Source organism: Capra hircus (assembly GCF_001704415.2).
Source record: "Capra hircus breed San Clemente chromosome X unlocalized genomic scaffold, ASM170441v1, whole genome shotgun sequence".
Lineage (NCBI taxonomy): Eukaryota > Metazoa > Chordata > Mammalia > Artiodactyla > Bovidae > Capra > Capra hircus.
The window spans coordinates 14637801-14781979 of NW_017189516.1; the positions used below are offsets into that span (position 1 = coordinate 14637801).

At 38.9% G+C, this 144179-nt stretch overlaps 1 protein-coding gene and 1 non-coding gene across 3 annotated transcripts; both read right to left on the bottom strand.

Annotated features, from left to right (window-relative positions):
- Positions 1 to 8962: 8962 nt before the first annotated feature.
- On the bottom strand, positions 8963 to 92809 carry MAGED1 (MAGE family member D1; the record flags this gene model as incomplete). Of its 2 annotated transcripts, none has more annotated exon segments than XM_018043889.1 (9): positions 8963 to 8996; positions 9088 to 9167; positions 9395 to 9486; positions 9683 to 9762; positions 9979 to 10042; positions 10173 to 10841; positions 11493 to 12221; positions 12946 to 13019; positions 92726 to 92809. In XM_018043889.1, coding segments are annotated over 8 exon segments (1793 nt in total), but the record flags the coding sequence as incomplete, so codon positions are not given.
- TRNAW-CCA lies at positions 25310 to 25381 on the bottom strand. The gene has a single exon. It is a non-coding gene; the product is annotated as a tRNA-Trp (tRNA).
- Positions 92810 to 144179: the final 51370 nt, after the last annotated feature.

Below are 144179 nucleotides of genomic sequence, written 5' to 3' on the forward strand. Positions count from 1 at the left end.
TATGCTAAAGCCCTTCACTGTGTGGATCACTACAAACTATGGAAAATTCTTAAAGATGAGTATATCAGAACACCTCACCTGCCTCCTGAGACACCTTTATGCAGGTCAACAAGCAACAGTTAGAACTGGACATGGAACAAAGGACTGGTTCAAAATTGGGAAAGGAGTACATCAAGGCCATATACTGTCACTCTGCTTATTTAATTTATATGCAGATTACAACATGAAGAATGCCACACTGAATGAATCATTAACTGGAATTAAGATTGCCAGGAGAAATACCAATAACTTCAGATATGCAAATAATGCCATTCAGATGGCAGAACACAAAAAGAAACTAAAAAGTCTCTCAATGAAGGTGAAAGAGGAGAGTAAAAAGGTTGGCTCAAAGCTCAACTTCCAAAAAACTAACATCATGGCACACAGTCCCATCACTTCATGGCAAATAGTTGGGTAAAACATGGAACCAGTGACAGACTATTTTTGTGGGCTCCAAAATCACTGTGGACAGTGACTGCAACCATGAATTAAAAGATGCTACCTCCTTGGAAAAAAAGCTATGACCAACCTAGACAGCATATTAAAAAGCAGAGGCATCGCTTTGCCAACAAAGGTCTGTACAGTCAAAGCTATGGTTTTTCCATTAGTCATATATAGATCTGAAAGTTGGACCATAAAGAAGGCTGAGGTCTGAAGAATTGATGCTTTCAAATTGTGCTGGAGAAAACTTTTGAGAGTCTGATGGACAGCAAGGAGATTCAACCAGTCAACCATAAAGGAAATCAGTCCTGACTATTCATTGGAAGGACTGATGCTGAAGCTGAAGCTCCAGTACTCTGGCCACCTGATGTGAAGTACTGACTCACTGAAAAAGACCCTTATGCTGGGAAAGATGGTGGATAAGGGGTTGACAGAGGATGAGATTGTTGGATGGCATCACCAACTCAATGAACATGAGTTTGAACAAACTCTGAGAGATAGTGAAGGACAGAGTCCTGGCATGCTGCAGTCCATGACATCTCAAAGAATAGAACACAACTTAGCTACTGAACAACAAAATACATACATCAAATTATCACAATAAACTCTTCTTTAAATACCTTATAATTTTGTTTGCCAATTATACCTCAAAAAAGGTGAAAATATTTACATATCTGAATAGTTTTTAAGTGATCCTAATTGTATCAGTGTGGAGGACACTGTTTTGAGTAGCTCTGTCAAAATATTCTGCTTATGACGGCAGTAGGAATACTGCCCATTGTCCCACCTGTCCAGTGTCTTGTAGAAATATTCTGACTTATTCTTATGTCATGAATTTACCTATAGTTTTGTTAGCATAAACTCTCTTGGCCCTTTTTCATCTTATTGTTCATGTAGTTGTTCTCAGTAGTTTACACAGACATGTTAAAAAGTCAAAAAACCTATAAAACTTAAGCCACATTTCTTGCTTGCAAAGACAATCACTTCCAACTTTGTTAGCTTTTCCTTTTGGTATTTGCCTCTGCAAATCTCTAACAAGATCCTTATTTGACCACTTCTTCATTTGATAGTTTTAGGCATACTGACTTCCATTAACATAGTGAATATGTTGATCTTTGTCACTTCCCTGCTCCACACTACATATGGATACACCAACAGTTTCATCATATTCTAAATATAGATATACAATAAATTTGCTAGATCAATAATTATGCTTTACATTTTTATTACTATGTAAATGTTATTCAAATGAATTATATTGTTTGCAAAGACTAATTTTTCTTTCTTGCCATAATTTTCCCTGCTTGACCGCAACATTTTCAAAATTTTTTTGTTTGCTTACTTTTGCAACTAATTATACCAAGATTATTCAAAATCTGTGTAAAATATATCTCAATACTTCAGATATTCTTATAACTTTCCTTCCTTAGTATATGGTTGCCTGGAATATCATCATCATCTTTAACCCAGAACACTTTCTTTCTCTGCTGATGCATGATACAAACTTAGGTTTCCATCACCGTCTTCCTGGAAATTGTCTTTATTTGTCTGTAGTGTTAGTCTTCCCATTTCCTAGATATGTCCTAAGAAAGCATGAATGTTATGGGAATTTCTTAAGGACTTTTGATTGTCTGAAAATATCTAAGACAACCTGCACACTTGTTATAGTTTGGTTCAATTGTAAAAATGTTTAATTAATAATTCTGAAACCATTTATCCATTGCTTTTCAGAACTTAGTGTTGTTATCAAACCAATTCTGATTTCCAACTTGCACATGTAACCAATGTTTTTCTATAAAATACACTATTGTATTGAGTAATAAATGGACACTTTAAATAAGGAATACCATACTATTCAAGTCATTAAGTTATTTTGAAATATTTATTTGGCACTCACCCCGCCATGGTTTGTCTCATCTCTATTCCTAGAACTGCTATGAACTGAATGTTGGACATCCTGATATATTTCTCTAATTTTAAATTTTCACTACTATTTTTCATTTCTGACTTTGCCCCTATGTCCTTGAAGACTTTCTCAAATATGTTTTACAACTTTCATTTGAATAAATAATTTATGGATAATTTAAATATATAATTACCACCGAATTTCTAGTTTCCAAGATCTCTTCTCACATTTTTAAGTTTTTTCCTCCCTGTAAATTAGTTTTTTAAATCTGATTTTACCTATTTTTATTTAACTGAAGGATAACTGCTTTAGGGGATTTTGTTGTTTTCTGCCAAATATCAACACAAATCAGATATAGGTAAACATATATTCCCTCCCTCTTGAACCTCCTTCCTATGTCCCTCCTCATCCCACCACTCTAGGGGGTACAGAACTCTTTATGAGTTACCTGAGTCATATAGCAAATTCTCATTGGCTATCAATTTTACATTCTATACAGTCAGAAAAATCAAGACTGGGAGCTGACTGTGGCTCAGATCATGAACTCCATATTACCAAATTCATTTTTAAATTGAAGAAAGTAGGGAAAACCAATAGACCATTCAGGCATGGCCTAAGTTAAATCCCTTATGATTATAGATTGGAAGTGAAACATAGATTCAAGGGATTAGATCTGATAGAGAGAGTGCCTATAGAACTATGGACAGAGGTTCATAACATTGTAAGGAAGCAGTGACCAAAACAATCCTAAAGAAAATAAATGCACCTCTTTTTTTTTGGTATTCTTTTTTTTTTTTTACTTTATTTTACTTTGCAATACTGTATTGATTTTGCCATACATCAACATAAATCTGCCACGGGTGTACATGAGTTAAGTAATCTTGTATATATAAACACTTACTCACCTTCCCAGGATGAGAAATGATTTCTGCTTGGTGAACTGTGATGTAATTTTTCAAAGTCTGACCTACAAGTGATGGCATATTGGTTAAAATTATCTGAGGTTTGGAGCCTTCTTGGAGTTGTTTGTAAGGCTGAGTTGTAACAATAAATTCATTAAATGTGGAAAAAAAAACATAATAGGATTGTATTGCATACATACCAGAATGGTTGACACGTAAAAATTTTAACAATATCAAGAACTAGCTAGAATGTGGAACAATTAGAGGGGGATGTATAAAAAAAGAAAGAAAATAAATGCAAAAAAAAATGGTTGTCTAAGAGGACTAACAAAGAGCTGAGAAAAGAAAAGAAAAAGGGAAAGGAGAAAAGGAAAGATATATTCATATGAATGTAGAGTTCCAAAGAATAGCAAATAGAGGTAAGAAAGCCTTCTTAAATGATCAATGCAAAAAAAAAAAAAAGAGGAAAACAATAGAATGGGAATGACTAGAGATCTCTTCAAGAAAATTAGAGATATTAAGGGTATGGTAAGGAAAGAAACAGTATGGACATACCAGAAGTAGAAGATATTAAGAAGAGGCAAGAATACACAGAGGAACTATACCAAAAAGATCTTCACAACCTAGCTAACCATTATGATGAGATCACTCACCTAGAGCCAGACATCCTGAAGTGTGAAGTCAAGTGGGTCTTTGGAAGCATCACTATGAACAAAGCTTGTGGAGGTGATGGAATTCCAGTTGAACTATTTCAAATCCTAAAAGAAGATGTGCTAAAATGTGACATTAAATGTGCTAACAAATTTGGAGATCTCAACAGTGGCCACAGGACTGGGAAAGGTCAGTTTCCATTCCCATCTCAAGAGGGGCAAATGCCAAAGAATGTTCAGGCTATGGCATAATTGAAATCACTCCACATGTCAGCAAAGTAATGATCAAAATTCTCCAAGGTAGGCTTCAGCAGTACGTGAACCATGAACTTCCAGATGTTCAAGCTAAATTTAGAAAAGACAGAGGAATCAGAGATCAGACTGCCAACATCACTTGGATCATAGAAAAAGCAAGAGAATTCCAGAAAAAAAATCTAATTCTGCTTCATTGACTATGCTAAAGCCTTTGACTATGTGGATCACAACAAACTGTTGAAAGTCCTTAAAGAGATGGGAATACCAGACCGCCTGACCTGCCTCCTCACAAAACTGTATGTAGGTCAAGAAGCAACAGTTAGAACTGGACATGGAACAAGGGACTGGTTCTAAATTGAGTAGGAGTATGTCAAGCTGTATATTGTCACTCTGCTTATTTAACTTAAATGCAGATTCAGTTCAGCTCAGTTCAGAACATTTCCTGACTCTTTGCAACCCCATGGACTGCAGCATGCCAGGCTTCCCTGTCCATCACCAGCTCCCAGAGCTTACTCAAATTCATGTCCATCAAGTTGGTGATGCCATCCAAACATCTCATCCTCTGTCATCTCCTTCTCCTCATGCCTTCTATCTTTCCTAGCATCAGGATTTTTTTTTAAATGAGTCAGTTCTTCGCATTATGTGGCCAACTTATTGGAGTTTCAGCTTCAGCATCAGTCCTTGGAAGAATATTCAGAACTGATTTCCTTTAAGATGGACTGGTTGGAACTCTGTGAAGTTGAAGCGACTCTCAAGAGTCTTCACCAACACCACAGTTTAAAAGCATCAATTCTTTGGTGCTCAGCTTTCTTTATAGTCCAACTCTCACATCCATACATGACTACTGGAAAAACCATAGCTTTGATTAGACATAACTTTGTTGGCAAAGTAATGTCTATGCTTTTTATTTATTTTTTTATTTTTTAATTATTTTTTAAATTTTAAAATCTTTAATTCTTACATGCATTCCCAAACATAAATCCCCCTCCCACCTCCCTCCCCACAACATCTCTCTGGGTCATCCCCATGCACCAGCCCCAAGCATGCTGCACCCTACGTTAGACATGGACTGGCGATTCAATTCTTACATGATAGTATACATGTTAGAATTACCATTCTCCCAAATCATCCCACCCTCTCCCTCTCCCTCTGAGTCCAAAAGTCCGTTATACACATCTGTGTCTTTTTTCCTGTCTTGCATACAGGGTCGTCATTGCCATCTTCCTAAATTCCATATATATGTGTTAGTATACTGTATTGGTGTTTTTCTTTCTGGCTTACTTCACTCTGTATAATTGGCTCCAGTTTCATCCATCTCATCAGAACTAATTCAAATGAATTCTTTTTAACGGCTGAGTAATACTCCATTGTGTATATGTACCACGGCTTTCTTATCCATTCATCTGCTGATGGACATCTAGGTTGTTTCCATGTCCTAGCTATTATAAACAGTGCTGCAATGAACATTGGGGTACATGTGTCTCTTTCAATTCTGGTTTCCTCGGTGTGTATGCCCAGAAGTGGGATTGCTGGGTCATAAGGTAGTTCTATTTGCAATTTTTTAAGGAATCTCCACACTGTTCTCCATAGTGGCTGTACTAGTTTGCATTCCCACCAACAGTGTAGGAGGGTTTCCTTTTCTCCACACCCTCTCCAGCATTTATTGCTTGCAGATTTTTGGATCGCAGCCATTCTGACTGGTGTGAAGTGGTACCTCATTGTGGTATTGATTTGCATTTCTCTAATAATGAGTGATGTTGAGCATCTTTTCATGTGTTTGTTAGCCATCTGTATGTCTTCTTTGGAGAAATGTCTATTTAATTCTTTGGCCCATTTTTTGATTGGGTCATTTATTTTTCTGGAATTGAGCTGCATAAGTTGCTTGTATATTTTTGAGATTAGTTGTTTGTCAGTTGCTTCATTTGCTATGATTTTCTCCCATTCCAAAGGCTGTCTTTTCACCTTGCTTATATTTTCCTTTGTTGTGCAGAAGCTTTTAATTTTAATTAGATCCCATTTGTTTATTTTTGCTTTTATTTCCAGAATTCTGGGAGGTGGATCATAGAGGATCCTGCTGTGATTTATGTCAGAGAGTGTTTTGCCTATGTTCTCCTCTAGGAATTTTATAGTTTCTGATCTTACATTTAGATCTTTAATCCATTTTGAGTTTATTTTTGTGTGGGGTGTTAGAAAGTGATCTAGTTTCATTCTTTTACAAGTGGTTGACCAGTTTTCCCAGCACCACTTGTTAAAGAGATTGTCTTTACTCCATTGTATATGCTTGCCTCCTTTGTCAAAGATAAGGTGTCCATATGTGTGTGGATTTATCTCTGGGCTTTCTATTTTGTTCCATTGATCTATATGTCTGTCTTTGTGCCAGTACCATACTGTCTTGATGACTGTGGCTTTGTAGTAGAGCCTGAAGTCAGGCAAGTTGATTCCTCCAGTTCCATTCTTCTTTCTCAAGATTGCTTTGGCTATTCGAGGTTTTTTGTATTTCCATACAAATCTTGAAATTATTTGTTCTAGTTCTGTGAAAAATGTGGCTGGTAGCTTGACAGGGATTGCATTGAATTTGTAAATTGCTTTGGGTAGGATACTCATTTTCACTATATTGATTCTTCCAATCCATGAACATGGTATATTTCTCCATCTATTTGCAACGAAAAGAATAAAATACTTAGGAATATATTTACCTAAAGAAACTAAAGACCTATATATAGAAAACTATAAAACACTGATGAAAGAAATCAAAGAGGACACTAATAGATGTCTATGCTTTTTAATATGCTGTCTAGGTTGGTTAAAGCTTTTCTTCCAAGGAGAAAGTGTCTTTTAATTTCCAGGGCTGCAGTCACCCATATGAAGTGATTTTGGAGCCCACCTCCCACCCCCACCCTCCAAAAAAAGAGTAAAGTCTCACTCTGTTTCCACTATTTTACCATTCTCTTGCCATGAAGTGACGGGACTGGATTCCATGATCTTAGTTTTTTGAATGTTGACTTTTAAGCCAACTTTTTCACTCTCTTCTTTCACTTTCATCAAGAGGCTCTTTAGTTCTTGTTCACTTTCTACCCTAAGGGTGATGTCATCTGCATATCTAAGGTTAATGATATTTCTCCCAGGAATCTTGAGTCCAGCTTGTGCTTCATTCAATCCAGCATTTTGCATGATGTACTCTGCATATAAGTTAAATAAGCAGAGTGACCATACACAACCTTGTTGTACTCCTTTCCTGATGTGGAACCAGTCTGCTCTTCCATGTCCAGTTCTAACTGCTGCTTCGTGACCTGCATACAGATTTCTCAGGAGGCAAATCATGAGGTTTGATATTCCTATCTCTTTAAGAATTTTCCAGTTTCTTGTTATCCACACAGTCAAAGGCAATGGCAGAGTTGATAAAGCAGAAATAGATGTTTTTCTGGAATTCTCTTGCTTCTTCTATGATCCAACAGATGATGGCAATTTGATCTCTTGTTCCTCTGCTTTTTCTAAAACCAGCTTGAACATCTGGAAGTTCATGGTTCAAGTACTGTTGAAGCACAGCTCAGAGGATTTTGAGCATTACTTTACTAGCGTGTGAGATGAGTGCAATTGTGCAGTAGTTTGAACATTTCTGGCATCGCCTTTCCTTGGGATTGAAATGAAAACTGACCTTTTCTAGTCCTGTGGACACTGCTTAGTTTTCCAAATTTGCTGTCATATTAATTGCATCACTTTCACAGCATCATCTCTTTTTTTAATTTTTATTTTTACTTTATTTTACTTTACAATACTGTATTGGTTTTGCCATACCATTGACATGAATCCACCATGGGTGTACATGCGATCCCAAACATGAACCCCCTTCTGAATGGGAGAAAATAATAGCAAATGAAACAACTGACAAACAACTAATCTCAAAAATATACAAGCAACTTATGCAACTCAATTCCAGAAAAATAAACGACCAATCAAAAAAATGGGCCAAAAAAACTAAATAGACATTTCTCCAAAGAAGACATACGGATGGTAACAAACACATGAAAAGATGCTCAACATCACTCCATTATTAGAGAAATGCAAATCAAAACCACAATGAGGTACCACTTCAAACCAGTCAGAATGTCTGCGATCCATCATCTTTTAGTAGTTGAAAAAGTTCAACTGAAATTCCATCACCTCAACTAGCTTTGTTTGTCGTGTTGCTTCCTAAGGCCCACTTGACCTCATGCTCCAAGAAGTCTGGCTCTAGGTGAGTGATCACAGCATTATGATTATCTGAGTCATTACGANAAATATTCCTGAGTATATATGTATGCATATGCATAGGTATAGTTAATATAAGAAATGAGCAGCATGGGAAGGGCTTTCTGAGGCTGACTAGCACACAGAATTCATGAGGACAAGACAAGCCACTTCGGCATCACTTACTTTTGTTTTACAAATTCATAAGTGAGAAGCTTCCTCAGATCTCCAAGGAGGGGATGTCTTACTCTGAGAGCAAAAAAACAAAAAAACAAAAAAAAAGGGAGGGGGGGAGATTCATAATTAGAGACTATGACATTGCCCAAAGGAAAGAAAACAGTTTTCCAGCACAGAAGTCAGAGATAAGAGAAGCAGAGACCAGGACTATTTCCCCATCCACCCAGGTCACATTCTTGGGCTCTGTACCTCCCCAAACCAATTCCCTTAGACTACCAGGTTGATGCAATCCTGGAACCATCCTCTGTTGCCAAAGAATCATATAACAGGCAAGAGATGAGAGAGCCCAATCATACCCAGGACGTAGTCCCATCTTGCGTAGTGCCTCCCAGAGGACAGCTGCAATGGGAGGCAAGGGGAGACAAGGGATGGAAAATGAACATGGAAATCAGGCGGCAGCCAACCCCCAGCTGCTGGCCCGGCCACTCACCTTCACTGGCACGGTTGCCATTCATGAAGATGACACCCAAAATCACTAAAAGGAGACCCAGTTTTGGTGTGTCTTTGGTCCTAAAGAAGTTTTTTTTTAAAAAAAGAATGTATTTTCAGCAGGCATTTACACAGGCACCCCAGACAGTTTACCCATCCAGCTTTCCTAGTATTCCTCAGCTAGGAGACAACTCTACCCCAACTCTGCCCATGACCTGCTATGTGACCCTGCATCCTGATCTACTTGAAACTCCTAGGAAAAAACCGCCACTGAGAATGGCAATGTTTCCCCTCCTTTCCCATCTTACGTTCCTAGTATGCCAGCCAGGGACTCAGGGGTGCTGATGAGAATATACAGGTGTTCTTCCTTGTCAATTTCTTTCAGTTGAATTCCAAATTTCTACAGGGGCAAGAAAACAGACTATGAAATTACAAAATCTAGCATAAGCATACCCACATTCACTCCCTGTGATTTGCATCAAACTCCCAGTAGGAATCCCATGAATCTTTAAACCAAGACTTTCTCATAATATCTATCAAAGCCCCTCCTCGCAAACCTTTCCCCATCATTCTGTCCTTCAGGGTTGCCTTCTCACCTTCTCCAGGACAAAGCACGCACGTTCAATGATTTCTGGATACACATCAGTGTATTCACGGATGATATCCCTTAGCATTTCTGCAGGTGAGAGGAGGGAGCATCTGAGCTGAGCAGGGGCCACAGAGCTGTGGCATTTTTGCCAGCCCTGCCCAGGGGAGCACAGTAGGCGAAAAAGGAAGACTCACCCATGGAAAGAGGGGATTGAAGGGGAGGGGACATATAAGCACAGAGATATCCATAGAGAATGGGGTGAGGGGAAGGGCAGATCTCTGGGAGAGGGTACTGAATGCCTACCTGAGCGCTTGATGGGCACCTTTGTGTAATCTTTAAGCATCAGGTACTTGACCAACTTATTAGCCTGAGAGGGAAAAAGGAACTCATTAGTTATAAGATATTGACAGAACACTTGGTTGAATTATAGATGGAAGTACAACAAAGAAAAGAGGTGAGGGTGGGTGGGGAGAAGCAACTGAAGTTACAGTTCTTACTCTTTCCTGAAGAAGGGCCACATCTCGGGGCTGTGAGGCACCCAGGTTCTGTGAGGCACGCGAATTAGGAGAGGGGCGCAGGTTTGGTGAGGGGCGCAGGTTTTGCCAGTCTGGTGGAACTGGCCAATCAGTGGGGATCCAGTCAGGTGGGAGCGGCCAGTCAGTGGGGAGTGGCCAGTCGGGTGGCAGTGGCCAGTCAGGGGGTAGTGGCCAGTCGGGAGGGCCTTGCCAATCTGGAGGACCTTGCCAGCCTGGTGGAGTCTGCCATCCAGGTGGGGTCTGCCACCCAGGTGGATTCTGCCAGGCCAGTGGGTTTGGCCAGACAACCGGACCAGGCCAGACAATGGGGTTTGGCCAGATCACTGGGTTCTGCCAGATCACAGGGTTTGGCCAGATCACTGGGTTCTGCCAAGCAACTGGGTTTTGCCAGGCTGGTGGGGTCTGCCTTGCTGGGGGGCTCTGACGTGCTGGTGGGGTCTGCCTGGTTGGCTGATTTTGCCAGCCTGATGGATTCTGCCAGGCCAGTGGGGTCTGCCAGAGCACATTGGGGGGTGCGCCAGGTGGGCTCTGAGTGGTAACTGGAACTGGTGCAGACCTCCAGGTCCCTGGAGCCAGTGGGGCCCGCCTCTGATCCCCACTGCTACTCTCTTCCACATTCAAGTTATTAATCTGCATCATCAAAGAAAAGGAAGGTCAGGGTTACCAAGTGTTTCTATGTCCTCACCGTATCTATTTCAGGAAGGCCCCCTAAAACCCTCACCTGTAGTGACAGCCTGACCTACTAGCCAATGGTCACCCTGAGTCCTGGGCTTGTCTTTCACTGTCTTCCAGGCAGGAGTTTCATCTCTGAACCAGGCCAGGAGCAACCCAAGGGTGGGGCCTGAGGCTTCTCTTCTTCCTATGTCCATCACTGGCTCTGCTTGTACCACCCTGGACAAATCACTCAAGTCACTTCACCTCTCTGGGACTTATTTTCCTTCTCTGTAAAACTGAAACTATGATCCCTAGCTGGTATGAGGTACCGTGAAGATTTAATGAGTGAGATAACCTGTGTGAATGTGCCTAGGCCAAGATCTAACACATGGCTACTTTTAAAATGTAAAATGAATTACACACAGACTGTATATATTACGGGTCCATGTCTCATCTCCCCATTATTCTGTGGACTAGCAAGAATCATCATATTTACCTTATCATCCCCTACAATGTAGTTGAATACAGACAATTATATATATTTAGTTTTGTCTTGTTTAGAACAAATGAACCACCTCAGAGAAGAAAGGAGAGCCCAAAGCAAAGTAGAACTAGTAGGGATCTCACCTTACGGGTCCTCTTGCCCCGAATTATAGTCCTGGACTCCAGATTCTGAGGCTGGGAACCATCCGCTGATGTCTGTGCAGCTGCACCATCAGATTCACAGATACCTGGGCTTGGGTCAGCCTCTATGTCAGCGTAGGAAGTGGCCATCTTGGCTGGGTTAACATTCTGGGTCTGGGTATCAGGAGTTGGGACCGTAGTGGTGTCATTCCAAGCCTTGAAGGCTGTCTTGGGCTGAGTGTTGACCATCTCACTGGCATTGAGAGACTGAGAGAAATTGTAGGCCGCATTTGGGACCACTTTAGTAGTGGTATTCTGGGCCTTAAAGGCCATGTCCGACTTGTTGGCAGTTAACTCACCGGTAGGGGCTGCCTGGGAAAAATCATAGGCAGCATTTGGGCCCTTTGGGGGGGCATTTTGGGACTTAAAGTGTGCTGTAGGCAGCATGTTGGGAGTCTCCTTGGCATTAAACGCCTGGGAGAAATCATAGGCAGCATTTGGACCTTTTGCGGTGGCATTCTGGACCTTAAAGGCTGTCTTAGGCTTAGTGGCAGTTGCTAAAGCCTGCGTATCAGCCATCTCACTGACTGCTGGGGGCTGTGAACTCTGAGGACTAGCATTCGGTGCACTGGCAGCTGCTGTGGCCTGGCTGGTAGGTGGAGCCTCCGAGATCTGGATGGCCTCCATCAGGGTCTGCATAAGCAAGGTGCTGTCTTCTACGGAGGCCTCAGCCTGCAAATAAGGGGTAAAAAATAAATCTCTGGGCTTCTGAAGTGGGGTTGGCAGGGTGAGGTGGGGGACGGAATGTGTAGGGGAGGTGAGGTTGGTTGGTGCAAAAAGAGAAGGGTGAGTAAGACATCTAGAGGCCTGAGTGGCGTGAAGGGGTAGCAAAACATCTGATAGGGGCTGAGTGAGGCAGGGGCTAAACAAGGAGTGGGGCCAAATGAAGAGAGGGGACAAGTGTGGAGGGGGGCTGCTGATCTAGGAGGTTAGAGCAGAGCAATGCAGCCTGGGGTAGGAGCTCAGGAGGAGGTGGTGGATCAAGAGTGCCGCCTTGAGGAGTTGAGGAAAATAAGGGGGTCGCAGGGGATGGGGAATGTAGGAGAAAGGGAAGGTGGAGGCAGGAGGTTGGGGGAGGGGGCGGCAGAGAGCTCCATAAGCGTTAGGACTATGGGGGGCGGGGGGAAGGTTCCTTACTCAATTGGGATTATCTGGGCAGATTGCTCTTACTATTAACAGGGTCTCCCCTTTATCTGAAGGGGGACTGATGGCTGAAAAGGGATAACACCCCCCCCCGCCCCCACCACACACACACACCTTAAACCATGGGAATCTGAAAAATGACGGAATCTAGGCATCAAGAAGGCAACATCAGATCCAAGCGTCTGGACAGCCAAAGGAGCCCCGGGGGAACTGTCGGCTAGGGAAACAGTGGGGTGGGGAGTGGAGATCTCACCTGGAAGCCGAGGAGGCCCGCACCACAGTCCATTTTCTGAGACATGATTCTTGTCCCTCTGGCAAGAGCAGAGCCTGGGGGGTGTGGAGGAGGAGTTGGGCGTTATACTAGAGGGCAAAGGGGAAGGACCAAATTTGGAGAGATGGTGGTGTTTCAGGTTTGATTGTGGGGGCGGATGAGGTGCTGAATATGAGAGGAACGGGCCAGATTGGAGTGGGAAAAGTGAATGGGTGTCCGGATGGAGGTTCTGAATCCTGAGAAGCTACGAAGAGAAGCTTCAAATCAGGATTCAGATAAGAATTCTGAATCCAGGCAGACTGAGTTGGGATTCGCATTTGGGAAATTGAATGGAGTTTTCGAATAATGAGGATCGTATAACAGTACAGACCGAAGTCGAGAAATCTGTAGAGGTTTTGAACGATGGGAGGGGTTTAGAGAGCGAACAGGGATTCTGAATAAGGGAGAATCGGGTGAGGGCTGTGAATCGGGGCTTGGGGAGTGGGAGAGGGATAAGAATCCAGGATAAAGGGATCGGGATGAAAAATAGGGGGCCCGCACCAGGGGGCAAGATGCCCTATCTGGGGGCTAAGTCTCACCTTGCCTCAGGCCCCAACCCCAACCCCCTCGTAGCCTCCCTTCTTCACGACTCAGAGGATCGGGATTGCAGTTTTCGGCTCTCAGCAGCCGCACCCTCTCCTTGTCCAGGAGAAAATGCCAGCGCGGCAGCTAAGACGACCCCGCCTCTTCGCCTAATATACCACCCACCACCTCAGATGGTTGTACGCATGCGCAAGACCTGATCGACCAAATAAGAGTCCCGCCCGCTTCCCCAACAAAAGCTTCGCCCTGAAGGCTATGCTGAGCATGTGCAGTAGGAGGCAGTCCCGCCCCTTTGCCAACACACCACCCCATCACCAACCAGGTTGACAGTATGCATCGGCCCCTCCCCCAAACAGATGCGCTGTGCCTCTAGATCCCACCCCTTGCCCCACGCGTCGGCCCCCCTACCTTTTCCGCAATGCGTCTCTGTTCTTTCCCTCCCCTATCGTGGCCCCTCCTGTCAGTCAGCGTACATCAACCACCCGCTTGTCTAGCAGCATTTAGGTCACTATTAAAGAGGTCTCTGTGTAGGGTCTCTAATTGCAACAAGTGCTAGACTCCTGCTAAAAATAATCTCATCCATTTAGGGACCTAGGAAAATGGCCAGAGAGGGATACATTAATGGAGGTAGAAAAAGTCTGTGCCTGCCATGTGACCCTACAAGGTCTCCTCCCCACTCAACAGTTTCCAGACTCAAACATTAGCTACTTTCTTGCCCTTTGTGCAGCTCCAGCTATTTATTTTGTGTGAGGAGGTGGGGAGAGATAAGCACAGCTTGTACTTCACAGCAGGATCTATGCTAGGGCTTGTTTTTCTCTCACAGAAGCCCTGAAAAGTGGATATCAGCATCTCCATTTTACAGATCAAGATAATGAGGTACAGACATATTGCAAGAATTAGACAAGGGCAGTCAGTAAACAGAAAATGCAAAATGTGGGCCTGGTTTTCCAGACCCTAAAACCCATGTTGCACCATTGCTGGCTGAGGGACTGAGGCACCCTCACTTCAGTTTGAACAGCAGATTCACTCAACCTCCCCTGCTCTGTCAACGTCTGTCCCAAACTTGAGCTCATGCTCTGCATCCTGGAGAACACAGGTAGGGGCCCCAGCACCCCCTCCCCACCCCTGCCTGCTCTATGTGGGTCCACCCAGGTGTGCGAATTGCTCTTTGGGGTCCACTCCCTGATCTGTCAGGCCTCTTTTGCTCTGAGTGGCACAAATGTCCCTGAGGCCTTCTTGGTGCCCTTCAGAGCAGCCAGGACACTCAGGTACTTGTGTGTCTGAATCATGGCAAGCTTTGACTGAGAGTAAATGTTTGCCCTGGTTCCTTCCAGGGCTGGGCCTCAGTTCCTGGGATGGAGTGCTGGGCCAGTTTGTCACTAGCTGTGTGAACCCACTCAGGCCACTGGAATTCTCTAAGTCTGGCTTCTCAACATGCAAAATGGGAAAGACAAGTAGCACTTACTGGGGTCCTATGCAACGACACAAACTGCTTCCAGATTGGAGAGGCTCAAAAAGGCAGAAAATGTTATATAGATGTGAAATGACTCAAACTGAACTGATACTTTCCAAAAATCCAAGGTACATCTTTGTACGTTTCACATTTATTCTGGCATCAGCTCCGCCAGAAGCCAACATACAAAAGGAAGCTAGTGCTGGGAAGTACTGCAGCATTTGGTCCCCAAGGGCCAACATCAATTCTGCCTGGCTGGATAACTTTCCCCATCTGTTGCATAGCAACCTCCTCTGTCAGCTGCCTGTTTTTTCTCAGCACTTCCTCTGGAAAGTGTCTGCAGTGGGACGTGATCAGACTCAAGAAAGGAGGCCTAAAACACCATTTTATATGCTTTCTGATCCCATATCTATTATCTCCAGTCTTGACTTATGAATTCTAAACCTGTAATCTGACAACCTACCCCACTCTTGCAATTGTCTCTGTATTTTCACAATTAACAGGTCCCATATATCCTCCTCCTCACCAACACGGTGTTTGTCCTGTCATGCCCTTCTCTCTCCATTAGAATCCTTTTAGGGAGATGGACTTTTGTTTTATTCATTGCTGTATCCTTAGAACATAAAATGATGCCTAGTGTATTTTATATGCTCAAAAAATACTTGTTTAATGAATGAATGAATACCACCATTCATTCTGTTGCTTATAAAAGAAACCTCAAAGGCATTCTTGTTTCTTTCCTGTGATGAATTCACTTACTTTTCCTCATTACACAAATGCATACCTGTCATTAAAAATTCAAACATTACCTAAGTATTTCAGAAATTAAGTAGCCATCACTCCAAATTTCACCACTTTGAGGTAACTGTTAAGGTTTTGTTGCTAACTTCTCATACAACACTTTATGTACATATATTCTTTTTTTTTAATTTTTACTTTATTTTACTTTACATAATCAGGATTACCTTATATATGCCATACTTTGAATTGCATTCTTTTATTAATACTTACTGCCTCCCACTTTCTTTTACCTCTACCCTCATCTGAGATATGCATTTTAAAAACCATTTTTTGTATTCTATCATGTTCAAAAAGTCCTTTTTTAGTTTTACAAAGATGAAGATCATATTATATATATTTTAATCTGATTTATCTCAGTTAATGTTAATCTACCTCTGACTCATTCTTTTGCATTGCTGCATACTATTCCATGATAGAGATGGACCACAATATAGTAAATCATTTTCTCATTGATGGTAATTCATTTTGGTTTCAGGTGTTTTGGTGTGGGGAGGGAGCACATACTGACAACATTGCAATAAAATACCTGTACATATATCATTACTTTTAATGCTTAATATTTATTCCTGTGACATCAGATGCCCAGGAGTAAGATCAATACACTCTATAGTGTTTGGTATCATAAGCCTTTTCCAATTTTTTTCCCAACCTGGTGTGTGTTTTATTGGTATCTCCTTGTGGTTTTAATTTACATTTCTGATAAGTGGAATACATATTTATATGTCAATGGACCTACTGGATTTCTTTTGTAAAGTGCTTGTGCAAGTCTTTTGCCTGTTTTTCTTGTGTTGTCTTTGTCTTAATTATTTTGGAGATTTCTTTGAACAGTCTTACAGATGCTAATTGAAATCCCGTAGGGCTAGATGTATTGCAAATATTTTTTTCACATTTTAGTAAGGTAATACAGTGTGTATACTCTGTATTACATAACAGTTCCAACTGCAGGAGCCACCTTAGCAGCTAAAAGAATGTGACCTAGGATTTACCAGTAGTAGGGTCCTGAAGACCACCCTTGCATTCAATGATTCACTAGAAGCACTCACAGAACTCAGGATAGGTGTTACATTCAAGGCTATAGTTTATTACAATGCAAGGATACCAATTTAAATCCACAAAGCTAAAAGGTACATAACTCACATGTCCAGGAGAGAACAGGGGTGAGCTTCCATTTGTTCCCTTTCAGTGGAATTGTATGGCCAGTGCTTAATTCTCCCAGCAAGATGTGTAACAAACCTGATCCCTGGGATTTACTGGAGTTTTTGGTCATGTAGGCATGGAACACCTGGGTGGCTAACTTTAGCTACTCAGTCTCCAGCCTGTGTTGAGGTCAAACTAATGCCACAAGGCTCAAGGCCCCACTATAAATCATACTCTTAACATAAACCATCTGTTGGCCCAAAGCCCCGGCTGAACAAAAAGATTCTAATCAGGCATAATATGCCAAAGGTTTAGAGGTTATCTCCCAGGAGTTTGTCAAGAGCTGGACCTTTCTTTGGAATGTGCAGACATTTTTTTTTTTTTTGGAATGCTCAAGGTCTGAACACCTCAGACTTGCCGAGTCAAGTCTTCTATTGCACAAACAGTCATCAGTTCAGTTCAGTTCAGTCACTCAGGTTAATGAGGAAAATGTAAATTATAACCACAATGAGTTATTATTTCACATCTACCAGAATGCCTAAAAAAATACAACGGGTGCTGGCAAGGATTTGGAGAAAATAGATCCACTCACACATTGTTGCTGGGAATGTAAAATGATACAATCACTGGGAAAGTTTGGCAAGTTTCTTATAAAACCTAACATGCTCCTATTACACAATCCAACAATTGACCTCTTGGGCATTTATCCCAGAGAAATAAGAATTTATGGGCTTCCCTTGTAGCTCAGTCAGTAAAGAATCTACCTGCACTGCAGGAGACCCGGGTTCAATACCTGGGTTGGGAAGATCCCCTGGAGAAGGAAATGGCAACCCACTCCAGTATCCTTGCCTGGAAAATCTCATGGACACAGGAGCCTGGTGGGCTGCAGTCCATGGGGTCACAAAGAGTTGGCCATGACTGAGCAACTAACACTAACACTAATGGTTAATGATGTTGAACATTTTTAACATGCCATCAATATATCCTCTTTGGTGCAATGTTTCTTCATGTCTTTTGTCCAGTTTTCTAATTTGTTTTTTTTTTAAGTGTTGAGCCTTAAGAATTTACATATTTTATGTATAAGTCCCCTGTCAGATATATGGTTTGCAAACTGGTTTCTCCCAGTTTGTAACTTTTGTCTTCATCCTCTTTAAGAGAGTCACATGGCACATTTTTTAGAAAGCCCAATTTATTGATTTTTTCTCCTTCTAAAGATCTGTGTCATTTCTAAGAACTCTTCAACAAGCCCTAACGATCTGAAGATTTTATCCTGTATTATATTCCAGAAGTCTTGTGGTTTTAACTTTTGTATGGAAGTCTATCTTCCATTTGGATTTACATTTTGAATTAGATGTGAGGTCTAGGTTGAGTTTTATTTGGGGGGATGGGAGAGGCAGAGCTACAAAAATCCATCTTATCATTCTAGCACAATTGTTGAAAAGATAATCCTCCCATTGAGTTATTTTTGCACCCTTGTAAAAGCTCAGTTGGCCATACTTGTGTAAGGCTATTTCTCAAGTTCTCTATTCTGTTCCATTGGTCTATGTGTCTACTCCTCCATCAATACTGCAATGGTCTTGATTACTGTGGCTAAACAATAGTCCTGAAGTTGAATAGAATTTTGTTCTTTTTCAGAATTATTTTATCTGTTATTCTAGTTCTTCTGCTTTCCCATACATTTTGGAATAATTTATATCTACAAAGTATCTTGGGTTCAATCCCTGGGTTGGAAAGATCCCCAGGAGAAGGAAATGGCAACTCGCTCCAGTATTCTTGCTTGGGAAATCCCATGCACAGAGGAGCCTGGTGGGCTACAGTCCATGGGGGTCACAAAGAGTAGGACATGACTAGGTACACACACAAAGCATCTTACTGTAATTATGATAGCAACTGCATTCAATCTGTGGGCATTCTCTTATTTTGATTTTCTTTGACTTCTTAATCAGAGTTTTTGGTATTCTGTCATTGTTGGGGGGAGTGTTCTATAAATATCGATTAGACCCTGTTGGTTGATGATGTTGGGTCTATCCAAGTATGCTTTTTTCCAAACATGGGAAGTTTTCAGACATCTTTCAGCCCCTCCTCCTCTCTTTCTGTGACTAGATGATACCTATGTTAGATCTTTTGCAGTAGTCCAACAAATACTTGAAGCTCTGTTTATTTTTGGTTTTCAGTCTATTTTTCCCTGTCAGATATGATACTTTCTATCATTCCACCTTAAGTTCACTAACTGATTTTTCTATTTATTCTACTTCTGAGTTCATCTATTATTAGTTAAGTTCATTTATTGGATTTTGGATTTTTCAGTTCCTAAATTTCTTTTTGATTGCTCCTTATACCTTCTATTTCTTTTGGAGATTTTCTATTTTTTTTGCTGAGACTTTCTGTATTCTATGAACAGTTGCTCATTGAAACACCTTTATCATGGCTGTTTAAAAACCCCTGTAGATGATTCTAATACCTGTATCATCTCGATGTTGGTGTGTGCCGACTGTCTTCTCTCATTCAAGGTGTGATTATCGTATTTCTTGATATGACAAGTGATTTTCAATTGTATCCAAGATATTTTGCATCTGATAAGGATCTGAATCTTATTTAATCTTCTGGCTTATCACATGTGAGTCGAAGTCCATATTCCCACTCAGCCTCCACTGACACCTGGGAGAGTGGGGCTCCTTGTTACTGAGGGCTAAATGAGAGTTCCAGCTCCATATTAAGCTTGTAGGAATACTGCCCTGACTGGAAGAGACCTGGGTGCCTAATGACATAGCCAGAGAACTCACACCATGTCATTGTTTGGGATCTAAGCTCCCTAGAAAGCACACCATCTTATCTTCTACTTTCAGGCTGATTTCACATTTAGATTATATAGAATGCACCCAAGGACAAACATACAAGAGTACATCTATACCATTTATTCCTTCTTGCTGGAAGTCTATGTCCCCAGTTCAAGTATTTTTTTTAATTTTATTTTTTACTTTACAATACTGTATTGGTTTTGCCATACATTGACATGAATCCACCACAGGTGTACATGAGTTCCCAACCCTGAAGCCCCCTCCCACCACCCTCCCCATACCATCTCTCTGGGTCATCCTAGTGCACCAGCCCCAAGTATCCTGTATCCTGTATCGAACCTAGACTAGCGATTCGTTTCTTACATGATAGTATACATGTTTCAATGCCATTCTCCCAAATCATCCCACCCTCTCCCTCTCCCACAGAGTCCAAAAGTCTGTTCTTTACATGTGTCTCTTTTGCTGTCTCGCATATAGGGTTATCATTACCATCTTTCTAAATTCCATATATATGTGTTTCAAGTATTTTTTTAAAAATTGAGATTTCTAATGTAAAATCATACTATAAAAATAATTTGATCACTTAATTTACATTAAAAAGTACACTACATTTTCCTTAAAGGAAATCAGCTCTGAATATTCATTGGAAGGACTGATGCTGAAGCTGAAACTCCAATACTTTGGCCACCTGATGCAAAAAACTGACTCATTTGAAAAGACCCTGATACTAGGAAAGACTGAAGGCAGAAGGAGAAGGAGATGACAGAGGATGAGATGGTTGGATGGCATCACCAACTTAATGGACATGAGTTTGAGTAAACTCCAGCAGTTGGTGATGGACAGGGAGGCCTGGCATGCTGCAGTCCATGGGGTCACAAAGAGTCAGATAAGACTGAGCGACTGAACTGAACTGAATTTACATTATATATTACAGTTATTCTGATGACTTGGTGAAACATCAAAAGATATTAAGTAATAATCTCAATAAGTAATATCCCTTTCTTTTTCTTGAAATGACTTTACCATTTCACCATTTAGAATGTTTGTTGCTTTTTTATAAGTAGTTTTTAAACATCATATTTAGTAGTTTATTTCTCTTATTTTACTTACAGTTTTTCATGTTTCTTTCTGCCTTGTTCCCAAATCCTATTCCTGTTGATTGTACCATTTTAAGTATACCTTGGTTCCATTCTAATCTCTTATTTTTTATCACCATGTTGTTAGAAGCATGAAGAGAGGGAGAAATGAAGAGAGAAAAGTTGAAAAGAGAGGGTATAAGAGGAAGAAAAGGGAGGAAGGAAAAAAGAAAAAGGAAAACAGTAATAAAAGAAAAAAATAATGACAATTGCAGGTAAATGAATTTATTAAGATAATGACAAATAAGAGAATGGAGAAACAATGGATACTAAGTTGAAATGGAAAAAGCAGGAAGAGAATAAGGAAGTAGAATACAGAAGGGAGAAGGGATGTAGGATGGAAGAGAATGGTAGGAGATAAAACAGGTTAGGGGTAAATGAAAAAGAAAGGAAAATAAACAAGGGGAAAGAAGAAAAAGAAGAGGAATGTAGAGAAAATAACTACGGAGAAAAGAGAAGTGCCTGAAGTAAGATGGAAAACGTGGAGGAGGAGGAGTGATGTGGAATGGCAGCTTTCACTGCAGAAAGAATGCTTAATGTTAGAAGTTCTTTTTGCTCCTCAAATACCTAGTTCCCTTTATATTTGGTACTCACCAAAGTGCCAGGGGTCATTTCTCACATGATGTCACTCTTGCCTGGAGGTAAGACCACTGTGGTTTTCAATCAATAAGAGCCACGTGGCCCATGTTTTGAATAGACAAATTTGTCTGTGATACTCAGTACTTATAGGGCTTCTCAGCTGGCGCTAGCAGTAAAGTATCTGCCTGCCAATGCAGGAGACAGAGAGAAATATGGGTTTGATCCCTGGGTCGGGAAGATCCCCTGGAGGAGGGCATGGCAACCCAATCCAGTATTCTTGCCTGGAGAACGCTTTGGATAGAGGAGCCTGGCAGGCTATATAGTCCATAGGGTCACAAAGAATTGGACACAACTGAAGTGACTTAGCACACACACACTCAGCATTTATCACATACTTTCTGCTACTGGTTCTTCATCAGGTATGGATATTATCTGACAAATTTAGGTATACAAGAAATGCAAGTTTTCTTTTTCTCTGCAGCTTAGCTTGAATTCTGTCAAGTTCCCAATCTACTGAGTGGCTGAAACTCAACTCTAGCAGTGTGAAGTTCTCCTCACCCCATTTATTGGGGTTGTGTCTAAATTATGGTATCTCAGTGTCAAAACATCAGGAAGGGTGATATATGTTGGGTATCATATATACATGCCAGCATGATATGATGTTGTATTTGGTTTACCATTGTTTGTCCAAGCAGGTAGCTGTTGAGTTGAGCCTCAATTTCTACCACAAAGCCCTGATGGGGTCTCACTCTCTCCGAGGGTGTCATATTCCACTCATATACATGGGAAATACCCTGCTACTCCTATCATATGCTGAGGCTTTTTCATCTCTGTGAGGCTGTCTTTGATGAACATACTCTTCTTATACTTCCATGATATCCTGAGCTGAGAGAAACTATGTGAAGAGACCCAAAGCTCAGAATGCCTACAGACACCACACAACCATTTTTATTTTGTAGCCTTGTTCTCATCCTCTTCCTGACCTTTCCCAGGAAGTGAGACACAAGGCCACACTGTTAGAGAATCTTACAAACCTATCTGGGGTTTCTTCTCATCACTAGAATACAGGGTCTAGGTTTCTCCTTTTTTTTCAGGAACCCACAATATCAACTGATTCTTTCTTTTTTTGCGTTTCTTCACAAAACAATAAATGTGAGGCTAGAGACAGTCTTGAAAAGAAGTGCTAACAACAAAAAAGCTGAACAAACTAACAGTCAATGACTTTTCTTGTACTCAACAGAAAAATGAGGTTTCAGAGCAAATCACCATCCTGTAATATTGAAGGACAGGCAAATCAAGGGTCACAAATAAGATCTGCTTACCTAAGGCAGAAGACACTAGAGCCATAAACCTGTAGGAACTCTTAAATGAAAATGTGACAAACTCCTAGAGGCTGAAGTGGACTAAAATGAAAGTGAGAAACTCTTGGGAGTGGTAGTCCTGTTGGGGAAGCACACTTACATGGGCTTTATTTCAGGAATCTCACCAGGCTCTCACAGTCACGATCTGAGAAAGACCCCCCACTGTGGCCCCAGCAGAAGCGGGGGGGGGGGGGGGCGAACAGTCTTTGTGATTATACTTGTGAAATATGCCCAGAGCCTTCTCCATGACAAAGTCCTACTTTTCAAGAGGAAAGACTACCAGAGCCTTGTTCCAGCCCCTCTCTACCTTTCTTGTCTTACCTAAGGTGTGTGTGTGGCAGAGAAGGGGTGGGAGGGGTGGGGGCAAGGGAGGACTAAACAAATAGAAATACTTGTAAAGGCCATAGGCCGGAGTCACAGGCCCACTAAAACAATGAAATATAATTGGAATATTACAAAACACTGCCTTTCCCCCATACCATACCATAGCTTGGGCTTCACAGGTGGCTCAGTAGTAAAGAATCCACCTGCCAATGCAGGATATTTAAAAGATGTGGGTTTGATCCCTGGGTTGGGAAGATCCCCTGGAGTAGGAAATGGCACCCCACTCCAGTATTCTTGTCTGGAAAATTCCATGGGCAGAGGACCCTGGCAGGCTACAGTTCATGGGGCTGTAAAGAGTTGGACACGACTGAGCGAGAGAGCACCTACCACCATACCAACAGGGCTCAAGTATATTATAATGGATTATATCTGAATGAGCTGCAGGCAGAGACTTTTTAAGGAGCCCAAAGACAAAATGAAGGACACTAGGGGAACATGAAGCCCCTGCCACCTATTGCTAAAGTAAAATTTAAACAAAGCCCAACTCTTAGTAAGAGGAACATAAATCTTCACAATAGAGGCCCCCTCTCTCAGTTCCTATTACTTGTCCAGCTTTCAAAAAAAATTACAAAGCACACTAAAAGGCAAGAAGAAAAAGTCTGAAGAGACAAAGCAAAAGTATCAGACACAAATATGATAGAACTATTGGAATTATTAGGGAATTTAATACATTATAATTAATATGTCAAAGACTCTAATAAAAAAGCAGACAATATGCAAGAACAAATGGGTAATGTAAGCAAACAGATGGAAATCCTCAAAAAGAATCTGATGGAAATGCCAGAAGGACTTCCCTAGCAGCCCACTGGTAAGAATCCATGCTTCCACTGCAGGGGGCATGTGTTCGATTGCTGATCCAGAAACTAAGATCCTACATGCCAAGGGGTGCAGCCCCCCCCCCAAAAGAAATGCTAGAAATATAGAAATCTCATAAAAAAAATAAAGATTGCATTTGATGGGGTCATTAGTAGACTAGACATGGCTGAGAGAATTTGTGAACTTGGAAGATATGGCCAGAGATGCTTCCCAAACTAATATAAACAGAAGAAAGAAAAAGAAAAACAGAACATTCAATTATTGTGAGACAATTTAAAAGGATTCAACATATGCCACAACTGGAACAAAAGAAGAAGAAAAAAAGAGAGTGGAATAGAAGAATGGAATGGAACATTATATTGTAAATAATAATGGCTAAGACTTTTCCAAAATTAATGCAGACAACAAATCACAGATTCAAGAAACTCAGAGAACACCCAGCAGAAAAACACTAAGAAATTTACATTGAGGAACATGATATTCAAACTGCAGAAAACCAGAAGCAAAGAAAAAATACCGGAAGAAGCCAAGGGAGAAATAAATCTAAGTATACTTACAGCAGAATAAGGATGAGAATTACAGAAGAATTCTGCAATCAGAAACTATGCAGGCAAGAAGAAGGTGAAGTGAAATCTTTCATGTTGAAGTATGGCAGAACCAATACAATATTGTAAAGTAAATAAATAAATAAAAATAAATAAAATGTTAAAAGAATAAAACCCAATGGCCTAGATTTCTGTGTCTAGCTAAAGTATTCTTTAAAAGTGAAGGAGATAAAAAGACTTTCTCAGACAAACAAAAACTGAAGGAATTCATCACCAGAAGATCTACCCTACAAGAAGTGTTAAAAGATTTATCAGGCACAAGGAAAATGATACAGGGCAGAAATGTAGAATTATATAAAGACAGGAAGAGCATTAGAGAGGGAATAAGTGAAGCTTTCCTTGAAAGAGGAAATCCAAACTACAATTATAGATATCTTGGGGATGCTTTAATAAAAGGAAATTTATGCAATACCTTTTTCATTATTAAACAATTACATGAAATTCACAAAAGAAATATCTCAACCACAAACATACAGCAAGGATAAAATAAAAGGATGAAATAAGTTATGGCACATAATCAATAAACAAAAGAAGATATATTCATATTAGACATAGTATTTTAAGTAAGTAAAGTCACTCAGTCCTGTCCGACTCTTTGTGACCCCGTGGACTGCAGCCCACCAGGCTCCTCAGTCCATGGGATTCTCCAGGCAAGAATACTGGAGTGGGTTGCCATTTCCTTCTCCAGGGGATCTTCCCGACCCAGGGATCGAACCGGGGTCTCCTGCATTGGAGGCAGACGCTTTAACCTCTGAGCCACCAGGGAAGCCTAGCCAAACATTATTTTAGATTAAGTTTATTGCATAATGTAAACAGAATAATAGACAAAAAACAATTTGATAGATGTGCAAGGAATAATAAAACCCGAATCACAACATGTGATTATAACATCCCTTTCTAAGTAAATGATAAACTAATCATTCAAAATATGATTTCTGAGGGATTTCTCTGGTGGTCCAGTGGTTAAGACTGCTTCCACTGCAGGAGGCATGGGTTTGATTCTTGATCAGGGAACTAAGATCCTGCATGCTACAATAAGTGGCCAAACTAAGATTAAAAATAAACAAATATGATTCTTGAAACTCTTACAAAGATACTATACATCAAAGCTCAAACATAAAACACCATGGTGCCTCAAAATGAGCATGATGGAGTTCTTAAATCCCTCTTCCATGTTTTCTGAAATGGAGATAACTTGATTTCATCTCTTTTATTTACATATGCAAAAGAACATAGAAAGAAATTTTAAAGTACTGTATACTTATGAGATGCTATGTATTGTGATAAGTGTAGGGGATAGAATGATGAGCAAAAACACACCTATTAACTGCTTTCAAGGACTAATGGATCTCAGTCTAACATAAACTACTGAGCCCAATCACATGCAATTTTAAGAAACCTTACTGCGTTTTTCATGCCAATTTGCATCATGGGAGCCATCAAACTGACATCTTGTGATTACATCATATTATTTTGTTATAAACTTAAATAGGTTACACATCTTCTTTCATTACCCCCACTTCCCTTCCAGTTAATTCCTCCTTCCCATCACCTAACAACTAACATTCCATTAATAGGCAGAAGGTTACCAGAAGAGACAAGAGGAAGAAGACTACTAGTAGAACTTTCCATGCAGTTTGAGAATGTTTGTTTGATATTTTATCAGATGATCATGCCACACAGGCTCTCGGTATCTTGTGACATACAGACCCTCTATCATTTGCACTGGCAAATCCATACATATATCTGAATGTTCTCAGATACTTGTAATATGATTTAGCTCCATGTGTGCTTTAATGTTCAATATCAATATAATATGTAATTTGAGAATCATGAAACATTAACAACAACTGTAACAGATAAGGATCTGGGCTTAGACAAGTCATCACATACTCCAGCTTTATGGCAGTTCCTGATTTCATTTTATGAAACAAGGATCATCTGAAAAGCACTGGAATACCATACCAATGCCAACATTGTATACCACACTCACATGCACAATAGTAACTGATGTACTCCATCTGAGACAGTTTTCAGTACATGATGTTACATCACAATTATTTTCACAAAACATTTTCCATGACATTAAAAAGCCTTGTAAACTTCCTTTATAATAACTATGCACTATCCAAGGATATAAATTTACCTATGACTAATTAACAAAAGCATTATTTCTATTTATTTTTGTTCATTAGATTATCATTGTGGTGACTTTTCCCCCACAAACTTAAATGCATATCTCAAATTATTTCCTTATGGTATATTGTTAGAAATGGAATTACTAGGCAAAGATATATGAACTCTTTGACCAAAATGTTTTCCAGAAGAATTTTTAATCAATACTAGTAATGTACAAGAGGTTTCATGTACTCTGAGTGTTAGTATTGAATGTTTGCTTTAAAAATATTTCCAGTTTGATAGACAAATTGATACTTAATTGATTTAAGTTGTATTTCTTTCATGATTAATGAAGCGCAACACACTTTCAGTGTTTATTAGTCATGTGTACTTCTGCCTGAGAGTTCTTTAAATATTAAAGATATTAACCTTCTACCTGGCACATTTGTTGCATTTTTTTAGTCTGTAGCTTGCCTTTTAATTTTGTTTATGAATTCCTGATCTAAGAAAAAAGGTAAACCATTACTTTCTTTTCCATTGTTATTTACTCTATTTTTTATGGCAATCCAAAAGTCAAACAGACATTCATTTTTCTGGAAATTAATTTTGGAAATGTGGATTTCAGGCCTGAAAATGCTTTCTTAGTAATTTACCTTTCAAGACTATGTTCTAAGTGGAAATGATAAAACTCTGAGTTATTTTGATGATTTTCATGACAGAAGCATGCTTCTACAGAAGTATAAAGTAAGAAAACACAATACAAATTCAGCAGGACATTTAATGGGACTTCTACAGTTGCCTCAGAATTTTGGTTAAAGCTGCACTGCTAAAACAAGCAAACAAAAAAGGATGCCAAGTATCCCCATATTCTAAAAAGAGCCACCAAAGAGTCCTAAACACAATCTTACAGGGCTTAGGCAGGGGTGGCTGACTAGTCATGCTACTGATACTTATTCCATTCCTTTTCAGCCCAAATCAAATGTACGCAGAGACTAGAAAGAATCAGAGAACAATTTACAGTGCTGTGAGTCCTTGGCTTGGTAGTGTCTTTCCCTCTCTTGAAGAAGGGAAGGGCATGTGACTCCCTTGCCAAAGCCATGTGAGTCTTAGTTGCTCAGCTGTGCATAACTCTTTGTGACCCCATGGACCAATAGCCCACCAGGCTCCTTGGTCCATGGAATTCTCCAAGCAAGAATACTGGAGTGGGTTGCCATTTCCTTCTCCAGGGGATCTTCCCAACCCAGGGATAGAACCTGAGTCTCCCACATTGCAGGCAGGCTCCTTACCATCTGAGCCACCAGGGAAGCCCAAAGCCATGTGATGAGGGATCCAAAGAACCACTTACAGAGATTAGGGGGAATCTGCATGAGGTAAGAGAAGGGATGCATGTTATCTTTTGGAATCATGGTTTTGTCTGGGTATATATATATACGCCTTGGAGTGGGATTACTGGGTCATATGATAGCTCTATTTTTAGTTTTTAAGGAACATCCCCATTGTTTTCCATAGTGGCTGCACCTATCCACATTCCCATGGACAGTTCACTGTAGCCCTATTTACTATAGCCAGGACATGGAAGCAACCTAAATGTCCATCAACAGAGGAATGGATAAAGAAGATGTGGTACATACATACACTGGGAAACTATTTAACCATAAAAAAGAACAAAACTGCGCCACTCGCAGAGATGTGGATAGACTCAGAGACCATCATACAGAATGAAATAAGTCAAAAAGAGAAAAACAAATATATATCAACACATATATGTGGAATCTAGAAAAACTGTATGGATGAACTTATTTCCCAAGCAGAAATACAGACCCAGATGTAGAGAACAAATGTATGGACACCAAAAGGCAAAGTGGAAGTGATGAACTGGGAGATCCTGGGAATGACATATATATATACTACTATGTATGAAATAGATAAGAAATGAGAACCTACTGTATAGCACAGGAAACTCTACCCAATGCTCTTTGGTGACCTAAATGGGAAGGAAATCCAAAGAAGAGGGGATATATGTATACATATAGCTGATTCACTTTGCTGTACAGCAGCAAATAACAGAACATTGTAAAGTAACTATACTCCTAAAAATTGTTTTTTTAAATGAAGAGAGGGGAGTTTTGCATTACATTTTGGATAGTCAACAGTTACCCTCCAGGTTGAAATTTCTGATGATTACTAAGGTTTGACTTCTTCCTGAAGACTATGGCTTCTCATCACCATACGTTGAACTACAGTTAGTAACTTTTTTATATTGAAATTTAGTTAACTTACAATATTATATTCACTTAAAGTATACAACATTTACAGGATTCAATACTTTTATAGATTATTCAATACTATTCAATACATTTATAGATTATATTCTATTTAAAGGTATTATAAAATCATGCCTGCATTTCCCTGTGCTGCAGAATATATCTTTGTGGTTTATTTATTTTACACATGGTAGTTCATCCCCTACCCCTACATTGCCGCTCTCTCCTTCCCTCTGCCCACTGGTATCCACTAGCTTGTTCTCTGTATCTCAGAGTCTGTTTCTGTTTTGCTATATTCATTTATCTGTCTTATTTTTTTAGATTCCACATATAAGTGATAACATACAGTATTTGTCTAGGACCATTTATGTTGTTAAAAATTGCAGATTTTCATTTGTTTCTATGGTTAATATTTCTTTGTATTTGTATACTACATCTTTATGCATTCATCCTTGTCTAACTCATTTATCCATTCAGCCTTGTCTAACTCAATTAAACTATGAATCATGCCTTGCAGGGAAACCCAAGACAGACGGGTCATGGTGGAGATTTCTGACAAAATGTGGTCCACTGGAGAAGGGAATAGCAAACTACTTCAGTATTCTTGCCTTGAGAACCCCATGAACAGTACGAAAAGGCAAAAAGATGCGACACTGAAAGATGAACTCTCCAGGTCTGTAGATGCCCAATATGCTACTGGGAAAGAGTGGAGAAATAACTTTAGAAAGAATGAAGAGGTGGAGCCAAAGCAAATATCATATAAGAAATGAATCGCCAGTCTAGGTTCGATGCAGGGTGCAGGATGCTTGGGGCTGGTGCACTGGGATGACTTGGAGGGATGGTGTGGGGTGGGAGGTGGGAGGGGGTTCGGGATTGGGTACACGTGTACACCCGTAGCGGATTCATGCTGATGTGTGGCAAAACCAATACAATATTGTATAGTAAAAAATAATAATAATAATAAGTAAAAAAATTTTTTTAAAAATGCCCCGTTGTTGATGTCACTGGTAAGGAAGTAAAGTCCGATGCTGTAAACAGCAATATTGCATAGGAACCTGGAATGTTAGCTCCATGAATAAAGATATATCAGAAGGGGTCAAACAGGAGATGGCAAGAGTGAACACCAACATTTTAGGAATCAGTGAACTAAACTGGACTGGAATGGGCGAATTTAATTTAGAGGACCATTACATCTACTACTATGGGCAAAGAATCCCTTAGAAGAAATGGAGTAGCCCTCATAGTCAACAAAAGAGTCCAAAATGCAGTACTTGGGTGTAATCTCAAAAATGACAGAGTAATCTCTGTTCATTTCCAATGCAAACCATTCAATATCACAGTAATCCACTATGCCCCAGCCAGTAATGCTGAAGAAGCTGAAGTTGAATGATTCATACAAGACCTTCTAGAACTAACATGAAAAATGATGTCCTTTTCATCATAGGGGAAAGAATGCAAAAGTAGGAAGTCAAGAGATACCTGGAGTAACAGCTAAGTTTGACTTTGGAGTACAAAATGAAGCCGGGCAAAGTTCTGCCAAGAGAACCTACTGGTCATAGCAAACACCCTCTTCCAACAACACAAGAGAAGACTCTACACATGGACATCACCACAAAATCAGACTGATTGTATTCTTTGCAGCCAAAGATGGAGAAGTTCTATACAGTCAGCAAAAACAAGACTGGGACTGACTGTGGCTCAGATCATGAACTCCTTATTGCCAAATTTAGACTTAAATTGAAGAAAGTAGGGAAACCCACTAGACCATTCAGGTATGACCGAAATCAATATCATTATGATTATACAGTGGAAGTGACAAATAGATTCAAGGTATTAGATCCAATAGACAGAGTGCCTGAAGAACTATGGATGGGGGTTCATGACACTGTACAGCAGGCAGTGATTAAAACCATCCCCAAGAAAAATAAATGCAAAAAGGCAAAATGGTTGTCTGAGGAGGCCTTACAAATAGCTGAGAAGAGAAGAGAAGAGAAAGGCAAAGGAGAAAAGGAAAGATATACCTATTTCAATGCAGAGTTCCAAAGAATAGCAAGGAAAGATTTAAAAAAGCCTTCTTCAGTGATCAATGCAAATAGAGGAAAACAATAGAATAGCAAAGACTAGCGATCTCTTCAAGAAAATCAGAGATACCAAGGGAATATTTCATGCAAAGATGGGAACAATAAAGGACAGAAATGGTATGGACCTAACAGAAGCAGAAAATATGAAGAAGAGGTGGCAAGAATACACAGAAGAACTATACAAAAAAGATCTTCATGACCCAGATAACCATGATGGCGTGATCACTCACCTAGAGCCAGACATCCTGGAGTGCAAAATTAAGTGGGCCTTAGGAAGCATCACTATGAACAAAGCTAGTGGAGGTGATGGAATTCCAGTTGAGCTATTTCAAATTCTGAAAGATGATGCTGTGAAAGTGCTGCACTCAATATGCCAGCAAATTTGGAAAACTCAACAGTGACCACAGGCCTGGAAAAGGATAGTTTTCATTCCAATCCCAAAGAAAGGCAATGTCAAAGAATGTTCAAACTACCGCATACTTGCACTCATCTCACATGCTAGCAAAGTAATGTTCAAAATTCTCTAAGCCAGGCTTCAAAAGTACATGAACCATGAACTTCCAGATATTCAAGCTGTATTTAGAAAAGGCAGAGGAACCAGAGATCAAATTGCCAACATCCATGGGATCATCAAAAAAGCAAGAGTTCCAGAAAAACATCTATTTCTGCTCTACTGACTACACCAAAGCCTTTGACTGTGTGGATCACAACAAACTCTGAAAAATTCTTTAAGAGATGGTAATACCAGACCACCTGACCTGACTCCTGAGAAATCTGTATGCAGGTCAAGAAGCAACAGTTAGAACTGGACGTGGAACAACAGACTGGTTACAAATCGGGAAAGGAATATGTCAAGGCTGCATATTGTCACCCTGCTTATTCAACTTATATGACAGGACATCATATGAAATTCCAGGCTGGATGAAGCACAAGCTGGAATCAAGATTGCCAGGAGAAATATCAGTAACCTCAGATATGCAGATGACACCACCCTTACCACAGAAAGGGAAGAAGAACTAAAGAGCCTCCTTAATGAAAGTGAAAGAAGAGAGTGAAAATGTTGGCTTTAAAACTCAACATTCAGAAAGCTAAGATCACGGCATCCGGTCCAATCACTTCATGGCAAATGGATGGGGAAACAATGTACATGGTGAGAAACTTTTTTGGGGCTCCAAAAATCACTGCAGATAGTGACTGCAGCCATGAAATTAAAAGATGCTTGCTCCTTAGATGGAAAGCTATGATCAACCTAGACAGCATATTAAAAAGCAGAGACATTACTTGGCCAACAAAGGTCCATCTAGTCAAAGCTATTGTTTTTCCAGTAGTCATGTATGGGTTTGAGAGTTGGACCATAAAGAAAGCTGAGCTCAAGAGAACTGATGCTTTTGAACTGTGGTGTTGGAGAAGACTCTTGAGAGTCCCTTGGACTGCAAGGAGATCCAACCAGTCCATTCTAAAGGAAATCAGTTCTGAATATTTATTGGAAGGACTGATGCTGAAGCTGAAACTACTTCGGCCACCTGATACAAAGAACTGACTCACTAGAAAAGACCCTGCTGCTAGGAAAGACTGAAGGCAGAATAAAGGGACGATAGAGGATGAGGTGGTTGGATGGCATCACTGACTCGATGGACGTGAGTTTGAGTAATCTCTGGGAGTTGGTGATGGGCAGGGAAGCCTGGCATGCTGCAGTCCATGGGGTCGCAAAGAATCAGACACAACTGAGTAACTGAACTGAACTAATGGCTAGCGATGCTGAGTAACATCTGAACTCTGGCTGAAAGATCAGCCATGATCATTAGATTTGTAAGGCTTATTTCTGCTGATGAATTTTCTGGTGTTAGCAATATCTGAAGTCTGGTTAAAGGCTCTTCAATGCTCTTTGTACATGTTTTCTCACCATCATGACCTTCTTGGTGATTTATGATCTCCACAGTTGGACTGAGGCTATAATCATGTGACCTACATCATGGGCTGACTGTCCTATGTATGGATTTATCCTAATATAAGACAGTGTCTGAGATTAAAGCACAGTTACTCTAACACTTTCTTGGAAGCTCTCTGGTTGGGAGCCAATTCTGTGAGTTTCTATTCCAAGGCTTAAACATCTATCCTTTGATGGGATATTAATCTGCCTCTTTAACCTGTCTTTACACTCAGAAGCTCCTTAAATTCAGAGTCATGAAGAGTGACCCTTGAAATATGTGGTCGCATTCCCTATGATCCAAAATCTTCCTCCAATCCTTGATTTTGCATAAAGTTCTTTTTCTTGATCAGGCTCTTTCTTTTTATCTGATAACACTAATTTTAAAGTACAGCCATCACTTATATCTAATGCATGGCAGCAGTGAGGAAATCAACCAGCTTAAAGGAGAGGAGAGGAAGAATAAAGAAGAGCAAAAGGAAATGGCAACAAAAATGGAAAGAATTCTTTAACAAGTCTCCTCCACATAGCTTCCTGAGAGGTAAGCTGGAGACTCAATTTACACTTCAACCTGACAAAAACACTTAAAAAGACAGGATCAAATATGAGAAATAATTTTTACAGTGATCCCTAAGAGATAAAGGAAAATGAGGTGAACCTTTACAATTTGGGGGAGTTTCTAGTTCGTGGTACAATGAGGGAGAATGCAGTCAAGCCTCAGAGGATTCTACTAGGTGACAGGGATAAGACCAGAAAGACCAAGGTGGCTGGAGTTCAGAGAATACTAAAAAGGAGAAAGCTGCACTTAGGGAGCACTCCAAAGACCTTTGAAGGATTGCAATATTCAGGAGAGTACTGATTAGTGAATGCACTTAAGGAAATCATACAAGGCTAGGAAAAGAACCACCTGAAAGTATTAGAGGGAACGAGTGTCAGAAGCTCAAACACGTCTGTGGATCATACCTGTTCCCACCATTCAGAGCAGAAAAACTCATAATTCCTGAGGCATGAGTTATTCAGATGAGTTTTGCTTCAGTACACTGGGATGATTTAGCAACACTGCTGCAGTCCTGCCTAATCAATCTTAAAAGCATGGCTTGAAAAAGATTTAACTGCTTCAAAGTAACTGCTTCTTGTAATAAAGCTCAAGAAGATGTATAATAATACAAAAATAGCCCCAAAGGTAAACATTTATACCAAAATTTTACCAAAAAGTGAAGTTCATTATGTCTGGCATCCAATTAAAAAAAAAACAGGCATATGAGGAAACAAAATAACATGACCCATCATGAAGAGAAAAAAAGCAATCCAAACGGATGCAGAACTTATATAGATGCTATATTTAGCAGATAACATATATTTGTTCCATATAACCAAAAAGCTAGGAAAACAATGGTCATGTTAAGTAGAGAAATGATATATAATTAATAAGATGCAAATCACAGGTTTAGTGATTAAAACTGTAATAACTGAAATTTAAAAATACACTGGATGGAATTAACTAGAAAAAGATTAGTGAACTTGAAGATATAACAATAGCAAATATTCTAAATTAAAATTAAAAAAAAAAACAGTGCACAAATGCCCTTGTTTATCCTGTTTCCTCTTTTGGGAACACTTTTCCCCCATCCCAACCATCCATCATCCTTCATCCAGTTAACTCTGACACTGCCTTCAGATCTCGGCTCCATCATCACTTCCTCTGTCTTTGACCTTCCTGAGTAGATCAATCTCTCTTTAAACCTATTCACAGAACCCTGTACTTCCCCTCCACAGCAGTATCAACTTCACAAAAATTTGGTTTGTGATTAATGTCTGCCTTCTTCACAAGATAGTAAAATTCAATGATGACAGAGAAAACACATTTATTTTTGCCTACCACAACATCATCCCCAGCATCTCAAATTATGCCAATTATATAGTGTCCCTGTACCCTGAATCCTGTATCTCTCACATCTGATATTTTAATCTATTCATTATACCCTACTGGCTGTATCCTACCCAACATCTTCTTTTCTTATTTAGATAAACCTTTTTTTTTTATTATGGGTGATAATGTTCCCAATGATAAACTTATATTTCCCAGACAACCTTGCAGACACTGGTGGTCATGTGTCACAGATCTGTCCACTGGACACTGGATGTAGGTGGAAACCATTGGGTAGGATTTGGGGGAAAGCTTTGTATAAAGGAGAATAACTCTACTGACAAGATATTTTGCCTTCTCCTCTTCCTCGTCTTTCTACCTGGAACATAGATTTGCAGCAGCCACTGGGCAATTATCATGGGAACAACATGCTAAGTAAGGGTCATGGAACAACAAACAATAAAATATGTGGTAGCTAAGATATTGATGAAAATCATGGAAGTCTTGGGCTTTATACCACTGGATTTGTTTTGGGTAAGATAAAGCTATCCCCTATAAGCAACTTATTTTTCAGATCACTGTTGCTCATATCCAAATGCAATTTCACATACCTATCACAAAACATGAAATCTCTCTCTCTGACAAATATACACAGTCTTTAACATACTATCTCATTCATACATGATTTCTTCTATGACTTATATGATAATAACTGTAATTTATGATCTCCATATACCATCCCAATTCTCTAAACTCTCACACTAACACACAACTGTCATTATTACTCCTATTTCTGCACGTACATTGTTCTATCCTGTATTATTATACACACAAGAATCCATACAGTATCACAATACCCACTGTCAAATACAACTATCTCTAATCAACTTACATTATCACACACACCATCTGCATCACTCACAGTCACATCTACCATTACTCAATCCCTACACTATCACATAGTGCCTATCCACAGCCACTATCACACATACAGTCCACATCTCCACTATAAAACCTCCATCATCCTCCAAAACTCCTTTCCCACATGCTCATGTCATCTCCATATCATACACACTCACAATGAATATCCACATTACCTCCATCCTCACACACATATTTGTGCCATTCCTCACTGACAGTCAGAAACTGCATTTTCCCAACATACACTTTAATCAACAACCCCACTCATGATTTCCATGCTCCAAATGATCATGTTATCATTCTCCACTGTCAGGCATTCTCACTGTACCTATCCGCCCCCACAAATTGGTAACATTTCTCATTGCCCACAGCATCACATACAAGCACACAAATGTCCTAACCCTATCACTTCCACCCTGTACCTATCTTCTACCATCACACTACATTTTCCCCATTCCATCCACTGTCTACATCCTCTTATTATTGCTTGAAATGCCCCATCCACAATTTTCAAACACACAAAGATCCCAGTGTCTCATTAACTTAATATCCTTTTTCACTATTGTCTCTCCCACCCTACTCTTTTACACATCCATTCACATGCACAATTTTCATCTTCCACAGTATGACATACACTGTGTCCCTAACTATCATTATCACATACATTCTGATCTTGTCCTGTCACTATCATTCACATTGCCCAACTTCATTTCCAGTGATTTCATACCATCCTCCACTATTATTCACACTGTCCCCACTGCCACCACGATCACACAAACCCTTGCACTTCACCACCACACTATCCCACTGTCACTCAATACTCTTTCCCATTTCTGCATCAAATACATAGCTCAGATCATCCACAATTTTATACATGGTGCCAATCCACTGCAATTTTTCTCATTTCTTTTTTCCCCTTCCTTTCTCTTCTCTCCTGCCCCCATACCACAACTCTCCCAATATGAGGATATTACATGAATGCAAATATAATATGGAAATTTCTTACTTGAAGCCTCATTTCAGAGCTTTAGTAACTAGAAGAACATATCTTGCTCAAAAGTTATAATATTTAGAGTTCCCACTTGATAGTTGTGAATGGATTTCGTTCAGTACATTTGCCTTTAAGAAGCATTTCTTCATGTTTTGTTACTGCATTTAGAGGAAGTTTTGAAATGTTCCTTTGATATGACTTTAATATGATACTATGCAATTATTTGCACTATACTTTAGTCTTCCCAAAATATCCCAATAGATTTTTTGTGTGAACCTAAAAGCAAAATTGTGATATTTTTGGTACTGAAGATAAATGGCAATATTGAATATATCACTGAGCTATGTTAGATGGGACACTTAATCTTTACTTCTCATATTTCCATGTGGAAGAACTTCAACTACACTAACACTCCTGCTCTTCTGCCCATGGGAGAAGAAATGAGTTATATGCCTAGTATGTTTAGGAGAAATATCTGAGTAGATTTGGCTCCGGCCCTTGTTCTCTGCTTCCCTTTCAGTAACCTGTGTGTCTACAGTGAACATGCATTCTGACTGGCTCCTTGCCATGCAAGAAGGGGATTACTTTTGGCCTGGAGTCCTGTGGCTTTGCAGTTGTCTAAGTCTGCCTAACTCTGGGGTCCACACTAATTGGAAGTTCACACTAAAACCACCTTCTCCAAGCAGCTTTATGAGTAATTAAGATAATGTTTTGATCTCCATCTATCTGATTCTTACATTTATATTTCAATTGATTCTAAACCTGGGCAAGGAATACAAGTGTTATTTACTTCAGTTCAGTTCAGTCACTCAATCATGTCCAACTCTTTGTGACTCCATAGCTGCAGCACGCCAGGCCTCCCTGTCGATCACCAATTCACAGAGTTTACTCAAACTCATGTCCATCAAGTCGGTGATACCATCCAACCATCTCATCCTCTGTCATCCCCTTCTCCTCCTGCCTTCAGTCTTACCCAGCATCAGGGTCTTTTCAAATGAATCAGCTCTTCGCATCAGGTGGCCAAAGTATTGCAGTTTCAGCTTCAACATCAGTCCTTCCAGTGAATATCCGGGACTGATTTCCTTTAGGATGGACTGGCTGGATCTCCTTGCAGTCCAAGGGACTCTCAAGAGTCTTCTCTAACACCACAGTTCAAAAGCATCAATTCTTCAGCGCTCAGCTTTCTTTATAGTCCAAGTCTCACATCCATACATGACTACTGGAGAGATCATAGCTTTGACTAGATGGACCTTTGTTGGCAAAGTGATGTCTCTGCTTTTTAATATGCTGTCTAGGTTGGTCAAGACTTTCCTTCCAAGGAGTAAGCATCTTTTAATTTCATGGCTGCAGTCACCATCTGCAGTGATTTTGGAGCCCCCAAAAATAAAGTCTGACACTGTTATCACTGTTTCTCCATCTATCTGCCATGAAGTGATGGGACTGGATGCCATGTTCTGATCCCTTACAGTTCCTTCATGATGCAGACCACTGAGATCACGTAAATTCTCTTTACTGGCTTTATCCATCTTTTAACATAAACAAGTTTCTAGGTGCAATTTGTTTTTGATTAGCACTTAAGACAAATATTTGGCAGCAATTAAAGGTCCATCTAGTCAAGGCTATGGTTTATCCAGTGGTCATGTATGGATGTGAGAGTTGGACTATAAAGAAAGATCCAAGGAGATGCACCCAGTCCATCCTAAAGGAGATCAGTCCTGGGTGTTCATTGGAAGGACTGATGTTGAAGCTGAAACTCCAATACTTTGGCCACCTGATGAGAAGAGCTGACTTATTTGAAAAGACCCTGATGCTGGGAAGGATTGAGGGCAGCAGCAGAAGGGGACGACAGAGGATGAGACGGTTGGATGGCATCACCGACTCAATGGACATGGGTTTGGGTGGACTCTGGGAGTTGGTGATGGGCAGGGAGGCCTGTTGTGCTGTGGTCCATGGGGTCGCAAAGAGTTGTACATGACTGAGCAACTGAACTGAACTGAAGATTAAATCTAAACATGAAACTTTATGTCCACCACCACTAGACTCCCAACTGCCCTGGATTAAGGAGTTCAAACTCTTAAGGGATAGAGATACTATAGTATAGTAGGTGCTACTTAATTAATCAGGATGGTGGGGACTAAGCACCAGTTGGATTTATCTTCCTGGCCACACTGATAAGTCTTACTAGAGCATAATCAAAATAACTCTTTCCTGGGATAGGATGACAAAACTTTATGTGAAATATTAGAAAGGAAGTTACATATTCATCTAAATGCATGGAAGCCTTTTTAAAGAAAGACAGACTGTACATCAGTGAATCATTTCTTAAGGCATAAAAAAAACCTTTTAATAAACAACTAGAATTTACTCTGATAGGATGTTCTTGTTAACAAGTTCTCTGGAAATTCAGATCTAACAGTCATTTTGGCTATTTTTTTTTCCTTTTGCTAGCTAGCTTTGTGTTAGCTTTCAAGCCCTTGTATACAAACTTAAGTACTGTGCTTGTCTACTATTACTGAAATAACACCATTTCAGAGTACAATTTGTATCCAAGGTAAGTAGGGCCAAATAATGGAATTTTCACAGTTTTTGCCCTAGGACAATTTGTGTTGTAAAGAACTGTTCTTTGGAAATAAAGCAGACTGGACTTTACATGTGATCTCTTTTGCATAGGAACACTTTTCATACTTGTACATCGTTGGGTGCTCTAGTGGTACTGACCTAAATATACCCTCTACAGCCTACATTGGAGGCAACAGTGATCATAAAAACAAATACACATATAAAATATGTCTCAGCAAACAAAGAAAAAAAAAACAAAACTGCTGAACAAGATATGTGAAAACCTAACTGAAGAGTAAAAAGAATACCTAAGGAAAGTCAAGCACAGCACATATACCAAAACCTTTCTGAAGCTCAAAGCTTAAAAAAATTCCAATTATATAATAAAATGACAGTCATTGATGAGCCCTGAAATGAGTAAAATACCTAGGAATAAACCTAACTATGAAAGTGAAAGACCTATATTATAAACTATAAAACATTTCCATTTCCGACTCTTTGCAACCCCATGGACTGTAGCTTACCAGGCTCCTCCGTCCATGGGATATTCCAGGCAAGAGTACTGGAGTGGGTTGCCATTTCCTTCTCCAGCAGATCTTCCTGACCCAGGGATTGAACCTAGGTCTTCCGCATTGCAGGTAGACACTTTACCATCTGAGCCATCAGGGAAGCCAAGACCCATACTATAAACTATAAAACATTATGGGTTTGAGATGGTGGAGTAAAAGGATGTGTCCTTATCTTCTGTGAAAGCACCAAAATCTCAACTAGCTGTTGAACAACCATTGATGAGAAGACAATGAAACCTACCAAAAAGATACCCCACATCCAAAGACAAAGGAGAAGCCTCAACAAGATGGTAGGAGGGGCACAATCATGATTTAATCAAATTCTATACCCACCAGGTGGGCAACCCACAAACTAGAGAATAATAATACCAAAGTAGTTGTCCCACTGTTGTGAAAGCTCTGAGCCCCAAGTCAGGCTTCCCAGACTGGAGATCCAGAAAAGGGGCTGGGAATTCCCAGGGAATGTGACTTTGAAGGCCAGTGAGATTTGATTACAGGACTTCCACAGGATTGGGAGAACAAGAGACTCCACTCTTGGAGGGCACAAACAAATTCTTGTGTGCACCAAGACCCAAGGGAAAGGAGCAATGACCCCATAGGGGACTGAACCAGACTTACCTGCTAGTGTTGGAGGGTCTTCTGTGGAAGCATAGGTCGGTAGTGGCTCACTGTGGGGATGGGAAAACTAGCAGCAGCAGTCCTAGAAGGTATCCCTTGGTGTAATCCCTCTTGGAGGTCACCATTAACCCAACCATAGAGCCCTAGACCCAGGGCTAGGTCACCTCAAGCCAAACAACTAACAAAATCCATCATCAAACAATTGGATTAAAGTTTTACTGAGCATGCCATCAGAGCAAGACCCAGTTTTTCCCACTGCCAGTCCCTTCCATTAAGAGACTTACAAAAGAATCTTAGCATCATCCACCAGAAGGCAGACAGAAGAAGCAAGAACTATATTCCTGCAGCTGTTAGAATTAAAACCACATCAAAGAAAGCTAATCAGCATGAAAAAGCAGAGGGTTATCTCCCAGCTCAAGGGACAAAATAAAGCCCCAGAAAAACTAAATGAAGTGGAGAGAGGCAACCTTCCAGAAAAATGTTTCAGAATAATGATAGTGAAGATGATCCAGGATCTTGGAAAAAGAATGCAGAAAATGTCAAGAAATGTTTACCAAAGATCTAGAAATACTAAAGCACAAGCAAACAAAAATGAGCAACACACCAGAAGGAATCAATAGCAGAGTAACTGAGGCAGAAGAATGGATAAGTGACCTGGAAGACGGAATGGTGGAAATCACAGCCTGGAAGACATAATGGTAGAAATCACTGCTGAAGAACAGAATATAGAAAAAAGAATCAAAGAAAGTGAAGACAGCCTAAGAAACCTCTGGTACAACATTATTACACCAACAACACATTTTAAGGGTCCCAGAAGAAAAAGAAAGAGAGAAAGGACTCGAGAAAATATTTGAAGAGATAATAGCTGAAAATTTCCTTAACGTGGGAAAGGAAATGGTCAACCAAGTCCAGGAGGCACAGAGTGTCAGACAGGATAAATCCAAGGAGAACACACCAAGACATGTAGTAATCAAACTAATGAAAAGCAAAGACAAAAATTAAACACTAAAAGCAACAAGGGAAAAACAACAAATAACCTACAAGGAAACTTCTATAAGGTTATCAGCTGATTTCTCAACAGAAACTATACAGAAGGGAATGGCATGATATATTTAAAGTGATGAAAGGGAAGAACCTACAACCAAGAATACTATACCCAGCAAGACTCTCCTTCAGATTTGACAGAGAAATCAAAAGCTTTCCAGACAAGCAAAAGTTAAGAGAATTCAGCATCATCAAACCAGCTTTACAACAAATGCTAAAGGAACTTCTCTAGGCAGGAAACACAAGAGAAGGAAAAGACCAACACAAAAGAAACCCAAAATAAAGTGGTAATAGGATCATGCATATAGAAAATTACCTTAAATGTACATGGATTAAATGCATGAACCAAAAGACAAAGGCTAGTAGATGAAAACAGGTACATGTATGTACTTAATTTATAACATCATTTTACTTAACCCAACAAATTGTATAAAATTATTTTATATTCATGCATGCTAAGTTGCTTCAGTAGTGACTGACTTTGTGTGATCCTATGGACTGTAGCCTGCCAGGCTCCTCTGTCCATGGGACGTTAGTTTAATCATATTTCCATTATGGCTTGCAATTGTAATTATCTTTTACTTTTTGTCTGGCTATTGAATGTGAAAATTGGTAAATATCTTTTACTATTGTAATTATGTAACTATTATTTGCTAAATACCATTGTATTGTGATTGGTCAACAGAAAATAATGTAATTCTATATCACTTAAACCACCATTTAATAGAAAAGCCCATAACCACTTTTTAAATTCCAGATGTGTATCAAAATTATCTTGGAATTTTCTGAAAAATACAAATGCCCAGGTATTGCCTTTTTCTCCAAAGCTCCAAATGTGTTTTTAATGAGCAGCCATGTTTAAAAACAATTAAGTCTATATGATGATCTTTTACTTCTAATTTTTTAACTTTTTCCAATTTCATATTCAGTGCTCCCATTTCACTTAGTTTATGTTTACCCATTTATCCATCTCTTTGTTGTTCTCAAGCCCTTTTTAAAAAAAATTATTTATTTAAATTGGAGGATAATTACAATATTGTGGTGGTTTTTGCCATACAATTACATGAATCAGCCATGGGTGTACATGTGTTCCTCATCCTAAACCCCTCTCCCACCTCCCTCCCCATCCAATCCCTCAGGGTCATCCCAGTGCACCAGCCAGCCCTAAGCACCCTGTCTCATGCATCAAACCTGGACTGGCAATCTATTTCATACATGATAATACACATGTTTCAATGCTATTCTCCCAAATCATCCCACCCTCGCCTTCTCCCACAGAGTCCAAAAGTCTGTTCTTTACATCTGTGTCTCTTTTGCTGTCTTGCATATAGGTTCGTAATTACCATCTTTCTAAATTCCATATATATGTGTTAATATGCTGTATTGGTGTTTTTCTTTCTGACTTACTTCACTCTGTATGATAGGCTCCAGTTTCATCCACCTCATTAGAACTGATTCAAATGTATTCTTTTTAATGGCTGAGTAATACTCCATTGCATATATGTACCACCGCTTTCTCATCCATTCATCTGCCGATAAGACATCTAGGTTGCTTCCATGTCCTAGCTATTGTAAACAGTGCTATGATGAACATTGGGGTACATGTGTCTCTTTCAATTCTGGTTTCCTCAGAGTGTATGCTGAGCAGTGGGACTGCTAGGTCAAATGGCAGTTCTATTTCCAGTTTTTTAAGGAATCTCCACACTGTTCTCCAGAGTGGCTGTACTAGTTTGCATTCCTACCAACAGTGTAAGAGGGTTCCCTTTTCTCCACACCCTCTCCAGCATTTATTGTTTGTAGATTTTTTGATAATAGCCATTCTGACTGGCGTGAGATGGTACCTCATTGTGGTTTTGATTTGAATTTCTCTGATAATGAGTGATGTTGAGCATCTTTTCATGTGTTTGTGAGCCATCTGTATGTCTTCTTTGGAGAAATGTCTGTTTAGTTCTTTGGCCCATGTTTTGATTGGATCGTTTATTTTTCTGGAATTGAGCTACAGAAGTTGCTTCTCAAGCCCTTTTTAAGCATAGTAGAAAAGCTTTTGTATACATATATATATAAATAGCATGCATAATATATATTTTAGAAAACTCATTAATTTCTGCCTAGCTAAAAAGTTTGAATTAATATGAATAGAATGCTAAATCTGTATATATTCACTCAAACCTTTGATATAGTTCCATGTACTTTGGCATCTAGTATTACAGCTCAAAGTCTAGAAAGTTTATTACCTTAGTGATTAAAAAAAATTGTTTATGAGGCTTGAAATTTCTAATTCAATTCTGAGAATATAAAGAAATACTATATTGTTTAAAAAAAACAGAAAATTAACATGTGATACCACACTATTAACTATAGTGCAGATTTTGTTCAAACTTCACAAAATTTTATGCTAGTGTCCACAGTTTTCATTCATACCTCATTCCAGGATACCACATTGTATTTAGTTGCATTGAGCACCTTCAGCTGCCTGCAACAAATTCTGGTAAATTCTCTCTTCAGTTTTATTCTGTTAGAAGTATTTTCTAATTTTCCTTGTTATGGCTTCTTCACACCCATCATTTAAAAGTGGACCTTTAATTTCAAAATACATGAGGTTTTCAAAAAATCTCTGATATTAATTTCTCATTTAAATGATTTCCTCTCTGCAATCACCCTCTGTGTGTTTTCAGTCTTCTAATTTTATTGAGGCTTTCAGTGGCTAGGTCAAAGATCTCTGTTGGTAAATGTCACACTGCACTTGAAAATATGTGGGCTACTTTCAAATATCTTTTGATATTGGTTTCTAAAATAATTCCACAGTGATAAGGGCACAGACTCTGTAGGACTTCAATACATTTAGACCATGAAACTTTTGCACCTTGTTTTATGTCCCTGGATATGCTCCAGTGTCTCCTAACTTATAGTATATGGGAACTTGAAAAGAATTTGTATTCTACTGTTCTGTGAAAATTGTATAAATATTAATTATGTAAAAAAGTAAAAACTATGAAACACTGATGAAAGAAATTGGAGATAATACCGAAAAAGGGAAAGATATTCCATGCTTTTGGATCAGAAAAATTAATCTGTTGAAATGGCCATTCTATCCAAAGCAATTTATAGATTTAATGCAATTCCTATCAAAATACCCATGACATATTTCATACTACTGGAACAAACAATCCTAAATTTCACATGGAACCACAAAAGACCCCCAACTGTCAAATATTTAGGAAAAAAGAGTACTGGAGGGATCATCCTCCAAGACTTCAGAATATACTACAAATCTATAGTAATCAAAACAATATGGTACTGGCACAGATCAATGGAACAGACAGAAAGCCCAGAAACAAACCCAAGCATCTATGATCAATTAATCTATGACAAAAGAGACCAGAATAAACACCCACATGTAAAATAATGAGATAGAACATTTTTTTCACACCATAAGGAAAAAGGAAGTCGCTCAGTCGTGTCCGACTCTTTGCGACGCCATGGACTGTAGCCTACCATGCTCCTCTATCCATGGGATTTTCCAGGCAAGAGTACTGGAGTGGGTTGCCATTTAGACAAAAGTAAACTCAAAATGGATTAAAAACCTAAAGGTAAGACCTGAAACCAAAAAAATCCTGGAAGAGAACATAGAACATTCTTTGATATAAATCATAACAATGTTTTCTTGGATCTGTCTCCTAAAGAAAAAAGAAAAAGCAATAATAAACAAATAGGACCTAATTAACTTAAAAGCTTTGGCACAGCAAAGGAAACCATAAATGAAACCAAAAGAAAACCTACAGAACCAGAGAAAATATTTGCAAATGACTCGACCAACAAGAGGTCAATATCCAAAATATAAAACGCTCATACAATTCAGTATCAAAAACAAACAACTCAATAAAAAATCGGCCGAAGACCTGAATAGACATTCTTTCAACGAAGACATACAGGAGGCCAACAGGCACATGAAAATATGTTCAGCACTGCTAATAACCAGAGAAATGCAAATCAAAACCATAATGAGATACCACAATGAGGTCTATCACCTCACACCTGTCAGAACGGCTATCATCAAAAAGAACACAAGTAGAGAAAAGGGAAGCTTCTCACACTGTTGGTGGGAATGCATATTGGTACAGTCACTATGGAAAACACTATGGAAGCTCCTCAAAAACACTAAACCTAAGAACTATCACCTGATTCAGCAACTCTACTCCTGTGTACATATTCAAAGAAAATGGAAACAAACATTCATTCAAAAAGATACATAGACCTCAAAGTTCATCAGTTCACTCAAGTCAGTTCAGTCACTCAGTCGTGTCCGACTCTTTGCGACAGTATGAACTGCAGCATGCCAGACCTCCCTCTGCATCACCAACTCCTGTGGTTCACTCAAACTCATGTCCATCAAGTCGGTGATGCCATCCAACCATCTCATCCTCTGTCGTCCCCTTCTCCTCCTGCCCCCAATCCCTCCCAACATCAGAGTCTTTTCCAATGGGTCAACTCTTCACATGAGGTGGCCAAAGTACTGGAGCTTCAGCTTTAACATCATTCCTTCCAAAGAACACCCAGGACTGATCTCCTTTAGAATGGACTGGTTGGATCTCCTTGCAGTCCAAGGGACTCTCAAGAGTCTTTTCCAAAACCACAGTTCAAAAGCATCAATTCTTCAGCACTCAGCTTTCTTCACAGTCCAACTCTCACATCCATACATGACTACTGGAAAAACCATGGCCTTGACTAGACAGACCTTTGTTGGCAAAGTAATGTCTCTGATTTTGAATATGCTATCTAGGTTGGTCATAACTTTCCTTCCAAGGAGTAAGCGTCTTTTAATTTCATGGCTGCAATCACCATCTGCAGTGATTTTGGAGCCCCCAAAATAAAGTCTGACACTGTTTCCCCATCTATTTGCCATGAAGTGATGGGACCGGATGCCATGATCTTCGTTTTCTGAATGTTGAGCTTTAAGCCAACTTTTTCGCTCTCCTCTTTCACTTTCATCAAGAGGCTTTCTAGTTCCTCTTCACTTCCTGCTATAAGGCTGGTGACATCTGCATTTCTGAGGTTATTGATATTTCTCCCGGCAATCTTGATTCCAGCTTGTGTTTCTTCCAGCCCAGAGTTTCTCATGATGTACTCTGCATATAAGCTAAATAAGCAGGGTGACAATATACAGCCTTGACATACTCCTTTTCCTATTTGGAACCAGTCTGTTCCATGTCCAGTTCTAACTGTTGCTTCCTGACCTGCAGATAGGTTTCTCAAGAGGCAGGTTAGGTGGTCTGGTATTCTCATCTCTTTCAGAATTTTCCAGTTTATTGTGATCCACACAGTCAAAGGCTTTGGTATAGTCAATAAAGCAGAAATACATGTTTTTCTGGAACTCTCTTGCTTTTTCCATGATCCAGTGGATTTTGGCAATTTGATCTCTGTTCCTCTGCCTTTTCTAAAACCAGCTTGGACATCTGGAAGTTCACGGTTCATGTATTGCTGAAGCCTGGCTTGGAGAATTTTGAGCATTACTTTACTAGCATGTGAGATGAGCGCAATTGTGTGGTAGTTTAAGCATTCTTTGGCATTGCCTTTCTTTGGGATTGCAATGAAAACTGACCTTTGCCAGTCTTGTGGCCACTGTTGAGTTTTCCAAATTTGCTGGCATATTGAGTGCAGCACTTTCACAGCATCATCTTTCAGAATTTGAAACAGCTCAACTGGAATTCCATCACCTCCACTAGCTTTGTTCGTAGTGATGCTTTCTAAGGCCCATTTGACTTCACATTCCAGGATGCCTGGCTTTAGGTAAGTGATCACACCATCGTGATTATCTTGGTCATGAAGATCTTTTTTGTACAGTTCCTCTGTGTATTGTTGCCACCTCTTCTTAATATCTTCTGCTTCTGTTTGGTCCATACAATTTCTGTTGTTTCTCGAGCCCATCTTCGCATGAAATGTTCCCCTGGTACCTCTACTTTTCTTGAAGAGATCTCTAGTCTTTCCCATTCTGTTGTTTTCCTCTATTTCTTTGTATTGATCACTGAAGAAGGCTTTCATCTCTTTTTGCTATTCTTTGGAACTCTGCATTCAGATGCTTATATCTTTCCTTTTCTCCTTGGCTTTTGCTTCTCTTCTTTTCACAGCTATTTGTAAGGCTTCCCCAGACAGCCATTTTGCTTTTTTGCACTTCTTTGATCCCTGTCTCCTGTACAATGTCACGAACCTCATTCTATAGTTCATCAGTCACTCTATCAGATCTAGTCCCTTAAATCTATTTCTCACTTCCACTGTATAATCATCAGGGATTTGATTTAGGGTATACCTGAATGGTCTAGTGGTTTTCCCTACTTTCTTCAATTTAAGTCTGAATTTGACAATAAGGAGTTCATGATCTGAGCCACAGTCAGCTCCCGGTCTTGTTTTTGCTGATGTATAGAGCTTCTCCATCTTTGGCTGCAAAGAATATAATCAATCCGATTTCAGTCGTGACCATCTGGTGATGTCCACGTGTAGAATATTCTCTTGTGTTGTTGGAAGACAGTGTTTGCTATGACCAGTGCGTTCTCTTGGCAAAACTCTGTTAGCCTTTGCCCTGCTTCATTTTGTATTCAAAAGCCAAGTTTGCCTGTTACTCCATGCGTTTCTTGACTTCCTACTTTTGCATTCCAGTCCCCTATAATGAAAAGGACATCTTTCTTGGGTGTTAGTTCTCAATGTTCATAGCAGCATTATTTATTTTTATTATTTTTTTCATTTTATTTTTATTGAAGTATAGTTAATTTACAATCTTAATTTCTGCTGTAGAGAAAGTGATTTAGTTATACAAATATAAACATTCTTTTAAAAATATTTTCTTCCATTGTGGTTTATCACAAGATATTAACAGTTCCCTGTGCTATACAGTAGGACTTTGTTATTCATTCTATATATAATAGTTTTTATCCATAGCAGTATTATTTACAATTACCAAAATATGGAAGCAACCTAAGTGTCCATCAACAGACAAAAGAAGTTATATATATATATACACATACACATAAATATATATATATATTCAATGGAATACTACTCATTGAAAAATATATATATATATATATTTATATATATGTGTATGTGTGTATACACTCAGTCCAAGAAAAGCATGGAATCTTGCCATTTGCAGCAACATCAATGGACTGGAGTGTCCTGTGCTAAATGAAGTTAGAAAGACAAATATTCTATGATATCACTTATACATGGAATCTAAAATATAAAACAACTTGTGACTGTAGCAAAAAAGAAACAAATTCACAGATATAGAGAACAAACCTGTGATTACTGGTGGGGAGAGGGAAAGGGGAGGGGAAAGATAGAGGTAGGGATTTAAGAGGTTCAAACTAACCCTATGAATAAGCTACAAGGATATATTGTAAAACACAGGGAATATAGCAAAGGGTAACAGAGTTTTGTCAAGAGAATATGCTGGTCACAGCAAAGACTTTTCCAACAACACTTTTCCAAAAGATGACTCTATATATGGACATTGCCAGTTGGTCAATACTGAAATCAGATTGATTATGTTATTTTCAGTTGAAAATGGAGAAGCTCTATACAGTCAGCAAAAACAAGACCTGGAGCTGACTGTTGCTCAGTTCATGAGTTCCTTATTATTCAGGCTTAAATTGAAGAATTTAGGGAAATCCATTAGGCCATTCAAGTGTGACCTAAATCAAATGCAGAAGAGATTAAGAAGAGATGGCAAGAATACACAGAAGAACTATACAAGAAACGTCTTAATGACCTGGATAACCACGATGGTGTGGTCACTCACCTAGAGCTGGACAGTAGACATCTTGGAGTCTGAAGTGGGCCTTAGGAAGCATTACTACAACAAAGCCACAACAAAGCTAGTGGACAGCTGAGCTATTTCCTAAAAGATGATGCTGTTAAAGTGCTACTCTCAATATGTCAATAAATTTGGAAAACTCAGCAGTGGCCACAGGACTGGAAAAAGTCAGTTTTCATTCCAATCCCAGAAAAGGACAATGCCAAAAAATGTTTAAACTACTGTACAATTGTACTCATTTCACATGTTAGCAAGTTATGCTCAAAATACTCCCAAGATAGGCTTCAGCAGTACGTGAACCAAGAACTTCCAGATGTACAAGCTAGGTTTTGAAGAGGCAGAGGAATCAGAGATCAACGGCTAACACTTGTTGGATCATGGAGAAAGCAAAGGAGTTCCAGAAAAACATTTACTTCTGCTTCATTGGCTACTTGAAAGCCTTTGACGGTGTGGGTCACAACAAACTGTGGAAAATTCTGAAAGAGATAGGAGTACCAGACTACCTTTCCTATCTCTTGATAAACCTGTACATGGGCCAAGCAGCAAAAGTTAAAACTGGATATGGAACAATGGACTGGTTCCAAATTGGGAAAAGAATACATCAAGGCTGTATACTGTCACCTTGCTTATTTAACTTCTATGCAGAGTACATCATGTGAAATGCCAGGCTAGATGAATCACAAGGTGAAGCACCACACAACTTGGTAGCCCCAGTTACAGATAGAGTGGAGCTGGAAATTACTGGTCCAAAACAGGGACAGAGGAGACTGAAGACAGGAGAGGAGAAATTTATTCTGAGAGAGAAACTCAGATCGCCACAAGAGGGCACAACAAGAATGCAGCATTTCCCCTGGTTCCCCTCCATCTTTCCTGCTGCTTATTCTCATCTTTTTTGCCCACACCCTTCACCCTCACATGCGTGTATTTCTGAGATTCTGTCCTGCTCCCCCTTCTCACTCCACATATTCTCCTGGGGCAGTCTCATTCATACCTTAATTAAAACCACCACCTCTGAATTTGACCTCCAAAACTATCTAACCCTACTTTTTTCACAGCAGCAGAATAAAATTGCTGGTTGCTTATTGAGTAATTCCTCTTGGACATTCCAAAGGTGCTTCCGATTTCAACTGTTCAAAACTGAAGTCATCATTTTCCCCTCAAACCTGTTCCTCATTTTGAGTTCCCCAGCTCAGGGAATGGCATTTAAATCTCAACCACCCAAGGCAGTAAGAAAACTGAGGATCTTCCTAGATTCCTTCTTCTCATCAGCCTTCACATATCCTCCAGTCAGGCACCAAGTTCTTAACTCCTTATATACATGTATTCTAATTTCATTCCCACTGCCTTAACTCAGGCATCAACATCTCTCCTCTTCTGCAATAGCCTCTGAAATGTTCTCCCTGTACCCAGTTCTGTCTTCTTCAGTGTATCCATCACAATCTCATCCACTGGATATTTCTAAATTACAAATCTTATCCTGTTAATTCTTTGACTGAAATTCCCAAATGTCTTCCCACTGTTTTTAGTGTAGCATTCAAGGCTCTCCATGATCCAGCCACCATGTCCTTCTCATTAAATACCCTCTCACTATGTTCCAAGTACACTAATGATCTTATGGTATCATAAACATACCATAAACATTGAATTATTTCATATAATGTGTCTTTGCTCATACCACCACTGCTTGAAATGACTCTTTATTTCTCAGATCCAACAGTTAAAACTGACAACACACCTTTCAAGATGTATGCATTAATTTTTTTCTGGAACCCTCTCCCACCCAGTAGAATTAACTATTTCTTCCTTTGTGTCTCTAATGTATTCTATATAGACTTTTTATCAAGCATCTGTGATATGTTGCTGTGTAGATTTGTTTACATGTCTCTTTTTACTAATATCAGTTTCTCTATGACCAGGAACATATCTTTTTCTTATCTCTATCAAACTATATATCAGAGTACCTGGTATAGACAAGAAACTTAAAATATTTCTTTAAAAAATCATCATCAGGATGTAGTATATGAGGCCAGCATGATGCCAGTCTCCGATCTCTGGCAAATATCAGTAATCTACCAAACAGTTGCCCCCTTACACCTCAGAATCACTGTCAAGACAGCACAGTATGAAAACCCATTTCAATTGGTTGGAATAGGCACAAGACACTTATTTATCTTGGAATGTAGGCTGTCACAATGGAGTGCCTAAGTAATAAGAAGAGTTATCTAAGAGAACTAACATGGGAGAAGTAGCGTAACTAATGGCAGAGTATCTCCTAAACACTCTTTCAACAGTATGTTGTAGCAAAAATCGGCATCAGGAGGTAAATTCTGTCCATGTGCATCCAGCACTGCCCACTGAAGAAACATCTTGTCAGCAGAAGAAACAAAACCCCATATATTGGTATTCTGATTTATACTTCAATTTTGTCTCAACTGATTCAGAAAATATTCCTCTCTGACTAAGGATCAGAAATCTGGTAACAAGCAAAGTGCTGCACCTTAGCTAACAGGCGTATCACACCTGGAGAAACAATGGATCGACATATCTTCATTCCTTCTGCATCCAGGACCCCTGGGAAAAGTACAGAAAAGGGTAAAAGCTCTTTTCTTAAATGGAACAATTTATTAGAGCACTGTTTCCAAATCTTAAGACCATAACACATATATAAAATGATGGCATGTACAAACACGGGGCTATACTGGAAAAGACGCTTCATCGCCAGAAGTTAACTGGCCTGGAACCTCCAGGCAAACTGGGCTACCTGCACAGTGTATTAGTTTCCTACCATCAGTACAAATTACCACAAACTTAGTGGCTTAAAGCAACATTACGTTTATTCTTTTATAATTCTAGAAGTTCAAAGTCTAAAATGGGTTCACAAAGTTGCAATCCTTCCGGAAGTTCTAGGGGAGAATCCATTTTCTTGCCTTTTCCAGCTTCCAGAGAGTCTACATTTCTTAGTTCATGACTCTTTTATTCATTATCAAAGCCAGCAACTTAGCATCTTCTTTCCTCCCTGCAGCCCATGGGGTCGCAGAGTCAGACATGACTTAGTGGCTGAAAAACAACAACAAAACTGTCTTTGCCAATTTCAGAGTCTACACCATGAGAAGTGGTTATGGAGAACATTTGAGAAGAGAATCAGGCTATTAATGAAATCTTTCAAAATTGGAGGTGATCCCTATTCAAAGGGAGTTACAGGATAAACTCTTTATAACCTTTACTCCATTTTTTGGAGCCCGATGTGCAGTTTCTGGGAGTATTTACCAGATCCCAAAACTGACTGAATGCTACAAAAACTCACTGCACTGAAGAATGAATTGTGATTTCTGGAATGAATCTCTTAATGATAAATAAAGGCTAACACATCTCTGAAGATTTACACATTGCCATTATAAACTCAGAAGAATTAAACTCTCTGGGATTCAAATCCTAGCTCTTCCAGTGAAAGCTCTGTGACACTGGGGAAATTCTTTCATCTCTTTTTCTCAGTTTCTTCATGAATGAGAGTTCCTATATTATAACTGTTGCAAGAATTAAATGATTAAACAAACTATGTAAAGTTCTTATAGTGCTTAGCACGTGGCTGTTGTTGTTCAATTGCTAAGTCAAATCCAACTCTTTATGACCTCATGGATGGCAGCAAGCCAGGATTTCCTGTACCTCATCATCTCTCAGAGTTTCTCAAACTCATGTGCATTGAGTTGGTGATACCATCCAACCATCTCATCCTCTGTTGCCCCCTTCTCTTCTGCCCTCAATCTTTCCCAGCATCAGGGTCTTTTCCAAAGAGCTGGCTCTTTGCATAAGGTGGCCAAAGTACTGGAGCTTCAGGTGCAGCATCAGTCCTTCCAATGAATATTCAGGGTTAATTTCCTTTAGGATTGACTGGTTTGATCTCCCTGCAGTCCAAGGGATTCTCAAGAGTCTTCTCTAGCTCCATAATTCAAAAGTATCAATTCTTTGGCACTCAGTCTTCTTTACATGGTCCAACTCTCATACGTGGTAGGTGCATAATTATATGCTAAGTGGAAAGTATTTTAATTAACTTTTATTATAAACCTTCTTTTCATTTCTACCAAAATTTGATTTTTCTCACAAAGACTTTTCCATAGCATTACACTAATACGATTCCTGTATCGTTTAATGCTGAGTAAAATTACACTTCAAACTGGAGGCCTTTCTACATTTACTGCACTATGAACTCACTGATAACAAATAAGGCTAAATCCTGCTGAAAGCATACTTATAATTTTTACACAGAGTCTTGCCTTTATGAATCATTTAATGATAGACAGCCTATAATTTAAGGCTTCTTCATTCTAGTAGTTTCTTTTCACCATGAATTTGCCGATGATAAAGAAGGATCTCTTTCCATCTCCACTATGAATTTTCTGATGTTCTATAGGGCTGATATCAGCAAAATCTCTTTTCCACATTCATTACATGCATAAGGTTTCTTTGCACCATGAATTCTTCCATACTTAGTAAGGTCTGAACTGGATCTGAAAAGCTTTCCACACAGGCATTACAAGCATGGAGGATTTTTTTCCCCATCAGATTTTCTCTTCTCTCTCTCATGTTTCAAAAGAAAATCTCTGAGCTTGTCCTAAAGTCTTTTCCAGTTAATACGTTCACAGGGTTTCTCTTCACTATTCTTCTTCTATGCTGGAAAAAGCTTGATTATTCACTGCAATTTCTTTCACATTGGGAATGTTTCCCCATCCTATGAAATTTCTGGTGTTGAAAGAGAATTGAGCTCTGCCTGAAGGCCTTCCCACATTTTTACAGTCACATGAATGAATAAGTTCTCAGGAGTGAACCCTCAGATGTCAAATAAAACCAACCTCAATGACTAAAAATTACTTTATATTCATTACCTTCATAGGATTTCTCTCTACTAGAGCATTCTGAGGCATCAACCATGAACACTAACAACATCAAAAAGCTTTCAGACACTAATCATACACGTAGGATTTCTGTACATCAAAAATCTCCCAGTGTCTCACACATTCTAAAAATTTTTCAGAGCGATAGTCCTAGGAACTATAACTCTATGCTCTTTCTTCTAGAGGTTTCCTCATATAGCAGACATCTAGCTCAGCCTATTCTCAGCCATTGCACTCTCAGCCTTTCTCTTCAGTAGGATTATTTTTATAAGTGGCAGGCAGTGTTGTGCCTGCAACAGACCTCCCTGGAAAAGGGAACATGTTAGATTCTTTCCTGCCAAGCTTTCCTGAAGCCTATGTCATCACATGTTAGTCTTCTCCACAAAAGAGACTCTGACCAATTGGTCTTGGATTCTGGATTCATAATATTCTCTGAAATTTGGCTTTTTCTGAAATTTCCCTCTTTCAAGTAGATCGTACTTAGTTATAAATGATAGATCCTCAAACATAAATGGGTTAAAAAATATGTGTAAACCATTCACAAAAAGGAAATATAAACAGATAATAAACACATGAAATATTTCACCTTATTAGTCATCAATAACTGTAAATTGAAACAACCATGTGAGGTTAACTGTTCCTCTTTCATTCTCACCAAGCAGTTTATATGAGTGCATGTTTGACTGTTGTCTTTGCAGGTATGAATGTAAACTGGTACCAATTTCTAGAAAACAACTTCCCAATGTGTAATTATGAGTCAGAAAACAGTTGTACCTTTTGAGCCACTCTTTAGAAAATCTATCCAAAGAATGGTCAGATTGCAAATAAAAATTCATGTACAAAATGACTCAACGAAGCATTAACATTAGTGAAAAAAATGGAAACACAAAATATCCAAAAACACGGAAACTGCAGTATACTCAACAAACTGCAGTATACTCTTCTGATGGGATATTATGCAGACATCAAAAATGTTGCCAAAAATTGTTACTGTCAAGGGAGATTCTCATGAGATAATTTTTAAAGAAAGCAGGTTTTAGAGGAGAAAGTATGAGCTGATTGCATCCCTTCAAAATTCTTATGTTGAAGTCCTAACCTCCAATACCTCAGAATGTGACTATCTGGATATAGGACCTTTAAAGAGGTAATTTAGTTAAAATGAGGTCATTAGAGTAGGCCTTTATCCAGTATGACCGGTGTCCTTACAAGAAGAAGTTAGAACACTGAGACACATAGCAGAAAGAACATGTAAAGACATGACACAGAAGAAAAGATAGCTATCTACAAGCCAAGGATAGAGGACTGAGAAGAAACCAACCCTATCAACACCCTGTAGTTTGTTAGGGCAGTACTGGCAATGGCAAACTAATATAGCAGGATGCAAAACTGTATATACTGAAAGAAAATGTATCAATTAGTTAATAGGATTTATAGCTGGGTAATGAACAAGTTTATTTCCTTCCTTATAAAGTTTTAATACAAAATATGTTAAAAAAAGGTAAAAATATCCATAAGCAAACAATTAAAAAAGAACAGACAGAAAAAAATCATATATCTTTGACTTGATGAAGCTGCCAAAATGAGGTAGAAAGAAAATTGGTCAGAAAAGTAAGACCCAGGAATTTCTTGGCTTTGTCTCATTTTTAGGTGGCCATTCAACTCAGGAAGGCTTGGAGAAGCAAAGTAATGTCAGGATGACTGGTTTGTTTGGAAGGTAGTGCCAGAGACAGTGAAGGAGATTCAATTGAGTAGAGAAATCAGAAGATAACCTGAACAAAGGAGGTGCTAAGAGTGAAAAATGAGGATTTGGAAGAAGGGAGACAGCAAGAGATTCATTTTCACGGTACTGAAAAAGGGGAAGCAATAGAGAAGTAAGAAGTAACTGGGCATGCTAACAAAAAGGTAGCCACAAAGAAAATAAGAAAAGATTTTCCTTTGCCTGGTCTTGTAGCACCCACCTGATGGAGAGTTTGAGAGGGGCATGCTGCTGCTGCTGCTAAGTTGCTTCAGTCGTGTCCGACTCTGTGCGACCCCATAGACAGCAGCCCACCAGGCTCCCCCATCCCTGGGATTCTCTAGGCAAGAATACTGGAGTGGGTTGCCATTTCCTTCTCCAATGCATGAAAGTGAAAAGTCAAAGTGAAGTCGCTCAGTCGTGTCCGACTCTTCACGACCCCATGGACTGCAGCCCACCAGGCTCCTCCACCCATGGGATTTTCCAGGCAAGAGTACTGGAGTGGGGTGCCATTGCCTTCTCCTGAGAGGGGCATAGGGGTTTAGAATGTCACCCCAAAATATGCCATGTTCACATATTGATTATTTTGAATTAAAGGTACTTGAGAAACAGCTGGTACAAGGATAATCTGGACCTCCTTTGTCTCCCTGAAAGCAGGAGAAAAGTTTCTCAAGGGAAAGATATCTTCCCTGTACCAGAAAGGTAGAAGGCATCCTTATCACCAGAGACAGGTAATTTAGAGCCCAAGATGGCCAGACAAAAAACCTTACTAATTCTTTACTATTTACTACTTCTAGCCCCAAACCTCTATGCCTTGTTGATACTTCATAAATTTATTGGGTTTTGTTTTGTCTAAAAGGTATAACAGCTTTGCTCTGATCACTTGAGTTTCACATTTTTGTAGGATTCCTGTACATACAAAATTAAATTAGCTTTTCTGATTTGAGAGAATAGCATTGAAACATGTACATCACTGTATGTAAAATACATGACCAGTGCAAACTCGGTGCGTGAAACAGGGCACTCAAAGCTGGTGCTCTGGGACAACCCAGAGGGATGGGGTTGGGGGGAAGGTGGGAGGGGGATTCAGGATGGGGGAACACGTGTACCCATGGCTGATTCATGTTGATATATGGCAAAAACATCACAATATGTGAAGTAATCATCTTCCAATTAAAATAATTTAAAAAATTAAATTAGTTTTTCTCCTGTTAATCTGTCGTATGTCAATTATTAGGCCAGTCAAAAAACCTAGAAAGGAAGAAGAAAAAATTTTCCCACCCCTAGAGTTGCAACAATACAGATAACAAAAGCACAAGCACTTCACTGCAAGGCTGTACTTCACATGGAAAACCTTGAGAGATAGATATTATTATTTCAAATGTATAGATGATGAAACTGATGGCCAGAGAGGGGAACTGACTTCAGTATTTTAGAATTACTAAGTTGGGGAACTGACAGCCAATTTAAGTATGCCAGGCTCTTAACCTGTGTTTTCCCACCATGCCAAGGGGCCTGTGGGCACCAACCAAAATTCCAAAACTACCCTAACACTATCTAATAAAGGTATAAATTCACAAGCCTTTTCCTGCCTCAGTTTCCTTTCTGTGCTCACCTAAGAGGATTTCTTTCTGGGTTTCTTTGTCCTCAGCTCTTTCCAAATTCAGCTGGGAATTTATTTCGGTTTTTTGATGTGGAAAATCCTGTAGTTGAAAAGGAAACAAAACTTTGTGGTTAGAACTGGGGTACTTCATGTCCCTAAATTCAGTTCTGAAAGGTATAGGGAGGGCGGTGGAAGGGGGTTTCTTACTCAAGAGGTTTCAGAACCAGGCACAGGCAAAGGTCTTATGAAAGAGGCATAGAAATCGTTCTGTTTCCAAGAGCCAGGGACAGGGTACTGACCTTGATCGATGAAAACCCGGTAAAAAAACAAAACAAAACAAACATGTCATTTGCTCTTCATGGATTTGTTCCATAATCCACAAACAAAAAACACTGGAATCCAAAGGTTAGAGTACACTGAACTGGTTAAGCACATAGCCTTCAGGGTTAAACACATAGCCTTCAGGGTTAAACAGAGCAAGGCTAAAATCCCAATGTTGTTTCTTCCTTGCTATTGGACCTTGGGCAAGTATCTTTACTTTTCTGAGCACTGGATGTGTGGAAACAATGTTGCCTGCCATTCCAATAAACAACAAATGTTACCCACCATCAAGTCAACAGCCACTGGAGCCGCTGCCCACCCCTCCCCCCACCCCCCAGGTGGTTCATTCTGAAGGGAATTCACTATAGAGAAAAACAGGAAACATTCTATGCTGGGGATACTTGCTCTAGAGAGTCATAAGATGCGTATGTAAGAAATAAATTGATCCCAGACTCTTGCATCTTCCCAAATATAAACACTAAAATCATTAACTAGAGATGTATATCTTTGTGATTAGCAATAATATTTTGAGGTTTGAGTACATTTTTTCCCCAGGGGAAAAAAAAAAAAAAAAACCTCCTATATATCCTGTCTCCTCCCTCAGTAAGGTTCCCAAATCAAACTTAACTCCCGACTTTCAGGTTGTACATTTTAATTCAGCCAACAGATCTTTCCTTTCTAAAATGAAGAAAATAAAACCCAAAAGGTAATGAAGCATCTTGAGCCTAAATCTTATCGCAAAAAAAAAGGTAGGAAAGAGTTGGAGGAAAAATTTCTAGTTCTGGTAATTGCCCCCCAGCTTGTTTGGACAAACTCTCATAATAAAACAACTGAAAAAAATCTTGGTAAAAAAGAAGTAACAACTACCTGAAAACAACAAAAATGGCAATAAAAATATGGCAACAGAGCAACACCATGAGAAAAGGGGAACCTAGAGAAGTAAATATAAGCAGAGGCAATTTCTGCCCTGAGGGCAATCCCCACAAATTTAACTTCCATTTCAGTTGTCTTGAAAGGCAAAGGAAACAGATTAAAGCCCAAAACTACTTAGAGTAGGAAAACTATCAGGAGACCCTTCCTACAACCAGCTGGATAGATGGGAAGGAAGTCATTTTGCAACTCAAGTTGAACTACAGGACTTGCCCTGGGATCCTTGAACCTTGAATTAGACAAAGAAAATCAGCAGGATCAGCTGGTAACAGAAAAGATTTCAAACACTGGGATTAGCGAACACAAGCCATAAAATAAGTATTTTTCACAGATAAATAACAAACTTAAAGATATTTCCAAGCAACAGGAAATTATAACTAGTATATCATAATTAAACCTAATCAAACTTAAAAAAAATACAATACCCCAAGCTCAAGGAATAGCTTCAGTAGGGAGACTAGGAAAATAATTTGTGAAAATTTAAGACAAGTCAGAGGAAATTAATCTAAGAGTCAAAAAGTGGAAATTACAGAAGAATGTAAGTATAGGTGTGTGCACACTAAATCACTTCACTCATGTCCGATTCTGTGCAACCCTATGGACTGTGGCCTGCCAGGCTCCTTTGTCCATGTAATTTTCCAGCAAGAATACTGGGGTAGGTTGCTATTTCCCCCTCCAGGCAATCTTCCTGACCCAGGGATTGAACCTGTGTCTCTTACAGCTCCTGCATTGGCAGGTGGGTTCTTTACCACTAGCGCCACCTGGAAAGCCCCAGAAGACTACAAGAGACTTGCTCTTACTTATAAGACTATAAGAGAATTGCTCTTACTCACCAAGCAGGTATAAGAACTTTGTAAAAGTGATCACACTAAATCTTAACAACTACTTTATGAGACATAAAATAAATCTTAACAACTACTTTATGAGACACAAAATAGGGAATTCTAACATGTATACTGTCATGTAAGAATTGAATCGCCAGTCCATGTCTGACGTAGGGTGCAGCATGCTTGGGGCTGGTGCATGGGGATGACCCAGAGAGATGTTGTGGGGAGGGAGGTGGGAGGGGGGTTCATGTTTGGGAACGCATGTAAGAATTAAAGATTTTAAAATTAAAAAAAAAATAGAATTTCGTTGATAATAAAATCCTTTTCATATCTTTTTCCATTTCTAAAAGAAAAATCGGGCTCCAGACCTGCTTTTTCTTTAAAAATATAGTTAGTAAAAGTCCAGAACCTAATTTTACAAATGCAAATGTTCACAATCAACAAAAGGAAACTCAAAAAGAGATGTGGGCTCTGTACTCACTCCCCTACAGCCTTGGAGGGGTGGAAATCATTTTGCTTCACAATTATTTCAAATATTCTAAATTTGAGAGATGTTAAATTGAGAATTTTAATAAGATGTCAATCTTGTGCTCTTTTACAATATGGAGACTTAGAATATTCATTACTTTTACCAACTAATTCTATTCTCTGTTAATACAAATCTTTCCTTAAAAGTATTATTTAAAGAAAGGGATAAGACTTCTACAACTTTAGAAATTGATGTTTTGTTCTATGAAAATAACCCACAAAAGAAATGTGTAATTCTTACTTGATAATTCATTAACGTGGTATGGTAGACAAAATAATGGCCTTCCTAAGATGTCCACATCCTGATCCTGTGAATTTGTCACCTTACATAGCAAATTGAACTTTGCATTTGAGATTAAGGATCTTGAGATGAAGAGATTATCCTGAATTATCCTGGTGGACTCAATGTAATTACAAGAGTCTTTATAAGAAGGAAAAAGGAGGATCAGAGTCGGAGAAGGAGCTATGAACATGAAAGTAGAAGGTCAGGATCAGAGAGATGAAGATGATATACAGGTAGATCTGAAGATGGAGAAAAAGACCATGAACCAAGGGAATGCTGGAAGCCTCTAAGAAGCTGGAAAAAGCAAGGAAACAGATTTCCCCTTAGAACCTTGGGCGGGAGCTCAATTCTGATAATACATTGATTTTAGGACTGCTGACCTCCAGAACTGCAAGACAGTAAATTTGTGTTTATTATCTATGCCACAATTTTTACAGCAGAGATAGGAAACTAATACATCTGGTGATAAAGTTGAAATTGCCAACTCTCTATTTAAAAACAGGTTAATACTTCTAAGATCATTCTGACAAATTGGGTAAGGATCATTGGCACTTTCTTCTCTACCCACAGGCATGAGTAAACATAAACCCATGATTCCACTGGACTCACTATGTAAAAAATACTTTGAGAGGATATATTTGTAATGATTTCTATTTCACCAGTGAGAAAAATGAAACGTCTAAGGTCAGTACACAAAGAGTCAGGATTCAAATCCCTGTCTACTGGCTATGAAGTTCACTACATCTTGCTGCCTCTCAAACTACTTGGGATGTGATGAAGAGAGGGTAGAACATCTAAATGTATTCCTCAGACAAACCACAGCTGCACAAAAAACTCCAAGTTTGTGAGATACTCTACTTTCTTTAATTCCATGCTTATAATGAGCAACATGATGTTTTCTTAGTTTGACTTTCCAAGCACCCCAAATGACATGCCCTAGAGAGAGGACCTGAGTGTTCTGGCTATCAGAAAGAAAATATTAGTGTAAGACATGTGTGATTTTCTCTCTGTATCTATCTTCAGTTCAGTTCAGTCGCTCAGTCGTGTCCGACTCTTTGCGACCCCATGAATCGCAGCACGCCAGGCCTCCCTGTTCATCACCGTCTCCTGGAGTTCACTCAGACTCATATCCATCAAGTCCGTGATGCCATCCAGCCATCTCATCCTCGGTCGTCCCTTTCTCCTACTGCCCCCAATCCCTCCCAGTAGTCTCAGTAAATTAATTTGTATTTGCTTATCACCAAGTTTCGTTCTAGCATTTCACAAATGCTAAAGACCAAATCCTGGACGTGCATGCATGCTAAGTTGCTTCAGTCATGTCTGACTCCACAACTCCATGGACTGTAGCCTGCCAGGCTCCTCTGTTCATGGGATTCTCCAGGCAAGAATACTAGAGTGAGTTGCCATGCACTCCCTCCAGGGGATCTTCCTGACCCAAGGATCAAACCCAGGTCTCTTACATCTCCTGCATTGGCAGGTGGGTTCTTTATCACTAGCACCACCCAGACAGTAGTCACTTAACTGAAATACTACCACCTGGTGGCTCAGTGGTAAAGAATTTACCTGCCACGTGGGAGATGTGGTTTGATCGTGGGTTGAGAAGATACCCTGGAGAAGGAAATGGCAACTCACTCCAGTATTCTTGCCCGGGAAATCCCATGGTCAGAAGAGCCTGGCAGGCTACAGTCCATGGGGTCACAGAGTCAGACATGACTTAGCGACTAAAGGTTTATTAAGTCAAATTCCCAAATAAAGGTAATTTCCTTTCTTTGATGAATTTTGCTGTATTTACACATCAAACACAGCTCGTTAGAGCAGGAGGCCTCAGAGATGCTCAAGTGAAACTGTTTCACAAAAGAATTCTACTGTACTTTATCTGCAATGACATCAACTTATAGAAGTATAAGGACTGAATGGGAAAAACAAGTGCAGTTATTCACAAATTAAAATAACAAACCATAAACACTTTGCAATGATTCACTGAACTGTGTAATTCATGTATAAAACACACTTCTAAGTATGTTTTACATAAATGTTATGTAAAAACTCAATAAAATTTGCAAACAAACAATTGGGCCTGGAGAAAGGTTAGTAAGGTGAATGGATCTAAAAACCATACACCAGAAACAAGCATTCCCATACTCTAGTCACAACAAATTACAAAATATAATTTTAAAATATTAACTAGAGCAACAAAAACTATCAGTGCAAAGAAACAAAACAGGTATGAGACCCTTGCAGAGAAAATTATAAAACTTTTTTCAAAGACATTAAAAATACCTAGATAAAAGGAGAGATAAACTGCAGTCTTTGTTGTAAAGATGCCATTTCTGTATCTATAATCTATAACTAAAATGTAGTTCTAATCAAAATTTCGGTTTCTTAGAGACCATATTAACCTTATCTCAAAATTCATATGAAAAAGTAAGCAGCAAAGAACGTACTTTTGAGGGCGAGGAATAAGGAAGGGGTCTTTCCCTATCAAATATCAGATAATTATAAAACTACAGTAATTAACAGTGTAATACTAGTATAAAAGAGACAAACAGACCAGTGGAACAGAACAAAAAATCTAAAAACAGATACATAAATATATACATACATAACAACTTGGTATATTATAGAGACAGCATTATAAATCTGTGGAGAAAGAACAGACAACACAGTAAACAGTTCTGAACTACTAATTAATCATTCAGAAAAAATTAAGATCTCTACATAATACAATACATAAAAATACATAAAAATGAATTCAAAGTGAGTCATAAATCTAATTCTGAAGGTTACAAAAATTTTATAGGAAGATATACTAGAATACCTTTATAAAATCACAATGAGAAAGAATTCCTTCAAAAAGATGCAAAAACCATGGCATATAGAGAAACTGATCATTTCATAGGGAAATGGAAGTGGCTGCTCTTCCATGAAGGCTGAGGTGATCAATCAGTTCAGTTCAGTCGCTCAGTCATGTCCTCTTTGCAACCCCATGAACCACAGCACGCCAGGTCTCCCTGTCCATCACCAACTGCCAGAGTCTACCCAAACCCATGTCCATTGAGTTGGTGATGCCACCCAACCATCTCATCCTCTGTCATCCCCTTCTGCTCCTGCCCTCAATCTTTCCCAGCATCAGGGTCTTTTGAAATAAGTCAGCTCTTTGCATCAAGGGGCCAAAGTACTGGAGTTTCAGCTTCAACATCAGTCCTTCCAAGGAACACCCAGGACTGATCTCCTTTAGGATGGACTGGTTGGATCTCCTTGCAGTCCAAGGGACTCTTAACAGTCTTCTCCAACACCACAGTTCAAAAGCATCAATTCTTTGGTGCTCAGCTTTCTTCACAGTCCAACTCTCACATCCATACATGACTTCTGGAAAAACCATAGCCTTGACTAGACGGACCTTTGTTGACAAATTAATGTCTCTGCTTTTTAAGGTGATCAATATTATAGCATAAATTGAACCATTTATAAAACTATTTCTATCTGCCCCCCTTTTCTAGCTCTTCTGCACCAGAGTGGCTTCCAACTGTCCATTTCTTCAGGTAGTTCCCAAGCTCAAGACTAGATGACCTACATGGTCTAGATGACCACCTGCTCTCTGGTCCCAACATCCAGAGGATTCTCATCCACTGCCAGGTTAACTGCTACTTCTATGGAAAACTAAGCTCTTTTCATGGGCCCTTCCAGGAGGTCTTCTCTGAACCTTGCCCCAGGATGGGTTAGAGATACCCTCCTCCATATTGCTACTGAAAGTACCACACGCTGGTCTCATCATCAGAATATTCCCTGTTGCAATGTCTGTGTCTATCTCACCCACCAGACTCAGTAGAAAATACATCTAACTCAACTACACCTCATTTTGCAGCAAAGAGTCTATATTACTACATTTTAACTTATTTTCTTTATTGATTAACTAACGGTTTCTAGCTAACTTTTCTAAGGTTTGCAATCAACTGATCTTCTCCACTGGTATCCTAGCACTTCTAACATTCTCAGACTATGTACGTTTTCCTCTCTCATCTACTATGACTTCCCCCTTTGTTCACTCACACTTTTTGTCTACCAGGGCCTTGGGAAAGTATTTTTTCTAATAACCAAGAAAACAAATAGAGGGAATGAAACGTAGAAAGGCATGCCCATTGCCTCCTGAAGTTATCTGTTCACTATTCTCCTTCCCACCTAGAACTTCTCCTTTGTGATCTCCAGGATCCCCTCCTCCTTGAAAAATAAGCTCAAAACACCCTTCAGTGATGTATAGAACACACCCTTCACCTCCAAGCCATAAATGGAGCCTGAGCCTGCTGGATCTCCCACATCCCTGGTCACAAAATTCCCAACTGGTAAACCACACACACTGGTATGTGAAACCTCTGCATAACATACTATTCGAGCAATATCTGTCAGATGGACATTCTTAGGTGGTTTGCCCTGTGATAGAGAGCAAAGCCCAATGTGTTGTTAAAGATAACAGGCTCCTACACTAACTGTACTGTAGGACTACACTGTAGTGTCCAACTGGTAATAAAGAGGATGTTTTCTAGAGCATAGAATAACAAAAGTTATTCTACAATAACTTTTCCATGTGAGTATGTATGAAAATGCAGCCAGAGCATTAAACAGACTGACACAAACAGCAGCCAAAGGAGAAAGGACATCAAGTGGGGAGCCACAATAAATATGCCACTGCTTTCAATATCTTGAAATTTCTAATTCTCAACATGCATAGAGAAAACAAAAATAATAACAATAGTAAAAAGTAAAGAAACAGTTAACTAAAACATGAAATAAGCACCTCCTAATTTTAAATGTGCTCTCAGGATCTTCCCAACCCAGGGACCGAACCTGTGTCTCTTACATCTCCTACACTGGCAAGTGGGTTCTTTACCACTAGTGGAAGCTGGAAAGCCCAATTTTAAATATGCTGTGATATTAGTGAAATAACTTATATATAGTCAGATCTAAGAAGTACATTAAACACTAATTTTAATTAAGGTTTAGAGCTATTATTCTATTACTTTTAAAATAAAAAATCAATAATACATATGCATATTTCACATCTTAATATAAAACATTTTGTCAATTTTCTGAAAGTTGATAAACTCAATTTTTGACCACTGTATTTCCACTAAATTCAGGTAATTAAAGGTGTGCCATAAACAAACAAGCATAAAAAATGAGACTCTGGACAGGAGGATCTGACCAGTGGAAAAGAATATATAGAACCATGCAAAACTCAGTAGAACAAAGGAACTAGGGGGAAAAACAGGAGTATTAATAGGACTGGACCTACCCTCAGCAGGTGGGGGACTTGAAGCAGGGATCCAATCCCCACAGTGGGGCAACTGTCTGAGTCAGAGGAGAAACATTTAAGGCTGAGAGTGAAACAGCTGATCTGTGGCAGCCTAAATGGAATGAGAATCAGACAGTTCTTGCTGCAGCCATACATATGCTGAGCAGGAATGCGGGTGTCCTGGAAGTGGCAGCAGCTGGGAGCTGGAGTTTAGGGATTGTGGAGCAATCCCAGGGCGAGGGCTGCTATTGACTGCAGTGAGTTGGATCAAGGGGATGTGAGGGAGGAGATCATGGTGGGAAACGCCTGTGGAGGAAAGCCAGGCAGCCATCGAAGCAAGGTGATACTGCTGAGACATGTGTAGGGGCTAGAGCCATCACCACAGCCCCTCTCTCTCCATACGCCAGCATCAGCAGCTGAATAATAGAGAGGCCAGCAGATCAAACGCCTGACGCACTGAGCTACCGAGTAGGACCCCACCCAGGGTGATCCTTTAAGTGACTGAAGCACTGAACTATAGAGTAGGACCCCAGTCGGGGGCGAGGGGCCCCTCTATGTGCTTGATGTGCTGAACAACAAAGAAGGACCCCAGGCAAGGGATCCCTTTAAGTGCCTGAACGGGCAGAGCTATAGAGAAAGACTAGCCAAAGAGGCCTTCTGATTGCCAGCTACAAGACGCTCGAAAAAAAGACTCTGATAGGGACATTGCTCCTGCCATGGAGGCAGTTTGTGTCCCTAACACTTGGCTCTGCCAGGGCCCCTGCAAGTCAAGCAGCTGTACCACCCTCATGCTCAGCTTTCACTGGAGCAGAGCTGCCACTGGCAAAAAAAAAAAAAAAGTCATGTGTTTATGCGTTCAGGTCGCTTTGGTCCTGTCTGACTCTGTGCAACTCTGTAGGCTGTGGCCCGCCAGGCTGCTCTGTTAGAGAAGGGGTTCTCCAGGCAAGAATACTGGAGTGTATTGGCAAACACTGGGTGCCATACCCTTCTAGAGCATGGGATTTCCTGCTGCCCTAGCCGCCAATGCCCCTGCGTACCTGGTGCTGCCAAAACCCCTGTGACCCAAGCAGTTGCACCACTTCCACACCTGGCCCTCAAAGGGGCAAACCCAAGCCCTCCAGGGAAGCCTCAGGAGCAAACCTCAGTGGACAACCCACATGTAGAGGTGGAAATAAAACCACAATTGAAGCCCAGGGGCAGTGTGGCTAAGAAAGAAGACCCAAAACCTTCCCACCAGCTATACCAGCTGCAGATTAAATCCACACAATCAACTAAGCAGACTCTGTGTCTATGGAATATATAAAAGGCCATTGAGAGCTCCCACAAAAGAAAATGTACTAGCTGTGATAGCTGTGGATGTTGGAGGCAAAACACACAGGAGTAGGACCAGATTAGAATCTGAACAGCAGGTCCAGAGATCAGTACACTATTGGAGGGCATCCTAGGGAGGTATGGTGGACGGTGATTCCCAGCACAGGAAAGGACTCTGACAGTAGAGAATTAAAAAAAAAAAAAAAACATTTATTACTCTTATTTTTTTACTTGTTCTGTAGATTCTTTTGAATTTTTTTTTTCATTTTTTTCCCTTACCCCTCACCACCCCTGCCCTGGTCTGTTGTAGTTGTCGATTTTATTGGCACTAAGAAATCCAATTAAACTTTTGAGCTTTTTCTATCAGTCACATTTTTTATTGTTGTCATAAACTTCTTCCTCTACATTAGGCTTTTGCAGTTGTATGGAGTTTTCCTTTTTCTCATTTTAATTTTTAAAACCTATTTTTATTTTTTCCAAATTTATTCCTTTCTTTGCTTTTCCTACTGATCTTTTCCCTTTGCAGTTAATCTTTAATGTATATAAATCCTCTTCATCTAACTCTATTTAACTTAGCATATCTGTTCTTTCTTTCTTTCCTTTCCTCTCAACATATTTGTTAGTTTTCTTTTCACTGCTTTATTCCCCACTTGGCACCTTGCTTTACTTTTGTTTTCCAGTTTGTGCTTAAGTTAGTTTTGTTCTTAACTGGTAAATATAATTTTTGATTTCCTTTTTTCACCAGTTCAATCTACTGTACTGTATTTTTGTTGGACTCTTTTCACTTTGTTCATGGCTGTATATGTGTATATCCCCTTATTTTAATTTTCACTTGCCTGATTTTGTAACTGCCATTTGTCTGGGGTTCATCTTTGGTTTCTCATTTTTGGATATTTGTTTTACTCTCCCTTAATGCCATAACAAACCACTTGTGGAATCTTCGTTCCTGACCAGAGATCAAACCCTGAGCCGTTGGGAGTGGGAGCACTGACTCCAAGAGCCTAGACAACCAGAGAACTAACCCTAGGGAGTATCAAATCGTGAGAACTCACACAAAGGAAACCACTTGAATACAAGACCCAGCATCACTCAACCACCAGTAGCACCCTGTGCAGACACCTCATCTAAAGAACAAACAAAACAAAAATACAAACCCAATCATCAGCAGATAGGAGTACCACCTCACACAGTCTTGCCCATCAGAGGAAAAACAAACAAAAACTCAGCACAAATATCTCCCTGTATGAAGCTCACACAAACCACTGGACCAACCTGAGGAGGGCAGAAACCAAAAGGAAGAAAGAACTCAACCTTCTTCAAGGAAAGCCTAGGAAAAAGAGACCTCAAACACAATAACTTAAAAAAAAATGAAAAGGCAGAGAAATACTGCACAAATAAAGGAACAAACTAGAAAAACAGAAGTCCAAATAAATGAAGAGGAAATAGGAAAATTACCTGAAAAATAATCAGAATAATGACAGCAAAGATGATCAAAAACCTTGAAAACAAAATGGAGAAAATGCAAGAATCAATTAACAGAGACCTAGAAGAATTAAAGAATAAGCATACAGAGACAAACAACACAACTACTGAAACTAAAAATACTCTAGAAGGAATCAATAGCAGAAAATCTGAAGCAGAAAAACGCATCAGTGAGCTGGAAGATAAAATGGCGGAAATAACTTCTGAAGAGCAGAATAAAGTAAAAAGAATGAAAAGAGCTAAGGACAGTCTCAGAGACCTCTGCTGCTGCTGCTGCTGCAGCTAAGTCGCTTCAGTCATGTCCAACTCTGTGAGACCCCATAAACGGCAGCCCACTAGACTCCTCTGTCTCTGGGATTCTCCAGGCAAGAATACTGGAGTGGGTTGCCATTTCCTTTTCCAATGCATGAAAGGAAAAAGCAAAAGTGAAGTCGCTCAGTCATCCCTTACTCTTAGCGACCCCATGGACTGCAGCCTACCAGGCTCCTCTGTCCATGGGATTTTCCAGGCAAGAGTACTGGAGTGGGGTGCCATTGCCTTCTCCTCTGGGACCATATCAAATGCACCAACATATGAATTATACAAGTCTCAGAAAAAGAAGAGAAAAAGAAAGGGTATGAGAAACTTTTTGAAGATTATACTTGAAAATTGCCCCAACATGGAAATAGTCAATCAAGTCCAAGAGGCACAAAGAGTCCCATACAGGATAAACCCAAGGAGAAACAGGCCAAGACACATAGTAATCAAATTAACAAAGACTAAACACAAAGAAAGAGTACTAAAAACAGCAAAGAAGAAGCAACAAGTAACATACAAGGGAAACCCCATATGCTTAACAGCTGATCTTTTAGCAGAAACTCTGCAGGCCAGAAGAGAATGGCAGGATACAATTCAAGTATTGAAAGGGAAAAATCTACAACCAAGATTACTGTACTGGCAAGGATCTCATTCAAAATTGATGGAGAAATAAAAAGCTGTCAGATAAGCAAAAGTTAAGACAATTCAGTACCACCAAACTGGCTTCACAACAAATGTTAAATGGACTTATATAGTCAAGAAATACAACAGAAGAAAAAAGGTCTACAAAACCAACCCCAAACAATTAGAAAATGGCAACAGGAACATATACGTCAATAATTACTTTAAATGTAAATGGATTAAATGCTCCAACCAAAAGACAGACTGGCTGAATGGATACAAAAACAAGACACAATATATGCTGTCTACAAGAAACCCACTTCAGACCTCAAGACACATATAGACTGAGAGTGAGAGGATGGAAAAATAGATTCCATGCAAATGGGAAGCAAAAGAAAGCTGGAGCAGCAATCCTCATATCAGACAAAATAGGCCTTAAAATAAAGACTACAAGAAATAAGGAAGGACACTACATAATAATCAAGGGATCAATCCAAGAGGAATACATAACAGTTGTAAATATCTATGCACCCAACATAGGAGCACCTCAATACATAAGAAACACTAACAGACACAAAAGGAGAAATTGACAGTAACACAGTAATAATAGGACACTTTAACACCCCACTCATACTGATGGACAGATCATTCAAAACAGAAAATTAATAAGGAAACACAAGTCTTAAATGATACATTAGATGAGACGGATCTCATTAATATCTTCAGGACATTCCATCCAAACGCAGAAGAATACACCTTCTTCTCAAGGGCACATGGAACATTCTCCAGGATAGACTACATCTTGGCTCGCAAATCAAAGCTCAGTAAATTTAAGAAAACTGAAATTGTATCAAACATTTTCTCTGACCACAATGCTATGAAACTAGATATCAATTACAAGATAAAAACTGTAAGAAACCCAAACACATGGAGAATAAATAACACGTTTCTAAATAACCAACAGGTTACTGAAGAAATAGAAATGGAAATAAAAAAATTTCTAGAAACAAATGACAGTGAATACAGGACAACTCAAAACCTATGGGATGCAGCAAAAGTAGTTCTAAGAGGAAGTTTATAGCAATACAATCCTACCTCAAGAAACAAGAAAAACATCGAAGAGGCAACCTAACTTTACACCTAAAGTGACTGGAAAAAGAAGAAGAAAAAATCCCAAAATTAGTAGAAGGAAGAAATCATAAAGATCCGAGCAGAAATAAATGAAACAGGAATGAAAGAAAAAATAGTAAAGAGTAATAAAACTAAAAGCTGGCTCTTCGAGAGGATAAACAAAATTGACAAACCCTTAGCCAGACTCATCAAGAAAGAAAGAGAAAAAATCAAATCAACAAAATTAGAAATGAAAAAGGAGAGGTTACAACAGACAATGCAGAAATACAAAGGACTAAAAGAGACTATTATGAACAACTATATGGCAATAAAATGTATAACCTAGAAGAAATGGACACATTCTTAGAAAAGTTCAATCTTCCAAGACTGAACCAGGAAGAAATAGAAATTATGAGCAACCAAATTACAAGCATTGAAATTGAAGCTGTGATCCAAAATCTCCCAAAAATCAAAAGCCCAGGACCAGATGGCTTCACAGGAGAATTCTATCAAACATATAGAGAAGAGCTAATGCCTAACCTTCTAAAACTCTTTCAAAAAATGGCAGAGGAAGGATCACTTCCCAATGCATTCTATGAAGCTACCATCACCCTGATACCAAAACCAGACAAAGACAACACACAAAAAGAAAACTACAGGCCAATATCACTGATGAACATAGATGCAAAAATCCTCAACAAAATTTTAGCAAACAGAATTCAGCAACACATCAAAAAGCTCATACACCATGATCAAGTTGGGCTTATTCCAGGGATCCAAGGATTCTTTAATATATGCAAGTCAATCAATGTGATACACCATATTAACAAATTGAAAGATAAAAACCATATAATCATCTCAGTAGATGCAGAAAAAGCCTTTGACAAAATTCAGCACCCATTTATGATTAAAACTCTTCAAAAAATGGGCATAGAAGGAACCTAACTGAACATAGTAAAGACCATATATAATAAGCTTACAGCAAACATTATTCTCAATGATGAAAAACTGAAAGCATTCCCCCTAAGATCAGGAACAAGACAAGGGTGTCCACTATTTAACATAGTTTTGGAAGTTCTAGTTTCAGCAATCAGAGAAGAAAAAGAAATAAAAGGAATCGAGATCAGAAAAGAAGTAAAGCTCTCACTGTTTGCAGATGACATCATTTGCATTTCTATATACTAACAATGAAAAATCAGAAACAGAAATTAAGGAATCAATCCCATTCACCATTGCAACAAAAAAGAATTAAATATCTAGGAATAAACTTACCTAAGGAGACAAAAGAACTGTACACAGAAAATTATAAAGCACTAATGAAAGAAATTAAAGATGACATAAACAGATGGAGAGATATTCCATGATCCTGGGTAGAAGGGTCAATACTGAAAAACTGACTATACTACCAAATGCAATCTACAAATGTAATGCAATCCCTATCAAATTACCAGTGGCATTTTTCACAGAACTAAAACAAAAAATTTTCACAATTCATATGGAAATACAAAACACCCTGAATAGCCAAAGCAGTCTTGAGAAAGAATGAAGCTGAAAGAACCAAGCTTCCTGATTTCAGGTTATACTACAAAGCTACAGTCATCAAGATAGTATGGTACTGGCACAAACACAGAAATATAGACCAATGGAACAAGATAGAAAACCCAGAAATAAACCCATGCACCTATGGGCACCTTACTCTTGAAAATGGAGGCAAGACTATACAATGGGGCAAAGACAGCCTCTTCAATAAATGGTGCTGGGAAAAATGGAAAACTACATGTAAAGGAATGAAATTAGAATACTTCCTAACACCATACACAAAGATAAACTCAAAATGGATTAAAGACCTAAATGTAAGACCAGAAACTATAAAACTCTGAGAGGAAAACATAGGCAGAACACTCGATGACATAAATCAAAACAACATCCTCTATGACCCACCTCCTAGAGTAACGAAAATAAAAACAAAAATAAAGAAGTAGAACCTGATTAAACTTAAAAGCGTTTGCACAGCAAAGGAAACTATAAGCAAGGTGAAAAGACAACCCTCAGAGTGGGAGAAAATAATAGCAAATGAAACAACTGAAAAAGGATTAATTCCCAAAACATATAAGCAGCTCATACAACTCAATACCAGGAAAATAAACAACCCAATCAAAAAGTGGGAAAAAGACCTAAACACACAATTCTCCAAAGAAGACATACAGATGGCTGACAAACACATGAAAAGATGCTCTGATGCATATCAGAGAAATGCAAATCAAAACCACAATGAGGTACCATTTCATGCCAGTGAGAATGTCTGCGATCCAAAAGTCTACAAGCAATAAATGCTGGAGAGGGTGTAGAGAAAAGGGAACCCTCTTACACTGTTGGTGGGAATGCAAACTAGTACAGCCACTATGGAGAACAGTGTGGAGATTCCTTAAAAAACTGGAAATAGAACTGCCAGCAATCCCACTGCTGGGCATTCACACCAAGGAAACCAGAACTAAAAGAGACACTCGTACCCCAATGTTCACTGCAGCACTGTTTATAATAGCCAGGACATGGAAGCAACCTAGATGTCCATCAGCAGATGAATGGATAAGAAAGCTGTGGTACATATACACAATGGAGTATTACTCAGCCATTAAAAACAATACATTTGAATCAGTTCTAACGAGGTGGATGAAACTGGAGCCTATTATACAGAGTGAAGTAAGCCAGGAAGAAAAACACCAATACAGTATACTAATCCCATGGATGGAGGAGCCTGGTGGGCTGCAGTCCATGGGGTCACTAAGAGTCAGAGACGATTGAGTGACTTCACTTTCTCTTTTCACTTTCATGCATTAGAGAAGGAAATGGCAACCCACTCCAGTGTTCTTGCCTGGAGAATCCCAGGGATAGGGGCACCTGGTGGGCTGCTGTCTATGAGGTCGCACAGAGTCGGACACGACTGAAGTGACTTAGCAGCTTAGCAGCAACACATATATATGGAATTTAGAAAGATGGTAACAATAACCCTGTATACGAGACAGCAAAAGACACACAGATGTATAGAACAGTCTTTTGGACTCTGTGGGAGAGGGAGAGGGTGGGATGATATGGGAGAATGGCACTGAAACATGTATAATATCACATATGAAACGAACCGCCAGTCCAGGTTCGATGCATGATACTGGATGCTTGGGGCTGGTGCACTGGGACAACCCAGAGGGATGGTACAGGGAAGCAGGAGGAGGGGGGTTCCGGATGGGGAACATGTGTATACCTGTGAAGGATTCATGTTGATGTATGGCAAAACCAATACAATATTGTAAAGTAATTAACCTCCAATTAAAATAAATAAATTTATATTAAAAAATATAAAAGGCAAGTCAGGATAAAAGGTTACCTCTGAGAGAGAACCATTACCTCTGGGAGAGAATTGAGGCTTCTAGATAACTTGCAATGTTCTATATTTAGTGTTGGAAGGTTCTTTTATGGGTGTTTACTTTATAATTATTCATTTCAGTGTACTTTTATACTTTATGCAACTTTTGATATTTTTATTATATTACACAATTTGAAAAACTTTAAAAAAAAATCCAGGGCCTTCATATGGAACTCCTTTAAAGCATACCCTAAGAGCATGTGTTCTCAATCTTCTGAGATAAGGGATGATATAAAAAGCATCCACCCCTTTGTGAAAGCTATAGGCACTGGTTATCCACATTCATTTATAATAGGATTCTTGGAACGGGAAGCCTGGGCAGGCTAGGGTCCTACCAGCAGTGCTATTTCCCTGAAAGTTGCTAAGGGCAGTTGTTCAAGTCCCTCCAAGCAGAGGAATCAGTGAACAGAATGCTCTATTAGCTTCCCTTACATTCATGATTTTACCACCAGTTTTTTCCTAGTCCTGCTTTTTTGGCAAAAAAAAAAAAAGTTTGTGAAGCAAAGATAAAGTTGAAACAAGGCCAGGACCATCCAAGGGATCTGGTGCAAAGCTGCTTCCATTCCCTAACTCCTCCCTTCTGTAAAAATCTCCATTCCTATCAAAGGATAGGAATGTCCTATCCTTTGTCCAATCAATGTCATATCCAAAGTCCAATCAATGTCATACCATGTGCTTCTCAGCCACACTCACCCCTTCTACAAAATAGAGCATCTTTCTCACCTTCCTCTCCACTCTTAAACGCTGTATCTTTTCCCATCTTTGATGATCCCATGGCTAGTTTGTTCATCCCCCAGTTTCACAGTTCCTTGACCTCCTCCAGTCCAATTCACCCACCCACAGAACCTTCTCATCATTCAGAACTACTTTTCCTCTGAAATCTTAAACTCCAATATCCTACTATGACCACAATTTCTTATTTGCCATTCCACCTTTTAAACATCTCTTTGAGCTTTGAAGTCACCATACAGCTTCACTGACAGCCACCCACCTATCTTCCCAGATTCTCTACAGAATCCTACTGAGAATACACTCTTTCCTGATGAGACTAGATCCCATGGTCTATAACCTGAACAAATCTCATCAGTAACCTCAACCCACTTAGCCCTTCAAACCTCCCACCACCCAAAATCATCATCACACATTCACAAGTCTAAAATCAAATCTAATGTTTGCCTTCCTTACTCCCACTTCTTGGCAGCTGAATACACCTGGAAAAAAGGACAAGACTAAAATCACTTTATTTCCAGCTCAGATATGCATTTATTAGTTACTGCCCATCAATCTTCTCTCATTCCCCAGAGAAGGGTGCAACCTTACTCCTCCTTCCTCTGGCCCCTTTTCATCCCCTCGCACACTCCAGAAAGCCCTTACTACCTTATTACAGAGAATGTACCAGGGCAAGAAAAAAACTCTCAATCTCTTGCCTCTCCACAACCTCACAAACAAGCCTTTCTGACCCTCTTTAACTCTGATATTAGAAGTGATGCCCCTTCTCTTGCTCATGGCCAGTTCTTCCACATATTCACTATACCATATCTTTTCCACATCTGTTTCTCCAGTTACCCCATTTCTCTCCTCTATTTTCAACAACCTCTTTGACTTTATTAGCTCCTCCACTACAGAACATATAAACATGCTCAAATTTCTCATCCTAAAAATATACATATACCACTTGTTATCTATTCTACTTTTCATAGACAATAGTCCACATTCACTTCATCAACATCTTTGCCAACTACATTACTGGGCCTCTGTGCCTTCACCAACACAGATCACAACACACTCACTGCCCTGGCTTCCCCTAAATCCTTAACCTAACAGAAGCATCTCAAGTATATATCTTATATATCCATGTAGATGAATTTCACATTATATAGTTTTTAAAGTTTAAGATAGTAGTTTTAACAGAGAAGTGCAATACATGTTGTTTAGTATACAACAATGCCTGGCACAGAGAAACGTATAAAAGGAGATAAGCATCTTCAATCATCATTTCACTCTCCCAGAGATAACTGTTAAAGTGACATACTAACCTCTGGGAGAAGCTGAAAAAAAATCACCTCACTCCCTCCCTCTCCATACCCTTAAATCCCAAGGAGAGGAGGAAGAGGAATTCTCAAGATTACTTAAGGATACACAACTGGGCCTCAGTGTCAACTGGTGGAACTTTGAAGAGGAAAAGCATAATAAGCCAAAGTTTTGGTGTGGCCTGTTAAATAAAAAATCATTCTGACACTTGTTAAAATGTAAGAAAGACTTTATTAAAGACTACTGTGATTGGTGTCAAGACTACTGCAATACAGGGGAGATACTGGACTCAACTATGAATACAGTTAAAGACATTTGTGGATCTACAGCATGGAGCTATAGAAAATTACTAAAAGGAGACGTCAAGACTAAGTTGATCCTTGCTAAACTGACTTGGGATTCTCACTGACGGCAGACCAGAGTGCTAAAATATCAAGCAAGGGTGGGGGGCTTCTTGCTAAATTGACTTGGCAGGATTCTTTCTAAAACTGAGCTAAGTAGGCCAAGACAATGCCCAAGGATAAAGTTTAGTCAAAAAAAGGGCTCAAAGGAGCATGACTAATGTTAGGTCAAGGAGAATCTTTATTGTGGTTTCCCACTCCTCTGCCTTCCATGGGAAATGTTTCTCCACTGAAATATTCTAAAGTCTAGATCCACGGCAATGAGACAGTCCCTGGATATACATGCACATACAGAATTATAAACACATAATACTACATCCATGTGTGTATGCACAGATCTATTTTATATATATTATTCTATATATATGTGTGTGGTGTGTGGGACAGTCGTGTGTATGTATATATATTATATATTAAACACTTTATATATACCTGTTGCATATAGTTCTATATGTAATATATATAATCTATTGTGTGTGTATATATATATATAGTATATATGTTATAACCTATTGTAATGCACACACACACACACACACACAAACTTCTCCCACATGCTACACACATACCTGAAGTTCACTGTAACATGACATTCTTTCTCTTCTGTTTCTCCTCCTTACTATTCTCCTACTGCCCCATTCCTCCCCACCCAGCCAGTGCATCATCAGTACATCACAGGGGTGATTATATATCTCATCTGCTTAAGACAATTTCATTACTTTTCCTTCATAGCCTTCAGAGTGAAATCTCAGTTCTCTGACCTGACTTTTGGGGCTCTCAACATCCTGGACCCCATCTATGTCTCCAATTTTGTCTCTCCTCCCCTACATAAAACTTATGTTTCAGTTATGACCAACTCTATACATACCTTTCCTTGAATACATCAAGATCCCTCTGCCTCTTTCAGTTTCCTCTCACTGAAACCCTTCATAGCTCCTCTACCTTCATACTTCTTCTAATCATCCAGTATCAAGCATTATCTCCTCTTTCCGAGGCATTTTCAAATGCCCATTCTGTGCTGCCACAGACTGTCAATCCCACTTGCCTATGCCCACCAGAGTACTGATCATACTCTTTAGTCACTGACTGTTTATTCATATTACCACTATAATGAACCTTTATCAAGGACAGGAAACTAGTCAGATTTACCTTCACATCTCCTATACCAAACATAACACCATATATATCGTTGTAAGTGAATTTTTGCTGAATGAATGAAAGTCTACATAAATAGAGCTATTAAAATGTATTCAAAATAGAGGAAAAGAGCACAACAAAAGGTCAGGGAGCATGACAAAAAAAGTCTCCTGAGCATTCACATCTTGTTTTCGAAGTACCAATCCTTACTGAAAGAATACACGATTCCTTGCAAAATGACTGATTTCAGCACTGGGGCAGACAGTGTACATGATGAACTTAAAATGTATCAGAGAGCAATGAAGTCAAGATCTAATGAAATCTTGTCAAATGATACAGGAAACAAATGAAAACTACTTCTAATTTCTAAAATGGCACAATTTGTTTGATCCCTCTGAGCATCTCTGGCGGGTGTGGGGTATGATTCTAAACGTGATTTTGCCTCCCTACTGCCTTGTTGGGGTTTTTCCTTTGCCCTTGGACGTGGGGTATCTTTTCTGGTGGGATCCAACATTCTCCTGTCAACGACTGTTCAGAGTGAGTTGCAGTTTTGGAGTTCTCGCGGGAGAAGATGAACACACGTCCTTCAACTCCACCATCTTGAATAATCCCCAATAAACCCATATTCCCCCTTTGGGCGAATTTAATTCAGGAGACCATTGTATCTACTACTGTGGGCAAGAATCCCTTAGAAGAAATGGACTAGCCCTCATATTCAACAAAGGAGTCCAAAATGCAGTATTTGGGTACAATGTCAAAAATGACAGAGTGATCTCTGTTGGTTTCCAAGGGAAAACATTCAATACCACAGTAATGCAAGTCTATGCCCCAACCACTAACGCTGAATAAGCTGAAGTTGAAAGGTTCTATGATGAGCTACAAGACCTTCTAGAACTAACACCGAAAGAAAGATGCCATTTTTGTCATAGGGGACTGGAATGCAAAACTAGGAAGTCAAGAGATACCTACATTAACAGGCAAGTTTGGCCTTGGAGTACAAAATGAAGCAGGGCAAAGACTTAACAGATCTGCAGATAGAACCACCCTGATGGCAGAAAGCAAAGAACTGAACAGCCTCTTGATGAAAGTGAAAGAGAGTGAAAAAGTTGGCTTAAAACTCAACATTCAGAAAAATAAGTTCATGGCATCTGGTCTCAACATTTCATAGCAAATAGATGGGGAAACAATGGAAACAGTGAGAGACTTTGTTCTGGGGGCTTGAAAATCACTGCAGATGCAACCTGCACTGCAGACTGCAGCAATGAAATTAAAAGACACTTGCTGCCTGGAAGAAAAGCTACGACCAACCTAGACAGCATATTAAAAAGCAGAGACATTACTTTGCCAAGAAAGGTCTGTCTAGTCAAAGCTATGGTTTTTCCAGTAGTCATGTATGGATATGAGAGGTAGACTATAAAGAAAGCTGAGCGCCAAAGAATTGATGCTTTTGAGCTGGGGTGTTGGAGAATACTCTTGAGAGTCCCTTGGACTTGCAAGGAAATCCAACCAGTCAATCCTAAAGAAAATCAGTCCTAAGTATTCATTGGAAGGACTGATGCTGAAGCTAAAACTACAATATTCTGGCCACCTGATGTGAAGAACTGACTCACTGGAAAAGACCCTGATGCTGGGAAAGATTGAAGGGGACAAGAGAAGGGGACAACAGAGGATGAGATGATTGGATGGCATCACCGACTTGATGGACATGAGTTTGAGTAAGCTCCAGGAGTTGGTGATGGACAGGGAGGCCTGGTGTGCTGCAGTCCATGGGGTTGCAAAGAGTCAGACACGACTGAGTGACTGAACTGAACTGAAAGGCTAACAAGAGTTTTGCCAATGGACGCAGTAGTCATAGCAAACACCCACACCCAACAACACAAGACTCAACTCTACACATGGACATCACCAGATGGTCAATACTGAAAGTGAAAGTGAAGTTGCTCAGTTGTGTCTGACTCTTTGCTACCCCATGGACTGTGGCCCACCAGGCTCCTCCGTCCATGGGATTCTCCAGGCAAGAATACTGGAGTGGGTTGCCATTTCCTTCTCCAGGGGATCTTCCCGACCCAGGGATCAAACCCAGGTCTCCTGCATTGCAGGCAGATGCTTTAACCTCTGAGCCACCAGGGAAGCCCCAATACTGAAATCAGACTGATTATATTATTTGCAGCTGAAGATGAAGAAGATCTATACAGTCAGCAAAAACAAGACCTGGTGCTGATTGTGGCTCAGATCATGAACTCCTTATTGGAAAAGTCAGACTTAAATTGAAACAAGTAGGGAAAACCACTAGACCATTCAGGTATGACCTACATCAAATCCATTACGATTATACAGTGGAAGTGACAATTAGATTCAAGGGATTAGACCTCATAGACAGAGTGCCTGAATAACCATAGACAGAGGTTCATGACATTGTACAGGAGACAGGGATCAAAACCATCCTCAAGAAAAAGAAATGCAAAAAGACAAAATGGTTGTCTGAGGAGGCCTTACAAATAGCTGAGAAAGGAAGAGAAGAGAAAGGCAAAGGAGAAAAGGAAAGTTATACCCATCTGAATTCAGAGTTACAAAGAATAGCAAGGAGAGATAAGAAAGTCTTCCTAAGAGATCAATGCAAAAAATAGAGCAAAGCAATAGAATGTGAAAGACTAGAGATCACTTCTAGAAAATTAGAGATACCAAGGGAATATTTCATACAAAGACGGGCACAATAAAGGACAGAAATGGTATGGAGCTAAAAGAAGCAGAAGATATTAAGAAGAGGTGGTAAGAATACACAGAAGAACTATGCAAAAAAGATCTTCATGACCCTGATAACCACGATGGTGTGATCACTCACCTACAGCCAGACATCCTGGAGTACAAAGTCAAGTGGGCCTTAGGAAGCATCACTATGAACAAAGCTAGTGGAGGTGATGGAATTCCAGTTGAGCTATTTCAAGTCCTAAAGGATGATCCTGTTGAAGTGCTGCACTCAAAATAGCAACAAATTTGGAAAACTCAACAATGGCCACAGGACTGAAAAAGGTCAGTTTTCATTCCAATCCCAAAGAAAGGCAATGCCAAAGAATGTTTAAACTACTTCACAACTACACTCATCTTCAGTTCAATTCAGTTCAGTCACTCAGTTGTCCGACTCTTTGTGACCCCATGAATTGGAGCACGCCGGGCCTCCCTGTCCATCACCATCTCCCGGAGTTGACTCAGACTCAACGTCCATCGCGTCGGAGATGCCAGCCATCTCATCCTCTGTCGTCCCCTTCTCCTCCTGCCCACAATCCCTCCCAGTATCAGGGTCTTTTCCAATGAGTCAACTCTTCTCATGAGGTGGCCAAAGTACTGGAGCTTCAGCTTCAGCATTGGTCCTTCCAATGAACACCCAAGACTGATCTCCTTTAGGATGGACTGGTTGGATATTCTTGTAGTCCAAGGGACTCTCAAGAGTCTTCTCCAACACCACAGTTCAAAAGCATCATTCTTTGGCACTCAGCTTTCCTCACAGTCCAACTCTCACATCCATACATGACCACTGGAAAAACCATAGCCTCGACTAGACGGACCTTAGTCGGCAAAGTAATGTCTCTGCTTTTTAATATGCTGTCTAGGTTGGTCATAACTTTCCTTCCAAGGAGTAAGAGTCTTTTAATTTCATGGCTGCAGTCACCATCTGCCGTGATTTTGGAGCCCTAAAATATAAAGTCTGACACTGTTTCCACTGTTTGCCCATCTATTTCCCATGAAGTGATGGGACCGGATGCCATGATCTTTGTTTTCTGAATGTTGAGCTTTAAGCCAACTTTTTCACTCTCCTCTTTCACTTTCATCAAGAGGCTTTTTAGTTCCTCTTCACTTTCTGCCATAAGGGTGGTGTCATCTGCATATCTGAGGTTATTGATATTTCTCCCAGCAATCTTGAGTCCAGCTTGTGCTTCTTCCAGCCCAGCGTTTTTCATGATGTACTCTGCATATAAGTTGAATAAGCAGGGTGACAATATACAGCCTTGATGTACTCCTTTTCCTATTTGGAACCAGTCTGTTGTTCCATGTCCAGGTCTAACTGTTGCTTCCTGACCTGCATGTAGGTTTCTCAAGAGGCAGGTCAGGTGGTCTGGTATTCCCATCTCTTTCAGAATTTTCAACAGTTTGTTGTGATCCACACAGTCAAAGACTTTGGCGTAGTCAATAAAGCAGAAATAGATGTTTTTCTGGAACTCTCTTGCTTTTTTGATGATCCAACAGAAGTTGGCAATTTGATCTCTGGTTCTTCTGCCTTTTCTAAATCTGGCTTGAACATCTGGAAGTTCACAGTTCACATACTGCTGAAGCCTGACTTGGAGAATTTTGAGCATTACTTTACTAGCATGTGAGATGAATCAATTGTGTGGTAGTTTGAGCGTTCTTTGGCATTGCACTCATCTTACCTGCTAGCAAAGTAAAGCTCAAAATTCTCCAAGCTAGGCTTCAACAGTATGTGAACTGTGAACTTCCAGATGTTCAAGCCTGATTTAGAAAAGGCAGAGGAACCAGAGATCAAATTGCCAACTGCTGTTGGATCATCGAAAAAGCAAAAGAGTTCCAGAAAAACATCTACTTCTGCTTTATTGACTACGCCAAAGCCTTTGACTGGGTGGATCACAACCAACTGTGGAAAATTCCCAAAGAGATGGAAATATCAGACCACCTGACCTGTCTCCTGACAAATCTGTATGAAGGTCAAGAAGCAACAATTAGAACTGGACATGGAACAACAGATTGGTCCCAAATTGGAAAGGAGTAAATCAAGGCTATGTATTGTCACTCTGCTTATTTAGTTTATATGCAGAGTAGATCATGCAATATGCCGGGCTGGATGATACAGAAGCTGGAATTAACACTGCCAGGAGAAATATTAATTACCTCAGATATGCAGATGACACCACCCTTATGGCAGAAAGCAAAGAAGAACTGAGGACCATCTTGATTAAAGTGAAAGAGGAAAGTGAAAAAGCTGGCTTAAAACTCAACATTCAAAAAACTAATATCATGGCATCCAGTCCCATCACTTCATGGCAAACAGATGGGGAAACAATGGCAACAGTGACAGACTTTATTTTCTTGGTCTCCAAAATCTCTGCAGACCATGACTGAAGCCATGAAATTAAAAGACGCTTGCTCCTTGCAAGAAAAGCTATGACCAACCTAGACTGCATATTAAAAAGCAGAGACATTTCCTTGCTGAGAAAGGTCCATCTAGTCAAAGCTATGGTTTTTCCAGTAGTCATGTATGGATGTGAGAGCTGGACCATGAAGAAGGCTGAGTGCCGAAAATTGATGCTTTTAAACTGTAGTGATGAAGAAGACTCTTGAGAGTCCCTTGACTGCAAGAAGATCCAACCAGTCAATCCTAAAGGGAATCAGTCCTGAATATGCATTGGAAGGACCAATGCTGAAGCTGAAGCTCCAATACTTTATTCACCTGATGGGAAGAACTGACTCACTGGAAAAGACCCTGATGCTGGGAAAGACTGAAGGCAGGAGAAGAAGGGGACGACAGAGGATGAGATGGTTGGATGGCATCACCAGTTCGACAGACATGAGTTTGAATAGCCTCCAGGAGCTAACGATGTACCAGGAAGCCTGGTGTGCTGCAGTCCATGGCGTCACAAAGAGTCAGACATGAATGAGCGACTGAACCGAACTGAACTGATGGGTTTAATAGATACACACTACTATACATATTAAATAGATAAGTAAAATGGATGTACCGTATAGCATAGGTACTATATTCAATATCTTATAATAACCTCTAATGGAAAATAATCAGAATAAATATATGTCTGTAACTGAATCACTTTGCTGTAGACCTGAAACTAACACAGCATTGTAAACCAACTATACCTCAGTGAAAAATTTTAATCACAATGGATACACATTAAATACATAAAGATCCATGAATTCTTAATGATATTAAACAATGAAGGTCTCTAGGAAATCAATTCTGGAAACTGATATATGAAAAAAAAAGCATTTATCCTTTGTTTTAAATGTGAACAGTTTTTAACTGAACTATAGTTAATTTATAATGTGTTACTTTCAAGTGTATGGTAAAATGACTCAGTTATACACACATATGTGCATGTATATATAGTTTTTCACATTCTTTTCCATTATAGGTTATTATGAGATATTGAGCACAGTTACCTGTACTACACAATAGGGTCTTGCTGTTTATCTGTTTTATAAATAGTAGGGTATATTTTAATCTCAAACTTCTAACTTATCTCTTGCTTCCCTAATCCTACTATCCCATTTGGTAAACGTCAAGTTTGTTTTCTATGTCTGTGAGTCTATTTCTGTTCATAAATCCTGAGTTTCTTTTTATGAAACATAAATTAGAACAAAAAAAAGGTATCTGGCAAGGAAAAGTTCTCATTTATAAAATAATCCTGCTAATAAATGCAGAATAACTAGTAGAATTCTACCACTACTTTACAGCCACTATTGAAATACTGAATTTAGACAGTTATCTCCAATGGCTCTGAAAATCGACAGGAGAAAGGTTGGGAAGAAACGCTACAACGGAGGGATCAGGCTGAGTTAACCTGAAAACACAAATCAACCCCAGCATCAGTTAAAAAGATAAAATCCCCATGAGGTAATGCAATGAAAAGTGCATTACACTCCCTGAGATGATTCTTACCTTTAAAAAGTAATTAAACTGAAGCTAATCAAGCCTCTAGCTCTAAATTCCAGTGAAGAGGAAATATGGGAAGGAGAAAATAATAAAAACCACATCAAAGAAGCAGTCATCTAAATCCATTTGTCAATCAGACAGTTTCTCCAATAAATCAACAGTCTTTAAAACTGGCAGGGCCTGGGGGCTTTAGAGGATTTATAGGAAAAGAAACTCAAGAGAAAAACAGCCAGTAGCAATAAATGGTCTTTCTTTGGATATAGATTTAACAAAGCTACCATAAATAGACATTTTTCAGACAATCATGGAAATCTGAATATGAACTGAGTACTAAATGATATAAAGAATTACTGTTAATCTTATTAAGTATAATGGCCTAGTGGTTCCTTATTTAACACACTTATGACTTAGGGATCCATAATGAGTTATTTATCTGTGCAATGACACAATGGCTGAGTGCCATTTTCTCAAATGCCCCAGTGAGAAAAGTGGGTGAGGAGAAAAAAATCAAATGAAATTGGTTAAATGGTATTAATTGTTGAAGTTTGGGAAAGGATTTATGCATGGTTATGTGTGGTGTGTGTGCTTACTACTTTCTTCTTTAAAACTATTTGAAAATTTCAGGAATAAAAGAAAAAGAAAAAAACAGAAGGCAATGTGAAGGAGTTTCATATGGCTACTTCCAAACCGGACAGTTTGAGCAACAGAAGTAATGACTTGGAAAGTACTAAATATGTAACAAGTTCAATAAAATATAGAAAATAACAATAAAATCTTAAGAAATATAAAAACACATTAGGTTGGATAACAGTTTTAAATAAAAGACTTGTTTGAAAAAAATCTGCAAATGCAGTAGGTACGCATATGATATTAGGGAAGTACTGTTGAGTTTTCTTAGTAAGATAATGGCAATTAAATTATTTACAAAATGCTCCTAATATTAGGAGATGAACACTGAGATATTTATGGGGAAAGTATCAAATTCATCTATTAAAGTGGTATCTGAATCAGAATGCCAAGAAGGATTTTTGTGAAAACTGACAAGCTAATTCTAAAATGTGTGCATGCCAAGTCACTTCTGGCGTGTCTAACTCTTAGTGACCCTAGAGACCACAGCCCTCCAGTCTCCTCTGTCCATGGGATTCTCCAGCCATGAATACTGAAGTGGGTTGCCATGCCCTCCTCCACTGGATGTTCCTGAAGGATCAAACCTACATCTCTTAAGACTTCTGCGTTGGCAGGTGGGTTCTTTACAACTAGTGCCACATGGGAAGCCCTCTAAAAAATGTATATGAGTGAAAATGAGTATACTACCCAAAGCAATCTACAGATTCAATGCATTCCCTATCAAGCTACCAATGGTATTTTTCACAGAAGTAGAACAAATAATTTCACAATTTGTATGGAAATACAAAAAACCTCGAAAAGCCAAAGCAATCTTGAGAAAGAAGAATGGAACTGGAGGAATCAACCTGCCTGAATTCAGACTATACTACAAAGCTACAGTCATCAAGACAATATGGTACTGGCACAAAGACAGAAATATAGATCAACGGAACAAAATAGAAAGCCCAGAGACAAATCCACGAACCTATGGACACCTTATCTTTGACAAAGGAGGCAAAAATACACAATGGAGAAAACACAATCTCTTTAACAAGTGGTGCTAGGAAAACTGGTTAACCACCTGTAAAAGAATGAAACTAGAACACTTTCTAACACCATACACAAAAATAAACTCAAAATGGATTAATGATCTAAATGTAAGACCAGAAACTATAAAACTCCTAGAGGAAAACATAGGCAAAACACTCTCCAATATAAATCACAGAAGGATCCTCTATGACCCACCTCATAGAGTAATGGAAATAAAAGCAAAAATAAACAAATGGGACCTAACTAAACTTAAAAGCTTTCACACAATGAAGGAAACTATAAGCAAGGTGAAAAGACAGCCTTCAGAATGGGAGAAAATAATAGCAAACGAAGCAGTTGACAAACAATCTCAAAAATATACAAGCAGCTCATGCAGCTCAATACCAGAAAAATAAATGACCCAATCAAAAAATGGGCCAAAGAACTAAACAGACATTTCTCCAAAGAAGACATACCGATGGCTAACAAACACATGAAAAGATGCTCAACCTCACTCATTATCAGAGAAATGCAAATCAAAACCACAATGAGGTACTATCTCATGCTGGTCAGAATGGCTGCTATGAAAAAGTCTACAAACAATAAATGCTGGAGAGGGTGTGGAGAAAAGGGAACCCTCCTACATTGTTGGTGGGCATGCAGACTAGTACAGCCACTATGGAGAACAGTGTGGAGATTCCTTAAAAAACTGGAAATAGAACTGTCATTTGACCTAGCAATCCCACTGCTCGGCATACACACCGAGGAAATCAGAACTGAAGGAGACACGTGTACCCCAATGTTCATGACAACACTGTTTACTATAGCTAGGACATGGAAGCAACCTAGATGTCCATCAACAGATGAATGGATAAGAAAGCTGTGGTACATATACACAAAAGAATATCACTCAGCTATTAAAAAGAATGCATTTGAATCAGTTGTAATGAGGTGGATGAAACTGGAGCCTATTATACAGAGTGACGTAAGCCAGAAAGAAAAACTCCAATATAGTATATTAATGCATATATATGGAATTTAGAAAGATGGCAACAATGACTCTATATGTGAGACAGCAAAAGGGACACAGATATAAAAAACAGACTTTTGGACTCGGTGGGAGAAGGCAAGGGTAGAATGATTTTAGAGAATGGTATTGAAACATGTATATTACCATGTGTGAAATAGATGACCAGTCCAAGTTTGATGCATGAAGCAGGGCACTCAAAGCCAGTACACTGGGACAACCCAGAGGGCTGGGATGGGGAGAGAAGTGGAAGGGGGTTCGGGATGAGGGACACATGTACACCTGTGGCTGATTCATGTCAATGTATGGCAAAAACCACTACAATACTGCACAGTAATTAGCCTCCAATTAAAATAAATATATTAACTACTTTTTAAAAATGTATATGGAATTCAAAAGGCCAAGAATAACCAAAGCATTATTAAAGAAAAAGAGCAAAATTGTCGGACTTACTGACCATATATAAGACACATTATAAAGTTACATTAATTATGACAGTGGTACTCATACAAGAATAAAAAAACCAAAATGAAATGAATCCAGAAACAAACCCACATATATAATCTAATCATCTGATTTATGAAACAGATGATGATGCTAGAAGGAAAGGATGATCTTTTCAACAAACTGTATTGAATTGCTGGATGTCTGTTTCAAAACAACAACAACAACAAAACAATGGGCTTTTATCCATATCTCATACTGGCAACATACAATAAAATCAGTATCAAATGAACTGGAAATATAAATGAGATTAAACAATAATATCACATAGAAAAATATCTCTATGACTTTGAGAAAGGCAAAGATTTCTTAACCAGGACAAACAAGCACTACCCATATAGAGGAAAAATTATGAACTCAACAATATTAAAATTGAGATATAAGCGTATCTTGTTTTACAGTGCTTCACAAATACTGCATTTTTTACAAATTAAAGGTCTGTGGCAACCCTGTGTGATGATGGTTAACACTTTTTAGTAATAAAGTATTTTTTAATTAAGGTATATTCTTTTTTAGACAGTGCTATTGCACACTTGGAGTTTCCCAGGTGACCAATGCAGGAGACACAGGTTTGGGTTGGGAAGATCCCCTGGAGGAGGAAACGGCAACGCACTCCAGTAGTCTTGCCTGAAATCTGGCGGGTTACAGTGCATGGGGTCGCAAAGAGTTGGACAAGACTTAACGAATGAGCATGCATGCATTGCACACTTACTTGACTACAGTATAGTGCAAATTAACTTTTAAACGCACTTGAAACCCAAAAATTTGTATGACTTGTTTATTGTGATACTCACTTTACTGCAATGGTAGAAGCAAACCTGCAATATCTCCAAAATGTGGTTGTATTCAGTTCATCAAAAGACACCATTAAGAGTCTGAAAGTGGAAGCAATTGAAATCTGCAATAAACAGATCTAACAAAGTATTCATATCCTTACTAAAGAAAGATCTTCTACAGAACAATAAGAAAAGGATGGTCCAGGAGAAAAAGTGGTCAAAAGACTTGAATAGGTACCTTGAAAACAAGATATCCAGGCCAAGAAACAGGAAAAGATGCACATTGATCAGCAGAGATACGCAAACTAAAACCACAAGATACCATTAATAACCACTAGAATGATTACATATTTTTTCCTTAAAAAGACAACACAGTAAGTGTTGGCAATATTCTAGAGCACTGGAACTCTTAAAAGTTTTTCTATTAGCAGTTTTTTTAGTACAACTGCTTTGGAAAACTGGTTGGCAATACTTACTAAAGCTAATCTTATCCATAACCTATGAATTCATCAATTCTACTCTTAGGTATATGTTCAACAGAAATCTGTGTATATATATCACCAAAAGACATGTTCTAGAATGTTTATAGTACTATTTGCAGACCAAAGATGTAAACAACCAAAATGCCAATCAGTTGTGGCATATTCACACAATGGAATACAGAGCTATAAGAATGAAGGAAGTACTACTACACTCGGTAACTTGGATCAGTATCAAAACCAAAATCTTAAGCCAAAGTCAAACACACACAAAAACATACCAAATTTTTATAAAGTCCTAAAACAGGAAAATTATTATAGAGTGATAGAAGCCAAGATGTGGTTAATTTGGGGTTTAGATTGTAACTGGTAGGGAAATATATTCAAGGGATTTCAGATACTGATAATTGTTTTTTTTTAATGGAGTATGCTGTTGTTTAGTCATTAAGTTGTGTCCCACTCTTTTGCAATCTCCTCTATCCATGGGATTTTCCAGGCAAGAATACTGAAGCAAGGTGCCATTTCCTTCTCCAGGGGATCTTCCAGGACCACGCATCGAACCTGCGTTGCCTGCACGGGCAGGCAGATTCTTTAACAATGAGCCACCAGGGAAGCCCAACATGAATTTATAGTTGATTTACAAGATTATATTAGTTTCAGGTGTATAGCATGGTGACTCATAACACTCCATTAAAAATTATTATAATATAATACTTATAAATCCATGTGCTATACAATATATCATTATTGCTTATTTTTTTTATACATAGCAGTTTGTATCTCTTAATCCCATACCTGCTATTTGCCCCTCTTCCTGCTGGTAACCACTAGTTTGTTTTCTGTATCACCAAATCTGTTTGTGTTTTGCTATATATATATTCATTTGTATTATTTTTTAGATTCCAAATATAAGTGATACCATAAAGTATCTGTATTTCTCTGTTTCACTAAGCATAATATTCTCTAGGTCCATACAACGCTGCTACAAATGGCAGAATTTCATTCTTTTTTAAGGCTGAGTAATTGTGAGGCTTCGCTGCTAGCTCAGTGGTAAAGAATCTGCCTGCCAATGTAGGAGATGCGAGTTGGATCCCTGGGTCAGGAAGATCCCCTTGAGAAGTAAATGGCAACCTACTCCAGTGTTCTTGCTGGGAATACCCACAGACTGAGGAGCCTGGCGAGCTGCAGTACAGGGGGTAGCAAAAGAGTCGCACACGACTTAGCAACTAAACAGCAATATTCCATTGTACATATACACCATATCTTTATCCATTCATCTGCTGATGGACACTTGGGTCGTTTCCATATCCTGGCCATTGTAAATAGTGCTGCTAAGAACACTGGAGTGCACACACCTTTTCAAATTAGTGTTTTCACTTTTTCCAGATATATACCATGAGTGGAATTGCTGGATCATGTGGTAGGTTACACAGTGGTGACAATGCTTTCAGCTGTACCCTTATGTATTCATACCCCAATCAAAAATTAAAAAGGAAAAAAAAGAATAAAAAGTTTGAAAATGGGAAAAAATTTCAAGTAAAAAGTCATCACACTTTTCAGCTCTTAACATTTATAACTAGGAAGTAAATCAAGTACCTGATATAATTAGACTTGTGAAAGAAAGCTTACAAAATGAAATTTTTATATCCAGACTATGTCTAATAAAATATTCTGTGTATTTTCTACTTCTCATTAATAAACAGAGACAGAGAGAGAGAAAGAGACGATCAGGCCAGGACTGAGTATCTGACAGATTTTAACTCCATTAACTCCACTACCATTTAGCAAGTTACTACCCACCTGAGTCTGGGTTTTGTCATCAGGAAAATGACAACGATGATACTGACTTTAAACAGTGGTTCTGAACATTAATTAGGGAGCCAACTACATTAAAAAGGTTGTATATAAAGACAGGCACTAAATTCATTTCAATTTACCACACCAAACATTTATGGGCAACATTATGAACACGCAGTGAAAAGAGCAGTGAGAGAGGAAAGCAAATACGCTGTAGGATAGCATACAATGCACCACAAATTAACACACTGAGGAAGAGGTCAGGATAGAGGCAGATGTGTCTTCCCAGAGGGGCTGGTAACTGACAGTTCACCTAAATGGTAGCAACAAGCTAGCCAAGAGAAAGACAATATGGGGAACTTACATGGACAGATTAGATCATTCGAGTAGGCAGTAAGTGTTAGTCACCCAGTCGTGCCGACTCTTTGCGACCCCATGGACTGCAGCCCACCAGGCTCTTCGGTCCATGAGATTTTCCAGGTAAGGATACTGGAATTGGTTGCCATTGGCTAGTGACCACAGGCAGAGGGAAGAAGAGCGAATGTTGGAAGCAAAATGACCAACAAATGCAAAGCCACTGTCATAAATATATCCTGGCTTCCCACTCATATATGTATAGTCTGTGCCCTCTTTTCCTTTAGATTTCTGCTCAAATGTCACAATACCAAGGAGGCCTTTCTGCCTTTCCTATCTAACATAGTACAACCATCTCTATCACAACCTATTATATATTTATTTTATATTCACTCATTGTCTCTCAACTATACTTAATCATCCCTTATTTTGGCAAGTCTAACACCTTACAGAAGAGGGAATAAGTTGCTTGTTCAAGGAGACTACTAAATTCCACTTTATAACCTGAAATACCCCTCACCCTCATTATAAATTTACTTTTCTCTCTCTTGGAATTGAAATAATAAATTGTGATAATTAATGAACAGTCTTGCAAGACAGTTTAGACATGATAAATGGTGCAAAAACGTAAATTCACATTGCAACAAATGAAAAAGACAAAATTCATATTACACCAAATAGATAATACATGCATAGCTCCTAAAAAAAAAAATCTTTGTCTGAAAAATCTGTCAACTTGCTCTTCAATGTTGCTACTGAACAACAGGAAAAGATTTACATAATAAACCCAACTCACATGAATTAATAAATTTGTGATTGGATGTCATATCTGTCAACCATTTCTGCCCTATGAGAAATTCTAAAGATGGGAAAGCTTCCATCTTCTAAAGCTGACACCAAGTTATAAGCAAAACTCACTATGTTTGTCACTCAAAATTTGGAGATTCAGTTGTATACCAAAATATTTTTATGTCATAGGCTGAAACCAGTGCAATATCTGATATGGGATTTCGTTTAGGGTAATAAATAAATACAAGTACATAATCTGAACAAGTTCCTACGTCTCTGAGAGCTCTAAAAATTTTCTGCTCCACTGCTGATTTTTAAAAACAACAAAAACAGCCTTGCCCTTGAAATTGAAGTCACACCTAATTTTATAAAGTATTAATAAATAATTCACTGTCCTCCACAGAAGCAGGACCAAAGAGAATCAGAAGTCTTCAGGGGAGTAAAATACTGGGGTCTAAAGGGGAAAAAAAGGGAAGAATGTAGGCTCAGACTAGGGGAAAGAAAGAGAAGTCTCTCAGCCGTTTCCGACTCTTTGCGACCCCATGGACTGTAGCTTACCAGGCTCCTCCGTCCATGGGATATTCCAGGCAAGAGTACTGGAGTGGGTTGCCATTTCCTTCTCCAGCGGATCTTCCCGACCCAGGGATCGAACCTAGGTCTTCCGCATTGCAGGTAGACACTTTACCGTCTGAGCCATCAGGGAAGCCAGAATCGGGGAAGAGGGTAGCAAAAGTTCTGAAGCTAAGAAGAGGGCGGGGTGGAAGGTGGGAGTAAGAGGTAGGAAAGAAATCGATGGTACAGGGAATGACCCAAGTTCATAAAGACCGGGAAGAGGATTCGAGATTAAGAGGTGAAGTGAAGAATAATCAGGGATAAAAGGACCATAAGAGTCAGAAGGAGGGGATGACGGCCAGCCATCTCCTGAGGAGTGAGAGAGTGAAGACAGAGATCAGAACCACAAGCGTCAGAAACATCCTTCAATGTACCCTGGAGATGAATTCTTTCCACCTCGTGGCGAAACAAAGAGGAAAGCGTTCCTGAAGTGTTTGGGGACTCACTTGTGAAAATTATCAGTCCCTTTCTTTACACTCACCTTGGTGAAGAACGCCGCGACAAGATGAAGGCGTGACCGGAAGTGCTAATTTCTTTTGTTTGGCGGAAGCTTTTGCCCAGGACGCCACACCCTCACCCCCGCCCCCATCACTCCCCGCCCCCACCTCCGCCTTCACTCCAGACAACTTCCTGTGCCTTTCTAGCAAGCTTTTGAAATATTGTATCTCAATGGCTCGCTCACCAGATGCGCACCTGGATAGTGACGTAGAATCTCTGGAAGAAGGAATCAGTAACTTTTTACAAATCCTACTAGCCCTAGTCATCCAAGGAACTGTAGCATCTCTGCCAAACTCTGTGTATCCTATTTGTCACCTCGCCTTGCTGATTCAGACGTTCAAGTACTGTTACTTCCTTAACTCTCGGATGTCTACAGCTACATATATTTCATACTGATTAACTGCTTTCTGGAATTAAAAAATAAGTTCATTTTAATTACTAGTATAAAAATTTCAAGATGTAGAGTAATTAGCCTCCAATTAAAATAAATAAATTTAAATTTTAAAAAATTTCAAGATCTTTAAAAAGCCTTAAATCTGAATCATTTCCGTCTTGGAATGGTATCCAGAGAGTAACATTCCATACTTAAAATTTGCAAAAGAAAGTGAACTCATTTAGAAAGCATTCTTGTGTACTTTTATACCCCTCCCACCCAAATGAAGACAATGATAATTGACAAAAAGTTTCAATAATAAAAATAAGCCTTACTTTGGTTAAAAGTTCAATATTGAGTTACCTATTGCTGTTACCTCCAGAAAACTCCTCTAGGGCCAAAATCTGTACCCCAGTTCTTCTCTTTTGTGGTTATTTTCAGCCAGTTTGCAAGTGTACCAAATACTACGTTAGACCCAGAGACATGGCACTAGAAGCCACAGCCTAGGGGCTAAGGCAACATTTAAACACATAAGAGTCTAGCATAAAATAGGTGATTATAGATGCTTGTGGAATGAATAAGTGACCAAAATGTGGTCAGGGCAATGACAAAGGCTAGCACAAGGTCTTTACTTTCGCTAGTATTTGTATAGTTCATTTCAGCATTTAACTCATGTTTTGTCATTCAACCAACAGATTTTGAACAACCACTTGGTGTAAGGTTCTGTTTCTGATATTGTCCATATGAAGAAGATTAAGATATAATCCTGGATTTCAAGACCCTCCAATCAGTGAGGGAAATGAACACATAAAGAACTAGTAGCACTATAATGTGACAATAATAATAGATGAAGAGAAGACAGTGTTGAAACTATGGCTACTCCATTGACTGGTGAATAATTAAAATCTAAAATACTCCTTATATACTAGAGGGTACTCAGTGAAGACTTGTTTAATGTTGAATACATGATGGAATGGATGAATGGAAAGGAAGAAAGATAGTGGATTTGAAGTATAGTGTGAAAGAAGCAGTGATAAGAGATGAAGGCTGAATGTAAGAGAGCAGACAAGGAAGAACCTTGCATGCCATGTTATGGAGTTTGAGCTTAATTATGAGGAAAACAGAAAATCAAAGACAATTTTAAATAAGAAAAAATGTAGTAATGTTTCAAATCAAAATATAGAAAATGGGTTGTACTAGTGCAAACTTGTTGAAAATTGCAAAGGAGTACATCAAGGCTGTATATTGTCACCCTGTTTATTTAATTTATATGCAGAGTACATCATGGGAAATGCAAGACTGGTTGAGCTCAAGCTCAAATCAACATTGCCTGAAGAAATATCAATAACCTCAGATAGGCAGATGACACCACCCTAATGGCAGAAAGTGAAGAGGAACTAAGCTGGCTTAGAACTTTACATTCAAAAACCTAAAATCATGGCATCTGGTCTCATAACTTCATGGCAAATAGATAGGGGAAAAAATGGAAACACTGACAGACTTTATTTTCTTGGGCTCCAGAATCACTGCAGATGGTGACTGCAGCCATGAAATTAAGACAGTTGCTCCTTGGAAGAAAAGCTATAACTTACCTAGACAGCATGTTAAAAGCAAAGACATCACTTTGCTGACAAAAACATCTGTCTGGTTTTTCCAGTAGTCATATATGGATGGGCGAGTTGAACCATAAAGAAGTTTGAGCACTGAAGAATTGATGCTTTCAAGCTTTGGTACTGGAGAAGACTTTTGACAGTCCCTTGGACAGCAAAGAGATCAAACCAGTCAATCCTAAGGGACAACCCTAAATATTCATTGGAAGGACTGATGCTGAGGCTGAAGCTCCAATAATTCAGCCACATGATGCGAAGAGCCAATTCACTGGAAAAGACCCTCATGCTGGGAAAAATTGAAGGCATGAGGAGATAGGGACGACAGAGGAAGAGATGGTTGGGTGGCATCACTGACTCAATGGACCTGAGTTTGAGTAAACTCTGGGAGATAGTGAAGGATAAGGAAGCCTGGCATGCTGCAGTACATGGGTTGCAAAGAGTAGGACGTGACTGAGCGACTAACCAGCAGCAAGTGCAACCTTGAGGCAGAGAGGTTGGTTTAGAGGCTATTGTGGTAATCAGTGACCAAATACAGAAAATGAGGGGGTTTATATTAAGAATTAATTGTGTTTAGAATTGAGCTGGAAAGAAAAACACAATGAATTATTATAAATCCAGAGGCAGTGAAACCTGAGCATTTTCCTTGGTGCCCTCTGCAATCAAAATTTTGATTATTTCATTCAAAAAATTTAATTAATATGCACCAGGCCCTGAGGATAGAAATGTGACTAAAATTTATGCTCTAACAGAACTTTCATTCTTTTGTCATAAATAATAAAATATTTTAGAAATATATGCTAAAAGGTGACAAGTACTGTGTAGAAATAAACCAAGTAAGTGGAATAGCGGGGCTTCCCTGGTGGCTCAGTGGTAAAGAACCCTGCTTGCCAATGCAGGAGATGAGGGTTTGATTCCTGGGTTGGGAAGATGCCCTGAAGAAGGAAATGACAACCTTCTCCAGTATTTTTTCCTGGGAAATCCCATGGACAGAGGAGCCTGGAAGGCTCCAGTTCATGGGGGTCACAAAAGAGACAGACACTGAACAACAATAAAGTGAGAGAGGAATGTACTATCAGGGTTACATTACGTAGTGAAGAGGGAGAAGGTTGCCATTATAGGAGAACTCACTGGACATTTACAGACTTCATCCACTTCTCATTTATCAGGATCACTTAGCTCAGACCTTCCATGTTTCTCCCCTCTCTTTCTCACTCCATCTGTCATCACACAGCTTCTCCCTGAATCCAGGTCTCATGCAGCTGCTTATAATTTGGAAAGTGCACTAAGATCTCATATTTCTGTGCTTTCACACTCTGCTAACTCATATTCATCTTTCAAAAGTCAGCTCAAAACCTTGCTGATGCTTTGTTTCACTCCTTAAACAAAACCAGACAACTGCTCCCCTTCTCTGCTTTTGCCATGTATACTATTCTTAGTACTTTCATTCACTCAACAAACATTTGATGGTCAACTATCATGTGATTGCCACTGTTCCAGGCAGTAGAGATAAAAGCATAAATAAAAGAGTGGGTAAAAGTCCTCTCACTGTTGTAATTTACATTTTTATGAGGAAGACAAGCAATAAACAACATAAGTATGGACTTTATAAAGCTGTAGTTCTCAACTCAGGATGCCCATTAAAATAACTAGGAGAGCTTCCATCTTTCTTCTTTTTTAAATGCCAATCCCTGATCCCCATCCCGGCTAATGTTAATCTAAAGCTTAGGAGTGAGGTCAGGCATTTATGTATATTTTTTAAGCTCCTTAAAGTGTTTCTGATGGACAGAGAAGATAGAAAACTACTGCACTCCAGGATATGGAAAATGATACCAGGACAGTCTAAAAAGCTAAAAGGAATTAAGAGTAAATAAAATGATAAACATGGATGTCAATTTAAAAACCATGGTGTGTATTAAAAACATAATCATATTGAGTGGTGGGTTGAAAAAATGGTGATTCAAAGATTCTAAACAAAAATATCATACAACTCAGGAAGAGATAGAGATTAGAATAAAATTGTTTGGTAGAGAAGTTAATATATTTTTGAAGTTCAGACATTGTTAAGTTAAATAATTAAATATTCAGAAGTTACCACTAAAATAACAGAAGCACAGTGAAAGTAAAATGTACAATAAGGAAAAATGCATACACTTAAATTTGTAGAGGAATAAAATGGAATTAGTTCAGTTGCTCAGTCTTTGCGACCCCAGGGACTGCAGTATACAAGGCTTCCCTGTCCTTCACCGTTCCCAGAGCTTGCTCAAACACATGTCCATTGAGCGGGTGATGCCACCCAGCCATCTTATCCTCTGTCGTCCCCTTCTCCTCCTGCCTTCAAACTTTCCCAGCATCAGGGTCTTTTCTAATGAGTCAGCTCTTTGCATCAGGTGGCCGAAGTTTTGGAGTTTCAGCATCAGTCCTTCCAATTAATATTTAGGATTGATAGACTGGTTTGATCTCCTTGCAGTCCAAGGGGCTCTCAAAAGTCTTCATCAACACTACAGCTCAGAAACATCAATTCTTGGCGCTCAGGCTTCTTTGGTCCGACTCTCACATCCATAAATGACTACCGGAAAAAGCCATAGCTTTGACTATCCAGACCTTTATGGGCAAAGTAATGTTTTTGCTTTTTAATACTCTGTCTAGATTTATCATAGCTTTTCTTCCACGGAGCAACTGTCTTTTAATTTCATGGCTGCAATCACCATCTGCAGTGATTTTGGAGCCCCCCAAAAATAAAGTCTCTCACTGTTTCCCCATCTATTTACCATGAAGTGATGGGACCAGATGCCATGATCTTAGCTTTTTCACTCTCCTCTTTCACCTTCACCAAGAGGCTCTTTAGTTCCTCTTCACTCTCTGCCATAAGAGTGGTGTCATCTGTGTATCTGAGGTTATTGATATTTCTCCTGGCAGTCTTGATTCCAGCTTCTGCTTCATCCAGCCTGGCATTTTGTGTGATGTACTCTGCATAAAAGTTAAATAAGCAGAGTGACAATATACAGCCTTGACATACTCCTTTCCCAATTTGGAACCAGTCTGTTGTTCCATGTCCGGTTCTAACTGTTTCTTCTTGACCTGCATACAGGTTTCTCAGGAGGCAGCTAAGGTGGTCTGGTATTTACATCTCCTAAAGAATTTTCCACAGTTTGTTGTGATCCACACAGTCAAAGGCTTTAGCCTAGTCAATGAAACAGAAGTAGATGTTTTTCTGGAATTCTCTTGTTTTTCATCCCCTGGATGTTGGCAATTTGATCTCTGGTTACTCTGCCTTTTCTAAATCCAGCTTGAACATCTGGAAGTTCTCGGTTCACGTATTGGTGAAGCCTAGCTTGGAGAATTTTGAGCATTACTTTGTTAGTGTGTGAAATGAGTGCAACTGTATGGTAATTTGAAACATTTTTTGGCATTACCTTTCTTTGGGATTGGAATGAAAACTGATCTTTTCCAATCCTGTGGCCACTGCTGAGGTTTCCAAATTTGCTGTCATGTTGCATGCAACACTTTAAGAGCATCATCTTTGAGGATTTGAAATAGCTCATCCGGTATTCCATCACCTCCATTAGCGTTGTTCGTAGTGATGTTTCCTAAGGCCCACTTGACTTCACACTCCAGGATGTCTGGCTGTAGGTGAGTGATCACACCATCGTGGTTATCTGGGTCATTAAGGTCTTTTTTGCATAGTTCTTCTGTGTATTCTTGCCACCTTTTCTTAATATCGTCTGCTTCTGTTAGGTCCATACTGTTTCTGTCCTTTATTGTGCCCATCTTTGCATGAAATGTTCCCTTGCTATCTCTAAATTTCTTGAGATCTCTAGTCTTCCCCATTCTATTGTTTAGAATGGGAAATATATTAGGTGTATTATTTTCTATATATCATATATTTTAATAAAGATATAAAGAATAATTTTAAATTTCCATAAAAGAGACAAAATGATATATGATAAAAACTCTCCATCTATTTATTTATTTAAATTTGACTGCACTAGGTCTTCATTGCTGTGCATGGGCTTTCTCTAGTTGTACACAGTGGGCTTCTTATTGTGGTGGCTCCTCTTGTTGTGGAGCATGGGTTTCAGTAGATGGAGGACATGGGCTCAGTAGTTGTGGCTTGTGGGTTCTAGTCATGCAGACTCATCGTTGTGGCAATTGGGCTTTGTTGCTCTGTGGCATGTGGCATCTTCCCGGACCAGGAATCTAACTCATGTCCCCTGTATCAGTAGGCTGTTTCTTTACCACTGAACCACCAGGGAAGTCCAACTCTCCATCTTACACCTGGCCCTTAGCTACCTACTGAATTTCTTAATTATTCTTCCAAAGATATGTTATACATATGCAAATAAACATACATACATATATATTTACATTTTTACCAAACAACACATGTGATACATATTATTTTGCACCATTATTTTTTCATTTAACTATATTTTATGGGCATTAATTTCACCTTGGTACATAGACAATTGTCATTTTAAAAAATTACATATAGTAGACTGAGTCCCTTCATTGTTCTGCTGAAACCATCACACCATTGTTTGTTATTCGGCTATACTCCAAAACAAAATAAAAAGGTTTTTTAAAAATTACATACAGTAAATTACTTTTTATGGTATGTACAGCATAGATCATTTAACCAAACCACAGTCAGGATACAGAATAATCCCATAATTCCCAAAATTTCCTATGATACCCTAAGTCACACAGCCTTCCCACTCCTAATGTTCTCTTTCAATCTAGTTTATTATTTTTAAAAATATCATCTAAATGGAAGTATAGAATATGTAACCTTTGGGGACAGGCTTTTTTTTTTTTTTTTACTTCAGATAACACCTTTGAGAGTCATTAAAGCTGATGCATATATCAACCATTCATTAGTCTTTATTTATGAAGGGCATTTCATCATATGGATGTATTGCAAATTGTTTACCTATTCACCAATTGAAAAATATTTGGGTAGTTTCCAGTTTTGAAGATGATGAATTAAGCAGCTATAACATTCATATCAGTCTTTTCGGTGAATATAAATTTTAATTTCTCAAAAGAAATGCCTAGGAATAGGATTGCTTATAAATGGTTATGATGTATAGATGTTTATAAGAAACTGCCAAAATGTTTTCCAAAGTGATTATAATATTTTGTGTTGCCACCAGCAATGTGTGTTATAATTGCTCTACATCTTTGCCAGCACTTGGTATTGTTTATACTACTTTTACGTTTGCTATTCTAACAGATATGTAGTAGAATCTCTTAGTGATTTTAGTATGCATATCATTTGTTAAAAGGACAATTGTTTCTCCATTGAATCTGTATCTTTGCTTTAAAAATCAATTCATTGTATTTGTATTGGTCTATTTCTGAATGCTGTATTATTTTTCACTGATCTGTGTGTTACTCCTTCACCAATATCATACTGTCCTGATAACTCTGTATGTGTGCTTAGTCACTCAGTTGTGTCCAACTCTTTTCAACCCTATTCACTGTAGCCTGCCAGGCTCCTTTGTCCATGGGATTTTCCAGGCAAGAATACTGGAGTGGGTTGCCATTTCCTCCTGCAGGGGGTCTTCCCAACCAAGGGATCGAACCCAAGTTTCCTGCATCTTCTGCACTGGCGGGCAGATTCTTTACCACTGAGCCACCTGGTAAGTCCCTCTAATAACTGTAGTTTTAAAGTAAATCTTAATCTCAAGTAGTGTGATTCCTCCAAATATATTTTTCTTTTTCAAAATTGGTTTGATGATTCTAATTGCTTTGACTTTCCCTATAAATTATGGAATCAGCTTTTCTATAACTACCTATAATCCTGTTGTGATTTTGATTGAAGTTATGTTGAATCTATAGAATAAGTTGGGATAATTGTTATCTTATTAATAGGACTCTACCAATCTATACGCACTAGATCATCTCCATTTCTTTATATCTTCTTAGCTTCCTTTAATCAGTGTCTTATAGTTTGCAACCTGCAGATCCAGATTCTGTTTATTTTGTTGTTGTTAAATTCACACCTAACAGTTTTCCTTTTTGAGTTATCATAAATTGTATCATTTCTTCAATTTTGCTTAAATGTTGGAGCTAGTACAATTTTTTTTTTAAATTTCACTATTATGTGCTGACCTATATCCTGAGTTTTTGTTAAACTCACCTGATACTTCTAGGGGTTTTGGTTTTGTAGATTCCTGGCAATTTTTTCTAGACAAATATATTTTCTGAAAATAAGGAATCTTTTTATTCCTCTTTCCAATAAATGTAAATTTTATTTCTTTTTCATGCATAATTGCCCTGTTTAGGACTTACAATACAATATTGAATAGAAGTGGTGAGAATAGCCTCTTTGCAGAAATTAGGGAGAAAGCACACAGCTTTTCACTATTAAGTATAAAAGCTGAAGTGGCTATAATAATATTAGAAAAAAATAGACTTTAAAACAAAAATGTTTACTATGCATAAAGAAAAACATTTAAAATGATAAAAGAGTATTTTTGTAAGGTATTAAATTTGTAAATATATATACACCCCAATGCAGAGCATTAAATGAAAGAAGGAGAAAGTTGTAGAATTGAAGAGAGTTATGGAGAAAGACGTCTTCCCTGGTGGCTCAAATGGTAAAGCCTCTGCCTATGATGCGGGAGACCCAGGTTCAACCCCTGGGTTGGGAAGATCCTCTGGAGAAGGAAATGGCAACCCACTACAGTACTCTTGCCTGGAAAATCCCATGGACGGAGAAAGGTGATAGGCTACTGTCCATGGGGTCACAAAGAGTCGGACACGAGTGAGTGACTTCACTTTCTTTTCTTTCATGGAGAAAGACAGGGAAGCCTGGCACGCTGCAGTCCATGGGGTCACAAAGAGTCATACACGACTGAGCAACTGAACTGAACTGATGGAGAATTCAACAATAATAGTTGGAGACTTTAACACTCTACTTTCAGGATATTCAGAACAATAAAGAAGAAGATCAACAAGGAATTAGAAGACTTGAACAACACTATAAAGAACTTAATAGACATCTATAGAACACTCCACTTAAAAAGGCAGAATAGATATTCTTGACTGGTACACACAGAACATTCTCCAGGTTAGACAATTACGCTAGGCCATAAAACAACAAATTGAAAATCAAGAGAACAAAAAAATCAATTATCTGAAAAGACCAATAAAATTCGTAACTCTTTAGCTAGAAGGACCAAGAGAAAAAAGGCAGAAAACTCAAATTACTAAAGTAAGGAATGAGATAGTGGGTGTTACTCTGACAGTAAAGAAACAAGAAAGTATATAAGAGAATGCTATGAGTAACTGTTGCCAATAAATTATAATACTTAGATGAAATGGACAAATTCCTAGAAAGAATTAAACTATCTAAAGTAAATAATAGGAAGTGGAGAATCAAAATAAACCCATAAAAACTGTAGAGATTGAATTTGCAATTTAAAAAACTTCCTACAAGAAAAAATACATGTTCAGATTCACTGATAAGATTCTACCAAACTTTTAAATGATTAATTAGAATCAATAATAATTCTTTTCAAACTATTACAGAAAATAGAAAAAGAGAAATATTTCCCAAATTCTACAAGGCCAATATTTTCCTACTAACAAAAGCAGACAAAGGAATGACAAGAAAAGAAAACTACACGTTTTTTACACAAAAATCCTCAAAAAAAATGTACTACCAAAACAAACCTACCAGCATATATAAGGGATCATATTATGACCAAGTTGAATATATCCTATAAATGTAAAGTTGGTACAAAATCATAAAATCTATTTTTAAAAGTCACCATATCAATAGAATAAAAGACAAAAATCATGACTTATTTGAATAGACACAGAAACAGCATTTGACAAAATCCAATCCTCCTTCAAGATTTTTTTTTAAAAAGCCAAACTAGAAATTGGGCAGAACTCCCTCAATCTTATAAAGGTCTTCTGTGAGAAATGCAAAGCTATTATCATACTTAATAATTAAAGATTGCATGCTTTCTTCCTAAGATAAACAATAAGGCAATGATAGACACGTCCACATTTTTTAAACACTGTACCAGAGCATTGTGTTAGAGGTTCTAGAGAGGGCAGTTATGCACCAAGATTAAAAAAGCAAATCTTGATTGAAAAGAATAGGTAAAACTATTTCTATTTGCAGAAGACATGATCTCATTTAGGGAAAATCCTAAGAATCTCCAAAAGAAACCCTATTAGAATTAATAAATGAGTTTAACAAGTTTGTAAAGTATAAGATCAATATACAAAACTCAATTATATTTTTATACATTAGCATTAAACAATCCAAAAATGAAATCAAGGAAGTGATTCCAGTTGCCATAGAATTAGGAAACATAAACATAATTAGGAGTAAATTTACTAAAAGAAGTTTAAAAAGCTTACTCTTAGGCTAGAAAACATTATTAAAAGTAATTCGAGAAGACCTATATAAAGGGAAAGAAATCACATGTTCATGAATCAGAAGACTTAGTATTGTTTAGATGGAAATGCTCTACAAATTAATCTACAAATTCAATGCAGTCCCTTGTCAAATCCTACATTTTTTTTTGAAATTAGCAAGTTAGCCATAAAATTCATAGGACTGATAACGGCTAAAACAATCTTTATTGTCAAAATTGAAGGACATAGACTGCCTGATTTTAAGATTTTCTACAAAGCTAAAGCAATCAAGACATTGTGGTATTGGCATAAAAATAGACATATAGATAAATGGAATAAAGTGGAGAGTCCAGAAATAAACTCTTGCAATTGGTCTATTGATTTTCATCATCAATACACCAAGAGTACAAGACAGTTTACAGTGATAGAATAGTCCTTTCAGTTGTCCTCAGAAACTGAATATCCACATCAAAAAGAATGAATTTGGACCCCTACCTCATACTAAACACAAAATTTAACAGAAGAAAAATAAGAAAAGGAGGAGAAAGTGGAGGGGAGGGAAGAGGAGTGGGAGGAGGAAGAGTGGGGAGGATGAGATTAGGCCTGAGAGCCTTCTGAGGTAATTCTTATGCTAAACAAGGTAAGAAAACCTGAGGGGCAAAAGAAACCTCCATGGGTTCTCTCAAAGTAATTTGGCAAAGACTGAAATTTCTGAAGACTAAGTGGGAGCAGAATAAAAGAAATATTCCTTTATTAGTTATTCAAGTTTTTGGCCATTGTGGCCTGGGAAACATGAAAAATTGGTAATTGGCAGATGAAAAAATAAACTCAGGAAAGAAAACCATTGATTTAAAACTAAAGTTTTTGACTTGCTGTCTAGACATCTCTAGAAAGTTTTGCATCTCTAGAAAGATGAAAAATAGGAAGTAAACCACTACTTTTTCTACAGCATCCTGCCTCTTTTCTTGATTGGAGTAATGGTTATAATTCTATTAGCATCATTCACTTTTGCTAGCAGCTATTGATATTCTACTATGTGAATGATAAATAACTGGTAACAGACTGGGTGTACAAGCAGGATTTAGAAAAGGTAGAGGAACTAGAGATCAAATTGACAACACAGAAAAAGCAAGGATCATAGAAAAACCAAGGGAATTCCAGGAAAAAAAAAAAACAAACATTTATTTCTGCTTCATTGACTATGCTAAAGTCTTTGTGTGGATCACAGAAAGAATGTGGAAAATTCTTAAAGACATGTGAATACCAGACTACTTAACCTGCCTCCTGAAAAACCTGAATGCAGGCCAAGAAGTAACAGAACAGGATATGGAACAGCAGACTAGTTCCAAACTGGGAAAGGAGTACATCAAGGCTGTATATTGTCAACCTACTTATTTAACTTATATGCAGGGTACATCCTGCTAAATGAGAGGTAAGAGATGAGAGTTGGAACATAAAGAAGGCTGAGTGCCGAAAAACTGAAGCTTTCAAACTGTGGCGCTGGAGAAGACTCTTGAGAGCCCCTTGGATAGCACGAAGATTAAACCAGTCAATCCTAAAGGAAATCAACCCTGAATGTTCACTGGAAGTACTGATGCTGAAGCTGAAGCTCCAATACTTTGGCCACCTGATGTGAAGAGCTAACCCTCTGGAAAATTCCCTGATGCTGGAAAAGATTGAGGGCAGAAGGAAAAGGGGCAACAGAGGATGAGATGTTTGGATGGCATCACCGACTCAATGGACATGAGTTTGAGCAAGCTCTGGGAGATAGTGAAGGACAGGGAAGCCTGGCACGCTCCAGTCTATGGGATTGCAAAGAGTTGGACAGGACTTGGCTACTGAACCATATCAATGGATTAGGTGGGTTTGGTGTCAAGCTGGGAAAACATGAATACTCAGGCTCAGTACTGTTTGACAAAATGTGCTGGCAAGGATGTAAAGGAAAAGGAACTCTTGTGCACTGTTGATGGGAATGTAAATTGGTGCAGCCACAATAAAAAAACAGTATGGAGGATCTTCCAAAAACTAAAAATAGAACTATCATATGATCTAGCAATTCCATTTCTGGGAATTTATCCAAAGAAAACTAAAACACTAATAAGAAAAGATATAAGCATTCCCATGTTCATTGTAGCATTATTTACAATAGCCAAGATATTTGAGAAACCTGATGTCTATCAATGGAAGACTAGATAAAGATGATAGATAATGTCTATCAATGGAAGATAATAGATAAATGGACTACTAGTCAGTTACAAAAAAAGAAGGAAATCTTGCCATATGAAGCAGCATGGATGAAATTTGGAGTTCTATGCTAAGTGAAATGTCAGACATAAATATCGTATGATCTCATTTATATATGAAATTAAAAATAAAGCAAAAACAAACCAAGCTCATAGATTCAGAACACGGATTGGTGGCTGCAAGAGGCAGAGGGTAGAGGTGGGCAAAATGGGTGAAGGGGGGTCAAAAGGTACAAACTTTCACTTATAATATAAATGAATCTTGGGGATATAATGTACAGATGGTGACTATAGTTAGTTAAAAATACTGAATTGTATATTTGAAGGTTGCCAAGAGAGTAAACATAAAAGTCTTCATCATAAGAAAAAACATTTTTTGTAACTATATGTGGTGACTAGGCTTATTGTGGTGATAATTTTGTAATATATACAAATATCACATCACCTGAAACTAATATAATGTTATATGTCAATTCGGAGAAGGCAGTGGCACCCCACTCCAGTACTCTTGCCTGGAAAATCCATGGACGGAGGAGCTTGGTAGGCTGCAGTCCATGGGGTCGCGAAGAGTCGGACACGACTGAGAGACTTCACTTTCACTTTTCACTTTCATGCACTGGAGAGGGAAATGGCACCCCACTCCAGTGTTCTTGCCTGGAGAATCCCAGGGACGGGGGAGCCTGGTGGGCTGCCGTCTATGGGGTCACACAGAGTCGGACACAACTGAAGCGACTTAGCAGTAGCAGCATATGTCAATTACACTTTAATTTTTTTTCCCAAAAGTTTATTTTCCACTATGTTGGTTGATCAAAAAGTATCCTGTGGGTTTTTTTTTATTATTATTACTTTCATTTCCCACTTAGGACTGTCATGTCTTTGAATGTAAATGATCTGTAGTTTTTATTTTATATTGATTCATATGTTCTTTAAAAAATCTCTATATTGTCAGTTAACTCTTTAATACTCATGTCTTGTTTGACATTTGAAGGTATTAAATACCTCAGATAATCACTGTGGTGGTTTAGTTGCTAAGTCGTGTGTGACTCTTGAGACCCCATGGACTGTAACCTGCCGGTCTCCACTGACCATGGAATTCTCTAAGCAAGAACACTATAGAGTGGGTTCTTGGAAGATCCTTCTCCAGGGGATCTTCCTGACCCAGGAAGAGAGATTCTTTACTGACTGAGCTACAAGGGAAGCATAATCACTGTCAAATAAACACTGTGGCAGATACTGTTGCCCTGCCCATATCCTGTCCACACTCATGTATTTACAATGAAGGTTGCCCTTATTGAATTTCTCAACTTTCTGCCTGAGGGAACTTTTGATTTTGTTTCTTGCTATAGGATAGGAGTACATGTATTTTTTCCCCTACTCTGTGTGGCTTGTGGTATCTTAGTTCACCAACCAGGGATTGAACCTGGGCCCTTGGCAATGAAAGCATAGAGACCTAACCACTGGACTGCCAGGGAATTCCTAGAAGTACACTTATTTTCAGTTAGACCAAGCCAAAAGTGTTAGAGAGATATTTCCCTTAGAAAAACTAATAAGTGATGGGAATGAGTGGCTAAATACAGTAGTTTCCTATAGCTTAATTGATTTAACTCTAAGATGCATTTACTATTTCCCAGAGTTGTCCAACTGGGTGAATTCCAACTCTGCACCTATGTTGGCTTCTTTCTGTTCTTTGTTATTCTTTCCCACTACCATATTTACTTCATTTTAAAATGTTTATTTTTTTAAATTGAAGTAGAGATGATTTGCAATGTTTCAGGTGTATAGCAAAGGGATTCAGTTATACATACACATATCTATTGTTTTTCAAATTCTTTTGCTTTATAGTTTATTACAAGATATTGAATATAGTTCCCTGTGCTATACCATAGGTCCTTGTCATTTATATACTTTATATATAGTAGTTTATATCTGTTAATCCCAAATTTAACCCTCCTCCCTTTTTCCTTTGAGAAATCAGTTTGTTTTCAGAGTCTGTGAGCCTATTTCTGTTTTGTAAATAAGCTCATTTGTATTTTTAGATTCCACATATACATAATACCTTATGGTATTTATCTTTCTCTGTCTGATTTATTTCACTTAGTGTGATAATCTCTAGGTACATCCACATTGCTGCAAATGATATTATTTCATTCTTTTTTAGGGCTGAAAATGTTTCATGGTATATAGCTACCAAATCTTTTATCCATTCATCTGTCAATGGACAGTTAGGTCACTTCCATGTCTTGGCTATTGTAAATAGTGCTTCTACGAACACTGGGGTGCATGTATCTTTTCTAATTAGAAATTTCTTTGGATATATGCCCAGGAGTGAGATTGCTGGATTATATGGTAACTATTTTTAGTCTTTTAAGGAATCTCCATACTATTCTCTGTAGTGGCCATACCAATTTATATCCCCACCAACAGTGTAGGAGTGTTCCCTTTTCTCCAAAACCACACCAGCATTTATTATTTTTAGACTTTTTGGTAACTCATGTGAGGTATCAGTTACCATACCTCATTATGGTTTTGATTTGCATTTCTCTAATAATTAGTAATGTTGAGCATCTTTTCATGTGCCCATTGGCCATTTGTATGTCTTCTTTGGAAAAATGGGACTTCTGCCCAGTTTTTTGATTGTTTTTTTTTTTAATTCAGTTGTAAGTGCTATTTGTATATTTTGGAAATTAATCCCTTGTTGATCACATAATTTGCAACTATTTTCTCCCATTCTGTGTGTTTTTTGTTTTGTTTATGGTTGTCTTTGCTGTGCAAAAATTTTTAAGTTTAATTAGGTACTGGTTGTTTATTTTCATTTTTGTGTAATTACTCTAGGAGACTGATCCAAAAAAAATACTGCTGCAGTTTATGTCAAAAATTGCTCTGCCTATGCTTTCCTCTAGGAGTATCTGGTCTTAGATTTAGATCAGTATCCATTTCAAGTTTATTTCTGTATATGGTGTTAGGGCTAGGGCTAAGGGCTAAATCACTTCAGTCGTGTCCAGCTATTTGCGACTCCGTGGACTATAGCCTGCCAAGTTCCTCTGTCCATGATATTCTCCAGGAAAGAACACTGGAGTTAGCTGCCATTCCCTCTTTCAGAGAATCTTCCAAAGCCAAGGATCAAACCTGTGTCTTTTATGTCTTGTGCATTGTAGGCAGATTCTTTTCCACTTGAGCCACAGGGAAGACACATGGCGTTAGGGAATGTTCAAATTTCATTCTTTTACATGTAACTGTCCAATTTTTATAACTCAATTTTTAAAAAGTAAAACAAAAAGATCTATTCTGTTCCGTGGTAGCTATCTGTAAGAAAAATCAGAAGTGATAATACTTGAAGAAAAAAGACAGGAATTGATAGCTGAAGTGTGGCAGCAAAAAGATCACATGGACTTTTCATGGCTGTAGCCTAAGAACAAGGAGACTGGCTTGCAATGAAACAGTAGTGGAGGAGGAATGGGAAATCTAGGAATACTTTAAAATTTTAATAACTTGATCTGGACAATGATTGCGCAGATTGGTAGATAATTGAGTTGTATACATCTGAGTAGTGCATATTCAGTCAGTTCAGTCACGTCTGACTCTGCAACCCCATGGGCTGCAGCATGCCAGGCCTCCCTGTCCATCATCAACTCCCTGAGCTTGCTCAAACTATATCCATCGAGTTGGTGATACCATCCAACCATCTCATCCTCTGTCATCCCCTTCTCCTCCTGCCTTCAATCTTTCCCAGCATCAGGGTCTTTTCCAATGAATTGGCTCTTTGCATCAAGTGGCCAAAGTATTGGAGCTTCAGCTTCAGCATCAGTCCTTCCAGTGAATGTTCAGGACTGATTTCCTTTAGGATTGACTGGTTTGATCTCCTTGCAGTTCAAGGGACTCTCAAGAGTCTTCCCCAACACCACAGTTCAAAAGCATCAATTATTCAGCACTCAGCCTTCTTTATGGTCCAACTCTCACATCCATACATGACTACTGGAAAAACCATAGCTTTGACTAGATGGACATTTGCTGGCAAAGTAATGCCTCTGCTTTTTAATATGCTGTCTGGGTTGGTCATAGCTTTTCTTCCAAGGAGCAAGCATCTTTTAATTTCATGGCTTCAGTCACCATCTGCAGTGATTTTTGAGCCCAAGAAAATAAAGTCTGTCACTGTTTCCATTGCTTCCCCATCTATTTACCATGAAGTTATGGGACCAGATGCCATGATCATTGTTTTTTGAATGTTGAGAACATGAAGTTGAGTATCCAGAGAGGCCTAGGTGGCTAGAATTTTCAGCAGAGAGTACTATAGAAGAGAAACTACACAGAAGTCAAACTATAGATATCTACTGAGATTCCCCTTAGCATTCAGCTGAAAACTGATCAGAACATGCATGTGAGGAAAGTATCCAAGGCCAGATAGAGAATCACCCAAAAGGATTAGAACTAACAGTATCTGGCAGAAGGATGCAGGGCCAGAAATAATATCTATTCCCACCAACCACACTAAAAAAAACCCCTCAAAATTCATGGTACACAAGATAGAGTATACAGAACGGTAGCTTCATTAGTGAGGAATCATTGGGCATAGAATGACTACTATGTCAGTCCTGTGGTATAATCACAAATCAAAGCATGACCCAAGAATATCAAACCATTTTCAGGTACCTTAATTATGTCCCAGAACTTTGTCAAGAATATTTATAGGAATACAAACATATTTAGCACTGAAAAAATTAAAATTGACACTATCAAGGTAGTTTTTCTAAGGGTGGTGTCATCTGCCTATCTGAGGTTATTGATAGTTCTCCCAGTAGTCTTGACTCCAGCTTGTGTTTCATCCAGCCTGGCATGTCTCATGATGTACTCTGCATATAAGTTAGATAAGCAGGATGACAATATACAGCCTTGACGTACTCCTTTCCCAATCTGAAACCAGTCTGTTCTTCCATGTCCAGTTCTAACTGTTACTTCTTGACCTGCATACAGATTTCTCAGGAGGCAGGTCAGGTGGTCTGGTATTCCCATCTCTTAAAGAATTTTCCAGTTTGTTGTGATCCACAAAGTCAAAAGCTTTGGTGTAGTCAATAAAGCAGAAGTAGATAAAGCAGAATATAATGCACTTATTGCCAGTGCATATTATTGTACATAAAATACTTCAATTTAAATGACATAAGAAATTACACATATCTCTACTATGGACAATATGAAGTAAAAACCAAAATTTACACTCAAAGCTGAGACAACCAAAAGATGTGTCAAACTATATGAAACATCAGTTTTTAAGACACTGGAGATCCAGAGGTCCAGCAATGGGAACAAGTGTGGTGAACTCAAAGGATGCCTCAGTTTACTACTTTGAGAGGTTTTCTGGGCTATGGTGCAAGGAGAGAGAATTGAGGATAAAGTGATGGACTGTTTGCATTGAGAACATGAAGTTGAGTATCCAGAGAGGCCTAGGTGGCTAGAATTTTCAGCAGAGGGTACTATAGAAGAGAAACTACCTTAATTATGTCCCAGAACTTTGTCAAGAATATTTATAGGAATACAAATATATTTAGCACTGAAAAAGTTAAAATTGACACTCTCAAGGTAGTATTTGGGGCTTCCCTGATGGCTCAGATGGTAAAGATTCTGCCTGCAATGCAAGAGACCTGGGTTTGATCCCTGGGTTGGGAAGATCCCCTAAAGGAGGGCATGGAAACCCACTCCAATATTCTTGCCTGAAGAATTTCATGGACCAGAATTTCCACCAGGTTTCTGGTGGACTACTATTCATGGGGTAGCAAAGATTCAGACATGACTGAGCAACTAACACTTTCATTTTTCATTTTCAGGTAGTATTTACTTTCAAATGACAGAGAAGGCAAAAAGCATAAAAATATAAACAAAAATTATTGAGGGAAAAAAATCAAACTAAAAGTTGGAACTGATCAAAAGCTGAGATGTTAGATTTAGCAGACACAGTCATTTAAATAGACACTATAATCATATTCTTTATGTTCATAAAGTTAAGTAGAGACAAGGAATATATGAAGAAGACTCAAATAGACATTGTTTAGATGAAAGCTAAAATTTTTAGGATGCAAATAATGATGGATAGAATTAATGGATGATTACACACTGCATAAGAAATGATTAATGTACTTGGTGGCATAACCTATCCAAAATGAAACAGGAAGAATTATAAATGAATTATAAAAAATGAACAGAGTATCAGTGAGCCATGGGACCAGTAACTAACGAATGGATAATTGGAGTCTCTGAAAGAGAGGAGAGGGGAAGGAGACAGAAAAAAAAACTGAAGAAAAAAAGGCTAAAAATTTATAAATTTGATAGAACTATAAACCCACAGAACCAAGAAGATAAATGAATTCCAAGCACAAGAAAAAAAAAGAAAACTACACCTATGCACATCATGATCAAAGTGCTTAAAACCACTGAAAAACAGAAAATCTTAAAAGCACCCAGAGTAAAAGGCTTGTTATGTACAGAGGGATAAAGAAAATGATGACATCAGTTTTCTCCTGGGAAATGATGCAAGTAAGAAGACAGTGGAGAAACATCTTTAACATTGTGAAAGAAAGTAAAATGGTAAAGCAAAATTCTGTATCTGATACGAAAGTCTTTCAAAAGTAAAGACATTTTTCAGACACACAAAAGCTGAAATAATTTATTACTGGCAACATGTACTATGATAACTAGTAAAAGTGCTTAATGGAGAAGGAAAATGGTACCAGATGGAAATATTTATCTACAGAAAACAATGAAGAAGGCCAGAAATAGTGTGATATTATTATTTATAATAAAAATATATACTTGGTCTTTGGCCACATAGCCCCTAAAATTCTTGTAATTTCCTGTATAAGAGCCATAAGGGCATTTTTTGCTATAACATTTAGTCTTTTTCCTCAGTTCCTGAAATAGGTTTAAGGCATAAAGGTGAAATGGATGTCTTGTTATCCATAACAAATCCCTGTCAATCACATTTAAGATTATGTTAATGAGGTGACTTTTGGAAAGCTCCTAAGGATAGGAGCCAGTAGCCAGGAGAAACAACTTTGATTTGAAATTTTCAGCCTTAACCACCCCCGCCCCACACACATAGCCCCCAGTGAAAGAAGAGGGGCTGAAGATTGAGTTCAGTCACCAAAGGCCAAAGATTTATTTCACCATGCCTATGTAATAAAGCCTCCACAAAAACCCAAATGAACAGATTCAGAGAGTTCCCAGGTTGCTGAATATCCCAAGATGCAGGAAAAGTGGTGTGTCCAGAGAGAGCATGGAAAATCTGTGCCCCTTCCCACATCCTTTGCCTTATGCATCTCTTTCATTGGACTGTTCCTGAGTTATATCCTTTTATAATAAACCAGTAATCTAGTAAATACATTTTCTCCTGTAGTCTTTGAGCTGCTCTAGAAAATTAATTGAATCTGAGAAGGGGGTCATGGAAACCTCCAATTTACAGTCAGCAGGTCAGAAGTAAAGGTAACAAATTGGACTTGCGATTGACATCTGAAGTGAGAGGGACAGTCTTGTGGGACTGAGTCCTTAACCTCTGGCGTATGATGCTATCTCCAGGTAAACAATATGAGAGCTGTAGAACACCCAGCTGGTACAGAATTGTTTGCTGGGGGATCCCCCCCAACACATCTCATGTCAGAAGTGTAGAAGTGTTAGAAAACTGAGAATGGAAGAGACACACAGTAATGTGTTTTTCCTCTGGAAATCATATGACAAAGGATAATATATTAAATATACTAAAATAAATCTATTACATAATTATATAATATGATATAATATATATAATTACATATAAGGCACAAAAAGAATTTTATATGATTTTTATACTGCTGTTGCTGTTGTTCAGTCACTAAGTCATGTCTGAGGCATTGTGACCCCATGGACTTCAGCACACCAACCTACATAATAATAAATTATATAAAAACAATATATAATATCTATAATAATATGTAACATATTAGAATATATGTAATAGCTATATTAATATGTTGTTGTTGATGTTCAGTCGTTCAATCATGTCTGACTCTACAACCCCATGAGCTGCAGGGCACCAGGCTTCCCTGTCCTTCTCCGTCTCCCAGAGCTTGCTCAAACTCATATCCATTGAGTCAGTGATGTCATCCAACCATTATGTCCTCTGTCTTCCCCTTCTCCTCCTGCCTTCCCCTTCTCTTCCTGCCTTCAATCTTTCCCAGCATCAGGGTTTTTTTCAATGAGTTGGCTCTTTGCATCAGGTGGTCAAAACATTGGAGCTTCAGCTTCAACATCAATCCTTCTAATGATGAATGATTTCCTTCAGGATTGATTGGTTTGTTCTCCTTGCAGGCAAAGGGACTCTCAGGAGTGGAATCTTCTCCAACACCACAGTTCAAAAGGATCAGTTCTTTGACACTCAGCTTTCTTTATGGTCCAACACTCACATCCATACATGTACTGGAAAAACAATAGCTTTGACAAGACGGACCTTTGTTGGCAAAGTAATGTCTTCATTTTTATTAAGCTGTCTAGGTTTGTCATAGCTTTTCTTCAAAGAGTCTTTTAATTTCATGGCTTCAGTCACCATCTGCAGTGATTTTTGAGCCCAAGAAAATAAAGTCTGTCACAGTTTCCATTGTTTCCCCATCTATTTGCCATGAAGTGATGGGATCAGATGCCATGATCTTCATTGTTTTCTTTAATGAATTTATTTTTTAATTGAAGGATAATTGCTTTACAGAATTTTGCTGTTTGCTGTCAAACCTCAACATGAAAAAGAAATATAGACCAATCAAACAAGATAGAAAGCCCAGAAATAAACCCACACACCTATGGGTAACTTATTTCTGACAAAGGAAGTAAGAATATATACAATGGGGCAAAGACAGCCTCTTCAATAAGTGATGCTGGGAAAACTGGACAGCTACATGTAAAAGAAAGAAAATAGAACACTCCCTAACACCACACACAAAGATAAACTCAAAATGGATTAAAGACCTAGATTTAAGACCAGAAAATATAAAGCTCTTAGAGGAAAATATAGGCAGAACACTCGATGACATAAACATTCATTTTTTGAATGTTGAGTTTTAAGACAGCTTTTTCATTCTTCTCTTTCACCTTCAACAAGAGGCTCTTGAGTTCCTCTTCACTTTCTGCCATAAGGGTTGTGTCATCTGTATATCTGAGGTTTTTGATATTTCTGCCAGCAATCTTGATTCCAGCTTGTGCTTCATCCAGCCTGGCATTTCGCATGATGTGGTCTACATATAAGTTAAATAAGCAGGGTGACAACATACAGTCTTGACATACTCCTTTCCCAATTTTGAACCAGTTCATTGTTCCATGTCCAGTTCTTCTTGACCTGCATACAGGTTTCTCAGGAGTCAGGTAAGGTGGTCTGGTATTCCCATCTCCAAGAATTTTCCACAGTTTGCTGTGATCCACATAGTCAAAAGCTTTAGCGTAGTGAGTAGAGCAGAAGTAGATGTTTTTCTGTAATTCTCTTGCTTTTCTGTGATCCAACAGATGTTGGCAATTTGCTAATATGTAATATACAATATAATATATATTATAATAAAGCATAGAGATATATGTGAATACATAATATATATGTTTCATATATTATATATGTACATACATATACATTATATTTCATGCCTATACATGTATATGGATATAATAAATATATATTAATATTACTATCAATATATAGTAAGTTGTTATATAATATATAATAATAAGACACAATAAGAGATATATATGAATACAAAAGATTATGTGATACATGTTATATTTATGCATGATATATATTATGAATATATTTTATTTATATAATATATTAGTATACATAATGAACATATATTATATCTGTATATAATATATAATATCCATAATATATTCTATATATAATATATAAAGATATAAAGAGCTTGTATATGGTATATATTATGGATATTGAAAAAGTTGGCCTAAAGCTCAACATTCAGAAAACAAAGATCATGGCATCCAGTCCCATCACTTCATCGCAAATAGATGGGGAAACTGTGGAAACAGTGTCAGACTTTATTTTGTTGGGCTCCAAAATCACTGCAGATGGTGACTGCAGCCGTGAAATTAAAAGATGCTTACTCCTTGGAAGAAAAGTTATGACCAAACTAGATAGTATATTCAAAAGCAGATTTGCCAACAAAGGTCCGTCTAGTCAAGGCTATGGTTTTTCCAGTGGTCATGTCTGGATGTGAGAGTTGGACTGTGAAGAAGGCTGAGCGCCGAAGAATTGATGCTTTTGAACTGTGGTGCTGGAGAAGACTCTTGAGAGTCCTTGGACTGCAAGGAGATCCAACCAGTCCATTCTGAAGGAGATCAGCCCTGGGATTTCTTTGGAAGGAATGATGCTAAAGCTGAAACTCCAGTACTTTGGCCACCTCATGTGAAGAGTTGACTCATTGGAAAAAACTTTGATGCTGGGAGGGATTGGGGGCAGGAGGAGAAGGGGACGACAGAGGATGAGATGGCTGGATGGCATCACGGACTCGATGGACGTGAGTCTGAGTGAACTCTGGGAGATGGTGATGGACAGGGAGGCCTGGCGTGCTGTGATTCATGGGGTCACAGAGTCAGACACGACTGAGCAACTGAACTGAACTGATGGATACTGTATATTACAAATAATATATATTACAATATGTGTAGTATATAATATATATAACGCATATGAGATATGAAATATATCAGTCCTGGTGTCTGAGTGATTCCCTGCACCTAGCAAAGGGACCAAAATTCCACAGCCTGAAGACAAATGCTAATACTCCAAAATATAGACTAATTTCCCATTCTACCTTCATTGGCTGAGCAGCTGCCAAGAACAAAGGCTGCATCTCCCAATACCTGGTGAACAAATCCAGTATTGCCTCATGAACTGATTGGTTCTCTGAGTTACCCACCCATATATTTGGAGAGAAACTTCAAGGACAAGATGTGGAGCAGCTGTCCTTCTATGAGACTGGAGAGATTACACAAAAAAAATCTGGATGTCACGAAGGAGGCAATAGTTCAGGCAGAGGAAGTGGCTGTTGAGATTACTAGGAAGCTGGACAAACAGAAGAAACGCTTGAAGAAGGAAAAGAAAAGGCTGGCTGCAGTTGTCCTGGCCTGAAGGAGTGGAAGGAGACAAGTGAAAGACCCAAAAAGAAGAAAAAGAAAAAGCCCTAGGAGGCTCCTCAGGAGGATGGAATGGAAGACCCATCTGTCTCCAATACAAAAAAGATCTTCATGACCCAGATAACCACAATGGTGTGATCACTCATCTAGAGCCAGACATCTTGGAATGTGAAGTTAAGTGGGCCTTAGGAATTATCACTACGAACAAAGCTAGTGGAGGTGATGGAATTCCAGTGGAGCTGTTTCACATCCTCAAAGACGATGCTGTGAAAGTGCTGCACTCAATATGCCAGCAAATTTGGAAAACTCAACAGTGGCCACAAGACTGGAAAAGGTCAGTTTTCATTCCACTCCCAAAGAAAGGCAATGCCAAAGAATGTTCAAAGTACCACGCAACTGCACTCATCTCACACGCTAGCAAAGTAATGCTCAAAATTCTCCAAGCTAGGCTTCAATAGTACGTGAACTGAGAACTTACAGATGTTTAACTTGGGTATAGAAAAGGCAGAGGAACCAGAGATCAAATTGCCAACATCCGCTGGATCATGGAAAAAGCAAGAGAGTTCCAGATAAACATCTATTTCTGCTTTATTGACTATGCCAAAGCCTTTGACTGTGTGGATCACAATAAACTGTGGAAAATTCTGAAAGAGATGGGGGTACCAGACCACCTGACCTGCCTCTTGAGAAATCTGTATGCAGGTCAGAAAGCAACAGTTAGAACTGGACATGGAACAACAAACTGGTTCCAAATAGGAAAAGGAGTACGTCAAGGCTGTATATTGTCACCCTGCTTATTCAACTTATATGCAGAGTACATCCTGAGAAATGCTGGACTGGAAGAAACACAAGCTGGAATCAAGACTGCCAGGAGAAATATCAATAACCTGAAATATGCAGATGTCACCACCCTTATGGCAGAAACTGAAGAAGAACTAAAGAGCCTCTTGATGAAAGTGAAAAAGTTGGCTTAAAACTCAACATTCAGAAAATTAAGATCATGGCATCTGGTCCTAGCATTTCGTGGCAAATAAATGGGGAAACAGTGGAAACAGTGGCTGACTTTATTTTGGGGGGCTCCAAAATCACTGCAGATGGTGATTGCAGTCATGAAATTAAAAGATGCTTACTCCTTGGAAGGAAAGTTATGACCAACCTAGACAGCATATTAAAAAGCAGAGACATTATTTTGTCAACAAAGGTCCGTCTAGTCAAGGCTGTGGTTTTTCCAGTGGTCATGTATGGATGTGAAAGTTGGACTATAAAGAAGGCTGAGTGAGCAGAATTGATGCTTTTAAACTGTGGTGTTGGAGAAGACTCTTAAGAGTCCCTTGGACTGCAAGGAGATCCAACCAGTCCATCCTAAGGGAGATCAGTAGTGGGTGTTCATTGGAAGGACAGATCTGAAGCTGAAACTCCAATACTTTGGCCACCTGATGTGAAGAGCTGACTCATTTGAAAAGACCCTGATGCTGGGAAAGATTGAGGGCAGAAGAAGGATGACAGAGGATGAGATGGTTGGATGGCATCACCAACTCGATGGACATGGGTTTGGGTGGACTCTGGGTTTTCGTGATGGACAGGGAGGCCTGGCGTGCTGAGGTTCATGGGGTTGCAAAGAGTCAGACACAACTGAGTGTCTGAACTGAACTGAACTACACCAGTTTTACAGATGAGGAAACTGAGTCTCAAAGAGTTTAAAGTACTTGCATAGGTCCCTTAATATAGTAGTAGTAAATAGTAAAAATTGGATCAACTATTATGTCTCTTAGTCTGTACTCAAAATTTTCAGAATCATAATAATGATTCAAAGAACAAAAACATTAACATTAGTATAGTTTAATTTATTAGGCAGGATGGTGTGGACATGGGACTAAACTGTACAATTCTATATACCTTTTTTAATGTCTTTAACATGTTATGATATTTTTAAACTTAGTGATCCTAAGAACTTTAGATAATTGAGTTCTTTTTCTAAACTTATAAAGTCATGTTATCATGCCACTAAAATGTATTAACTTCACTTTAAAATTTTATCATGTATTATATTATTCAGATACCAAAATGCTCTTATATAATGTATCATGGGCTACCATGTATGCTTTTTTTGTAACCACGTTTACAAATTTGTCTGAAGTAATTTAGCAATACCTAAGTAAGTGTTAGCCGCTCAGTCATGCCCAACTCTTTACAACCCCATGGACTGCAGTGCACCAGGCTGCTTTGTCCATGAGATTTTCCAGGCAAGGATACTGGAGTGGGTTGCCATTTCCTTCTCCAGGGGATCTTCCCAATCCCAGAATCAAACCCCTGTCTCCTGCATTGCAGGCAGATTCTTTACTGACTAAGCTATATGAGAAACCCATACCTAAGGTTCATATAAATGACAAGAAGTACAATATGAAAATCACATGCTAGAATCCAAGAAACTTGAAATGTAATAGACTATATTAGGCGTAGACTGTAGAAAAACTAGCAAACAAAGAGGGGGTGCAGTGTCAATAATTAAGAAGAAGATGTGAACATTGAATACCTTTGGTAGAAGTGATAAGTATGTTAGGTTCATTGACATAATCCATAAGAATCATAATCTGTAAGGTTTGATCTTATTTATTTATGCACCAAGGAATCTTTCTCACTCATTAGGACTTTTTTCCATTGTAGATAGGAAGAGAACATACTTATGCAAGGGTGTAAATTATTGATGCACTTGAAAAACAAAATTCTCATTAAAAATCAACTGTCACATTATGGGACAAGATAGAATAGACACACTTCTCCCTATTCTTCCCACTAAGAACAACTAAAAACCCCACACATGATAGGTGAAGAGAAGAAATCAGACCAGCTAGGAACCTCAGGACATGAAGTACAACACAGCAGTGAATTCCTGGATTTTTTTTTCCCCCTCATATATCCAAGACTGTGTGCAACAGAATCTAGCAAACCTAGAAATGCCAATGGGTACATTTTCAAGAAAAGCCTTCTTTCTGTAGCAAAAGAACCAGGATAAGATAATACACCTCTGTGTAATACGATAGGAAACTTTAGGCAATTATTGCCTTGCTCCAGCCAATCTTCATGGAAAACAATGCAGCCTTAATTCACCCCTTGGTCCAAAATAATGGCTGAGTGGAGAGCATAGACTTCCATTTTCACCTGGCTGTAACAAGGCACAACTTTTCCTGAATCAGAGTGGTTTTAGGTGAAGCCAAGTGGGGAGCTGGAATTTATCCTCCCTGGTGGTTCAGACGGTAAATAATCTGCCTGCAATGCAAGAGACACAGGTTTGATCCCTCAGTTGGGAAGATCCCCTGGAGAAGGGAATGGCTAACTACTCAAGTATTCTTTCTTGGAGAATCCCATGGACAGAGGAGCCTGGTGGGCTACAGTCCATGGGATTGCAAAGGGTCAGACATGACTGAGCGACCAGCACTTTAACTTTTCCCTTTTCAGTGATAAGGAAGCATTCCCCTGTGGTTTCAGCAGAGGCCACATAGGGAACAGCAACAAGGTGCCCTTTACAACATCCAGATAGGGTTGTCTCAGTGTTGGCCTAGTGGGGAGCCTGAACTCCTGCTCACCTTCCAACAGTAATGAGGAGCCACTCCTTTTCTGAGTATCAGGGGAAGCTGAGTGAGGAACCCAGACTTCCACAAACACCTGGAAATGATAAGGCAGTATTTCCCCTTCTCCCAGGGCAGGTCTGGTGGCTCAGATATTAAAGAATCTGCCTGCGATGGCAGCATATCCCCTTACCCGACTAGTATGGTGTCCAAGGAGATCTGTTGAAATGAAGGATTTAAATAAGATCCAGAGCCTCGTAACATGATATAAAAATGTCCAAGATACAACACAAATCACTCATCACATCAAGAACCAGGAAAATCTCAACTTGAATGAGAAAAGACAATCAACACATGCCAACGTCGAGTTGACATATAAATTAGCATTATCCGACAAATGTTTTAAAGCATCCATCTTATAAATGTTTCAATGTGCATTACAAACACACTTGAAACAAAAAAAGTAGAAAATCTCAGCAAATAAAGTATCAGCAAAGAAATAAAAGACATAAATAGAATAGAAATAAAATAGAATAGCTCAAATAGAAATTTTAGAACTGAAAATACAAAAACCAGAATAAAATCACTGGATGGTTTCAAAACCAGAATAGAGAAGACAAAAAACTGAATAAGTGAAATTGAATATAGAACAATAAAAATTGACTAATATTCACAGACTGGAAAAAAAGAGAACAGACCTTCGGGTACTTGTTGTTCAGTCGCTCAGTCATGTCCAACTCTTCACAACCCCATGGACTGTAGCACACCAGGCTTCCCTGTCCTTCACTACCTCCTGGAGCTTGCTCAAACTCATGTCCATTGAATCGGTGATGCCATTCAACCATCTCGTCCTCTGTTGTCCCCTTCTCCTCCTGCGTTCAATCTTTCCCAGCACCAGGGTCTGTTATAAAATATAATGTTCCTGTCATCAGAGATTCACAAGAAGAGAGAAAGATAATGCAACTGTGAGTATATTTGAAGAAATAATGGAATAAAATTTTCCAAATTTGGAGGAAAAAATTCTTGAAAGCAGCAAGAAAGAAGTGATGCATGATATATAAGGAAGAAAAAATTTAATTTTTAATATTTATTTATTTTAAATTGATGATTGGTTTACAATATTGGCTTGATTTCTGTCATACATCAACATGAATTAACCATAGGTATACATATATTCCCTCCCTCTTGAATCTCCCTCCCACCTCTTGCCCATTCCTACCCCTCTAGGTTATTACAGAGCCCCAGTTTGAGTTTCCTGAGTTGCACAGCAAATTCCCATTGGCCATCTATTTACATGTTAGTGTATATGCTTCCATGCTACTCCTCTCCATTTATCTCACCCTCTCCCTCTTTTCCCCCACTCTTGTCCATAAGTCTGTTCTCTATGTCTGCATCTCCATTGCTGCTCTGCAAATAGATTTGTCAGTACCATCCTTCTAGATTCCATATATATGCATTAGTATACAATATTTGTTTTTCTCTTTCTTACTTCACTCTGTATGATAGGCTCTAGGTTAATCCACCTCATTAGAACTGACTCAAATGCATTCCTTTTAATGGCTGAATAGTATTCCATTGCATATATGTACCACAATTTTTTTATCCAGTCATCTGTTGATGGACATCTAGGTTGCTTCCATGTCTTGGCTATTGTAAATAGTGCTGCAATAAACATTGGAGTACATGTGTCTTTTTCAGTTTTTGTTTCTTCAGGGTATATGCCTAGAAGTGGTATTGCTGGGTCATATGGTGGTTTTATTCCTAGTTTTTTTTTTTTTTAAGGAATCTGCATACTGTCTTCCGTAGTGGCTGTATCAATTTATATTCCCACCAGCAGCGTAGGAGGGTTCCCTTTTCTCCATACCCTCTCCAGCACTTGTTGCTTGTGGATTTTTTGATTATGGCCATTCTGCCTGGGGTGAAGTGATATCTCATTGTAGTTTTGATCTGCATATCTCTAATAATGAATGATGTTGAGCATCTGTTCATATGTTTATTAGCCATCTGTATGTCTCCTTTGAGAAATGTCTATTTAGATCTTTTGCCCACTTTTTATTTGGGTTGTTTGTTTTTCTGGTATTGAGTTGTATGGGCTGCTTGTATATTTTGGGAATTAATTCTTTGTCAGTTGTTTCATTTGCTATTATAGAAAGAAACAATTTAGATTAGCAATAGATTTCTCATCAGAAATGTGGAGGTTAAAAGGAAGTAGTAAAACATTTTTCAAGTGCTGCAAGAAAAGAACTATTAACATAGAAATCTATATCCAGAGAAAATATCTGTCAGAAAAGAGGAGGAGATCAAGACATTCTCAGATGAAGTAAAACTAAGAATATTTGTCCCCAGCAGACCTACCCTAAAAGAATGGCTAGGAAAAAAAATCTAAATAGAAAGGAAATGATGAAAGAAGGAGTCTTTGGAACATCAATAAAGAAGAAAGACAACACAAAAAGAAAAATTAGGGATAAATATAATAGACTTTCTGTCTCTTTAGTTTTCTAAGCCATGTTTAGGAACTGAAGAAAAAATTATTGTCTTAAGTGGTTCTCAAAGTATGTAGAGAAATAATTAAGATGATGATAATATTATAATAGGGAAGAGCAAAGAAAATTAATAGCTGGAAAGTTTTCTAATCTTGAACTAAAAAATGAAGACATGGTTGGACTGTGATAAATTATGTACATATAAAGAATAATATGTATAATGAAATAATATGTATAGTATACAATATAATACTTAGAACAATGTAAAAATCTATATAAAATGATACATTCAGAAACACTACAGATAACTAAAAATGGAATTCTAAAAATAGTGAGTAGCAAGACCATGGTCTCCTTTTTTTCATGTTCCTCTCTTCTAACTATAAGCTCTGGAAATAATGCATGAAGGAACCAGATGAGAACTCTGAAAGGTAGAAAGGGGAAGACAGTCTAGTTAGGGCCCCAGGGTTGTAGGAACAACATGGTGGCAGAGTATCTTATGACAACCCCCACCACAACACACACACACACACACACACACACACGCACGCACGCACACACACACAAAACCCAGGCCTGGCATTTCCTAAACTCCAATCTGTTAGCAGTAGAAAGCCCAAGTAGGCTTCTCTCTTGCCTGAGCTGAATAGAAATACCATCACCAACACTCAAAGGAGCCTGGTAGTAATGGCCAGAAGGATCTATCAGGACACCTGCTGATAATAAACAGCCAGAGGAAATGCATTTCTTCCCTGGTGGGCTATCCTCTGCTGCAAGAGATAAGAGGCAACAGGGTGGCAGGATCCAGAGTGCTTCTGCCACAACAAGCAGCTCCACCAGGGAAGCTTCTTCATCCCCAGGGCCTCAGACACCCTTGACAAGAATTTTAAAGCAGCCATCATAAAAATGATTTCACAAGGAATTTTAAATTCACTTAAATGAAAAATTAGGAACTATTGGAAAGAAATAATGTAATACTGAAATAAGAAAACTCAATAGTATAGTGGAGAAGAGAGTATAAAATCACTGAATTGAGGCTATATCAAGTGAATTTATTCAATCCAAAAGTAGAATAGACCAAATACAAACCAGAACCTCAAGATCCTGTGACAAAATAATGAGTGCTGCTATTTACAAGGAACTCAGTAAAGCTTCACTTTACCTATGTCATTCAAACTCAGTGATATAGGTAAAGTGAAAACGTACAAAAAAATATATAATGCAAGTGTTAACAAAAAGAAAGTCTTTGAGGAAAAGCCAATAACAATGATAAACATTTTGCTTGATGAGTAAAAATTAAATGAAAAGACTCACAAATCACCATTATCATGAATAAAATTGGGGATATTGTTAAAGATTCTACATAATTAAAAACATAAAGAATATACAAATAATATTTCATTTATAAATTTGACAACACAGAAGACAAAGGCATATTCATCAAAAATCATAACCTGCCGAAATCTAGCCAAGATAATATACATAATCTGATAATCTGATTAGTCCTATAACCATGAAAGATATTCAATTTGCAATTTAAAAGCTCTAGAAAAAGAAATCTCCATGCCAAGATGGTTTCACTGGATAAACCTACTGAATATTTAAAGAATAATTAACACTATTTTACACAATATCTTTCAGAAAATAGAATAGGGGAGAATACTACTTGTATTATTTTATGATTTAAGATGAAACTGGAGCCTATTATACAGAGTGAAGTCAGTCAGAAAGAAAAACACCAATACGGTATATTAACACATATATATGGAATTTAGAAAGATGGTAATGACAACCCTGTATGTGAGACAGCAAAAGAGACACAGATATAAAGAACAGACTTTTGGACTCAGTGGGAGAAGGTGAGGGTGGGATGATTTGAGAGAATTAGCATTGAAACATGTATATTACCATATGTGAAACAGATCTCCAGTCCAAGTTCAGTGCATGAAACAGGGCACTCAAAGCCAGTGCACTGGGACAACCCTGAGGGATGGGATGGGGAGGGAGGTGGGAGGAGGGTTCAGGATGGGGGACACAGGCACACCCATGGCTGATTCATGTCAATGTGTGGCAAAAACCACTACAATATTGTAAGGTAATTAGCCTCCAATCAAAATAAATAAATTAATTAAAGAAAGAAATTTATTTTCTAGGGAAAAAAGAGAATTACTCTAATTGCAAAACCAGACAAAAACAGTACAAAAACAAGTATATGAACGTAATTGCAACAGAACAACAAAATATTTTAAACAAAATCTGAAAATGCAAAAGATGAATTATAGATTGTGGTCAAATGGGATTTGTTCACCACTGCATTCCCAGTACATTATAAATGTTTAGCACTGATTCATGGGAATGAATGAATGGATTAATTAGTTAATTCTTACTGAACCATTCTTTTCACTTAGTTGTCCCAAACTCAGCTCAAATTCAGCATGATTAAAAATTTACTTATTAATTTATATGTTCCTCTTCCCACTCAGTACCATGTCAGGAATATACTCAATAATACTACAAATAATCAATATTTATTGAAGGAATAAATTTACCTGTTAAAGACAGGCCACCATCATCCAAACACCTAAGTCCAAACTGAAAGACTATAGTGGTCAATGGCATAAACTCTGGAGTCAAACAGAATTGAACTGAAATTCAGTTTTGCCATTTCTCACACGTGTGGAAAGAAATAAGCTGATTTCTCAGGTTAAGTACAAAAGTTAGAAAAGACTAATATCCCAGCTCAGTGAGGAGAGGCAGGAAGAGTTCCTTCTTACTCCATTTATTCTATCCAGGCCTTCAACTGATTGGAAGAGGCCATCTAACATTAGAAAGGGCAATCTCCTTCACTTAGTCCACCAATTCAAATGTTAATATCATTCAGAGATGAAAGAAAGATTAATATTCTCACATACACACCCAGAAATGTTTTGCCAAATGTCTGAGAACCCCTGGACACACAAAATTAACCACCAGAGGGAGTAACAACTGTGAAATGAAAAGGAAGAAGAAAGATTCAGCAGACAGAGCCAGTGAACCAGGATGCAGAGGTGGAAAAGTTTCTCTCAGAAGAGTGAAGAGTTCTAGGGCAAATATTGTTTGTTAGAGGAGCCTGTGTTTAGTGGAAATGGTTATGTCTTTGTATAGCGACCATACTCAGATAGTGGCTAGGAAACATCAGTAAAAATCTTAAAGTTGGCTACCTTCATCTTGTTCAGTTATTAAGTGGGGGACATCAGAGAAGATTAGGACTTCATTTGGAAAGCAAATGCAGGCTCAAGGAGCTAACAGTTGTCAGTTAAACACATTCTTCTCAATTGGATGGCAAGTTTCATTTTGAAGAAGAATACAAGAGGTGCAACACAGATATATGTGCCACAGCCTAAGTCACCATCATCTCTCATTTGGATAATTTCAGTGGCCTCTTAGCTATTTTCTTGGTTATCAATCTTGTCCCTCACCTCTTGCTCCTGTGTCAGTACTCCTCACAAAGTCCTGAGAAATCCTAGTAAAATGTAAGCTAAATCCCCTATTCACCTCAACAAACTCTTAATGCTTTCCATTTGCTTTGAAAAAAAAAAAGCTAATACAAAGACTAACAAAGGCTTACATAATCAATCACTGCATTTATTATTTATTTCATAGTACTCTGAGCACATAATTAACTTCTCAGAGAGACTTTCTTATCAGCCACATCAGATGGAGAGAGTACTTCTCCATTCTCAATGACCACATTATATTTATTTCAACCATTCAAGTATGATCCAAATGAATGATCCCTTACGATTGTGAAGTGAAAATGACAAATGGATTCAAGAGATTACATCTGATAGACAGAGTACCTGAAGAACTATGGACAGAGGTTCATGACATTGTACAAGAGGCAGTGATCAACACCATCCCCAAGAAAAAGAAACGCAAAAAGGGAAAACACTTGTCTGAGGAGCCTTACAAACAGCTGAGAAAAGAAGAGAAGAGAAAGGCAAAGGAGAAAAGGAAAGATATACCCATTTGAATGCAGAGTTCCAAAGAACAGCAAAAAGAGATAAGAAAGCCTTCCTCAGTGATGAATACAAAGAAATAGAGGAAAACAATAGAATAGGAAAGACTAGAGATCTCTTCAAGAAAATTAGAGATATTAAGGGAAAATTTCATGCAAAGATGGGCTCGATAAAGGACAGAAATTGTATGGACCTAACAGAAGCAGAAGATATTAAGAAGAGGTGGCAAGAATACACAGAAGAACTGTACAAAAAAGATCTTCATGACCCAGATAACCACAAAGGTGTGATCACTCACCTAGAGCCAGACATCCTGGAATGTGAAGTCAAGTGGGCTGTAGAAAGCATAACTAGCAACACAGCTAGTGGAGGTGATGGAATTCCAGTTGAGCTCTTTCAAATCCTGAAAGATGATGCTTTGAAAGTGCTGCACTCAACATGCCAGCAAATTTGGAAAAGTCAGCAGTGGCCACAGGACTGGAAAAGGTCAGTTTTCATTCCAATCCCAAAGAAAGGCAATGCCAAAGAATGTTCAAACTACTGCAGAATTGTTCTCATCTCATATGCTAGCTGGGAGGGATTGGGGGCAGGAGGAGAAGGGGACAACAGAGGATGAGATGGCTGGATGGCATCACGGACTCGATGGACGTGAGTCTGAGTGAACTCCGGGAGTTGGTGATGGAAAGGGAGGCCTGGCGTGCTGCGATTCATGGGGTCGCAAAGAGTCAGACATGACTGAGCGACTGAACTAACTAACTAACATATGCTAGCAGTTCAGTTCAGTCACTCAGTCGTGTCTGACTCTTTGCGACCCCATGAATCGCAGCACGCCAGGCCTCCCTGTCCATCACCATCTCCCAGAGTTCACCCAGACTCATGTCCATCGAGTCCGTGATGCCATCCAGCCATCTCATCCTGGGTCATCCCCTTCTCCTCCTGCCCCCAATCTCTCCCAGCATCAGTCTTTTCCAATGAGTCAACTCTTCGCATGAGGTGTCCAAAGTACTGGAGCTTCAGCTTTAGCATCATTCCTTCCAAAGAAATCCCAGGGCTGATCTCCTTCAGAATGGACTGGTTGGATCTCCTTGCAGTCCAAGGGACCCTCAAGAGTCTTCTCCAACACCACAGTTCAAACGCATCAATTCTTCAGTGCTCAGCCTTCTTCACAGTCCAACTCTCACATCCATACATGACCACAGGAAAAACCATAGCCTTGACTAGGCGGACCCTAGTTGGCAAAGTAATGTCTCTGCTTTTGAATATACTATCTAGGTTGGTCACAACTTTTCTTCCAAGGAGTGAGCGTCTTTTAATTTCATGGCTGCAGTCACCATCTGTTGTGATTTTGGAGCCCAAAAAAATAAGGTCTGACACTGTTTCTACTGTTTCCCCATCTAGTTCCCATGAAGTGATGGGACCACATGCCATGATCTTCGTTTTCTGAATGTTGAGCTTTAAGCCAAATTTTTGCTAGCAGAGTAATGCTCAAAATTCTCCAAGCCAGGCTTCAACAGTGAGCTATGAACTTCCAGATGTTCAAGCTGGATTTAGAAAAGGCAGAGGAACCAGAGATCAAATTGCCAAAATCCGCTGGATCATCAAAGAAGCAAGAGAATCCCAGGAAATAATCTACTTCTGGTTTATTGACTATGCCAAAGCCTTTGACTTTGTGGATCACAATAAACTGTGGAAAATTTTTTAAGAGATGGGAATACCAGACCACCTGACCTGCCTCCTGACAAATCTGTATGCAGGTCAAGAATCAACAGTTAGAACTGAGTATGGAATAACAGACTGGTTCCAAATTGGAAAAGGAGTACATCAAGGTTGTATATTGTCACCCTGCTTATTTAACTTATATGCCAAATAATTCATGTGAAATGCAGGGCTGGATGAAGCACAAGCTAGAATCAAGATTGCCAGGGGAAATATCAATTACTTCAGATATGCAGATGACACCACTCTTAATGGCAGAAAGGGAAGAAAAACTAAAGAGCCTCTTGATGAAAGTGAAAGAGGAGAGTGAAAAAGTTGGCTTAAAACTCAACATTCAAAAAGCCAAGATCACAACATCCAGTCGCATCACTTCATGGCAACAGATGGGGAAACAATGGAAGTTTTGAAAGACTTTTTTTGCAGGGGGTGGGGGGACTCCAAAATCACTGCAGATGGTGACTGGAGCCATGAAATTAAAAGACGCTTACTCCTTGGAAGGAAAGTTATGACCAACCTAGACAACATATTAAAAAGCAGAGATATTACTTTGCCAACAAAGGTCCATCTAGTCAAAGCTATGGTTTTTGCAATATGTATGAATGTGAGAGTTGGACTATAAAGAAAGCTGAGCACTGAAGAATTGATACTTTTAAACTGTGGTGTTGAAGAAGACTCTTGTTCTGCAAGGAGTTCCTACCAGTCAAGCCTAAAGGAAATCAGTCCTGAACATTCATTGGAAGGACTGATGCTGAAGCTGAAACTTAATACTTTGGCCACCTGATGTGAAGAACTGATTGGAAAAGACTCTGATGCTGGGAAAGATTGAAGGCAGGAGGAGAAGGGCATGACAGAGGATGAGATGGTTGGATGGCATCACCGACTCGATGGGCATGAATTAGAGTAAGCTCCAGGAGTTGGTGATGGGCAGGGAAATGGTATGGACACAGGACTGTGTGCTGCAGTCCATTGGGTGACAAAGAGTTGGACACAACTGAGCAACTAAACTGACTGAAATCTTATCAAAGTAACCTTGACTTTAGGACACAAATTATATCCATTTTCTTCTCTGCTGCATTGCTAACTTTGAGAACAGTGTGTTATTTCTCTCAGTTTCTCACTAAATATGTATTGAGGGACTTCTATAATTCTTATATTGTTTCATTCCCTCGTGAAAATGTAATCTACTCCACGGCCAGAATTTGATCTGTTTCAGCTTTGGATTCGCAAATCATAGAATAGGGATTAGCAAATAATAGGTATAAAAAATTATTTGTAGAATGAGTAAATAACAACTCTTGGGTTGTGACAATGTACCAGGCCTACTGATAGATAAAGCATAATAGTAATAAGCAAGGTAGATGTGGTAACTACATTTAGATATAAAGAAATGAAAAATAAAAACGTATACTATAAAATACGACACATACAAACAAAGGAAAATACATAGTGCTATCAGAATATGAAATCAAATTTTGCTTAGAAAGTATAGAAAGCAGCATATATGCTAACAAATTCAGCATAGGGAGGAGTTAGTAAGGGAAAGGAGGTTAGAACTATATTCTAGGCAGACAGAACAGTGTATGCAAAGCCCCAGTGAAAAGTGAAAGTCACTAAGTTGTGCCCGACTCCTTGTGACCCCATGGACTATACGGTCCATGGAATTCTCCAGCCTAGAATACTGGAGTGGGTAGCCTTTCCCTTCTCCAGGGGATATTCCCAACCCAGGGATTGAACCCAGGTCTACCACATTGCAGGCGGATTTTTTACAAGCTGAACCACAAGGGAAGCCCAAGAATACTGGAAGGTGTAGCCTATTCCTTCTCCAGTGGACCTTCCTGACCCAGGAATCAAACTGGGGTCTGCTCTATGCAAGCGGATTCTCTACCAACTGAGCTATCAGGGAAGCCCAAAGTCCCCATAGCAGGAAAGAAACTGGCGAGTTTGATAAGCTGAAAGAATTACTGACATTGAAGTAGTCAATGCCATCTAATGAAAGACACCAGGAATACCTAGGGGGTTAAAGAAGTGGCATTCATCAGCAATTGCACTAAAGAAGTGAATGACTTGTGGAACCATGAATGTGTGTCAGGAAGATCATGTTAGAAAAGATATATTATGTGATTTGAGTTTGAGTTGGGTGATTTGGTTGTTTATGTCCAACAGGAGAATAACACGGTTTAACCATCAGTAGCAGGACCTGTTATCAGCAGCACTGAGGCCTCTGTCTAACCATCAGATGAGTGGCACACGTCAGCATCTGCTTTTTTCCTTCATGTGACTAAAGAGCAGAGAGTTGTGGGGGAAAGTGGCACCAGAACCTGGAGAGGTAGGCAGGGCCAGGCCAGGCAGGGCCTAGAAGACCATGTTGGCAAAGTTGGCCTTTATCTTAAAGCAAAGAGAAATGGAAGAGTGATGTATTTCAATCTGTGTGTTCAGGACTGTGGAGGGTCTGAGATTTTATGCTACTTGCAAATTCATGAGTTAATTTGCTACAGATTGACAGATCCTGACGGAAGACTCCTGGGTGAGACAAAGAGCTTTCCACTGGCAGCAAAGGCAGAGCATGAGGTTGCACCAGTGCTGCATATGCCACAAGTCCCCTGGGGGCAAGGAAGGTAGACGTGGATGCTTACACGTGCAGAGGGTTGTGACACACAAATGGAGCCCTGAGTTTGGGAGATTTCCTGCTTTTGTAGTGAGCAGAAGTACTCTTGCTCCCTGAGGGAGGTGTTATCTCATCCCTCTTATCCTCAGGACAAATAAAACCCAGAGAAATCTGGTTAAGAGCAGTTAGATCTTTATACTCTTGGCACACCCAGCAAAACCACGAAGGAACACTCAGGGCCCATAGGAGACTTCCATTCCCAGCACTGTGTTGTTGAAAAGGCCAACATTTGGAGAACCTGCTCCTTACATGGAGAAAACTAACATGAATCATGGACTTAGACCATGTCTGATCATTCCCATCAGGCTGCAAACCTGCTATAATTCCTCCTGTGTTGACCCCCCACACTCCCCTGCAGCTATTGCCCCACCTAGCCACCCTATTAATGGGGCCGGGTAATGTAACACACCCCAGGATAACTCCAGTGAGAGAGTATGTACAGAGACAGTGGCACCTTGCTGAGCGAAAAGGAGAAGCACCCAACCCCATGAAGAAGGAAGGACAGGTGGAGACAAGGAAGATGGTGTCCTGGGCTGGGGACACGGAAGATGCCTGAACCCCTGGGCACTGGTGCTCCATGAGGCATGCAAGTGCACCCCAAGAGGTGTTTGTGAGGGCCTGGTGGAAAGTGGACAGGACCCAGAAGAGAGGCACCAAACCCTCCCAGCGACTTCCAGGCCTACCTCTTAGAAAAACTTCACCTTGCATTTTTCAAGGGAGATGGAGTTCCTTGAGATCCTTGGTTGCCATGGGAACTCAGTTACTTGATCCAGCTTCTGTGAACCACATGTGTCTCATCACGACCAATTTTCCCCAAATGGATTCATGATAGTTGGATGCCTTGTTCTGAGCTTGCTGATATTGTCTGCAGATGGGTGAATAGCTGACAGCTTTAGGGGGTGGAATGGGACACATTACTCCAACCAAAACTGTAGGAAGAAACTGTGGTTTAATCTGCAGTGGTTGATGGTACTATCTGGTGTGATGTTTGCATGTGCTTATTATATCATGTACGTATACCTTCTAATATTTTAATAAAATATTTAACAATTAGAATTCTGATACCCTATCTATTCATTGTTTATAACATAATACAAATTATAGTCTCATTAATACCTCATGGACCCAGGAGCTTGGCAGGCTACAGTCCATGGGGTTGCAAGAGTTGGACATGACTTGGCAACTAAACCAACCAACCAATAATGAAATAATTATGTTTAACATGTAATGATTTGTGGCATGATATCAGGTAATATGCTAAGCACTTTACACATAAAATCTCACTGAAGCTTCAGAGAAAGGTAAGCAGTTTCGTGTTTTTATTTTTAAACCTCCATTTTGCTGATGAAGAGATTGATGCACCAGAGAAGTTTTCTAATGACACACATGGTGGGTGTGGGTACAGGAAGAGCCAGGGTGGAGAGTGCCAGGTCCAGCGGTTGGAGAGATCAAGACACCTGTGAGGACCTTAACTGCATAACACAGCAAATGCAAAACAATGGCAAGTCAAAAGAAAGACTTGGGAGAATGTGGGGGAAAGCTTTGCACAGGTTTTTCAGTGAGAAGCCATGAATTTTCATTTTGCACCAAGCCCCTCCTTAAATAGCTGGACCGGCGTGGTAGAGAAGGTCACAAATTCAGACTGCATAGCTCCAAAGCTCGTGTTATTACTTTTCTTTTTCTCCTGTCTTAATGAGAAAATCGATGACTAGGTGATACACACACATGATATAAAATTTAAAAGTTGCAGACATTCAGTCAAAAGTATATCTCTCGCCCCAGTTGTTGGAACATACTGCTCTCCTCCCCAAAGGCAACACTTTCCCAATAGGTTCTTACATATCCTTCCTTTAACGTTAGGAAGGATATGCAAGCATATAGGTGTATTTCAACTACTCCTCTTTATATACAAATGGTTAAATACCAAATAGCGAATATTCTGGGCCTACATTTTTCCATTTCCAACATATCTTGGAGGTTTTTCTGCATGATCATAATGAAGCAAAATTTAGAGAGTGCCTGTCATGCCATTGTATTAAGTGCTTTAAACCTGTTGGTTTAACCCGCACTATGCCCAATGAAGTATTCAAGATTATCCCCTTTAATTGATGAAAATTTAAAGTATATAGAATTTGAATAACTTGTCAAAGGCAATATGGCTAAAAGTGGGGAGAATCAGGATTTGACCCATCGAGTGTAGTTCCAGATTGTACACTTAAGTAACATTCTTTTTTCCTTAAATACCTGCATGATATCCTTTTACATTGATGTAGTTACTTTTATTTACAATTCTACTACTGATAGACACTTCTGGTTTTTCCAATCTCACGTCATCACAGACAAAGCTATGTTGAATAAGCTTACATATGTAATCATACCACACATGTGCAAGTACATCCAATGGCTAAATTCATAGGAGTAGGATTTCTGGACCAAAGTTCCAGAAATATTTTTGCACACATGATTTTGACAGATATTGCCCTCTCCAGGTGTTGTATCAATTCACACCAGCACTAACAATGCAGGCGTATTTGTTTCCCCACATCCTCATCAAAACAGTGTGTTTCAAATACTTGTATATTGGGCAACATGGTAGGTAATGAGTGATAGGTTATAGTGGTTAAAATACCCATTAGCATTATTATGAACTAGGCTGGGGATTTTAAAAACACATTTAGAGGCATTATGTATTTTCCCTTCTATAAATGTATTTGTCACACTGATAGGCCAGAACTGACTCAGTTCAGTTCAGTCGCTCAGTCGTGTCCGACTCTTTGTGACCCCATGAATCGCAGCACGCCAGGCCTCCCTGTCCATCACCGACTCCTGGAGTTCACTCAGACTCATGTCCATCGAGTCAGTGATGCCATCCAGCCATCTCATCCTTGGTCATCCCCTTCTCCTCCTGCCCCCAATCCCTCCCAGCATCAGAGTGTTTTCCAATGAGTCAGCTCTTCGCATGAGGTGGCCAAAGTGCTGGATTTTCAGCTTTAGCATCATTCCTTCCAAAGAAATCCCAGGGCTGATCTCCTTCAGAATGGATTTGTTGGATCTCCTTGCAATTCAAGGGACTCTCAAGAGTCTTCTCCAGCACCACATCTCTTCTTGCTATTCTTCGGAACTCTGCATTCAAATGGGTATATCTTTCCTTTTCTCCTTTGCCTTTCTCTTCTCTTCTTTTCTCAGCAATCCATAAGGCCTCCTCAGAAAACTATTTTGCCTTTTTGCATTTCTTTTTCTTGGGGGTGGTCTTGATCAATGTCTCCTGTAGAATGTCATGAACCTCCATCCATAGTTCTTCAGGCACTCTGGGTATCAGATCTAATCCCTTGAACCTATTTGTCACTTCCTCTGTATAATCATAAGGGATTTGATTTAGGTCATACCTGAATGGTCCAGTGGTTTTCCCTACTTTCTAGTAGGGAAAGTACTGATACTGGTCTAGTACTTTCCGTACAAGGCAAGCTATTCAATATCACAGTAATCCAAGTCTATGCCCCAACCAGTAATGCTGAAGAAGCTGAATTTGAATGGTTCTATGAAGACCTACAAGACCTTCTAGAACTAACACCCAATAAAGGTGTCCTTTTCATCATAGGGGTCTGGAATGCAAAAGTAGGAAATCAAGAGATAGCTGGAGTAACAGGCAAATTTTGCCTTGGAGTACAAAATGAAGCATGGCAAAGGCTAACAGAGTTTTGCCAAGAGAATGCACTGGTCATAACAAACACCCTCTTCCAACAACACAAGAGAAGACTCTACACATGAACATCACCAGATGGTCAATACTGAAATCAGATTGATTATATTCCTTTCAGCCAAAGATGGAGAAGCTCTATCCAGTCAGCAAAAACAAGACTTGGAGCTGACTGTGGCTTAGATCATGAACTCCTTATTGCAAAATGCTGTGTTAAAATGCTCTATTGTATGTTTGCTTTCACTTTCATTATTTTCATTTTATCTTTAATGATTCTTTGTTTTTCTTTGCACTTATCTTGCTATTTTTTAACTTATCCTGTTATTTTTTAACTTCTGAAGATGGATGGTTAGCTCATTTTCTGCCATTCTTCTTCTTAAAATTTTATTTTTATTGAGATATAATTTATATACAACATTACTAGTTTTAGGTGTATAACATAATGTTTTGTTATTTCTATATATTTAAGAAAGATCACCACGGTAAGTCTATTTAATATCTGCTATCATTCATAGTTCCAAAATGTTTTCTTTTGATGAGTACTTTTAAGACTGACTCTCTTACTGTTCAGCTGCACCCTGCAGGCCTACAAGACCTGTGCTTTCTCAGCTTCAAGACTGAAGAAAGAGCCCAGAGCCCAAGACAGAGACATCAGTGGTTTAATGGATGGGGGATCTTACAGTCTGAAGCGAGGTCGTGGTGTGATACCTCACCGTGTGTTGTGGATGGCAGGCAGGATATGGCTGCAGTCTTCATTCTGGGGAAGGGGAGATGGCCAGTTATAGGCAATTAATGTCAAGTTGGCTCATTGGTTACCAGGGAAACTAGTGGAGGAGCACGCCCCTCACTGCCCCAATGATAAGAACATTTGTGTGTAGCTGGGGCTGGAGGCATGTACGTGGGAAGGTCAGTCATGTGAGTAGGGTATAGGTGAAGCAGGCACTGGTCAAGCAGGGGATGGACAGAGAGCAAGACAACAGGCATCTTGAGAGGTCTGCTGCTGCTGCTAAGTTGCTTCAGTCGTGTCTGACTCTGTGCGACCCCATAGATGGCAGCCCACCAGGCTCCCCATCCCTGGGATTCTCCAGGCAAGAACACTGGAGTGGGTTGCCATTTCCTTCTCCAAAGCATGAAAGTGAAAAGTGAAAGTGAAGTCGCTTAGTCCTGTCCGACTCTTCGCGACCCCATGGACTGCAGCCTACCAGGCTCCTCCGCCCATGGGATTTTCCAGGCAAGAGTACTGGAGTGGGGTGCCATTGCCTTCTCCTGAGAGGCCTGATTGTACACTTAGCAACTTTCAAGCCCAGTAGATGCCTAAAACTGCAGACAGTACTGAATTATATATATATAAAGTGTTTTTTCCTGTACATAAATACCTATGTCAAAACTTAATTTATAAATTAGGCACAATAAGAGAATATCCAAGTTGCCAGCCTCACTGCTTGGGTACTTTGGGGCCATTACTAAGTAAAATAACATTTACTTGAACACAAGCACTGTGATACTGCCACACATCATCCAGATGGCTATGAAATGATTAATGGAAAGGATACGTTCATTTTCAGGTGGGACATAACAGGGCAGCAGGAGATTTCATCCCACTACCCAAAATAGTACACAATTTCAAATTTAACAATCGTTTCTAGATTTTCCCAATAAACTTTACAAACTGCAGCTCAAAGCAAGTAACTGAAACTGCAGAGAATGAAACCAAAGATAAGGGGGGACTACTCTATGCAATACAGTGTTATTAACTACAGTCACCATACTGTGCATTACTTCCCCATGTCATTTGTTTTATAATTGAAAGTTTGTACCTTTGATCTCTCTGACAACCAATGAACACTTCTCTGTATCTATCAGTTTGGCTTTTTGCTTTTCTTTGTTTTCAAATCCACATATAAGTGACATGATGTGGTATTTGTCTTTCTCTGGCTAACTTATTGGGCTTCCCAGGTGGCACTAGTGGTAATGAACCTGCCTGTTAATGCAAGTGATGTAGGAGACCTGGATTCAATTCCTGGGATGGGAAGGTCCCTGGAGGAGGGCATGACAACCCACTCCAGTATTTTTGCCTAGAGAAATCCCACAGACAGAAGAGCCTGGCAGACTACAGTCCATTGGGTCACAAAGAGTCAGACACGACTGAAGTGACTTAGCAAGCACATCTGACTTATTTCACTTAGCGTTATACCCTCCAAGTCCATTCATATGGTTGCTGATACTGGATCTCCTCTTTTATGGCTTAATAATAGCCCATTGTATTAATATCCATTAATATCTCATTGTACACCATGTCTTTATCCATCCATATGTCTATGGACACTTAAGCTGCTTTCATATCTTAGCTATTGTAAGTAACACTGCAATAAAAATTGGTGTGCAAATAGCTTTTTGAGTTACTATTTTCATTTTCTTCAGATAAATATCCAGAAGTGGGATTGCTGGATCAGAGGGTAGTTCTATTTTTGTTTTCTTTTTGAAGACCTACCATCCTGTTCTCCACAGTGGCTGCATCAATTTACATTCCCACCAACAGTGCAAAAGTACTCCCTTTTCTATACATCTTTGCCAACACTTGTTATTGTCTTTTTGATAATAACAATTCTGACAGATGTGAGTTGATATCTTATTGTGGTTTAGATTTCCATTTCCCTGATGATTAGTGATGTTGAGCACCTTTTCATGTACCTATTGGCCAGATCTGTGTCTTCTTTCCTCTTTTCTAATATATACATTTAATGATATCCATTTCACCTAATTGAGCTATCTTCCCAAGTTTGGTCTGTTACATCTCCACTTCCACCCAGTTGAATGTGCTTTATCATTTGCACCCAGATAGATGGGAAAGTGTTAGTCTCTCAGTCATATCTTACTCTTTGTGCCCCCATGGACTGTGGCCCACCAGGCTTCTCTGTCCATGGCATTTTCTAGGTAAGAATACTGGAGTGGGTACCCATGCCCTTCTCCAGGGGATCTTCCCAACTCAGGAATCAAACCCAGTCTCCTGAATTGCAGGCAGACTCTTTACCATCTGAGCCACCAGGCAAGCTCCCCCAGATAGATGATACAAAGTGAAATGGGAACTGATTTACTTATGGTTCAGTCACCTGACTCAGAAGGTGTAAGTTCTTGGGGTCTCAGCTAAAATTAGGGATGGTCACCACTTTTGGTTAGCTCTGAGACTTAAAGCACAGCTCAGTTTTATAGCTGTTTACTTTTACATAGACAACTCTGGATAGAAGCTGTTTTCAGTTGTAGGCTTGCTCTGCTGGTCCTGTCTTCTCCTAAGAGATCCAGTAATTACACAAAGTAATTCCTCAGCATCTTCTTCGAACCAACCTGATTTAATGTTTTTCTTTATGTATCCCCTGAGCTTTTTAATTACTCTCAGCAGATCCACTGGTCCTTGCAACTTACTTCACATTTATCAGAATATGGAGTCTGTTATCTTCATGTAGGTGGTGAGTATCATATGTATCACTTAGATCCATCTTATTTGTTATTTATTTAGTTCTTCTATGTTGTTATTAATTGTGTGCACTTTATCTATCATGCCCTGAGAGAGGCCATGGCAAGTCTCATACTGCTAATTTGTGTATATAAGAATCACAAGTGTTATATCATCTTAGGAAATTGTATTCTTCTGCAATAAAATATACCCTTTGTCTGGTGTATTGTATCTCTTCTTCATTCATTCTCTCCCTGTTTTAAATTGTGATTCAAATTTAATTTCTCCTTCCTTCCTTTCTTTCATGTTATTTGCATTTGTCCGGAAAATCAACTTGCCAAGGCTAGGCTATCTCCTTCATGGACCACAGAATTGTCATGGAGAAGGGGTATGTGTAACTTAATGAAGTTATGAGCCATGCTATGCATGGCCACCCTAGACTGATGGGTCATAGTGAAGAGTTCTAAAAAAACATGGTCTGCTGGAGGAGGAAATGGTGATTCACTTCAGTATTCCTGCTGAGTGATCCCCATGAACAGTATGGAAAGGTAAAAAGATATGACCCTAGAAGATGCAGCCCCAGGTCAGAAGGTGTCCATTATGCTACTGGGGAAGAATTAAGGGCAGAACTAATAGCTCCAGAAAGAATGAAGCAGCTGGGCCAAAGCAGAAACGACACTCAGTTGTGGATGTGTCTGGTGGTGAAATTAGTCCTATGTTGTAACAAACAATGTTGCAAAGAAATCTGGACTGTTAGGTCCAGGAATCAAGGCAAACTGCACGTGGTCAAGCAGGAGATGCACTATGGCTGATTCATGTTGATGTTTTATAGAAAGCAATGTAAAACTGTAAAGCAATCATCCTTCAACTAAAAATAAATTATTTTTTTTTAAAAAGAAGGCAGGAGATGCAAAATTGGTCTTGGACATCTTAGGAATCAGTGAACAAAAATGGATGAGAATGGGTGAATTTAATTCAGATGACCATTATATCTACTACTATGGGCAAAAATCTCTTAGAAACAATGCAGTAGACTTCATAGCCAACAAAAGTTTCCAAAATACAGTACTTGGGTCAACTTCAAAAATGACAAAATGATCTCAGATTGTTTCCAAGGCAAACCATTCAACATCATAGTAGTAGTAGTAGCAGCAGCAGCAGCAGCAGCAGCAGTGTTAATCACTCAGTCAGGTTCAATTCTTTGTGACCCTATGGACTGTAGCCTGCCAGGCTCCTCTGTCCATGGAATTCTCCAGGCAAGGATACTGGAGTGTGTTACCATTCCTTTCTCCAGGGGATCTTCCCTACCCAGGGATCAAACCCTGGTCTCCCACATTGTGGGCAGATTCTTTACCATCTGAACCACAGGGAAGACCAACATAGTAATCCAAGTCTATGTCCCAACCACTAATGCCAAAGAAGCTCAAGTTGACTGGTTCTATGAAGATCTACAACACCTTCTAGAACTAACACCAAAAAGATGTCCTTTTCATCATAAAGGATTAGAATGCAAAAGTCGAGAGATATTGGAATAACAAGCAAGTTATTTGTACTTGGAGTACAAAGTGAAGCAGGGCAAAACCTAACAGAGTTTTGTCAAGAGAATATGATGGTCACAGCAAACACTTTTCCAACAACACGAGAAATGACTCTTTACATAGATATCACCAGATGCTCAATAACGAAACCAGAATGATTATGTCTTTGCAGTTAAAAATGGAGAAGCTCTATACAGTCAGCAAAAAATAAGACTTAGAGCTGACTGTGGCTCAGTTCATGAGCTCCTCAGTGCAAACTTCAGGCTTAAATTGAAGAAAATAGGGACAACCACTGAGCCATTCAGGTGCGACCTAAATCAAATCCCTCATGATTATACAGTGGAAGTGAGGTGGCAAATAGATTCAAGAAAATAGTTCTGATAGATAGAGTGGCTGAAGAACTGTGGATGGAGGTTCATAACACTGTACAGGAGGCAGTGACCAAAACCATACCAAAGAAAAAGAAATGCAAGAAGGCAAAGTGGTATTCTGAGGAACTTTACAAATAACTGAGGAAAGAAGAAAAGCAAAAGGCAAGGGAGAATGTGCAAAATATACTCAATTAAATGCAAAGTTCTACAAGGAGAGAGAAGAAGCCTTTCTTAAATGAACAATGCAAAGAAACAGAGGGAAACAAATAGAATGGGAAAGACTAGACAGAGATTTATCCAAGAAAAATGGAGATATCAAGGGACCATTTCCTGCAAGGATGGTCACTAAAAGGACAGAAATGGTAAGAATCTAACAGAAACAGAAGAGATTAAGACAAGGTGGCAAGAATACACAGAAGAACTATGTACGAAAAGTCTTAATGACCTGGATAAACACGATGGTATGGTCACTCACCTAAAGCTGGACTTCCTGGAGTATGAAGTCAACTGGGCCTTAACAAGCATTACTAGGAACAAAGCTAGTGGAAGTGAGAGAATTCCAGCTGAGTTTCTGAAATCCTGAAAGATGATGCTGTTAAAGTGCTGCCCTCACTATGTCAGCAAATTTAGAAAACTCAGCAGTGGCCAAAGGACTGGAAAAAGTAAGTTTTCACTCCAATCCCAAAGAAGGGCAATGCCAAAGAATGTTCGAACTATCATACAATTGCACTCACTTCACATGCTACCAAGTTATGCTCATCAAAGTAGGCTTTAATAGTATGCGAATCTAGAACTTCCAGATGTACAAGCTGGTTTTAGAAAAGGTAGAGGAACCAGACATCAAATTGCTGATATTCACTCGATCATAGAGAAAGGAAGGAAATTCCAGAAAAAAATACATCTATTTCTGCTTTATTGACTATACTAAAGCCTTTGACTGTGTGGATCACAGCAAACTGGAAAATTCTCAAAACTGAGAGAATTGTACCATCTTCCTTGTCTCCTGAGAAGCCTGTATGCAGATCAAGAAGTAACAGTTAGAACCTTACATGGAACAACTGACTGATTCAAAATTGGGAAAGGAATATGACAAGGCTGTATATTATCACCTTGCTTACTTAAGTTGTATGCAGTGCACATCATGGGAAACACAGGCTGGAGTCAAGATGGCTGGGAGAAATAACAACTTCAGATATGCAGATGATACCACTTTAATGGTAGAAAGTGAAGAGGAACTAAAGAGCCTCTTGATGAGAGTGAAAGAGGAGAGTAAAAAAGCTGGCTTGAAACTCAACATGAAAAAAAAAAACAACAACTAAGATCATGGTATCCAGTTCCATGTTTCCATGGCAAATACGAGGAAAAAGTGGAGACAGTGACAGTTTTTCTTTTCTTGGGCTCCATAATCACTGCAAATGGTGACTGGAACCATGAAATTAAAAGACGCTTGATCCTTGGAAGAAAAGCTATGACAAATCTAGGCAGCATATTAAAAAGCAGAGATATCACTTTGCCAGCAAAGGTCCATATAGTCAAAGATATTGTTTTTCCAGTAGTTTTGTATGGATGTGAGAGTTGGACCATAAAGAAGGCTGAGAGCCGAAGAATTGATGCTTTTGAATTGTGGTGCTGGAGAAGACTCTTGGGAGTTTCTTAAACTGCAAGATCAAACCAGTCAATCCTAAAGGAAATCAACCCTGAACATTCACTGGAGGGACTGATGCTGAAGCTGAAGTTCCAATACTTTGGCCACCTGATGTGAAGAGCCGACTCATTGGAAATGACCCTGATGTTGGGAAAGATCGAAGGCAAAAGGAGAAAGAGTGGCAGAGGATCAGATGGCTGAAGAGCATCATCGACTCAATGGTCATGTGTTTGAGCAAACTCTGGGAGATGCTGAAGGACAGGGAAGCCCGGCTTGCTGCATGTGTTCATGGGGTTGCAAAGGGTCGGACACAACTTAGTGACTGAGCAATAAATGTGTGTATCTATATCTATATATACAGCACATCTTTACCCATTCATCTGTCAAAGGATATTTAGGTTGCTTCCATGTGTGACTATTGTAGATACTTGGTGCTATGAACATAAAGGTGCATGTATCTGTTTGAATTAATAGTTTTCTTCTTTTCTGGATAGATACCTGAGATTTGGGTTGCTGAATCATATGGCGACTCTATTTTTAGTGTTTTAAGGAAAATCCTTAATGTTCTGCACAGTGACTGCACCAATTTACATTCCTACCAACAGTGTAGGAGGGTTCCCTTTTCTCCACAATTTCTCTACCATTTATTATTTGTAAACATTTTGATGAAGGCCATTCTGGCTGGTATATATTTATACACTTCTTTAACATTCCATCTTTCTTCTTTCCATTCTGAAGCTGTAAGTTTTCTCTAGTTATATCCTTCCTTTGTGTTTGGAGAGCTTCGTTAAACCATTTTTCTAGGGATATATTTGTAATTGACTAATTATTGTAACTTTCCTTGTTTTGAGTATATCTTTTCTTTCCCCTCATTCCTAAAGGAATGTATCTCCATATGTAAAATTTAAGTTATGGATTCTTTTCTAAAGAACTCAATAAATATTGGTCAAGGACACAATCTCTTAGGTACAAGATGAATAATTTCTGATAATCTAATGTACAGCATTGTGATTGGATTTAATAATACTTGGCATTGCAAGGAAGAGTTTGTATGTGCTGTCACCACAAAAAAAGGTAATTATATGAGGTGATGGGTATGTTAATTAATTTGATTGTGTTTATCATTTCTTTATGTATATGTCAATCAATCATCACATTGTACAACCTCCGAAACAAACAGGACTGGGAAAAATGACATACCACTTCGTTATGTCCTCCATGGTTTGAGACAAAAAAAAAATCTACTAGAATCTGTTTCCCTCTCTAAATAACATATCACTCTGAGTGTTTCATCTCTTGATTATTTTCTTGGTCTTGAGCTTTCAGTAATTCAAAGTGTTGAAAAAGAATATTTTGAGTTTATCCGATTTTGAATTCTCTCATTTCCTGGAGCCTGTAGTTTTTTGGTTTTTCATTTCTTTTCCTTAAATTTGGGAAGTTTTCAGACACTATTTTTAAAACAAATCTTTTAAAGAAAATGACATTTTATGTCTTAAATAATATCTGTTTGGAGACCCCCAAGATAACTGAAAGTACTGCAACATGGTAGCAATATGCTTATTAAAAATAAACTTTACATTTTGCAACAGTTTTTAGATTTTTAGAATTACAATAAACAGTGACAATTCTCATATTATTATCATTTTATGTTAATATGGTACATTTATCACATTAATATACTAATATTGATAATAATCATTAAACAAAGCCTATGCTTTATTCATACTGTCTTAGCTTTTCTCTAATGTCCAGGATCCCATCCAGGATACTGACTCACATTTAGTAGTCATGACTTCTTAGGATTCTTGTGGTTATGACAGTTATGTAGATGTGATTTTTTAATGCTCCTGACAATCTGAAAATAATATAGCTATTCCCAAGTTCTCTTGCTTACTGTTAGAATAATATGATTTTTCCCATCGCTTTACCCTATCAGAAACAGTTAATATAAAATGGATTAATATAAAATGAGGACATACATATATCTGGGCTGATCCATGTGGATGTATGTCAGAAACCAACACAATATTGTAATTATCTTTCAATTGAAAATAAAAAAAATTTTTAAATATGTTCCTGTTGACAATACTTACTTGTAAATTTATAAAATCCACTATGACATTTATTTGGAATTTATAGACCATTCAGAAAGAAATAGTTGCATTAAAATCAGTTATGTTTGTAGATGCTTTCTATCCATTACAATAAGCTTCTTTTCCTGCCTTCTACAATTGTAACAGAATGTTTTATAATAAGCCAATTCATTTCTCAGGCTTCTTCGGTGGGTCAGACGCAGGTTGGATGCCTAGCTTGGAGAGATCCCCTTGAGAAGAAACTGCAATCCACTCCAGTATTCTTACTTGGGAAATCCCCTGGGCAGAGGAGCCTGGTGGGCTACAGTCCATGGGATCACATAGAGTCAAACACAGCTGAGCAACTAAGCATGTAATATCTATGGAGCCCTTGAGGTGTACTGGTCACCCTGCCTGGGTTCTGTCATTATTATGCAGAGACAGACTTAAATTCCGCTTCCAATGACTCCATCTGGCCCTTGGGAGAC